This window comes from Solanum lycopersicum, chromosome 9 (genome assembly GCF_036512215.1).
Source record: "Solanum lycopersicum chromosome 9, SLM_r2.1".
Lineage (NCBI taxonomy): Eukaryota > Viridiplantae > Streptophyta > Magnoliopsida > Solanales > Solanaceae > Solanum > Solanum lycopersicum.
Genome location: NC_090808.1, coordinates 64231352 through 64361166, shown reverse-complemented (window position 1 = coordinate 64361166; position 129815 = coordinate 64231352). Strand labels below are relative to the sequence as shown.

The following is a 129815-nucleotide window of genomic DNA, read 5'->3' as shown; positions in this document are numbered from 1 at the left end:
GCAAACGTGCCGTCATCTTCGACTCAACAGTAACTCTAGTCAGTCTTCACTACTCCGGATAAAAGGGTGAGCTAATGCTTCTAGCTTGGACTGGATCTTCCTCTTCATGTCTTGATGCCTTGAAGTTCCGGCATGGACTAGCTTTTATGTATTTTTAGCTTTTTAGAATACTCTTAGTTTAGTAATTTGATCATAGATGTTCTTGTGATGATGACTTCCAGATTTTGGGGATAATAATAGTTATTGATTTTATTAATGAATTTAAGTCTTCCGCATTACTTTCTGTTGATATTATATTGAAATGTTAAGGTTTAGATTGGTTGGTTCGCTTACATAGGAGGGTAAGTGTGGGTGCCAGTCACGGCCCGGATTTGGGTCATGACATTACTAATACATTTTATTTAACTTTATTATTATATACTATTCCGACAGAATAGACTTAGTATTATATTTAACTTTCTTCGTCTTGCTTCCTAATGATTGCAACATGACGTTTGTGAAGAGTTTAATGATTTGTCAAGAATTAGAACTCTTACAATTTAAGTAAATAAACTTTAATTTGCTGGCGGTACAATTTTCTTTTAAAAGAGATTGAAATTAAGGTAGGTGAAATAGACATTGCAACATCATATTATTAAATGTTAATACTCTCATGTGTTTTTTATTTGTCCATTTTTTCCTTTATTAGTTGTCCCTAGTTTATTTTAAAAAAATTAAGAAATGATAATTTTTTTTAATTTTTATATTCTTAATTAAATGACTAATTAATTTAAAAAATATAAAAATTTTCATCCACTTCATAATTAATATGGGTAAAATAATAAATTCACTACGTCACTAATTATTTTCTTAATAGGTGTGTCAATTTAAAAGTGAACAAGTAAAAAAGAACGGAGAGAATATATCATTATAAGAGTAAAGTAAAATTATCAATTTTATATTTTAGGGGTCGGATCAAGTGTTTGGCTTATTAAATGATTTAAATGGATATCTTTTTATTTCTTTCTTAATTAAAAATTAAAGTTTTATGTCAACAACTTTATATTTAATCAATCAAATATATTAAGTAACCCTGTAAATAAAATATTTACATTGACTTTTAAATTAAAAGTTAAAATTAAATGACTTTTTTTAAAAATAAATTATAGTTAACAAAAATGTAATAATTTTTTAAGAAAATAATATATAGTTAAGTAACTATAAATCGAAATGAATTATCAATAGAACATTTAAGATATTTACTTGATAAGACGTGTAACATGCTATTGTAATGTATTAGAACACATTGATAGGATAAATAGTTTATATATTCTAGAAATCCTAAAATCATTAATAGGTGTAAATAGTATAATGGTTGACTTATGAAATGCAACAAGTGAGTCTAAACAAATATTTCCAATAGAGTCGGTGATTATGTTGAATTAGTCAATACTCCAAAAAATATATAACAACAATAAAACAACAAAAATAACCGGTATTCAGTGCAAATTGCCAAAAATATAGAGATGAATGGATATGGAATAAATTTTTGAAATAGCAAATATATTAGTTATAGTTTTGATATGTAATTGTGTTTTATATTTGTAGTTTTGTTTTTATAGAGATTACGGTTGTATATTTGTGCTTGTTTGTATATTTCACTTGTAAATATATAAATAAGATAACAAATTTTGTATTCATACATTTAGAATTTTTTCAGAACTATGTTTCTATATTTCGCTTGAAAATACATAAACTGAATATTTTTTTTTTAACAATGAATTTTTCATCAATGGTATAGAAATAGATAGAGTAAGCATATACAAAATTATGAGTTTACACAATCAGATACTTAATTATATAAATTCTGAATGTATACAAATGAAGCGAATTATACAAATCAAGCTAATAGCAAAATTGAGAGAAACTATAGCTACGAAAGAATTTTCCTAAACAATACCTATAATTATAGCACGATCTTTTTTCTAAATAGTTATTTATCAAAATAATATTTAATAAAATATATGTTTTATAATACAAAAGAAAATATAGATTTTCGTTTATTTGATTAGTGAATATATAATTATTTTTAATCCATTAGTCAAATAGGTAACTTGTCAAAAAAAATAATACATATGTGACTCTAATTAGAAGCTTACTATTATTAGTTGTAATAAGTAACGTAAACGTGTTTGTTTCCGACATTCTGTCATTTTATGGAAAAAGAAAAACTATGAATTAATTGCTTATTGACTTTTAATTATGTGTTGTAGGGAGGAAATATCTTATTTCAAAAAATTTAATTTCTTTAATTATGATTGTCTAAATTATTTGAAAATAATTTCACATAAAGATAAAAAAAAAAAAGATAAGTTTCAGAAATATTGTTTCACATTAATTATCTTACTCTTAACCCATCAATGCCTCCATCTCCACACCCATAATATTTACTTTGAATTACATTCTATATTTGACATTTTTTAAGGAACTTTAATATATTTTTCTTACTTGTCAATTAACACAACTTTTTTTTTAAAAAAAATTGTTGAGAAAATACCAAACACAGCCTAAAATGTAAATCCTAATAGCTGCATAACTACAAAAGTTAAGAAATTATTTCTTAATTTTCCAAATCAAACAAAAAAAATATATATATTTATTTTAATAATATATATTGTTTTCGTTCGTTTTTAGTATAAGTATTTTATTAAATCATTCCCTATTAAAAGATGTTTTAGAAATTATTTGAAAAATAAGTATTTAGTGTTGAGGTTAACATGAAAAAAATTGTTGTCTCTTCTTGATACGTCAAAAGTGATTTTTAAAATACGTCAAAATTAAAAGCAAACGAGTAATTAAGGATCCAACCATATCTAAATCTAGAAATCTAATAGGTACCAATGTCAAAGTAAGTAGGTGTAATAGTTTGGCTTGAACAAGAATAGACAAAACGAATTAGATTTATTGTCAAAAGGATTTGGTTTTAATTAATCATATCATATACACCTAAGTAGATTGAAATGGAATAATTATGTCTCTATCAATTAGTACATTTATTATTCTCATTTTGTCAACAAAAGTTGGTGCTTCACTTATCCTAGTTAAGCCTGCACCTTCTAAGTCTTTGTTTAATTAATTTTTAGGGTTATATATATTGTATCATTTATAACGAGTAGCGTTTTTAGATAATTTAAACTGAATTTAAATTAGTAAAGATGAGTTACATTAACAAATGAACAATTAATAGTGCTACACTTAATTAATAACACTTAATCAAGATGAGTTACATTAAAATTGAAGTTTTGATTAGGAGCAAACAAACTCATGACTCATGAAGTTGTTAAACTTGAAGTTTTGACTTCTATTGTAATTTACTTATGAATTATTATCAAAATTTAGCCAATCAAACAAATCATATTTTCATAAGTTAATTTTATTATTATATATCTGGTTATTGTTTTTAAACCTTAAATCTTTGGATAATTTACTTATGAATCAGTATCAAATTTTAACCGATCCAACAAATTATATGTTTCACAAGAATTTTTCCTATTACATATTTGGTTATTGATTCCAAAACTAGAAGTCTAAAAACTTTTGGACGCAATACAAGTTTTATACAATTACATACATAAAAATAAAGAAGCTTGCCAACATATTTCTTCATGATCTAATTATTTCACTTAACTAAATTTGATTAGTTATCCTTTTTTTTTTTTACAATAAGAAAATGTTAAATCAATAGAAAAATAGCATATTGTTGGATTTGACTATTTCAACTTATAATCCATGAATTAATAGAATACTCCAATCTCTTAGCTGTACATGTTGACTAAACTCTAAGCATGTGACCCTCTTTGGTACAGTCTACGTTGTTATTTTTTTTAACTCGTTCAGTATATTTTTCTTTTAGTTATTTATTTATATATTATTATTTTAATTAATAAAAAAAAATTATTTTATCATCAAATAGTTACCATATAACTTAGTTACCAAAATACCTTTTATTTGGAACCTAGGAGAAATCCGTTGTTGATATTTCTACATTGGTAATTTGCACAAGTGCAATAATTAACAAGTTATAAAGGAAATATAAATCGTACCAGATAAGTTCGATGCAATAACTTTGATGAGAAGGCATTAGGAGGATCGATACTCAATAAGTACATTTCAAACTAGTTGTCACTTTTTTTTTTTTTTTTGGTTTTTTTGGGGGGGGGGGGTAAAAGTCATTTTAGCTCTCTTTTATTAAGATAAATTAGATTAAACCATTTCAACATTTTGCATTTAAAATTTAAAATACTCAAAACTATACAACGAGTAATACAAGTTGCAACTTTTCTCATATTAATTTTATGAAAATAAATACTGAAATGCTAGTCAAATTCTCATTGATTGTCTTTGAAGAAGCGAAACACAATATGGTTAATATAAAATCGAAGTAGTCAATACTGAACTAGTAAAACAGAACGGCGAGAAGCTTATACATCCCAAGGTGATGTAATATCCTAAATTAGGTGGAATTCTGAAGTATTTGAATTTGAATTTTATTTAATTTGTCGGAATGGAATCTTTATAGTTCACATTACAGTACTCTAAAAATTAATTCAGATTTTGGTTTCACTAACAATCAATATAGTTCTCAGAATTTAGCATTGCTGTATCACATCTTTCTATCTTATGTAGTATGCAGTATATACTTAAAACAAACAAATTATAAGTGTCCATTGGTAAAGGCGGAGCGCAGAATTTTCAATAAGGGAGTTCAAAATCTGTAGAAATAGACACATAAAATAGCCGAAGGAGGTTTGACATCTATTATATATACATATAAAATTATTTTAACCGTCTATAAATAATACTATAATTTTCGCTGAAACGTGTTTGGATGCAATGACGGACACAAAATTTTCATAAAGGGGTGTCAATGATTAAACGAAGAAAAAAATTAATTATGATATGAGCCTAGTGATTTTTTTTTACAACTCCTTAACCACTAGACCAGACATTTTACTTGTATCAAGAAGTGTCAATACTTATATATATATTTACTAAACAAAAATTTGACCTCTACCTACAATGTAATTTTCTGATAAAGGAGTATCGCTTGACACCCTTTTGGCCAAGATAGATTTGCCCTGTTCGGATGAACCCCCTTCGTACAAGATACCTCCGCCCCTGTCCATTGGTATGCGTACATGTGTTTCGATCTCAATGTAATATAATTCAAGAGATAAAAACTTGTAAGACCTATTATAATAATATGTACTATGAATTTAATTTGTTACAAATATGTTCGAGGTCGATTTTACTATCACTCATCATTGAAACATGGTAGTTATTAATGATTTAGGGGAATAATAAAAATTATAGATGGAGAGAAATAATTTCAACAACTCCAGCTGCAAAGTTAGAAATTGAACTGAATCTTAATGATCAACCGTCATTAAGCCAAGGCTTTGAATTTGTATATTATAAGTGTTTGGATCGTTTGGTTCGATGATAAGTTGTACAAAAATTATAATATAAAAATTAATTATGCAAAGACTAATAACATTAATATTAAGTAGTAATCAGTAAAGCAAAATTCATTTTTTTTTAATAAAAAAAAAACCATCCACAAAAGTGGAGATTCAAAAGATTAATTAAAATATTTGCTTTAAACTAAAAAATATTAGTTATATTAAATAAGAAATGACAACCAAATATGAGAAAATCCAACACCTATTTCCTCATTGATTATTTGCTATATATATAAAATCCAATCCAAAGCATATTATATAATTCACATTTCATTGCAAACTGAGTTCAGATTATGTTTCCACTCATAATCAAAATTATGTTTTTCCATAATTTAGCATTATTGTTCCACAACTGTTGTATACCTAAACCAAATAAAAAGTGTACTCAATTAATTCAAATAATTTCAGTATCAACTAAAGTATAGTTTTCTAAAACATTTCATCCTATCTATAATGATATTTCAGTATAATAGTCGTGATTTTCGTGGAATCCAACACTTTCATATTATGTTATATTATACATTTTTTCCAATGCCATTTTGCTAAAACAATCAAAATATATTGGAACAATCAATATTATTATAGTAAATTACGACTACATAATGGATATACAAAAGAACAACACGATACACTAATAATAAGCTTTCGCTACGCATGAGATCTGGAGAAGAAACGGATAACAAGGGTTTATGGATATAAAATGTGCTATTTATTACGTAATGCTACATATCATAGGCCAACATTATCAAAGGCGTAAAAAAGAAGTACTAGTAGCATACACAGTGGCGAAATTATGATTAAAGTTATAAATTCAGTAACATTTGGTAACTTTTATTCAAACTTTATATCTACAAAAAGAAATTTACTTTAACACGTTCTTAATATTTTATTAAAAATTCATAAAAAAAATTTAACACTATAGATCGGCCTCTAATAAAAAAAAAATCTGCAGGGACGTGTATAACCTAAACCAAGTTGGCATGTGCTAACTTCGTTGACAAACGATGAAGCAAACAAACGTAACAAGCTTCTACATAATGCTGACTAATACTATTAACCCTAAAGTGGAGCATAGAATATTAAAGCACCAATGCTCCCCGTTGGCCGAGGTAGAAGTTCAGATATGGATTTGATCGAATTCAATAACCAATACTCAATAGTACATTTGTTTTGACAAATATAGTTAATATGGATAGACACAGAAACGTCGCTATATAGAACATAGAGGGACCAAATGATCATCCTTCATCTAAAAATTTTACTTAGTATGAAGAAAATTATACTACACATATAGGTCAAAACTAACATTTTATACATACATATTAAATCATCATAAACACTCTTGACGAAATTTCTGTGTTCACGTAAATATTAAATTTAAAACTCGTTTATTACTCACTCCATTTCAAAATAATTGAACCAATACATACCTAGTGAGAAAAAAAGTTTAGAACATAAAATAAACATCATTTTCCATTTTTGCCCTCTTAGATATTCTTATACTATTCTTGAAAATATAGATAATTCCAAATAAATCATAAATATTAGCAATTAACTCTCTTAAAATTATCGCCTAGGAGATGTAAATGAGGGGCAAAAGTGGAAAAAAATTCCAACAACTCCCTTAAACTTTGAACAGTATTCACTTTATTTAGAACTATAAAAAAAACTCAAACAACTCACTAATTTCAAACGTAATACTTAAAATTTATCATTCTAAATTTCGAAACTCATAAAATTAAAATCCCGTCCATCCGTCTCCGTCACCGCACGAAATTTCTGTCTCTTTGTTTGAACCCAAATACCCAATCAATGCATTCATAATTAATATTACTACTAACTCCATTTTCAAACATTTGAAGATCGACGCGCTTTCAAGGAAAAAAAAACAAAAACCATGCAATAAAACAAGTTGACTTTTAGTCCCATTGTTATGCAATATACTTTATTATTACTACGTTACTGTAAGTCTTCTGCATGTAACCAATAAAAATAAAAATAAAAATATTACAACTATACTTTTGTTTTTTTACTATATATATTCCAATATCCATCCAACCATTCCACAAAAAATAAAAAAACAAACTATAATCACCATTTCATTTGCATATCAAAAACCATGGCAAAAAATTCTAAATTATGTTTTTTCATTTTTTGCACTACACTTTTGTTATTTATCCCAATTTTATTTGCTGCACCAAATACCCCTGTTCCTCCCTCTGTTATTTGCAAATCAACTCCTTATCCTTCTTTTTGTAAATCCTCTGTTCTTCCACCTTCAGAGTCCCCAAATAACGAAAATGTATACAGCTACGGTCGAAAATCGATCCGAAAATCGCTCTCTTCAGCTCGTAAATTCCTCTCGTTAATCGAAAAATATCTTCGTAAATCGAAACAATTGACAGTTACCGCTGTCCGTGCGCTAGAAGATTGTCAATTTCTGGCAGGACTCAACATGGATTATTTATCAAGCTCTTTAAAAACAGTAAACGCTACGTCGAATATTCTCCCTGTTTTACAAGCTGATGATGTTCAAACTCTGTTAAGCGCGATTTTGACGAATACACAAACATGTTTAGATGGATTACAAGAGACATCGTCTGCTTGGAGTTTGAGAAATGGGTTAGTTGCTCCAATTTCTAACGATACCAAGCTTTTTAGCGTCTCTTTAGCTCTTTTCACTAAAGGATGGGTACCAATAAAGAAGAATAAATCTAAATTTCATCGTGTAAAAAAAAATATATTCAAAAACGGACGGTTGCCGCTGAAAATGTCTCAACGGAATCAAGCGATTTTCGAGAGAGTAGGAAGGAGGAAACTGCTGCAAGAAGATGAGCAGGTTGTTGTGAGTGACATTGTGGTTGTGAGTCAGGACGGAAGTGGGAATTTCTCGACGATTAATGATGCTGTTGCTGCTGCTCCAAATAATACGAAAGCTGAGTCTGGTTACTTTCTGATTTACATCACACAAGGTGTGTACGAAGAGTATGTTTCGATCGCGAAGAACAAAAAATATTTGATGATGATTGGCGATGGAATTAATCAAACGATTATTACTGGCAATCATAGCTTTGTTGATGGATGGACGACATTCAACTCTTCCACATTTTGTAAGTATTTACTTAGTTTTACATCTCAAAAACTCATGAATCATGTAAACCAGTAGAGCAAAATGTCACGGACTTAGAGTCTTACTAAAACTTCTGCAGCTGTGGTTGGTCAAGGATTTGTGGCGGTTAACATAACATTTCAAAACACAGCAGGAGCAATCAAGCATCAAGCAGTTGCAGTTAGAAATGGTGCTGATTTATCAACATTCTACAGCTGTAGTTTCGAGGCATATCAAGACACTCTATACGTACATTCTCTAAGACAATTTTACAGAGAATGCGACATATATGGAACAGTTGATTTTATATTTGGAAACGCAGCTGCGCTATTCCAAAACTGCAATATGTACCCGCGACTCCCTATGGTTAATCAATTCAACGCGATAACAGCTCAAGGAAGAACAGATATAAACCAAAACACTGGAATTTCGATACAGAATTGCACAATTAGACCTGCAGATGATTTAGCATTGAGCAATGGTACCACGAAAACGTATCTTGGTAGGCCATGGAAAGAGTACTCTAGGACGATATATATGCAATCTTATTTAGACGGATTTATTCATCCTACGGGATGGCACGATTGGTCTGGAGATTTCGCGTTAAATACGTCATATTATGCAGAGTTTAATAATACAGGAGCAGGATCAAATACTACAGGCAGAGTTACATGGCCTGCAATTCAAATTTTGAATGCTACTGATGCTGCTAATTTTACATTATCGAACTTTCTAGTGGGAGATGATTGGTTGCCACAGACTGGTGTGCCATATTTTAATAGTTTATTGTAACTATCATAATTTATTAGTTTTTTGTTCTATTGATTTCATTATTATATGAATTGATCAAGTAAATTAATAAGCAGGATTGTTAACAGAGAAAGAACTGTTTTGTAGTCCAAAAGTTATATGTGAATTCATTTATTTAATCTACTTTTTTTTTTATAAAGTATTTGTTAATATTTTAATTTAATATAAGTTTTTAGTATTCGTGTATCTTAGGTAAAATATGAATAAAGCTCTTTTTTGAGGACAAATCTTTAAAGGAATCATTACCTAATAAGTATTACTTTTAACTATATATAAATATAATACAAATCACACCTTAGTTTTTGGGTCAAACATTTTACCCAATCAAATATAAAAAAATTAAAATATTTTTCTTCCTATTAAATACATCCATAATTAAACTTGTCTCCGATAATCCTTTGTTGGTGTCATTTTGGGTCTGAAATTAAATAATTGTTGAGACTCGGGACTTTTTACTGTTTAAAATAGTCAAGAAATTTTTGAAATTTTTTCTATAATTTTTAGTTTGCTAGTTAAATTTCACACTTATCTAATTATTTATCTACTTTCAAATTGACATATTTATTAAAAAATCAATGACTGACATAATAAATTTATTATTTTGTTCTTAATAATTATAAGGTGCATATATTCAAATTTTAAGTATTTTCTAAGAAGTTATATATTTTTCAAAATAATTAATTAAAAATATAAAAGGTAAAAAATTAGCTTTTTTTATTTATATAAATAAACAAGTAATTAAAGAATTAAGAAAAATGCCAAGAAATTATATTATAATGTTTTCTTCTTTTCAATATATTACGGAATCTCACGAGTTAAACTTAAATTAAAGTAAAAGGAAAGGAATTATAAAATGATTCCATGTTGGATGCTGAATCAAAAAAAGTGACAAAAGTTGTGTACACTACTCGTAAATTGATGTATCCTCGGGAAGAATGCATTAAATTTTCATTTCAATATTACTTTCACCCTATTTATAATTATTTGTTTATTTTAAATTGATATGTGTATTAAAAAGATGATTAACGATGTGAATTTATTATTTTATTTTTATTAATTATTTTTTTTAATTCTTTTTAATTTGTCTATTTTTAAATTAACATATTTATTAAAAAAATAATTAATAACGTAGTGAGTTTACTATTTTATCTTTATTAATTATGGAGTGAATGAAAAGTTCTACATTTTTAAAAGTGATTAGTCATTTCATTGAAGGTATAATAGGTAAAAGAAAATTGTTCTTTCTTGATCTGTCAAAATGGACAAGTAATTAGGGACAACTATAAAAAAAAAATAGATAAGTAAAAAGAGACGAGGGTAGTATGAAGTAAATGAATTAAAAACTTAAGATTTTAAAAAAAATTATCTTTTTAAAGTAATCAATAAAGGATATAGTAGATAAAAAAATATCGTTCTTTCTTGATTTATCAAAATGAACAAGTAATTAAGGATAACTATAAAAGAAAAAATAAACAATTAATTAAAGATGGAGAAAATACTTATTATTACCATAGAGGCTCCGACTCCTCTACATATTCCCCAAAAAATTATTTGAATTAGTAACACATGACATAGGTTAAATTAAATGGCTAAAATCTAATTCTTAAAGTCTAACCATTATTTAAATAATAAATATATTATATATTTAATATTAAAAAAACATTATAATTTACAATCTTAACAACATATTATTTTGTCCATAAATATAGGGAAAATAAAGTTCTCATCCTTTTTTTTGGGATAATCCATCGTTGGCCTCCTAAAGTTGGCACGATCTTTCACTTAGATACCTTAACTAGACAATGTTTATTTTAGACACTTGATGTAGAATTCCGCTAGATCGTGCCAACTTTAAGAAACCACCAATAGATTACACCTTTTCTCTTTTGTTAGGATCTTTTCAAAACCTTTTTTAAAAAAATAAAAAATATTATCAAGCATACGAACATTGAACTGCGGCCAAATAATAGCTAATGTTAATTTTGAAGTAAATAGAAAAAAAAATAGGAAAAATAATAGTCTCTTCAATAGCTAATAGATAAAAAGAAAAATTCAAGAAAAAAATATAATTAAAAAATTAACTTAAAAAGACCCTAATTCAAAGTTCAGCAATTCTTGAATAAGACCCTACATAACTAAATTATCCCCAAACTTTTTTTCCTTTTTTTTTTTTGTAATTAATGTTCTTTTTGTTTTATATGAGAATATTTATAAATATTCATTTAAATTCTCCAAATTTGTTCCATGTAATTTGATGATTTCACAAACTAAAATTTTTTTCTTCATGTTTGAGTTGTTATATTGGGTTGATTTTTATGGATTTTTTTTAAATGTAGTTCGTCGATTGACCACTTAAACTATTTTTTTATTTTTAAAATAAGCTTCGTGTATTTAAACAATTTAAGTAGCGTTAAATCCATGTTAAGTTTAAGGTATATTTGACCAATAAAAAAATAGAAATATACCATCGCCATATCACACCTCAAAATTAATAATATTTTATATATATATTTTTAGTATTTAACTTGACTAGTTAAATGAAATATAGAATCTCACAATAACTCAGGGGTATAATAGGAAATAAACTTTTTTTAGAGTTTTAAACCAAATATAAGATGAGGTAGGAAACAATGAACCAAACACTTGATAAAAACTAATTCCTACATTACTAAACTCTGCATTACTAATACATGCATTAGTAATTCATGCGTTAATAATTCCTACATTATGAATCTTTATATCAAACGATCCCTAAATAATATAATTCTTTCTATTTTACCCTTAGGAGTTATTAACTTTGAAAGTATGTATTTAAGCAACAAAAACAAATGAAGTAAATAACTGATTAAATTAATTAATCAAAATAAATTACTTCATGATTATTTATTTAAAATTTGACTCAAAAAAATACTAAATAAAGATATAACAACAAATTTACCTATTTTCTTTAGACACATGAAACCTATAGTGACAACTAAATATATACAAAGAGAGTAGATAAAAGAATAAAGTACCAATACCCCTTTCTCCAAATTAATTAAAGTAACTTGATACACCACTTTTCGATTTATAATATTCACTTGGTAAATAAAATCCTTTAACTATAAAAAAAATCTTGATATACCACTAATCGCCAAAAATGCTTCACCAATATACATGAAAATAACATTTTTATGCCAACTTGTACTCTTTTTGATTTGAACCCTATTATTTAATCCGTCCAATAATAGTTATTTATATATTTTTAAAAATACTAATTTACTTTATAAAGTCAGTAAATAATTTTATATTAAATTTCTAGTTTATTTTTATTATTAATTATTATTTTTTAAAATATTATATTTTTATAATAAAAAAGAAGGATATTATAAAATTATCATTTTATTTTTATGTATAATTTTTTAAAAATATACAAAGCCAATAATAAACCTATACTGTTATACAGAGAAAAAAATTTCGTGTTACCTTTTAATCCTCAATGGTGTATAGCATCTAAGAGTATTAAATGATGGCTCAAAACAATCACTAATTAATAAAAATTATACAATAAAGTCATGTAACTATATATTGAGGTGATATTTTTACAAATGGATTGAAATACGATAAAAACCACCATCAATAAAAAGGAAATCAGAGCGATTTTCATTAGTTGAGTGACCATATAACTAATTAACTCGCAACAACAACAATTACTCGACTGATATTTTTCCATCGTCGGACTGCGACGATTCACAGTTTTGTACTTCTTCGATTACAGATTCATCCACCATTATTACAACTTCATCTTCTCCACTTTCCTTTACATCAATCGCTTTCACTTGAATTGGGGCTCTGCAAATCGGGCAGTTACAATGAGACTGAAACCACATATCAATACACTCACAGTGAAAACAATGATTACATTTGGGCAAAACCCGACCCGTTTCTCCATTTTCAAATTCCGCCAAACAAACAGGGCATTCAATTGGTGGATTGTAAAATTCCGCATCGTAAACGAAAACAGGGAGTGATTTTAACAGCGAAGGGTCAAGTCCTTGAGAAGAAGAATCTGCAATTGGTGGAGCCGGAATCTGGTGGCGGTAGCGACGGCGGCGGTTGTGGTGGCGGCGGGCACGGCGGAGGAGGAATCGATTAGCGTAAAGGTGGAAGAAGGCAATGAGAAAACACACGAAGAAGAAGAGGAGAACAGAGGTAAGCATGAGCTTACCGCTGAACGCGTAATGCGGAGTATCATCATCGCAACAAGATCCGATAGCAGTAGAAGATGAGTAGTCATCGTCGTCCATGAAAGTACCAGAAGAAGAAGAAGCAGTGAAAAATGGTTATGCTAAAAAACATAAAAGAGGAAGTTTCCTCACTTGTTGTCGCTGTATAAGTATATATGCTGTAGCCGGAGAGGGACTATGAGATACTTCGATTTCGAAATTGAAATTTGAAATATTAAATTATTTAACTTAAAAGTTCGATAAGATATTAGAATTTGTAAAATATTGAAATGTAATTAAATTTTAAGGTCAAACGGATATTAAAAATAAATTTTCATCTATTACATTAGATATATGAAATTTTGAGGGAGAAATGAGATTTTCATCACTAATTAACTTTATATGTATAATCAATTTATGTATTATTAAGGGATTGTTTGATTGAGTAAATAGAAAAAACGTATGTGTTAGTAGTTTCTTATTTGATACATTTTTGCATTAATTATATATTTTATTATATATTAAGGTGTGTATTACTAATATTATGGATATCTGAATATTAATAATGTAAAGAGATTTGATATATGCATTATCATGGTTAGAGATTCAATTGTCCCTCAAAAATATTTTTATATCTTTTCAACTATAACTATGGAGGATATTTTTGTATATAAATATTTTATAGAATATATATTATTTTTAACACAACAAATCAATAATACATAAAAAAAATTTATAAATAACTAATATAAATATTATTAATACACTCAATTAAACATTAATTTTATACGATCTACCACACTATCCAAATGTAACTTTATAGGTTATATATTTATTTAGATAGATAAGAGTTGTTGGATGAGAATTATCTATATTTAATATGAAGCAAAATGCAGTATTAATGAACAAGTGCACTTTGGCACTTTGTCTTCAACTTGCTCAACTCATTCCTCCACATGCAACAAATATGCCAAAATTTTGATATTTCCAAGATCCTTCCTAAAACATTTTTAACTATAAACTAGAAGAAGTTTATAAGAGCTTCCATCAAACAACACAATATTTAAATAGACTAAAGTAGAATAAAAAAATATATCCACTCTAAATAATTGTGATTTTGCTTCTTTTTTTTCCCTTGTGCAAATATGTTATGCAGCATCAGGACAATGAATATCAGTAAAGGATTGGTAAGCATTTATCGAATCGAATAGATTCTTTTTATTTTTTTAATATACAAAAGAAAAATAAGCGTATAGAATAAAATAGAGTGAAAAAATTCGCTTCAAAATCAAGGATACAGGAGTACTAACAAACAATTGAGTTCAAATTTAACTTCTTCTTTCTTATGTCAGTTAAATATATTGAATCATAAAAAAATTATTTATTTATATAAAAACAATAATAGAAAAAGATACGAATAGTGTATATCGAAATGATTGAAAATTACGATGAAATCGAAAGACATTTTCTTTTTTATATTTTCTCAGCTTTAACCTGTAACCTCCTAGTCATATAAACAATTATTGTATCAATTATATCAAGATTTCCCTTATTTTCCAATATCTTACTTATAGTTAAAAAAAACGCATTTCAAAGCTGAAGGACTTATTAACTAAGTGGCAAATACTTATTCATCCATTAATCAAATTTCAAATTTCAGCTGATAAATCTGTTTAGGTATCTTATTTGTCACAAACTTCAACAAAGTACATTTCAAATTATGCCAAAAACCCCAAATTAATTAAAGATACTACCAATTGGTTGATCAAAACTTTTGAATAAAATCATAAATGTGGGCATTTATTTCATCTGGCTTTTCTTGGTTGATGAAGTGAGCTGCTCCCTCCATTACAACAACTTCCTCTAAACTTGGAACTTCTTTCTTGAATCCACCATTGTGTATATACTCCTTGATTCCAGGAATATTATATGTCAAGTCCAACTCACCCACCACAAACTTAGTTGGGACTTGAATTTTGCATCCACTAAATAGGGCTGTGAGCTCCCAGTTTCTGCATCGAAATCAGATTAATTTGAAGTTGAAATTTTTATTTGAATATGTAATTAGATTTTTTATTATATTTTATTCTCGTAAACATGAAAATTCAACAATATGTGAAAACTATCGAATTCACTCTTATACAATCTTTAATAAGATAATATTTATGATCATATGTTATTATAAACGTTCAAAATATCAACCATAGTAGTAATAACTAATATTCTCTAGTAAGATTATTCCACATGGTAAAAATAATCTATTTACATTAAGCATGAGTTTTTATTGTAGAATTTAAAACAATAGATCTTTTTTCACAAAATAGAAACTTATTATATTTTTAAAATATATATATTGAAATCACAACTTAGAAATTTTAAATCCTATTATTCTTCAAAGAAAATATGAAACTTTAAATCATGATTTGAAATTAAAGTTTAAATTCTATTCATAATTTCATAAACAAATTAAACGTTAATTTTAGGAAAATTGAAAAGTGATATATTTCATAGATTTTTTCGTTTAAAATTATATAACATTCAAAAGCTTTCTCTACTTTTTTCTAAAACTGTATTAAATCAAGAATTAGACAGACAAATTAAAACGTATAAAGTATATTGGGGGTATACATACTTGTCCATGTTTCTATAGTAGTTCAATCCTCCAGTAAAGCCAGTTTTGTTTAATTTTTCAGCATAATAATTGACATCTTCTTGTGTTAGCCATGAAGGTAATGCTGCTGGTAACTGAGCAAAGGCCTGATGAAAGCCAATCTCTTTGGGAATGCAAGGTGGACGTGTATCACGTGAAGAAAGAAATCCTATGATGAGTTTTGCAGTATCAATTGAAGCAAATTCCTCTTCCACTTCCCCAGGTTTCTAAATAATAGCATACTATTAGAAAATCACAAAAATATGTAGTATCTGTTAATTTCGGAAAAAAAATTATGTGTAATATATACATATATTTATTTGGAGAAACTGACAGAAATAAGGATGTAATTAATAGTGCCCCATGAGAAGTATAAGAGTGTTATTGTGATGCCGATACAAGGTGGAGAATTGTGAAATCTGAGTCTGAATCCAGCTAGAGTGTTTATTTCAGTGCTTTTATTTCAAGAATATGCTTCTGTATTTACTCGCTATTTGTTTAAAAAGACATTAATTTAATATAAATAAATTAATTTAATATTAATTTATAAAAATAATAAGTAAAAACAGAAATTTAATTAATGTTTAATAAGTAGAAATGAACGACATGTCATTAAACCGTTTGCTCTCTTCATTGGAGGAAACTAAGTGAGCACAAACTTGAAAGTGAGAGCTCATAAAAACGAACAAACAAGAATTTAAGAAATTTACTTAATATAAGATATTTCTTTGGGGTGTTTTGTTTGAATGAAGATATTTTCTTAAAAAATGTTTTTTAAAAAAAAATTAGTGAGTTTGTTATTTATTTTTTTATGTTTGATACGTAAGTAAAAAATATTAGCATAGCTAATTTTGATAAATACTTATGGGAGTAAGAGTGGGATGAGGGCTATGAGGGTGTGAGGTAAAGATGAGGTGTGTGGGAGCATGGAAAAAAACGTTATCATGTGAAATGTTGCTCGTAAAACTTATTTTCTCTATTTTATGGAGAAAATCGGAGGTTTTCTCTACTTTTATAAGAAAAGTCAAATGCATATTCAAAATTTGAAGTTTGTAGATTTTCATTCATAGACATATTCATCCTTATCCTCTATTTTACTTTCAAATATAGACTTCACTAATTCTCCAAACAATCAACTCCAATTCAAATCTCTATTTTACTTTTCTAAAAAAGAATCTTATTATCTCACCTCAATATTATATCGTTACTTAAATCTATTCTTTATTTTTTTTCCAATTAATCACCCTATATAATTTTCATGTTTATAGAGTTTATTCTTTTCAAATTCTTTATCTAATATAGATTTACATTTTATTCTGAATTTTTAAAGAACAATTTCAAATAATTGTAAAAAACAACCAATAAGATCAACCGCAATTACAATCACCACTTCTTTAGATCATACATTAATCTTTTCCGAATATTGTTAAATTTGTAAAGGACCTACCTGATTATTAAATTATTATTATTATTATTGTTGTTGTTGTAATTTTAAAATTATGGTGTTATGTAATGTATTGTTATATTGAATTTAAATTATTAAGTTATGTGTTATATTTTAAAATTTGAATTTTGTGGATCTTTCATAACGAAAATTCATCAAATCATATTCACTTGAAGTGACGAAAATTGAAAAAAAATATCTTAAATATTATTAATTTAGGATGAAAGTATTATATATTAAATAATATATTCTTAAGAATATTATATTATATTTTTAAAAAATTATGAATATTAGAAATTTTATTAATATCCTTACATGAAAATTAATATGTGAATTACAAAATAATAAAATAATAATATAATATTTAAAAAAAATGAAATATAGAGTATTTGGAAAGCAAAGAATAATAGAATAGAAAATATTTTAAAAAGACAATCTCTATCTTACTCTCTAAAGATAAAGAGTAAAATCGCCTGAGAGGCAATAATGTTAAAAGGCTCATAATTGCTATTGGACTAAATATACTTTGTTGACGAGTTTTAAAATCATGTATTTTTTTTGTATATTTATTTTTAAAAATTTACCACTTCGTTTAACAATAGTTACGATTATACTAGTTTAGGATGTCTTACGTTTCCATAAACCAAATTTTTTTAAAAAAAAAACACCTTCCTCCCTACCATCCACACCCTTATAGCTCAATCTGAAACAATTTTTGATCGGCTCAAAGAATACCAGCTATCAAAATTTCACCCTTGTTTTCATTCATATACCCAAAAAAAAAAATGAATGGAAAGAGAACTATCTCGGAGTTTTTTAAGAAAAAAAAGCGAAACAAATGAATATTAGATCTAATTCAATCTCGAAAAATATCTGGTAAATATACTTGAACAGTAGAGAAAAAAATACCTGAAATCTGCACATGTAATAGTCATCACCAAGCAATTCCCTCAAGCAATCAATCGGTTTTCGCAACGGATTTCTGGGCCGTAACTCACAACTCAGATTCACCAAAGCTTTAATCCGATCAGGACGAAACAAACAGAAAAACCAAGCAATTAGAGCACCCCAATCATGCCCAATTAAGAACACTTTTTCTAGATCCAGAATATCTAACAGAGAAATCAAATCACCAACAATGTGAAAAGCAGTATAACTACTGATTTCCGATGGAATTTCAGTGTCTCCGTAACCACGAAGATCAGGCGCAATAGCTCTGTAACCTCTGTTTGAAAAGTAAAGCAATTGGTGGCGCCATGAATACCATAACTCAGGGAAGCCATGTAGAAATAGAACTGCTGGACCTTCACCGATTTCAGCTACATGCATTTTGATTCCATTAACGGAGACAGTTTTGTGCTGTATTTTCTCCATTTTCCTCTTCTTCTTTTTTTCACTCTTTCCCCTGTTTTTTTCATGGATAGAGCTTTTTCAGTTTATTTTTATAATGTCAACTTGTTGTTGTTCCTTCTTTGCCAAAAATAAGTGTGGTGTGTTAGGGTTGTTTGTCAGGGGCTCATTGGGCGTGACGGATAAGAATAAATAGTTATGAGATTATTTATTGGACAGTTGTTTGAGGATAATTAATTTTGAAATAACTTATTACCTGCCAAACGATCCCATAGAGTTATACCGATTATGTCATAATACTAGTGTAGAAAGCATTTTCATAACTCATCCTTATCGTTAACCCGTCATTCAATTTTGTTAGAGATTTACAAGTATATACATATACTAAAGGGTTTACAAAAAAATCGAGAAGCCCACACTTAGATTTGCCCCTATTTATTTCAACTTACGGTAAAACCTCACTAAATTAATACACAGTTAATTAATAATTTTTCTAAGATAATATTTTCTTTCGGTTCAAACTTGGGTCGATGGTTATTTCGATAAGATAATAAGATAATATATTTTCAGAAGACCCCTGTATAAATATATGGTCTCGTTAATACATAAATTAATAATTCTTTATAAAGACAAATATATCTAAGATAATTTGGGGAAATATGATTATATTGTTTTTATTTTTTTTCTTAAAATTTAAATCTTGTTGAAGCTCATCTTTAATTTTTCTTATTGTATCCAAAAATTTCGATGTTTTATTTTTTAACTGCATCATAAAACTGTGATGAGTTCTAGTTACGATAAGTGTTTTTTTTCGCTTACTGGCTCCAAATGTATTGTACCATCTTCGGCTTTATCATCATTATTGTTTTTCCAATGATATCTACAATTTCTTCTAAGACTTGAACATATGAACATGTATCATTTTCATCTATCTAATAGGTTATTAACATGATTCTGAGATTATTAATAACAACCTCAAGTTCATGAATGATGTTTTACAAGTAGATTCATTTGAATTTTATAAGATCTTATCTCTGAATGAATTTTGCAGAAACAGTCTTTAAATTGATTTATTAATTAAATAATATCTCTACAAAATAATATTATTTTATAATTCCACCTACATTAATTTAACGAGGTCCTATTATAATGATACACTTTTTTAAAAATTGATCTCAAAAGAATGACATTTTTCTATAGTTAGTATTCTCTTCATTTAAAAATAATAATAATAACAAAATTTTATAAAATTTATACAAAATAAAGAAGATTTGTGATCCTAACTTAGAAAAATATCAAATGTACAAAAATAGTTTGTATTGTAGGTGTTATAGGCAGGCAGGGGCGGCTCTATGCTTTTTTTTAGGAATATACCTCAGGCCCCTAATTTCAACAGATAGTTGTCGACCATTTAAATTCACATCTAAGATAATTTATTTTATTATTATAATAGAAATAATGGAGTAAATAATTTTGAAATCGACTAATATTTCAAATTATACATAAAAAAATATATTCTATATTTCATTTTAAAATTAGGGAAAAATTTCAAATATGCTATCGAACTTACAGAAAAAGTTTATTTATGTCATTAATTAAAAGTTTGGTTCATTTATGTTGTTACTGTTAAAGAAAATGCTCATTCATGACATTATTTTTTAAAATGGTTTTACAAAATCATTTTTGACGCGTGACCAATTATAATTCGGCCACATCGTCAAATTTTTTTAATAATTAATCATAATTCTGAAAAAAAAATCATAATTTAATAAATTACTGACGTGACCGAATTAAAATTGGCCACCATCATCAATTTTTTTGAATAATAAAATCAAAATTCTGAGTGAAAATTGAATTAATTTATTTTATTTTTATTATGAATGCTAGAAGTTTCTTATTTTAATTTATGTGATATTTTTCATTTTTTTTCTTTTCTTTTCGAGATATGTTTAAAAATATTGATTAAAATAGAGAAACTTTCATTTATGTATAGCAACTAAAAAATAGTCTGATTACTCTCCATAGTTATAGGTTGATAATTACAATTCGTATTTATTGTTATACGGAGGTGAGAGACGAGCGAGACTGGAAGAGAGAAGAAAGACAAAGAATGGGAGAGAGACGAATTGTATATGTATATCGGTTAGATAATTGTATATTAAACTTTGCATTTGCATATATGGCAAGAGAGTATAGTTTCCTATTCTTATTTCAGTCTATCTCAAAATCTTGGTTATTCTACAATGTAAAATTGTTTATTTTTTCAACAAGATGCAACTTGTGAACTCATATGCATGATTCATTCAATTGGTCACCTTGTTTTTGAGTATTTTTCATTAATTTGATTTATTTTTTAAATCTTAACGGCTAAATCGATAATTAAACCGACAATGATCAATAATCAATAAATCATAAATAATAAATCAATATTTTAATAATTTTATAACGATTTAGCATCTACTAATAAATTAAATCGATATAATTCAAAATCAAAATCGAATCTATCGATTCGCAGCCCTAACTTGTACTATGAGATAGAGATAAAACTTTAGCTATTTCAACTACCATCTGACAAAACACTTGTGGTGTAAGTTTTTTATTTGTACCGGTGATTTAGTAATATTATGTTAAATATTTAAATATAGATTTAAAATAATATTTTATAGAATCGATTTTATTAAAGTTAGTTGACTAATCATTTTTTAATATTATTAATACTCTGTTAATTGAGTGAGAGTAGGAATATGTGAGCATTTTTGTGATGGAAAGTATTTAATATTTCAAATTTTAAATTATAAAGTTCAGAGTATATTAAATCTTTTTTCTTTTTAAAAATATAATAGATAGATAAGAATAAATGGATAAAATATTAAAAGATAATGTTATTAAACAAGCAAACATGAAATTAAAATAGAACATTAATTTCACGTGCAAGTTTTTGTAATCAATTTTGGAGTTACAGAAATTAGAGAATTCATATAATTATGAGTTATTGAATTCAAAGGCAATTGCTAAAATAGTACTCTTTCCGTTTGAAATTGTTTGTCATGTTACACTTATTAAAAATTAATTTGATTAATATTCATAGTTAAATTAGATTACATTAATTTAATATTTTAAATAAAAAAATTAGATATTCTAGACTATATGAAAAGTACTATAAATTACATTTTTTTTTGCATATTAATATGATGAAAAATACATTTTAAAATGTTAATTAAATTTTTTATAATTTAACTCTAAAAATAGAAACCATAATAAATAATACCGAACGGAGGGACCGTTATGACCTATGAGACACAAGTGGAATTATGAGAGTTTTTTTTTTTTAGATTGGGACTATAGAACAATCTTTTTTTCTTAGGAAATGATTCTTTTCTAATGTATTATTCAAATAGAAAATGAATAGGTCGATAATGAGAGATGGGACAATAGCACAATTCCTAATGCAAGAATTAACATAATCTTTAGATGTCCTTTGATATGAGTTATACAAATAATTTGAATGATAAATTGTATGATTATTTTGTTTCTTGCTTGGCTAGTGATATTAGACAATTTTGAAAATATTTATTTCATTATTAATATCTTAGTAATGAAATAAGTTATTTTATATATATAGTGAAATATTTTATATCAGGATAATCAGTTGCGGTATCAAAATTTCACAAATGATATTCAAAAATAGCACAACAAGAGCTCTTTTCTAAAAGTAAGACAATTGAGATTTAAACACACGATTACTATCTTATTTCAATCATCTAAAACCCCTATACTACAATAGCTTATTGAACTAACGGTGTCTAAAATATGCTTTTTTTTTATTTTATATATTATTTTATTTGTATACAATATTTTATTTCGACCAATCTGATCATATAATGTAACGACTCTTTTGGTCATTTTAAGTACTAGAGCTTTTTATTTCATAAATATTTTTCCGATAGATTTTAAATGGGTGTTTTGGGCTATTCATAATTATAACTATGAAATTAATGAGATAGTTTTACTAATTTATTTAGTTAGTGGTTAAAAAAATAATATTATAATTAATAGTGGGTCACTTTTATCACTATTATAATTAGATGAGTATAATAATTAGGTAACAAATAATTTGTAAAGAAAAAAAAAAGGAAAAACGAAGAAAAGCAGGTGGGACGAAGGAAAATCACGAAAACATCAACAGAACATCGTGCATATATTTTTTTTGTGGTACGTTTTCTGTATATGAGTAACTACTGATCTTTTTTAAATGATAATGCATGGGTGCCACTGGTCTCGTGACCAGTGGCTTCAATTGCTAATGATATATTATTAATTAAAGGATAAGATGCAAATGGTTGCTACTAACAATTATGAAAAAGAGATTTATGCATGTGTGCCACTGGTCTTGGCTTCAATTTGGTAATGTTAGTGGGAAATTTGGAAATTGTTTTCGAGGGTTACTACTCTGCCACTGGTTTAGTAACCACTGGCCTAATATTAATATTATAAAATTTTGTTATGATATAAAAAATTAAAGGTTGATATATTGGTATAAATAATTAAATATAATTAGGCGTATTATTTAAATGCCATTAAAATTATGCAAATTGAAGGAATTTAAATTTATTCTTAGGCTTGAACTTTAGGAATAGACTCATTAACTTACAAATTATGCATATATATTTTATAGATTGGAAAGATTTGGGGCTTTAAGGAAGGGAAAAGTATTGGAGAAGTAGCTTGATTAACTTCGGTTCTTCGGTGGAGGTAGGTTATGATTTATTTCTATTTGATAGATAAACTCTAAATAGTGATTGATATGTATTGAGTTATACTGTAAAGTCTCATATGTACTTGATTGTGCGGTTGTATGTTTTTATTGTGTGGTTTGTGGTTGGCCTAAAATTATGAGATTGTTGAATTTCTAATCTTGAACCCTCTCTATTAAAATGACACCTTGAATAAAGAAGGCTTGATGAAACAAATAATGAGATAATTGGATCGAAGTGTCACGTTCCGACACGGTATTATGGGATCGGAGTGTCACGTTCCGACACGATATATGGGATCGGGGTATCACGTTCCGACACAATAATATTAAAGGAAAGGAATCTTGAAGTAACTTAATATACTTAACCTCAAAGAACCTATAATTCAAATGAGTATGGTGTGGAGGCATGAGTCCTCATAGCTTTGCTTGATGTTGTAATTGATGGTGTACCTGTTATGGTGTTGTTGTCGATGGTTGATGTGTTTGTTGTTTGCCACCTATTAAGTATTGTAGTTGATTTTATATTATTATTCAATGTATATTGGTTTCTATTTTGAGTTGGCCGATGATACCTACTCAGTACGTGTTCCTTGTACTGACCCCTACTTGTATTTTTCCTCTTTGTTCTTTTGTGGAGTGCAACAAGTGTACCATCGACTTCGGCTCGCCCTCAGCTCTAGTTATCCTACAACACATCAGAGTTCAGGGTGAGCTGTTATTTCTAGCTCGTGCTGGATTCTCTCATTCACGTCTTGACGTCTTTGAATTTCGGACATGGACCGTCTTTTAACTTATTTTGGTTTCTTAAATACTCTTAGACTTGGTAGTTTGAGGATAGATGTTCTTGATGTGATGACTTCCAGATTTTGGGGATGATAAGTATTAAACTTTTTAGAAACTTATTTAAATTGGTTGCTTAGTATCTTTTGGAGCTTCCGCATTATTTATATTATTATAGTTGCACTATTGATATGTTGGGGTTTAAATTTGTTGGTTCGCTCACCTAGTAGATTAAATGTGGGTGACATTCACGACTCGTTTTGAATCGTGACATATAACTACACCAATGAGGATAACTTATTTCCAACTAATTGACGAACGATCTTTTGACTGAACTCCAAAAATACCCTAATGGCCGGCAAGCACAGATGTTTAGGATAAGGACATTGAATTGTCATTTAATTGGTCAAATATCTATTTTTTTTATTTATCATTTAATTTGATTTTTAGTTTATTTTAATTTGTTAATAATTTTTTCATCCCAATTTATATGGCATATTTTTTCCCCTCCCTTTATAATTAGAATTTATTTAATTTAATATTTTTTTATTTTTTATTAAATGATTAATAGTCAAATAAATAATCTCTTTGTCTTTTTTTATTTATTTAGTATATTAAAATATATATTCACCTTTACTTGTTTAAATTAAAGATTAAGTTCCCATTTGTTTTTGTTAAGATTGAGTGATCTAAATCTGAATACATATTTGAATATTAAGATTTAGGTGTTTTGATCTGAATATTAAGATGCGGTCTCTAAATCTGAGCATTAAATAATTAATGTTGTTTGCTTTCAATATCTTAATGTGGAAGTGAAATTGAACATTATATTAATAAAATATTATAAAATTTTCATTTCAACAAAATATATCACTTTTGATAAAAAACAATAAAAAGTTAAGAACTTAATGGCATGAATCTGAATGTCATTAAGAGTCTCCTACATATCTGATTCGTTCAGACCTCTTCAAACCAGAGATTTTTTAAAAAATAAAACAAATAAATTTAATGAGATGAATCTGAATGAATTAAATTCGAAAATCTAAAAACCAAAAGTACTTAACGGGCTGAATCTGAGTGATTAAGATTTAAACAATTGAGGCCTAAGTGATACTAATTATTTTATATTTATTTTTTTCTTCTCTGGAATAATTATTTTTAATTCATTCTTTGAATAATGAAATGACTTTGCAATAATAATGAATGACATAGTAAAATTATTAATTAATTTTTAAATAATGTATCGAATCAAAACTAAAAAAAGAAAATTTAAATATTAAGTTTAAAAGTCTACATTTAGTAAAACTTAACCGGCCACACCAACGACAAGCTTTGGATTTTCTTTTGTGAACATTGATTTCATCAATTGCTGTCTCTTTTTAAATTGAATGGCAACAAACAAGAAATACTTTTTTCGTTCGAAATTATTTGTCATGATACCTTGAAAAAGCTACTACACTTATAAAAGTTGAGGAGATTGAATATAGACTCAAGAACAATAGTCAGAACTTGAAACCTGGAAAAATAACCTCCGAAACAACCAAAAGGGAAAATTGATTTCACAAATTTATGTGCATCCATAAAACCAATTTTATTAGATAACCAGTTAACAATCTCATAAAGAAAAATAAAAGTCCTCCCTCATCTTCTTTAATCAAACATATTATGTGCAAATAAGAACGAAAGCACAAAGCAAAAAATTAAAAAGTACGTTTGAAATTCCAGCAACATCTGGTGCTGTGGTGCATATTCACAACTTGTTACGAGTGTATTGGACATATATTTAGAATCAAATAATTTTTTCGTAAATTTTATATATATATATATATTAACTTATATGGGTAAAACCGTCAATATAGACTACGTCTGTTGGATCGATCTGGCCTAATTCGGGATTTAATAGGGGTGGGCTAATATTTTTGAAGCTCATTTAAGAAAAAATGATTTCTTACCCCTGCATAAGTAAGTCTACTGATTTGAGGGGCTTGAAAAATATCGATAGAATTAAGTTTCTTTCTAATAATGAAGGCCAAACAAAATGGTGCATGTAATTTGATTTACCTTTTTTAATAAAATAATCTCATATTCAATAACTATTTTGAAGCTCAATTAACTAAAATTCACTTCAATTTGTTTCTTGTTAGCGTTGGAATGAATAAAATATTTTTACTATCAATTAGTAAAAAAGATATGTATTCATTTCTTAACATTGTCATTATACAATCTAATTATTGTTTCGATTATAAAACAGTGAAACAATTCTCTTATCTAATATAAATTAGAAAATGAGCTTGCATACTCAAGCTTCTTTGTGAGTAGTTGGGGGATTTGAAGGGTGACAATTCAAAATTCAAATAATTGAAGTTCAATAGTGAAGCATGGGATAGGGAAAAGAAAATTGTTCTACTAAATTGATAACTAATCATAATTATAAAATTTAATTCAAAATATAAAAACATATAGAAATAATTATAGCTTACCTAATAGAAAAAAGATCGAACGACAAAAACAATGAAAGTCATGTTTAGCCAATCTCCAAACCTCAAAAACTGAACATTAGTCTAGTGGGTTATTAAAGTGTGATTCAAATAATAAAAGTAGTAACTTCTTTTTTAGCTGTTTAAATCATAATAGATAAGGGTAATATAGCATATTATAAAAATGTATTAAGAGGAATTAGTATAAAAACCAAATGAATTACCAAGCATAATCTTTGTTGTAAATGTTAAAAGATTCAGTCTCTAAATAGAGATTAATTTCGCAAAACAGATAACACATTCAAAAATCAGCAATATGATGCTGGAGTGTGTAATAGAAACAAAGTTGAAATAAGAAAATCCAACAAGATACTACTAATGGTAAAAGTAGGTTGGCAAATACTTCTAATGGAAACTCTATCAATGTGCATTCAAACATCAGCACTTCCTCAAGCCTTGTAGCCTCTGCTATTTCTCTTTCCTCTTGCTCGCTCAAACTTCCTTCCCTTTGCGCGAACATAAGGCTTTGTGTGGCTGTGTGGGACACCAGGTGCTTTACCAAAGTGCTTAACGGCCTCCCTTGAGTTCTTTGGACCCCTAAGCAAAATCTGATCAAGAAAGCATTGCAAAACAAATGACTAGCCAATGTTAGCTTCTACCATGAATACATAATCATTTCCTATGCAGGACGAGGGAACAGTGATTCAAACAACAATTCTAAAAACACCTCGGTTTGTTATTATATACTAGTGAAGAGCACTACAGCATATTCTCTAATTATTCACTTGATTGATGAAAGAAAAGGCATAAAAATGCAAACTGATGAGAGAGAGAAGTTCCGTACAGTGTTCTGCCCAAGAGGGGCTCTGAGAGCGAGCTGATCAAAGGTCAAACATTCTCCTCCAGCCTTCTCAATCCTAGCTCTAGCTGTTTCAGTGAATCTCAATGCAGTAACCTTGATTTTTGGGACTTCATAAGCTCGAACATCATCGGTAACAGTCCCAACAACAACAGCAATATTGTCCTCCTATCATCATCATACACAAGCCAATTCAGATAAACTGCATAGTACTTCAGTAATATCAAGGGCTATTTGCTTTGCTGTACAAGAACAAACAATCCTGGAACATAACTCTGATTACAGATCTAACATTTGAATTCTAATATAAAACTCTGCATGGTTGAGTCATAGATTATGCATTGCATATATAATCATGGGACATAACTTTGCTGTATATGCAAAATTATGCATCACTTCATACAATGTAGGATAAAAAATAAAAGGTCATTCAGAAAAGTTGTATACAAAGATAACCCCCTCCACCTTATTCAATAAAAAAAGTGTTTTGAGCAACCTCGGGAGTATTTTTTCCATTTTCATAGTAATCCTGATACTTATATTATTCCATCCACTAGAATGGATAACTTATCACAGCGAATATAAGTCATCCTAGGATAAGTAACGAAAAAAAGGAAATATGCAGTAGTTAATTTCTATCACAATACTATATATTCTTGTCCGGCATATAAATGGCCCTCAAGTGTATTAATTATATAAGTATTAAGCTATATTGTACACTCTGATATGTGAATTCCTCACTCCTTTAGTCCTAATCGCTGCATATTACTACTTTTTAGCAATTTCATTAACATAAATGCTACACAGGACGTCTTTAATACCATTAACAATTTAACGATACAAGTATAAAGCAAGAACATTTTGATAACTGCTCGCTGTAGATGTGTTAAATCAAAGATCACTAGCAGGCTTGTTTGGACGGTTGTTACCTTGTATTTCATTGTGTTGTTGGATAAATAGACGGTTAGTTTGATTGTTATAAAAATTTTATTGTATGGTAACACTAAATAAAGGCACATTTGATAGGTCTAGCTCTACACTGTATGCTATTTACTTGTAAGTTTATAATTCAAATTATTGATCATAATATTACACATCGACATAAAATGATACAATCAATACAACATTATGAAACTATCCAAACAGTGTAAGGTGAAACAAAGCTAAAATGAATGAATAAAATACCTTTCCAGTCATGTAAGTAACCAAACGTGATAGAGACAAAGGAGCTTTATTGATCTTGCTCATGAAGAGTCTCTTCAGTATCACAGCATTGAACTTACTACCAGTCCTCCGTGATAGAAATCGGTACAACTATTATTCACACAATTAAACATCCAATTCTCAGTATAGTAACCAAAAATGCACTAAATCTATAAAGACAATAGTGAAATAAAATACCTTGACGAGAAGCTTGAGATAAACATCGTCGGATTTTGGTGCAATGCGCTTAGTCTTTTTGGACTTACCTCCGGCAACTAGATCGATACCCTAAATAGAAAATCAAAATAACAAAATCAAGCTATGGCGTCCGTGAAAACAAATGCAGGAATATTCTAAAAAAAATTATTCACCATGATGCTCCGCCTGCTGCTTCTACTTTCCTCCGCCGCTGCCTGCTGCTGATAGGTTTTTCTGTTCGGAGAATGGAAAAATATGATGAAGATTCTTTTTAACCCTTTTTGAATAAAACCCTAATACAGATTTTTAATGGGCTTGGTTGGTGACAGCCCAATAGGCCCAAGATACTATGTGTGAAGGAGATATCCACAAATAAGAACTTTTTTAGTACGATTATTTAATTTTTGTTCCGTTTAAAAAAAAGTTTAAGGGCCCGTTTGGCCATAAATTTTGCAAGTAAAATTTGGGAAAAAACTTGACAAAATTTTGTTTGTCCATACACTTTTTTATTATTTGGCAAATTTTTTTGGCAAATTTTTCAAATTCCCAAATACTAGAAAAAACTAGTATTTGGGCCGAATTTCATTATTTGGAAAGTTTTAGAAATTCAATTTTTACCCTTAACTTTTTATTTTATAAAAAAAATATATTTATTGATACCAACCAATTCAATTAGCTCCCTTCTACATGCATTCTTTTGATTTCATACATTCATTTGTTACAATTAGTCTTAATGAACTAGCTACTAAATAAAACATGAATTGCATTAATTTTATTTTGGTAGATAAATATTACGTTGTTGATGCTGGTCTACGGAATACAAGAGGATTTTTAGCTCCATTCATTGGAATGCGCTATCATTTGCAGGACTACCGGAAGTGAAAGAGAGCCTAAGAATGGAAAAGAGCTATTTAACTATAGACATGCTTCTCTACGCAATGTAATTGAATGAACTTTTGGTGCGTGGAAAAGTAGATTCAGAATACTAAGACAAGGCATGAACAACCATGAATGTGACATGCAAGTGAAAATAGTAATTGCTTGCGCTGTATTGCATAATTTTTTACGTGAACACCAAAGTAGTGATGGAATATTCAATGAATATGAAAATGATGATATGGTTGTTAATGAAAGTGACGAACTACTGGCTTAGGGTAACAACATTGCTTCATCTTCTCGATCGTCTGATTCGAAAATGCAAGCTCATCGAGAAGAGATTGTTCATAAAATGTGGGAAGATTATATTAAAGAATAGGTTGAACTCTTTCAGATGAGAAAGCATAGGTTCTTCAGTGATTGCAATATTTATTTCCTTTTGTTTTCTTCTCTCTTTTTTTCCCCGAATTTATATTAGTTGTATTTTCATTATCATGATTTGTACCAAGACCTTTTACTATACGAATATTTACTGTAATGATTCTTGTTGATTTGTTGCGGAAGTCATAAATCTTGTTACGTGAGATTTCTATTGTGCTATGTAATACAAATTTATGGTTAGTTTGATAGTTTTAAAAACTTATGTGTATAAATCATATTTCTTAAAAAAATGAAATATGTTTCTCAAATTCTATGGCCAAACACATGGTAAAATTTCACCCAAATTTTCATCCAAATAATATTTGCCAAAAATATTTGAATATCTATGGCCAAACGCTAGCTAAATTTAATCATAAACTCTAATGAGCAAAACTTGTCTTGTTACGATTTTTGATAAATTACCCCTTTTTGAGATCAGTTTGACCAGGGCTCAAATCAGACTTCACCGAGTAATGAGAAACTTAGGACCTAGGTACGTAAACTTGCTAGTCGAAAAGAGATCTTCGCCTTTAGATATTCACATTCTCACTCGTTTCTCTCCCTCTGCTCGACTCTCTCGCTTTGTAGAATAGAAGGGCATAAATTGTGTTTCTGTTTTGTATAAAGCGAGAGAAAATTGTATATACACATGCAAAAATATATATCTTCGTGCTATACAGTTAATTATACGATATACAAACATTTTATTTCGATTCAATTGTATACAAATGCAAAATTTATACAATAATTTCAGCGAAATAGGCCAGCGATTATACAATTGCAGCAAAATACAACTTTTCTCTCGCTTTATACAACAAAAGTGTATAAATTGTGTTTTTGTTTTGTATAAAGCGAGAGAAAATTGTATATAGAAATGCAAAAACATATATCTTCTTCGTATACACTTATAATTGTACAATATACAAACATTTTACTTCGATTCAATTATATACAAATACAAAATTTATATAGATATTGCAGCGAAATAGGCCAGCGAATTATCGAATGTCGTATTTAAATATACTAATTCATTAGTTAATCAATAAGCTATCGATTAGTTCGATATCCGATTAGGAATTAATGGAAAGCTATCGGACGATGTATTGGCTTCACCTTTTCCTCCTCCCTTTTATTTTCATTCACCAATATATTCATCTTCCATCAAACAAAGAAAAAAAACTTTAGCCCTACTTAAGCTGGTAATTTAGTAATTGTAAAATCATAGTAAGAGACATATGAAATTCTAAATTTTGAGAATGCATGAATATAAGTATTTACATACGGTAAAAATATAATTACGATAAGTCTTTAAAAAATTAACAATTTACCCAATAAAAAAATCGATAATCCGTAATCACACTAACAAATAATTACAATAAAATTTAAATTTATTCACCAACAACTAATTTAATAATTTAATAATCCAATATTATAAGCTAATAAGTCAAATTTGTGATTGAGTTATCGATCATTATATGTTTCAAAATAACTACTCCCAACTAATCGTATTTATTTTATGGAAGCATCATTGCTAAAATTAGAATGTAAAATTTTATGTTACTTGTACTAATTATCCATAAATCGCCAAATAATTGCCTTTAATTATTACAAAAAGATTGGTCCTACTTACTATTGTACCCCTGTCTCAGCCATATATTTTGGAATTCACAAAGGGGTAAAATAGTCATTTACCATTACTTTTTCATTTCAATGTCTCCCAGCTATATCTTCCTGTCAATAATTTTCTCCGTATTCATTTCCTCTTCCCTACATTCCCTCCGTGTGTAACGGCCCCGTCGTTCTAGCAGTTACTCTTTTTAACGGTGACAGGAGATACACAGCTGGCGATGAACACGTCGAAGATGCGCCGGAAAGTTGTTCCGGCGGTAGAAAACGGAGACTCCGCCGACAAACTTGACCAGGTCCTCCTATCCGCCGCCATCTGCAACGGTGAAGATGTTGGGCCTTTCGTGCGTAAGGGTTTTGCTTCCGGTAAGCCGGAGACAGTACTTCTTCATCTCCGTCACTTTGCTCGATCGAAGGAATCTGAAATTGAAGATGTATGTAGAGCACACTACGAGGACTTCATCACCGCCGTTGACGATCTCCGATCTCTGCTCTCCGATGTTGATTCTCTTAAATCGTCCCTGTCAAACTCGAACAGTCAACTTCAGTCCGTTGCTGTGCCTTTGCTAACCACTCTTGACTCATTCGTTGAAGCTCGAAACAAATGCAAAAACATTACTCTTGCTATTCAATCGCTTCGGACTTGCGTTCAGCTTGTCGAGCTTTGCTCCCGAGCCAATCGTCATCTTTCAGAGAATAATTTTTACATGGCGTTGAAGTGTGTGGACTCGATTGAGAGAGAGTTTATGAACAAAACACCATCTACTACTCTCCGGCGAATGCTTGAGAAGCAGATCCCTGCGATTCGTTCACATATTGAACGGAGAATCACCAAAGAGTTTGGTGATTGGCTTGTCGAGATCCGTGTAGTTAGCCGAAATTTAGGGCAACTAGCTATCGGACAAGCATCAGCATCAAGACAGAGAGAAGAAGAGCTCAGAATCAAGCAACGACAAGCTGAGGAGCAGAGTAGACTCAGTCTTCGGGATTGTGTTTATGCTCTTGAAGAAGAAGACGATGACGGATTTAATGGGATCAGTGATGACGGAAAGGATGGTTACAGCAATGGAAGTAATGGAATGTTAGGGTTTGATTTGACGCCGTTGTATAGGGCTTATCACATAAACCAAACTCTAGGACTTGAAGATCGATTCAAAAAGTACTATTTTGAGAATCGCAAGCTTCAATTGACTTCAGATTTTCAGGTATCTTCAATGACGCCCTTCCTTGAATCTCATCAGACATTTTTTGCCCAAATTGCTGGTTTTTTCATTGTGGAAGATCGAGTCTTGAGGACTGGTGGTAAGTTGGTTTCCAAAATGGAGGTGGAGAATTTATGGGATACTGCTATGAGTAAAATGTGTTCTGTTTTGGAAGATCAGTTCTCTAGAATGCAAACTGCGAATCATTTGTTATTAATCAAGGACTATGTGAGTTTGCTTAGTGTCACATTGCGTAGATATGGATACCCTGTTGAGGCTTTGCTAGACGTCTTGAGCAAGCACAGGGATAAGTATCATGAGCTCTTGTTGTCTGATTGTCGAAAGCAGATAACTGAGGCTCTTGCTGCCGATAAATTTGAGCAGATGTATATGAAAAAGGAATATGAGTATTCCATGAATGTGTTATCATTCCAGTTACAGACGTCAAATATTATGCCTGCATTTCCTTATGTTGCACCGTTTTCGTGTACGGTGCCTGATTGCTGTAGAATAGTGCGGTCCTTTATCGAGGATTCAGTTAGTTTTATGTCACATGGTGGTCAGCTTGATTTCTATGATGTGGTGAAGAAGTACTTGGATCGGCTTTTAACTGAAGTCCTGGATGGAGCCCTGTTGAAGCTCATTCATACGTCTATCGGTGGTGTTACCCAAGCAATGCAGATGGCAGCTAACATGGCTGTGTTTGAACGGGCTTGTGATTTTTTCTTTCGTCATGCTGCACAGCTTTCAGGGATTCCATTGAGAATGGCAGAGAGGGGGAGGAGACTGTTCCCTTTGACTAAAGCCCGCGATGCTGCTGAAGAGATGCTCTCAGGTCTGCTTAAGCAAAAGGTTGATGGGTTCCTTTTGTTGATTGAGAATGTGAATTGGATGGCCGATGATCCTCTACAGAGTGGAAATGAATATGTGCATGAGGTGATTATTTTTCTTGAAACACTAACTTCTACTGCCCAGCAAATATTGCCTGTTCAAGTTCTGAAGAGAGTTTTGCAAGATGTTCTGTGTCATATATCAGAGATGATTGTTGGGGCTTTACTAGGGGAATCAGTTAAAAGGTTCAACGTGAATGCTGTTATGGCTCTTGATGTTGATATCCGTATGTTGGAATCATTTGCTGAAAACCAAGCTCCTCTCCTATCTGAAGCAGATGCTAGTCAGCTGAAAGCAGCATTGGGCGAGTCCAGGCAGTTGGTTAATCTACTCTTAAGCAATCACCCGGAAAATTTCCTGAATCCAGTTATTAGAGAGAGAAGTTATAATGCTTTGGACTACCGCAAAGTTGTTACTATCTCGGAAAAGATGAAGGATCAAAGTGACAGACTTTTTGGGTCTTTTGGCACAAGGGGAGCTAAGCAGAACACTAAAAAGAAATCTCTTGATGCATTAATTAAAAGATTGAAGGACGTCAACTGAGTCTGCGAATCTCTGTATGTTATGTTCCTTAGGGAGATCTCCATATTGTAGTTGTGTTGATTACTTGCTGATTTCATATCTAGCTTCCTTTTTTTCTGCAAATTGCCTACCATTTTACGTAATTTTTTCCTCCCCTAGTTCCACATTGATTGCTGTATTATTCTTCAGAGCATACATATTCTTTTGCAACTCAGATATAGTCTTTTTATCTCATGAAACTAGTCTCTTCGCGTTTGGCTTCTTTTTTCCGTAGAATAATTACATCTTCTCTTCGATTTATTTGCTGTATTGTATCTCTCTATCGTATAATCATATATTTGCTGCTGTGTCTCATGAGTTACACAACACTTGGCAAAACTTCAGCTTGCATATGAGAAATGGCTTCAAATACCAGGTGAACCTGACATTTACAGGATGATATTGGATTATTTATACAGTGATTCTAATAGATTTCCTTTTCTCATTAAACCTGTAGCTTTAGTACTAGTTTGACTGTGATTGTTTGAGAACAGAATATTTATGGAATAATTTCATTAAGAGACTTGTAATTACTTGTTACTGGACTAGAATAAGACACGGTAGCTAGTCCAGCTAAAAAGTTGAGGGACTTGTACGCATTTTTAATAATCACGGTGTTCGAATCAGTATTTGATTCAACTACCAATCCAATGGACTATTTGTTGTACAAATTATATTAATGAAACGTGGACAACGAAACAGAGCAACAAACAAGTTTGTCATACCTATAAAACAAACATCTGTCAACCTCATATCTTACCATACTATGCATTCACCCTTATAAAAAAAAACGGTGAACTTTGGGAACAACGAAAAACATCAATGTTCACAGAAATGTCAATAGCTTCAACAAGAAGTATTTTTTACCTCTTTCTCTTCTTTTTTGCCACTGCAGTTTCAAGAAATGAGAAGCTATCAGCTTACGAAGAGCTACAGCGTTATGATTTCCCAATGGGGATTCTTCCAAAAGGAGTAAAAGACTACAAATTAAACCCCAAAACAGGTGAATTCTCAGCTTATCTTAATTCTACCTGCAGCTTCAAATTGGAGAACTCATATCAACTGAATTACAAGCCTGTTATAAAAGGAGTTATATCTAAAGGCAGGCTTAGGAAACTGTGTGGTGTTAGTGTAAAGGTGGTGTTGCTATGGCTTAACATTGTTGAAGTTAACAGAAAAGGTAAGAATCTTGAGTTTTCAGTTGGACTCGCTTCGGCGAATTTTCCGGTTGAGAATTTTGAGGAATGTCCACAGTGTGGACGTGGATTGAATTGTGTTGATGAAGATGACAATGTTGTGTCTTCCTTTTAACTACTTTGATTGAAATCTAGTTGTTGTTTTTTTTTTTGTTTTCTGGTGGTGGAAATGATGTGTTTTTTTGAATAGCTATGGTATTTAGGGCTATTTGATCACGAAATATGTATCTTATGCAACGAAGATTCTGGATTTGAACTTTGTGTAGATAATATTGTTAACGAGTTTATGGTTCATTACGTTAATCACTCGAGTTAAACACCTACACTTGTTTAGAGCACTATTGTCATGGCATTATGCAATGAATCTTTAGGGTTGTACAAGCTGTAATAGTAATTGAAAAACCTCCTGTCCCGAGCGGGCTTAAGCCATTCTTATACTAAAGAATTCTCTGACCTCTATCCACGGGTGGAGCGAAGGTTAAGAGTTTGGGATTCTAAATCAATTTTTTGGGTTAGGTTAAGAGTTTGAGATTCTAAATCAATTTTTTGGGTTCACATTTAAATATACATAAAAAAAATTTAAAAAAATATAATTATAGAGTCTAGTGAATTCGTTCGAACTCATGAATCCTACCTGATTCTGACGACTCTCCTATAAAGGAAGAGTAATTTTAGGTAATACTGTCCTTATAAATAAAATTGGTGAAAGGGTACACGAGGAAACAAATTTCATCTACTTACATCGTAAATGTGGATACCTAGAAACCTTATGATGCAACTATTGAGGGACAAGTTCAATATGTTCTTCGTTTCAAATTTGGATAATAAGCGTTTCGTGTTTGTATTGAAGCTTTGATTTAATCCTGCACTGCAGGATTCATTCCGAGTAGTGTTTTTAGCGAGATTTTCTCAATATCAGATCTCGAATTTAAGACCTCTAATAAAGGAGTTTTGATTAAATTTGAATTGCGCACTGCAAAAGGTTTATTTGATGGTGGTATTTTTCATAGGATTTTTCCCATATTCTAAATTCAAAATCTCTGCTCTAACAAGATTTTTTCTATATTCAAGATTTAAATTCAAAATCTCTCCTCAAGGACGAAAGGGTTAAAATAACACTATTTAGAGGGTCTTTTGTAAAGGTCCCTTCTTGGACCTTGGACAGGGATTTGTATGCCATAACGTAGCTTTCCCCCGAATCATTATCATATTAGTTACTCGTTCACTTTTAATTGTTATAATTTTTTTTAGAATCAAATAATAAAAATTTTGATTAATATTTTATAATGATTTTTTCATTATATTAATAGGTAAAAAATTGCCATTTATAGAATTTTTATATAACTTTTGAGTGTCTGAATTTTTTTGTTTAAAATATTAAATTAATATGAACTAGTTTAATTTTGAAATTAATTAAATTGATAATGTAACATGACAGTTAAAAGTGGACGAAGAGATTATCAAATTAAGAAAAAAACTTAAATCATTTACGAGCTCTTAAAGTTGTTCGCGTATTTCACTTTGACACTTTAACGACGACCTGTACCTATTGAACACCTATACTAGCTTGAATTACGAGTATTCGAACATTTTTTTTGACAACCAGCTAATTAAGAAACCTGTAACCAATAAATTGTGTAAAGTTACTAAAATTTGAAAAATTTGCATGTTCAAAGATATATTATTACCATATCTTTTTTTCTTTCTCCTTTTCTATGACTTTCATAAAATTTTACATGTCAACACTTGTCAAATTAGATAAGCTAGTCATGTAACTTGCTTTGCTCAAAGTTTAGCCTGTTTGCTCTTTTAAATTACATATAACCTAAACAAACGTAAACGAATGAAAGAAGCATTTTTTTATAGAATTATAAGTGAATCAAAGTCGAAGCCGAATTAAGATAGCTTGACTATCAAGCTGATAGGCAAAAAACTGAAGGATAGAATATGTGAAGTATATTATACACCTATCGTATTATCTATTAGTCAACTTTAAGCGGCGCTGAATGACTTAAATTTCATTTCTTTAGAAAAAAATGGTGAAAAGTATTAAATGTAATAAAAATAATGTGCCTAGAGATGCAAGCTTTGGTCAAATTTTGTAATGTAGCTTAGAAAACAAGACAAAAATATATTAATGACAACCCTTCTTTCAGTCCCAACAGTTCTCATCACACTCCTAATTTTTCTCACCTACTTCCCCATAGAAGCTAAAAAAGAAATAGCAGTTCATAGTGGTTAAGAATAATAATTTAAAGAATGTGTCATTTTTTTTTTAATTATTTGGTAATTAAGACTTAATATATTCTATTAATTTAAATTTGTATGCATCTCATCATTACCTATTAAGGAATAATGTTCCCTTTTTTTTTTCAAGAACATCTTTCTAACTATATTCCAAACTTCAATTATATCCTTAGAGTATTCAGTAGAAAACATTTTTAAGTATTTAAAAGTGGAAAATTTTCATCCTTCTATTTGAATTTATTAGACAACGATTAAATTTCTCAAAAATTGAGCCATTTCTTCGTAATTATATGTTATTCTGTATACATCAAGAATATTATCGTGAACTTTTTCAGTAATTAAGTTCAGCATTATGAAAAAGAAATTCATTTGACAGTTTTATCATTTATTTTTTCATGTAATTTGATATTAAATATATTTTAGTTGAAATATATTTCTTCTCAGTTGATATGCTAGCTAGAAACAACGCTTATTGAAGATTTTTTATTCTAATACTATAGAATGAAACTCAAATACGAGACATAATCAATATTTTAATCACTTCTATATTAAATTGACTGTAACATTTATTGATCTAAATACAATCTAGCTTTGTAAAAGGTAAATATATTTAAGTCCAGCTTCTTTCAGTTACTAATGTTAAAAAGAGCAGGTCGTGTATTATCACACCTTTCAAATATTTTTTTATTATAGTAAGCAGTAGTGTCTAAGATTTTAAATATTTTTTTAGGAACTTCTTACACTAGGTAATGAAATTAGACAGAAAAACTTTTGTTGATAATCACGTGAACTATTCATGTTTTGTAAGATCCCTTAATTTTTTTGAAAATATCTAATAAAAGGATGAAAATTATTCACTTTTAAATACTTGAATAATGTTTCCTGATGAAAATGATACTTTGAGGATATAGTTAAATTTGAGGTATAATTTAACAATATTTTTTTAAAAAAACTCTTCGAATCTCATATTTCAATTCACACCACGAAAAATCAAAAACTTCATATTCAAAACCAAAATTTAATTTTTTTTATTAAAGATTAAACGGTCACATTCATTGTGTCATTTCAAACTTGTTTGGGCATCACCATTGAAGGTGTTGTAATAGGGTAAAAATAAGCATTACATACTCTATATAAATTCATATGTAATACACCTATTTATGTTATTGGTAACTACGATTGGTGTATTTTTTATATTTGCAAGGAATGAGTTTAAACATTTTATTTTATTTTTAAAGAATTTTCTATGAAATTAAAAATATTATGATATTTAAAAATTTATTAGTTTCTATAAGAATCTTCTAATTAAATTATGGGAGTAGATAATTGTTGTAAACAGCTCAAGTTGATCTTTTCACCAAACAATATGTCAAAGAAGAGGACACGTGCTGACCCGTAGAGTTCTCACGTGCAGCGTGTGGGTTCTTGGGTTTGCCCACGTGAAGTGTGAGGAAGTAGAAAAAATAAATTTTATCTTTTCTTCTGAGGTATTTTGATTTTGCGTGAATTTAAGAAAGAGATTTTCAAAATTTATGATGTAAAAAAATATTACATAATTGTGGATTTTATTAAGAATAAAATAGCTACTTTATTTTTAAATCGTTATTCATTCCGTTTATTATTATTTGATAAGTACACTAAAATAATTATCCTAACTAATTGTCAATTAAAATAATTAACAAATAATTAATTATGTTTTTTCAATTTTGTCCTTAATAATTACATAGCTACTTAAATAGTTATCTAAACGAATTGTTGATTTTAAACAATCAATAAACTGTTAGTGATTTTATAATACTAATTTCAAAAAGTAATCATTTTAATGTTAAACGACTACTTTAATGTGAAAAAAGTTGTTTAAACCATTTTAATTATGATTAGTAGTAAGGTTATATTAATAAAATTGCACCTTATATTAATTTTTTTTTCAAGGACATGATTTTATCATACAATCAATAGTGAATGAAGGGAATACTTAATATAGAAATGTGTCAATCTTTTTGAGATCGACTAAAAAGAAAAATAAAGAGAAAATGTCAGAAATCACATACTGTTACGACAAATGTACTATTTGTCCCTTATAAGTTTATGACTACATAAAATGCTATATACCCAATTTACACTTATAACTTGATATTTATCATCTTAAATGTGTGTGGAGTGTTATTTTTATATAAAGTTATATAAATTGTGTTTCTAATTGTATAAAGCGAGAGAAAATTGTATAAACACATTCAAATACATGTATTTTTATCATATACGCTTATAATTATTACAATAAAAGTACTCCCCTGTCCAATCTCTCTCTTTCTCGTATTATACAAATTCAAATTGTATATAATTTATCTATTTCTCGTTTTATACAATTCGATTCAGTTGTATATTCCCTACCAAAGTCTCTTTTGTCTTTCTCTCTTTCTCATTTTATACAAATTCAAATCGTATAATCGTTTTATACACTTATAATTATACACTTCGTTCTATGCAATTCTCTAGCCAAGTCTCTTTATCTTTCTCTTTTTATACATTTTCTTTTATACAATTCACTTAAATTGTATATGTACAGCAAATTATACATATATATGTTTGCTATACAGCGCAATTATGCAAACTTTGTTATAGTATACAAATATAAATTTTATATTCGCTATATGTGAAAGTTGCACTTACAGAAAAACTTAAACTGATATAATAATATAAGTGTTGTACATTAATCTGATGCACGAATACATTAATCGTTAAATAAGATACATTATATTTTACACATGATACACTAATATAATATAACTTTTATACATGATAAGCTAATTTAATGCTCGAGATACATTGCAACAAGATGATAAAATAATTCATCGGCAATTACTTATTTTGATATAGCAATATTATTTTTATCTTTGATTATAAAATAATTAATTAATTCTAAAATAACTTATTTGCGTTGTCTTCCCCATTTACCCAACGTTTTTCATAGGGCTACACCATAGCTACTCAATAGTTCAAGTTTCAAATTCAAGCTCTTCAATATTTAAGATTAATATTTCAATTTCAAATTAAAATAAATAAGAGTAATATCTCAACTTCAAGTTAATTTAATTTAACTACTAACCAGATATGCCTTCTGTAGCTTTTCCCTTATGCATCTTCCTCCTCCTACTCTTTGCAGCTTCTCCGGTCATCGGCGATGAGGATTTTCAGTCCCCGACGGCATACGAGATTCTACAGGAATACGATATTCCGGCAGGGATACTTCCGAAGGGCGTAACAAGGTACGAACTCGACAAAACAACGGGCAATTTCGCCGTTTACTTTAACAAATCGTGCAGTTTCAGCATAAGCGGCTATGATCTCAAGTATATGAGTAAAATTACTGGTAAAATCTCTAAGGATCGGCTTGCGAACTTGAAAGGCGTACAGGTGAAACTGCTTTTTTTTTTTGTCAATATTGTGGGAGTTACTCGTGACGGCGATGATCTCGGTTTCTCCGTCGGTGTTTCTTCTGTTGATTTTGCAATTGAGTACTTCTATGAACCGCCAGAGTGTGGATGTGGATTTGATTGTGTCAATTCTGGAGAAAACGGTACTGGTGAGTTCAATTTAAAGCAGCTTATCTCTTCCACTTGAATTGTTAACTAAAATTTTCAGAGATTGGCTGTAAATTCAGTTGATTTGGGATGGAATTTGGAATTAGGGCAACTTTGTATTTCAGAATCCCACGGGACTGGAAGCATATGCTTTTGATGCTCCTTTAGAATGAATATGTATTTTTTTTCATGTATCTCCGTGGACTCTTATGGAAATTGAAATAAATAAAATTTTCTTTTATTCACTACATATTAATTTTTAATTTTAATTTATGTGATATAAATAAACTTGAAAAATTTATTATTTTTTCTGAAATATTTTAACTTGCTAATTATTAGAATTTATTAACAGTTTATATTAATTTTAAATAATATATATTATTCTTTTTATTTTAATTTTCGTGACACATGTGACATGTCTAATTAGGAGAGTCCTAAATGTTCTTTTAAAAGTATTTTTTTTTATCAATAAGAATTCATGTTTTACTAATAGAATTTTAAAAATTGATTTAATTTTTTTTAAAAATATTTTAAATTGTTAATTATTATTTTTTATAGTTCTTTTGACGTCATTTTATTGTAATTTTAGCATCATTAATACATGATAGAGTATTTTAAGTTGTTAACTATTATGATTTATAAAATTTCAAACATATGACGTGTGTTTAAGATTAGTATGTTTATTGCCTCTTATCAAATAGTAAAAATACTTTTAAGTCTTTAATTATTATAATTTATAGTGTATGTTATGTAATTTTTAAAGTAATATCCGTATAAATAAATACTTGATAAATTAATATTTTCTCTAGAATAATTATTTTCTCCGATTTTGATTTGGGCCAATGAAAAAATTATGAATTTTGATAAGATAATAGATAATATAATTTCTGAAGACGTCTATATAAATATATGGTTCCATTAATATGATAAATTAATAATTCTTTAAAACTACAAATATATCTACTTTTTTTTTATTGCATTCAAAAGCTTTAATATTGTATTTTTAAATTGCACAATAAATTTGTGAAGAGTTCTCTAGATGCAATAAGTGTTGTCTTATGCGCAATTGGTTCCAACGATACAGTATCATCTTCAACATTGCTTTTTCTGATGGTATTCACAATTTCTTCTAATTTCTAAACCTCTAAACATGTATCCCTTTCACCCGAATAATCAAACATGTTATTGCACATCTATTTTATTGAGGTAATCAAGATCATTAATCATGATCTCAAGTTCATAAATGACGTTTTCACAAGTAGGTTCATTCAAATTATCTAAGATTGCAAAAAAAATTATTTGCTATTGTCTCTCGTTGAACATTTGTTGTCCAAATAGAAATCTCAAAATTCATAGCATACAAAATATTGATCTTTGCTGCAACAATTTGTGCCACTTCATAACCTTTTAATATCTCATGATAAAATTTGTTTGATAGTACATCTTGAAAGCTCTTATTATTACAACATTACAAGGTTGAAATCAGTAAGATACAATAATCTTGACGTATTTTATATATATATTTTTTATATTAAATCAATAAATATGATACATAAATTAGTAAGATACAATGATTGATATAATCAAAATTAAGTTTCATCAAATTTCAAATCGTTCTTTAAACTAATAAATATTAATTTATCGATTAAATAATATCGTTATGAAATAATAAAATTTCACAATCCCGCTTATATCAATTTATAAAATTTTTACTATATCATAATTTATAATATCTTAAATGTAATTTTTAAGTATACTGTAAATTTTAAAAAAAAAAGTAAGATAAATGAATTTAAATAATTTTTTTAAAAAAATAGAATGGAAAGGGATTGTGAGGTGGGCTCCATATTTATTAAGAGACTTGGAATGGCCCACATGCATGGGAAAATCAAAGAATTTTTCGGCTGAGGCAAAGTAAAAAACAAAATACAGACGCGCTTTGTCATTTATTTTTTATGGACAACTTTCACGTATAGCAAATAAAAAATTTATATTTGTATGCTATAGCAAATTTTGTATAATTGCGCTCCATAGCAAACATAAAATTGTATAATTTGCTATACATATACAATTGTATAATTCGCTGGCCTATTTTGCTGCAATTGTATAATTTGTTTTGCATACAGTTGAATCGAATTAAAATATATGTATATTGCATAATTATAAGTGTATAGCAAAAAGATATATACTTTTCTCGCTTTATACAAAAACAGAAACACAATATATACACTTCTGTTGTATAAAGCTAGAGAAAATTGTATTTCACTGCAATTGTATAATTCGCAATTGTATAATTCGTTGGCCTTTTTCTCTGAAATATTTGAAGTAAAATGTTTGTAAATTGTATAATTAAGTGTATAACACGAAGATATATATTTTTGCATGTGAATATACAATTTTCTCTCGCTTTATACAAAACAGAAATAAAATTATACACTTCTGTGTATAAAGCGAGAGAGGCGAGCGAGAATGGAGAGTGGCGAGCGAGATTTTTGGAGGAGAGACGCTGGCAAATTTTAGCTAATGTTTACTATGGAGCACAATTAAATCAAACCCTAGCTATTCCATTTAATTTAGGTTATTAGTTTGCTATTATATACAATTTTTCCATTTTTTAAATCCAATTTCAAATAGTAAATAAACTTTCTAAATTTAGATAAAAGTAAATAGAATAGAAGTAATATTAGAGCAACTCTCTCAGTTTCAAAAGAATGATCTTATTTTTTTTAATCTATTTTAAAAAGAATGATTCATTTTTTTTACAACACTTTTATTTTAATTTTTACGTAACATATTTAAGATTACAAGATTAAAGGGTATTTTGGTATGTTTGATATAACTTTAAATTAGAATCACAAAATTAAAAAATCTTCTTTATTTTCTAAAACTTCATTCTAAGTCAAACTAGGCTAATCTTTTTGAAAAAAAGAAAGTATTTTTAAAAAATTATATCATTTTAATTTTTTGATCAAATTATAATATAGAATTAAAATTAAATATTTTAAAATCATCCCAGCAGTGCAAAAATTAGCCTTTTGTTAGTTGTCTTGAGATATTCTTGTCACAGGGTCAAATTTTCACCTCGTGGGACAGTATATGAAGGCTTGCACAACTCTTCAAAACTCAGTCCAACAGCCAACCAAACACACAAGGAACAATAAACAAGACAGTCAAACAAACAGGCCACAAAACAGTAAAGAAAGCAAGTAAGGAAGACAAGTTCTTGAGGAGGCAAGAGCCAATTTTCCAATATTTCTTCCTTGTCTCTTTACAAAGTGAGATACAAGATATTTTATGAGATATGCTAAAGTATTAAATTTTGTAATTTATAATATTTTTTTGAATAACATATGTCACCTTCTGTGTTTGAATCAAATAATTTTTTAAAGCCTTTTAAATATTTCATGTTGATAATTACCGTGATTCTTAGTAATTTTAAGGTCATCTTCAAATAATATATTTTAAGTTCCATTTTATGAGGCACAATAGAATTTTGAAAGTTGACTAAATTTTTATTAGCAAATAAAGATTGACATTCATAAGAATGTAATTTAAAAAAATTTATGATCGGAAATACTAATTGAAGTGGCCCCCAAATAATTGTACTATTTACTACTTCTTTCGTTCACTTTTAATTGTCATGTTACGCTTTTTAAAAAAGTCAGTTTAATTAATTTTATAAGTTAAATTAAATTAAATATAGTTATACATTTTTAACAAAAAAATTAGATACTCAAAAATTATACAAAAAATAACTATAAATTGTAGCTTTTTGCATATTAATATAATAAAAAAATTATATTGTCTATAATTTGAGTCTAAAAGAAATGAATTGAAATAACTAAAATATAAATAAGTAATAATATAGATTATTAGTATTTAATTAATGAAATAAATTATTTAAAAAAACTACTAAAGGCATTAAAAATGAGATGAAAAAAAATGTTGGCCAGGTTTGAAACTGGGACATTATACATGGAATATCTAACTTTGGCCAGTAAGTCAGATAGTAATTATAATAAAATTGAAGCAGACATGTTGACGCCTAGTTTTATACTTATTTACATTTATATAATAGTATAGTAGATAAGTAAAAAAATAGTAAAGGTAATATTGACAATTCCAAGCTTTTGAAGGAAAAAACGAACATCAAACGAGAAAATTAAAATCACTTCAATTTTTTGATATTCTTGTCCATTTTCTATTAGTAGGGGTTTACACGGTGTTCTTCTATTTGTTGCGAACTATTGTATCTTAACGTGATTTACTTTTTGTGAGTGAGTTTAAAATATGTATTTATCTTAGGATTATTTATAATTGACGCAAAGTTGATTATCTAAATAAAGTTGTTAATTTGTTGCTAATGGATTATTAGTTCAAAATCTTGATAAGAGTCTTCGATTTTTTATTGGATAATTCATTTTTAATGGATTAATCAATAATCAATAGCAAAGAAATTATATTTATATAAAAAAAAATCTTGACTTAGTAGGCGTTTGGTCATATCATATCACGATATAGAATTGTGAGATGTAATCAGCGTTTGAATATGCGATTTCATGTTGATCTCATGTCATGAGATGAAATTTGATATTCTCCAAAAATTATGGTATGAAAGTTCCATATCATCATCTGAGATTTTTTAAATAAACAATTGATGCACATGTTTATCTATTATTAAAATAACCCTAAAGATTTTTGGAGTTTGTGTAACGACCTGTTTAGTCATTTTGAGCAGCAGATTTTATTTCTGGAAAAACAGGCTGAGACGACGGAGCGTCATGGGCACGACGGACCGTCGAGGGTGTCTCGTCCCAAAACACTTAGAAATTCTGAAATTTGGGTGCTAAAATCGACTCTCTGAACTCTGTGACGGACCTGCAGGACAGACCGTCACAGGCACGACGAACCATCGTGATCCACCGTTTCAAAACACTTCAACTCTTGAGAATTTGGTACAGGGAACGATTCTCTGAATGTCGTGACGGAAGTGCAGGACGGACCGTCGTAGGTACGACGGGCCGTCACAGACTCCTTAAGGAAATCGAGTCTCTGACGAACCTGCATGACGAATCGTCGTGGGCGCGACGGGCCGTCACAGGTTGCGTAATCCCAGTCGGAGTCGGATTTCTGGTTAAGTTTTAAAGGGGCGTTTTGGACTATTCCTGCTATAATTATATATTTCGTGGGTTTATATTAATGACTAAATTTTTTGGGGGTTAAAAGAGGTAACCTTAAGTTAATTAGTGGGTTATTATTGCCACCTTTTATTCTTAATTATATGCTAATTAGGGTAAAATAAAGAGGGTTTGAATAAGAAAAAGAAAAGAACAGAAAGAGAGAGAAGGAGAATCGATAGAGAGAGACGAACGAAGAGGAAAAACACAAGGCTTTGGAAAATTCTTGCTTGATCACTAGTCTTCGATGGAGGTAGGTTATGGTTTCTCTTACGATATTCGTAGTAAACTCTTAATAGCGAATAATATGTATTGATAATGTTGTAAACCCTGCTATGTGCTTAATTGTATGCTTGCATGAATGTAATTATATAATTGTGATTATATAAGCATGATGAAGTTATTGAATCCCAAATCTTGAAAAACCCTAATCTCTTTGTTGATGATGAGGCCTTGGTATAAAAGAAGGCGTAATGAACTAAAATAATGAGATTGATGATGTCTTGGTAAGAAAGAAGGCTTGATGAATTGATAGAAGGAGATTAGGGGATCGGGTGCCACGTTCCGGTACCAAGATAGTATATGAGGATCGGAGTGTCACGTTCCGACACCAGGATAGAATATGGATCGGGTGCCACGTTCCGGTACCAGGATAGTATATGAGGATCGGAGTGTCACGTTCCGACACCAGAATAGAATATGGATCGGGTGCCACGTTCCGGTACCAGGATAGTATATGAGGATCGGAGTGTCACGTTCCGACACCAGGATAGAATATGGATCGGGTGCCACGTTCCGGTACCAGGATAGTATATGAGGATCGGAGTGTCACGTTCCGACACCAGGATAGTATATGAGGAGCGGAGTGTCACGTACCGACACGAGAGAAATAAAGATAATGAATCTTGAAAGATGTTAATATACTCAATCTAATGAACCTAAATCCCAAATGAGTATGATGAGGAGGCGTGAGTCCTCATTGACGAGCTTGGTGTTGTAACCAAGGGTTATGGTAATTGTAAATGCTACATGTTGAGTATCATAGTTGATTTTATGATATTACTTGGTATATACTGTTTTCTATTTTGAGTTGGCCGATGATACCTACTCAGTACTTGTGTTTGTATTGACCCCCTACTTTTATGTTTTCTTCTTTGTTATTTGTGGAGTGCAGCAAACGTGCCGTCATCTTCGACTCAACAGTAACTCTAGCCAGTCTTCACTACTCCGGATATCAGGGTGAGCTAATGCTTCTAGCTTGGACTAGATCTTCCTCTTCATGTCTTGATGCCTTGAAGTTCTGGCATGGACTAGCTTTCATGTATTTTTTGCTTCTTAGAAACTCTTAGATTTAGTAATTTGGACTAGATGTTCTTGTGATGATGACTTCCAGATTTTGAGAAATAATAGTTATTGAATTGGTTTTTATTAATGAGTTTAAGTCTTCCGCATTACTTTATGTTGATAGTACATTGAAATGTTAAGGTTTAGATTTGGTTGGTTCGCTCACACAGGAGGGTAAGTGTGGGTGCCAGTCGTGGCCCGATTTGGGTTGTGACAGCTTGGAAAAATAGATTCATAATACTGAAACAAGGAATGAACCATTATTATATTGACACACAACTGAAAGTATCTTGACTTGTGCAACATTACATAATTATTTGCGAGTATATTAAAGGAATGATGGAATATTTATTGTCTATGAGCATGAAAATATAATTGCATACCAACAAATGACTCAAAGTAACAATTTTTGATTGATCGTTTCAGTCATATGATCGAGAAATTCCAGTTCAACATGAGGAGATTGTATGTATTACGTGGGAGAATTATATTAAAGACTAGTTCACTATAATTTATGATCAATTCTTTTGTTGAATTAAATTTGATGAAACAATTACTTAAGTGGAGAATAAATAGCTTTTTAGTAATTTAGTATTCGATTTTATAAATGTTTGTTTATTTGTTAAGATTGAATAAACAATTGAGACTATTTTAATATTTTTACAACTTGTGAGATTCTTATGTTTTACAAGAAATTATACAACACAAAAATTTCATATCGCATGTCCAAACAAAACTTTCGTTTCATTTGGGAATTTCCTATTATGATATCATATGATGATAATCATGATTCTATATTGCATAGCCAAACAGGCCTTTAGTCGAGATAGTTAATCGCCTGTTGAATTTGAGTAGTGTGACATCCTAATTTTCTTGAATAATCTTAGCTACTTCAAGATTAAAAATATATAATGTGAAAGTCATTAATTCTACGTTTCTAAACTATCACTTCTTTCTGGAAAAAAAACACTATCACTTCTATTAATTCTATCATAAAAATCATTATCACTTTATTTCAGTATCATTATTTTTGATCTTATGCTCTTTTATATGATCATATATCTACCTCTAACATTTTGATCTTTGCAACATGCAATAAAATGATGAAATAACTTACGATAATTTTTAGTAATCACATAGTTTTAATATGAGATTAGAATCTATCACTCTTTAGTTTGTAATTACGTTAATTTCTTAAGATAAAATATAAATCCGATACATTAATATATAGCTCGGGTACATTATAACATAAATTGAATATATAATATATAGCTTGAATACATTAAAAATTAATTCGATTTTATATTATAAAATAAATCAAATATATAATAACTCAAATATATTAAATACTGAATCAAATACAATATTAATAGCTTTACATTAAAAAAAAAGAGAGAAATTTTAAAGGTTTTTAGAAATTTTTTCGATAATTTATTATTTTGAAATAGCAACATTATTTTCATTTTAATTATGAAATAATTCTAAAGTAACTTATTTCCACGTTCTTCCACATTTAACCAACGCTTTCCAGCACACCAGAGAACAACTGAATAGTACAAATTTCAAATTCAAGCCCCTCAATAATAAATAAGAGTAATATATCAAATTTCAAGTAAATTTGTTTTCGGTAACTACGAACAAGATATGCCTTCTGTAGCCCTTCCCTTATGCATCCTCCTCCTCCTCCTCCTACTCTCTGCAGCTTCACCGGTCGTCGGCGATGAGGATTCTCAGTCCCCGACGGCGTATGAGATTCTTCAGGAATACGACTTTCCGGTAGGGATACTTCCGAAGGGCGTAACAAGGTACGAACTCGACAAAACAACGGGCAATTTCGCCGTTTACTTTAACAAATCGTGCAGTTTCAGCATAAGCGGCTATAATCTCAAGTATATGAGTAAAATTACTGGTAAAATCTCTAAGGATCGACTTGCGAACTTGAAAGGCGTACAGGTGAAAGTGCTTTTGTTTTGGATTAATATTGTCGAAGTTACTCGTGACGGCGACGATCTCGATTTCTCCGTCGGTATTGCTTCTGCTGATTTTGCAATTGATAACTTCTATGAATCGCCACAGTGTGGATGTGGATTTGATTGTGTCAATTCTGGAGAAAATGGCACAGGTAAGTTCGATTTGAAGCTGCTTATCACTTCGTCTTGAATCGTAAATTTTCAGAAATCGACTGTAGATTAAGATGTTTTAGGATGAAAATTAAGATGAAATGTATGGTCCATTTTGGAATTAGGGTAAGTTCGTATTTTCAGAATCCCACGGAACTGGAAGCATATGTTTTTTTATGCTCCTTTGGAATGAATATGTATTTTGTCATGTATCTTCTGTGGAGCTTCATCTATGCAGTAGTAGTGCTACTTTTTCTACTTGTGGAGTTTGAAATAAAAATTTCTGTTAAGCACATTGACGATTTCAATTTGGAATCCTAATTCGATTTAATTTTTCGATAATTATATCCATCCTTAATTAAAAGTGTTTACTCGAAACTGATAATCTAAAAAAAGTTGTTTAATTTATTGGTTTAGCATTTCAATAAATTTTTTTATTAGATAATTTATTTTGAGCGGATTAATCAATAATCTAATAGTACGTTAAGAAAATATATTTGTGTCAGTGTTGGTTTTTGAGCAAGATATAATCTATTCATTTATATGATTTATCACCTTTTAAATTAATAACTGAATCTATAATGATTAATAATTAATAAATTAATAATTAATAAGTCAATATTTTAACAACTTCATAACAATTTAACATGTATACAAATTGATTATTTTATAATTAAATTAAATCAAAATACATCGATGTGTCATCATAACTTGTATTGTGTCCATTAGATATGGAAAAAAGAACAAAAATATATTCCGTACTATCTTAATAGTATGCATATATTATTCGTCATATTTTGAAATATTAATACTTTGATATTCAAAAATTAAATTATATATGTTAAAAAAAAGTTTATAATTTTAATTTCTGTTTATTATTGATGAAATAATTTTTATATTTATACTTCAATAAAGATGTAGATTAAAGAAATTAAAAAAATTCAGTTCAAATAAATATTGCATCAAATCAACCATATAAATCGGAACCGGTGGGAATAAATATTATGCAATGCAAGATACCAACGTCGAAATAATTTTTTTTCTGTCATCTTCTGCAATAATTGAAACTTCCCCAAAGTCAATTATACATATCGTCGGCGCATCATCGGAGTAATCGCATCTGAATATCCATTTGATACGAAAATCATCACAAAAAACGGTAGCCTCAATGTTTTCTCCACGTCAGATCGCCGTTACCCTCGCTTTTCCTCTCTTAATCCTCTTCCTTACAACTCTACCGCCGTTAGTCACCGCCGCTGCAGCTACCGGCGACGCCGACGCCGTAAACGGTGGCACTTCCCTCACTGCTTACGACTTACTCGTAAGCTACGGCTTCCCCGTCGGAATTCTTCCACAGGGTGCTATTGGGTACGATCTCGATAAGGACACCGGAAAATTCAGTGTACATCTTAATGGGTCTTGCAGTTTCGCATTAGAAGGGTCTTATCAGCTTAGGTATCAATCGAGATTCGGTGGGTACATAGCTAAAAATAGGCTGTCAAGCCTACATGGGGTTAGTGTAAAAATTCTGTTTCTGTGGCTGAATATTGTGGAGGTTGTTAAGAATGGTGACAATCTTGAGTTCTCTGTTGGAATTGCTTCGGCTAGCTTTCCCACTTACAATTTCTTGGTTTGTCCACAATGTGGATGTGGATTGAATTGCAATAGCAATGGACATATTCTAAAGATTCGAAACAGTAACCTTGTCTCTTCTGTTTAGCTGCACACAGAAGGATGATGGAGCCTGAGTTTACTGAAAGAGGTTAGTTCCAGTTTTTGAATATTTCTGAATATATGCTACTACTTGGTTGCTCACTGACTTATACTTGATTCAATTTATGAATTTATCAGATGTTTAATTCTTCAATTTGTGGTGAAGCATTACAAATTTCCATGAGTATGTGTATGGTTTAGGTTGACATTGTTAACAGTTGGAGAATATTCTTGAAGCTTTGCATCTTAATCAAATAAATAAAACTGTCACTTATCAAGAAAAGTATTAAACATCTGATAAGTTCGCAGTCTATTAGTTATCGCTCTTAAATTTCGCGGCCTGAAACTAAATGAAAGAATTCAACATAATAGAATAAAGATAAGGAAAAAGAACCAGAAGAAGAGCTTGATCTAAGACCTATCTTTGATGACAGAAAATCCACAATACATGCCCATCTTTGTTTAACAAGACACATTTTGAATAATAAGAGAGTTACAATTATGTGATTTTTTAGAGAAAACATGGTCAAATTGTATTCTGATGTATTATTCTCGTTCATGTTTAAGATATTTTAGTATGGAAGTAGGTTACATTTTAACTGGTGGAGAGAAACAAACAGTTAAAAAGGGGACGGGGTAAGGAGAAGTGAATGACAACTTTGAAAAGGACTAAAAGCGAAGTGAAATCATCTCTACATTGACCTTACATGTGAAACTACAAGAAGAGACCATGTATATGTATTTAACCATGTTTAAAAAATAGATAGAAGATCTATCGCAGAAAAATTTAACGGGTCAAGAGAAGGTAGTCTTCCCTTTGTGGTGATTTTTTTATCAAGAGGATGCTACAAGAATTTTTATGTTAGAACATTGGGCCAGATTTGCTAGAGTTCTTTCTATTGAATTATTTTGTTTGTGAGTCCATATTATCAGTAAAGCCACCTTTCTACTTCTCTCAACTTAATTACAAGGCTTAAGGCTTTTGAGAGGGTTCAAACTTGTGCATAATAACTCAGACATATCACGTGCTATTATTTGGAAAAGAACATATGGTCCTAGACCTTATCTTAGTTGATCAAATAAAGCATGGGCTGCGTCTATATCCCCTTATTCAATGATTCAAGGATTTTAGATAGGATGCTCTCTCACCGTAAGATCAAAGCCCTGAGGTATATTGCTCAAACACCCAAGGGTCGATTGGTTTGGAGCAAGTTATCTTCGGATTATAATCCCACATCCCTTATGGTACGGAATAATATTAGGCTTAATATATAGATAACCCCTTATACTTGTCAGAATATTCCATTTAGACACTCGAACGGAGTCATATTCCAATTGAACAGCCCAACTCCAAATAAGATGTCCCAATTAGACACTTCCTTTTAAATTTCGGAAAAACTTAACGCATGTTTTCATTTGTCTATTTAGGTAGTTAACTTAACCACATAATATATATTATTTCCTTTAATTATATGCATCAACCTCAAGTAGGAAACGCCTGAGGTTTATGACTTTTTGAGGCAAGTGTATATAATTAAAGTAAATGACATATTTTATGTGGTTAATGTAACTACCTAATAAACGACAGAGAATGTCAAATTAAGTTCAAAATTTAAACCGAAAGTGTCTAATGGGAACTCTTTATAAGGAGTTGAGGTGTTCAATTGGAAGAGACTTAGTTTGAGTATCTAAATAAAGTATCTTGGCAAGTGTAAGGGGCTGACTATGTATTAAGTCAATTATGTACAAAATTTATATTGTATCAGCTAATGCATGCAGCCAAACACTGAATAAATGTAGTCCTAAATCTTATACCGAGAACTTGCCATATGGTACATGCATATAAGAGTTTCTAGGTTAATTTTCGTTCTTCGTTAATATGAAAGTTTGAAGCAATGGAACCCTCCCCTCAATTTATGTTAGCTTTTCTTTTTTTCATTTTTCTTAGAGAGTGAAACAATAAAAAAGCTTCTTTTTCCATTGTTAGGCGTAGAAAGTTCTATTGAGCTCGTTACGCCCCACCCTCTAGCCTCTCTCTTTGTCATGGAAGGGGAAGAGTTATACAAGCTTAAGCATCCATACTTTACGCATCTTTCCCGAGGGCCAAATGGATCTTTATTCTGAGACATGCAATAAAGCATTGATCAGCACTAGACTCTCGATAGACTGCTTTTCAATTTTGTGTTCTCCCCTCTTTGGTGCTTCTAGTTAATAGTTGAAGTTTGCAAGAGCTTTCCCTGTTTTTACATCCTAGTTAGAACACATTTCTGCTGTTGGTTCACCACGACGGTAACTGATGCTTCAACAATATGACTCGTACATACTACTGTGGTGCCATTTTTCAAAATCACAATTCACAACTGTACGAGATGCTGCCATTACAAATCTGGTAACTACCAACTTACCAGAGTCTGGACCATGATTTTTTGCTGAAAGCATGAGTACAGGGATCTCTATTTCTTCCTGAAGGTTCTTTGTTTGAAAACAAGAGAATAAGAAGCTTGCTATTAGTTTACTAGTGCCATCAAGCAGTTGAGGTTAATGTAGTTGGCTAATCTTTTGCATGAAATGTTAATAAGAATATCATGGCCATCAAGTGAGGGGGGGGGGTTGCTGGAATTGTATGTACCCAAGCTTGCTAATGGTTGACACTATTAACTATCCTACATTGGTTGAATAAATGGGTTGTTCTCTCTTTATATAATCTTGAGAGATCCTCATCTCATGAGCTTACACTGGGTGTAAATTAGACCCAAGACCCACTTTCTTCACATAATACCAGAGCTTGATCTATTCTTGTTCTCGGTTTCCCGATGTTGGTTCCTTGTGTTATATTGTACATGCATTGGTGCAGGTGTGGTAATTGTCCCACATTGGTTGAGAAAATGGATTGTTGCAGACATTCTGGGGTTGAGTTATGGTGTCATACACATATGAATTCCATGTAGGACAACAAAAACCATTGAAGCGATATGTATGAATAGGAAAATAAGAGTTTGTATATGCTGAGAGGCTCTGTTTGATCAAACAGTAAACTGAGGCTGAAATCCTTTCGAGGCAGCGAATAAATTCGTGTGTAATAATTCACTAAAATTGCAATAAGTAAGAAATATAAACCTATAACTAAATAAATAATATTTGGTCCAATACTAAAAACCTTTGATGCACTTGTATAGTACATTGTGTGAGAGACAGACCTGCAGCCACAAGATCTGCTTATTTCCTCTGCCCTTTCTCTTTCTCTTCTGTAGCAACCTATGGCACTTTATAGTGTATTTGACTTCTGCATTGCCTCGAAAATTAGAAGGAAGATATCTAATACATGACTCTATTTGTTGAGTGCTTGCAGATACTTGCAACTCATGGAAAAGATCAGGTGACATGGTTGCAGTGTACAGAAAGCCTGAAATGGTCATTCTCCTCCTTCCTCCTCATCATAGTTGCAATACAAAAAGTCGAAAACTCATGTGTTCATTTACATTATCGTTATGTTATCTACAATTTCGTCTTTGCTCTGTCATGGATACAAAATATTCTTGAAATTGCTGTTTATAACGAGATTCTTTTCCATCACGCGTATTGCATTAAGCTCTCTATAGCTTGTACTCGGAAATCTGTTAAATCAGAAGCCAAAATGTGAAACAAAAAGAATTGAGAAGCTAAGGAACAGATGATGACATGCACTACAGTTCTCATATAAATATGCAATGCATCACCTATATTTATGACTTTTTGTGAAGAATTTGTGCATCTCATGGTTCACATTTCATTATTTTACTTTCATGCTCTGATCGTTGTATTTGACGTTGTGATTCGACCTTTTAACCCCCTCTTTGGGAGCTCCTACCTTTGTTGTATTTGACGTAGTGATTTGACTTTTTTAACTCCCTTCCTGTGAGCTCCTACCTTTGTTGTATCTGACGTTGTGATTTTACTTTTTTAACTCCCTTCCTGTGAGCTCTTACCTTTGTTGTATCTGACGTTGTGATTTTACTTTTTTAACTCCCTTCCTGTGAGCTCCTACCTTTGTTGTATCTGACGTTGCGATTCTACTTTTTTAACTCCCTCCCTAGAAGCTCCTACCTTTGTTGTATCTGACGTTGTGATTCGACTTTTTTAACCTCCTGGGAGCTCCCACCTTTTTTGCACCACGAAGAACATTTCTTTGTTGCTTATAGGACCTTGTTCTTTATGTTTTACCTAACAAACATCAATAGGTTATATTTATATTATTTTATGCTAAGAAGTGGAATAATTAATATATGAATTATTGAACTCTATTATAAAATTCTTACATTATTAATACTAAACATAATTCCAACCAACAATCAAATTATCGGAATTCATTTTTAGGAAAAAGTAATGTGAACGCAAACTCTGCTAAGGTCTACAAAGAACAAAAAGATGTAATTCTACTTTATTAGTAGCATTGTTTTAATGGCTAATTATTGCTTTAATAAACTTTGCGTAAGCAACGGCAACATTAATTCTCAGACGTTAATAGTGCTTTACATGATTAATGGCCCTAATTAAGTCAAGTCAATACACCTGCAATTTTCACCGTCTCATATTAGTTGTTCAGTTTATTTTTATACTTTCTTTAAAAGAAATTATAAATAAAAAAATAATTGTAAGAGTAAAACCAAAAGAAAATAGTTAATTTTATAAATTGATTAATAATTGAAAGTAATATTTTTTTTATTCTATGATAACAACTAACATGGACAGCAGGGAGTATAGCCTTTGATTAATTTAATTATAAAGTCACTGCAATGTCCCCTTGTCGTTTCAAAATCATATTGTTGGCCATTTTCTAATGCTAAAGATAAAAATAATATCGATAAAGTAAAGGGTATATAATAATAAAAAATATAATACTTAAGTATGATTAAGGGTGTGGAGAAAAATAAATTTTGATTTTTTCATATTTGATTCGATTAATATTTTTGAAAAATACTTTCTTTAATAAAATAAGGTTTTAAAAAATGTAACATTATTCATTTCGTTACAAGTTATCACCTCATCCTACACCTTTATTTTAACTCTATTTTTTATTACATTTATTTTAATTATATAAAAATATTTTTTATTTATATCCCGAATATTTTAAAAAAAAATAAAGTAGAACACGATAGTATTTGTTTTATAAGTAATCAATGAGTGATTTGCATCCCAAAACAGATGAGACACGGAAGAATTGTTAAGATCGGATGACGCTTTATTCAATATATTTTATTTAATTAGGCTCTTAATTAATTCACCTTTATGATTAATTTATTTATTATTTATCCACTTAATAAACACTTAAAGAATATAGAGCTTTAAATAATTTTTAATATTTTAAATTAAAAAATATTTCATAATATGATTGAATACTCAATCAGTATGTTATCTAATGTCTAAATAAAATTAAATAAATCGTTAGATAATATTTTATCTTCAAAATTCAAACATCACACATGACATGAATGCTCCTACCAATACATATGACATGTTTAACTTTAAAGCACATTATGGATCCGTTTTGTAGACGGTATTAGGTAGAATAATTTATGGATTAAAATTTAATTCAATTAATACATTGTTTGCTTACTTCATTTAATTAAATCCATGGATTGCTTATCCATCATATGTGATACAAAATATGATTAAAAATATCTTTGAACTATCAGAAGTAGCTTAAATATATCCTTGAACTATATTTCGGCTGAAATATACTCTTACTGTCAAACTATTGGATCAAAAATACCCTTCTCATTAACAGAATCGGTTAAACGTCACTTAGATGCCATGTGGATGTCACATGGCATGCCACATGAGCCAATAGAGTTCCACTCATGGCACGTAGACTAATAAACTTATCCTTGATTTCCCCCAATTTTCTTCGTTTTCCATAGAATTTATAAACAATTTCATTGAAGAACATAGAATCCCTTTTCCTCATTTCTTTAATTTCCTTAGAACGTTCACAGAATACATAAGTTCTAAGGGAAGGGTATTTTTTAGGGAAAATTGTATATAATAGCAAACTAATAATCTAAAATAAATGGAGTAGCTAGGGTTTGATTAATTGTGTTCCATAGCAAACGTTTGCAAAAAATTGTCAGACGCCTCTCTCCCAAATATCTCGCTCGCCACTCTCCTTTAATCTCTCACTCACTTCCTCACTTTTTATACAAACACAAGTGTATAAAAAGTGTTTCTAATTGTATAAAGCAGAGAAAATTGTACAAAATACATATATTTTTATTCCCCTTTCTCCCCTCTTCCAGATCTCGCTCGCCACTCTCCCAAATTTCGCTCGCCACCCTCGCCTTTCTCACTTATACAAACAGGAGCGAAATGTATAAATTGCGTTTCTGTTTGAATAAAGCGTGAGAAAATTGTATATACACATGCAAGTACATATATTTTCGTCCTATACACTTATATTTATACAATAAAAATACTCCCATGCCCAGTTTCTTTTACATTTCTCTCTTTCTCGTTTTATATAATTTTCAAATTGTATCTAATTTTCTCTCTTTCTCGTTTTATACAATTCGATTCAATTGTATATTCCTTGTCAAGTCTCTTTTGTCTTTCTCTCTTTCTCATTTTATACAAATTCAAATTGTATATAATCATTCTATACACTTATAATAATACAATTCGTTTTATACACTTCGTTTTTATACAATTCTCCGCCCAAGTGTCTTTCTCTTTCTTGTTTTATACAATTCGTTTTATACAATTTGCTTCAACTGTATATGTATAGCGAATTATACAGTTCATATGTTTGCTATGGAACGCATTATGCAAACTTTGCTATAGCATACAAATATGAATTTTTTATTTGCTATATGTGAAAGTTGTCTTATTTTTTAACCCTATAGTTTGAGGAGAAGGGTATTTTTGAGCGGAAATATAGTTCAAAGGTATATTTGAGCTATTTCGAATAGTTCAAGGGTATTTTTGACCATTTTCCGTATGAGTTATCTTATCCCTTGGAAATGGAGGGATAACTAATCCAAGGTTTGTTAAACCCTGAATAAGATCCTTAAATGACTAAACTAACCCTTTATTCTTTTTTTATATTTGTTTTGTAATTTAATTTCCTTTTTATTTGTATTAGAGTGGTTATAAATGTTCTTTTTTAATTCTCCAAATTCGTTTGGTGTAATTTAATGATTTTACTAAAAAAAAATTCTTTATTTTTTTTTATTTTTTTTATATTCAAGATAATTTGTCAATTACCACTTGAACTATTTGTTTTAAAAATAAAAATAAAAATAAGCTTTAGGTATTAACAATTTAAGTAGTCTTAATCTATGTTAAATTTAAGATATATACTTAACCCACAAAAAATTAGAAGTATATTGTGCCATCATTGATCTTCTTAATGGTACATCATACCTTAAAATTAATAATAATTTTATATATATATATATGATTTAACTAATTAAATGAAACAAAAAATTCTTTCAAAAAATTATCCGGTCCGATGGTTATTACCTTGACCCAATTACATGAAATAAACACTCATAATAACACAAGGGTATAATAGGAAAGAATTTTTTTGTAAAATTATAAATTAAAGACAAAATTAAGTAGAAAGTAGTGAACCAAACATTTACAAAAAATAATCCTTGCACTATTAATCCGTACATTACTAATCCATGCATTATTAATCCATGCATTATCAATGTTTGTACCAAACAACCCCTATGTGTATTATATCGTCTATAATTGTAATACAGAAAGTTACTTTCAATTTTTTTATTTCTATAAAATAAATATTTAATTTATTTAGAAAAATCATGCTTTTCGTATTACGTATGTGTTATTTCTGTTGTATTTCCTCTATCCATTATTGTTTGTTATGATCTCTATTTTTAGAGTTAAAATTATAAAAAATTTGATTAACATTTTAAAAATATAAATATATAAAAGATTATAATTTATAATACTTTTCATATAACTTTTGAATATCACTTATTTTATTAATATATTGATGATAATCTTAAAAATACTAAGATATGATTATAACATTAGTTTGATTAAAAAAAGTTGCAAGAATGTTATGAGATTATCCCAAAAGAAACAAAAAATAAATACGTAAACCTGGAGATTGAAGAATTCAAAAAAAAAAAGAAAAAAATAGGATCTAAAGCCCGAAGATTAATACTAATACTATAATTATTTCATTTGCATGAATAAAAGATACTAATAAAAGAAAGATATAACAATAAGCTTAAAATTTAAAAGCAACAAAGCACGAGTAAATTTCACACTGCTATATTTTTCTGATAAAACAGTTCCTTCACTAAATTCTCTTTTCTCGTTGATCGAAAATCTCCGATGATTAACCGCAGATCAACGGCGCAGCTTCAAAGATTTTCAGTTGCTTCCAGATCTGTGTTTCAACAGCATCTTCCGGAGCTCAGCAGCGTCAATCTCATTTGCTTGTCCTTCCGGCCTATAGTAACCGGTAACTGGATCTGGCACCCATGAAGTCTTCACCGATTCCTCTCCACTTTTTTGCATCATCACGTTGCTCCTTGGCACTCCTTTTGCTACACCGGAAACTGCACCTTGTGATGCCGCTGCATATCCACGCCTGTACATACACACAAAAAATTCACATTCACATCACAGCAAATTAGCCGCCGATACAATCCTCTGTTTTTGCTACGAACAAAAAAAAATCCAAGTACGTATAAAATATACTATTTACATTGATAAAAGAAAAAGTTTAAAATGTGCAGCGACAATCACGCTTGTTGATTTAAAAAAGTTGTATGCTAACGCCTTTTATCCAGGGGATAAACGGATGTTTCGGTTATTACCAGCTAAGAAAAACAGAGAACTTCGATCCCCTGTTATCGTTATGCATAGCATAATACTAAAATAATGCTGCGAAAAAACCACAGAATTTAACTCAGATGCAATAGAGCTGAGAAAATTTTAGATTTACACCGAAAAACTCAACGGAAACAGCGGTACATATTCACGTTCACCGATTTCAAAATTTGAATAGTTCCTGTTTAGATTCATATTACGAACGTTATGATCATTACCTGCTGAGAAAAGCAGAAACGGAGTCGGAGACGAAAGCAGAGAGAGTCTTAGAGTTAGAGAAAGAACGAGCCATTGCTTATTATGATATCGAGATCGGAGTCGGAGCAAGAGAATTTCTGAATAAGAACGCTGCGGCGGAAGGAGTTTGGCTATGGAGCTTCCGCAGCGGCGAACTGAAATTCTGTAGCTTCGACTCTCTTTCTCCGGCGAACTTAGGGTTACATAAGCGAGGAGAAATGGAGGAGAGAATGGGGAAGTATATATAGAGATGGAGAATGAGGAGGGAAAAAGGCAAATATGGACTAGGGTTTAATTTGGGGCCACGTGAATATTGGCCACTATTTAGACGCAAAGGTCCTCTCCTTAGTTGACACTTGGTCGATACTTTTTCTTAGTTAAACCGACTTTTTTTTTCGCGTATTTATATTAAAGTTCGATTATATTTAAATTTACGTATATATATATATATTTTTTGGGAGCAACTCTCTAATACTTTTTTCGTCCAACAATTATTGATATTGTGTTTCATTATACAGTTTTGAAATGTTTGATTAATATTTTTTTATTTTATAGTCATTTATTATTATATTTTTCAAGATATTGAATTTATTATCTGTCCAATAATAGACACTATTTTTTAACATATTTAACAATACTTGTTTATTTTATGAAGTTAAATGGATGATTTTATATTTAATTTTTAATTTTAAATTTAACTTTAAAATTGTGCAAAGTCAATGATGGACAAATAATATAAGAGGAGTACCTGTATTTTTTTGGTTTTATTTTATATGAGTTAGTTTGACTTGATAGAAAGTTTAAGAAAAAAAAAATTAAAACAAGTGATAGATATTTGTATAATTCTGAATAAAATAATTATTTAAAAATTAAATTATTATTTAATATAAAAATATATTATTATTCTTTTTTAGACTAAATAAAAAATAGATCATATAAATTGAGATAAAATGAATAAAGAAAGATCGTTTTTCGAATTTGAAAAATTTTTAATAAGAGAGAAATCTCGTCACAAAATATATATTAAGGTTTGTGTGTGGATAAATATTAAAGTCAACAATACCTAAATATAAGCGAATTCAAACGCTCTTAGTGCTTTTTTTTGTTTCAATTATTTGTTTTCGTTTTAGTTTTTCATACGAGATATATAAAATTAAAAAATATTTTGATATATTTCACATATTTTAATTATAATATCAATTTTTTTTAATTTTTGTTTGTTAAAAAATATATCAAATTAAAATTAATCAAATAAATTGAGACGGTGAAATTATTTATTTTTGCCAATCAATCCACTCTTGAAATATTATATTAACATTGTAATCTAATAGCGACACGCCACTTAGAAAATTGAATTACACACGTAATATATATATATGGAAAAATTGAATCATTCATATAGTGTGAATTAAATCTTGTTTACTCTAATTTAATCAGAAAAGTTGACGGGTCATTTGCGATCGAAAACAATAATTAAGAGAATGAGGTTTATTAGCTGAAAAATGCAATTTTACTAAAACTAGATAGAGAAATATTTTTTTAAAAGATATCTTGATTAATGAAATTTTACTAATTTGAAAATTGTGAATCTTTCTCATGCTTATCCTATGAAAAGAGACAACGAGTTCGACGTATGATATGAATTTAAATCATACAAATAAAAATATAATAAATTTTTGAAGGAGAAAGAAGAGACTATAAATGAATGTGAATATTTTTTTAAAAAAATTAAAAAATATAAGAATGATATAAGAAAAATAATTAATAAATACTTTTTAATTTAATAAAGTGCCAATTTATATGGAATAATTATTTTTAGTAAAATAATTAACAAATATGAAACGAAACTAATATTTAAGTGAAGGCAAAAAAGAAAGGACGGCAAGCATATGATCCATAAGTATCCAGTTATTTACATGCACTTTCAACAACTTGCAACAACCAAAAAAAGAAGAAACACTCGAGAATATGGTGAGGTGGATGAGACTGATTTTTTTAATTAGAAGCTTTGTGTTTAAAATTTAAAAATAGCTTTTTCCTTTAATGGAATCCTAAGCAATAAAAATTTAAATTAGTTAAATACTAATATAGATATTGAATATTAAATAAAAAGGAACTTTCATATAGAAGCATTTAAAAATAAGCTAATTATGATTTGATAACCATAATTTGTAGCTACACGTCATATATATATATATATATATATATATAAAATTGTATATTATACATATGTATTTGTACATATGTCAAGCGAGATAGTAAGAGGGAGGAGAGATGCGAGCGAGAAAGACTGGGAGAGGAGGAGATAGGCGAGCGAGAGAGTGGAGAGATATGAATTGTATATGTATATCGGTTAGATAATTGTATATTATACATATGCATTTGTACATATGTCACGCGAGATCGGAAGAGGGTTGAGAGATGCGAGCGAGAAAGACTGGGAGAGGAGGAGATAGGCGAGCGAGAGAGTGGAGAGAGATGAATTGTATATGTATATCGGTTAGATAATTTTATATTATACATATGCATTTGTATATATGACATGCAAGATTGGGAGAGAGAGAAGAGCGAGATTGAGAGAGAGAGGAGAGAGGAGAGCGAGATTGGGAGAGGACAGAGAGTGGGAGAGAGGTAAATTATATATGTATGTCAGTTAAATAATTATATATTTTGGCGAATTATACATATACAAACGTGACTATTATATAAACTCGAAGTCGTCCCATGTAATTAGTGTATAATATTAGTTGCATATGTTAATTATACAAACTATATTTATGATAAGTAATTAAATAGTATAAGTTTACTTAATCACTTAATTTTTTAATATAACCCTATGTAATTTCATATTTGTCCAAATCATACTTGACAGAGTTAGCACTTAACAAATATGATTTTTATTTTTGTCCAAATCATATTTATTTGAATATAAGCCCATATATTTTTATATTATGTTTTTTTTAATGTTCCCTCTCAGTATCTTGTTATAGAATAAGAATAAATAGTGGGAGTTGTTATCAACACAATTAAAGCCCTATTTTTGAACACACAAATATTTTTGTGGAGCCAAAAAGCTGTGGCAAAGGCAGATTCCTATTATTACATTAATTATTCAGTGATCAATATTAATTCCACACACACAAAATAAAAATCCTAGCTTTAATTTGCCTCTTTTACACTACCAAAAGACAACATTATTTTTTCTGGAAAAAAAAAACAATTTGCTCTCCCTATCATATATTAATTTCAGGCTCACAGAATATACATATTTTTTTGTGTATGTTATTCTTATACCTAATTTGTGGAGCAAAACCAAAATACCACAAGGAATCAAAAAAAGAAAAAAAAAATCTTATTATGTAACATAGCGGTGTCAAATACACCATTCAAATTGTTTGATTAAGCTTATAAATTAATTGAACTGATTAATAAATCGTATTTAACTTATTTACAAATTTGATATAAACTTTAACCGCGAAAAGGGTAAAAAATAATAATTTAAGCCACTTGTGTCTTATTTGATGATAATCCCACATTAATTTGAAACTTGACTTGGTCTAATGATCTTATCCATAAACTTTTAATTTAGTAATGATCACATCACAAGAATGATTAATTATACGTGTTGATAAAAGATAGGTTTTATTTCTTAAAGTAATTTATTTTTCGTTTGAACTTATCTTTAGTTTGCCATTCACTTATTAGTTATTCCCTCCATTTAAAAAATGATAACCTGATTCGATTTGGAATAAAGTTTGAGAATTTTTTTTTTTAATTTTATGATTCGAAAATAAAATTATGTCAAATGTATCAAAATGATCTTGATTTTGTGGTTTTAAATATGTCACGTGGAAAATTAAAGTTAAAGTGTTGTCAAAAACGAAAAAGGATCATTCTTTTTTAAACAAATTAAAAATAAAATAAAAACATTCTTTTTGAAACGGAGAAAATATCACTATGCAGGAGCCACAAATTTTAATTTATGATTTTTGAATCGATAGTCTATATTGAGTTTTCTATTAAGTGACTATCAATTTTATTAGATCGTACTATTCATAATGTTTTCCTTTTATTAGTTCAGCAAACAAAATATTTATAAAATTATTTTATGACTCGTCCTAGAAAATCGAGTCGATAATACTTTAATTTCAACTAGACAAAAATTCAAACATCAACAAATTAAATTGATTATAATTCAAAATTTAATCGACTAAGCTATTAAAATTCTTTCGAATAATAGTATTTATTTTTCCAGTTGATACCATCTCCCAATTATTGAGAGAGATGTGAATGAGATTGATTAGTTGATAGCTTTAATTTGATCTTACTTGCGATTCACAAAATATTCCAATGTGCCCAATTCTGTTTATGTCCACTCGAAACTTGTTGCCCATATATACAATGTGGTGGCACTTAATTGTGTAGCTTACTATTAACGAAATGAGACAATTACGTATTATAGATCAGGGTTCGTTTTCCAATAGAAACAAATATTTTAAGCTATATGTAGATCATGTAAAATAAAGCGTGGTCAGTTAAACATATATTCAATATATAAATAAGAGTAATGAGCAGATACAAAATTGTATGAATTTTTCTTTTTAAATGAGTTGTTTTCTATTTCTTTTCCCTTTATCAATTGAAGTTATGTCCTTTAAGAAACTAAAAATCATGTATATATATATATATATACACACTAAGACATGATATAAAAGTATAAATTTTACCATGAAAAAAAGATTATTTATTGCGAAAGACATTAATTAAATATTAACAAAAACAAGGTCAAAGTAGAAATGACCTATTCAAATTTTATTTTTATGCTTATTATTATTTCTTTAAAAATTATTTTCTTTTTCTCCAAATTAGTATTATATATTTACGATTTAATTGAATTTAAGTTTGTGTTTGAATATGTAATATACGGTATGATTTCAAGTGAACATTTGAACATGTGATTTGAGTTCTTGATCTGAAATTCCAAATTCAAAAACAAAGAATACATCGTTCAAGATTACGGATTTTTAAAATATAAATATCAAGTCATGATTTCATTTCGCACCATTTTATCTCCATGTCTAAATGAAGGGATCATTTGTCCAAATAATTAGAGAAGATCTAACTGGGCTGATTTTCCTTTACAAGCCCATTTTCTTATCCAGCCCAAGCCCAATTAGAACCCCTACTCGTGCCCAAAAATTTCTGGAGAAATTAACGACTACTGAAGTTTCTACCTCACCGGCGAAAGTTGCAGCTAGGCGTAGACGAGCAGCCATGGCGGAGGCGAACCAAAATACGAACCCGAATCCGGCCCCTAGCGGCGGCGAAGTTCCACCGAATGTGACTATTTACATCAATAACCTCAATGAAAAAATTAAGCTTGAAGGTACTCCGTACTTGTCTCGAATGTTTATGCAGAACATTATCTTTGTGTTTCACTGTTTGTAAAATGTGTTGTGTATATTGATGGTGATTAAATTGTAGAGCTGAAGAAATCGATGCACGCTGTGTTCTCACAGTTTGGTAAGATACTGGAGGTTTTAGCATTCAAAACCCTAAAGCATAAAGGACAGGCGTGGGTAGTGTTTGATGAAGTTTCTTCTGCTAGCAATGCACTTCGCCAGATGCAGGGTTTTCCTTTCTATGATAAGCCTATGGTACTCATTTCCATTGTTTTTGTATTCTTCACTACTGGATTCTGGCTTGTTACTGTTGCAATATGCTTACTGCAATTTCTACTTCATTGACACAAAATATATTCAGCTTTACTATCAATCCATCAACTGTACCTCTCAAACTATCGAGGTTCAGCTATATGTAGGTTTATATTGATTGGTTTATCGTAATTTAGTATTTTTATGCTGGCTGTGAATCCCCTTAATCTCCATGCTTCGTCTTTATATGGGCTTGGTACTGGATATGGTGCCTGAGCATAGGTGGAGCTGAAGAAATTAAGTTTATTTTCCTGAAAAAATTAATGATCTGTAGGAAAGGTATCATACCATATTTGTTCGATTAGTGATCCTAGAACATATTAATTGCTCAAGCATTTAGGCATCTTACCTATGCTTAATTAGAGAATACTATTATTCATAGTCAAACTTAGTGCTCCCACTGGTTGAGTTTATGTTTCACAATTTGACTCAAAACTAAGTTTAAGAAAGAAATAAAGACTTATGAAACTTATAGACTTAAATATGCAAAAACATTTGTCACTGTAAGACTTCTGAAACTTTTAATCTTAAACATGTCATATCAATTTTGTGTCTCTATGAAGTTGTTATCAAGAGTGAATGGGAGAATTTGTTATCACACTGTCTGTCTTGGGATGTGATGCATATCAGAAGTAAAGCTGTTAGGACTTAGGAGTAAGGATGAGTGTTCTTGAGGTCTTCAAACTAGTAGCCCTATATGGAAAGAAGAACTGAACTGCTTTTGGCATTTTTATTTAAGCAAACTACTAGATGAGCTTAATTGAAGAGATATGTTCAATGATGATTCATATAGTCAATTGCAACTTCCTTGGGATTGGATTCTTTTCATAACCCCAATACATGTTGTATGCATTACTAGAATAGCATGATAAAAATCAAAGACTATATCCAACTTGAAGCAATCTTGATTGTTCCCTCATTGCTTCTCAAAGGAGTTGGAGCATGTTTGTTGTAATCCAGCAAACAACTATACAAAATTTATCAAGCATAGAATGTTGTCTCAATCCTCAATATTTGGGATTGGCTACGCGTGTCCTTTACATTTCCGCTTTATTTAAGTTTCTAATAACTTAAAATAATTTGTTTTTGAAGGATAGTTTGGCTAAAACTAGATCTTTTGTATATTACAATTATCCTATACTGACATACAAATCTCGACCACATCAAGGAACTCCTTATAATCACCAAACCTATCATGCTTGTGATTCAAGATATTTGATATGTTAGTGTGATTGACTGATAAGGGCACATTAGTTAGTTCATTGGCTAATGACATGAGGCTAAGATCCGGCATGACCAAGTGGCAAGATTAGCGGTTCTTAGTCTCGTTATTTGGAGGTAGATGGAGGAGATATAGAAACCACGTTGACTCATAAGATTCTATATTTAATAGCACCGGAATATTATTATAGTTAGCCTTCTCTCCCATGAATTCTCCGTCCAACCAAATTGGATCTGCCTTTGCAAGTCTTTCTGCAGTTTCTGCAAAGTGTATTTAGAACTTATGATGAGATGGCCTAAGGTAGAAAACTCGATGGGTTAGGACAACCCATTTTGTGTTACCAATCCCAGTGGAACTCCCATTACTGGTCTATTAATGGAGGAGTAACATCAGCAACTAAAGCTTATCCCCAATTTGTTGAGTATTATCTATAAAGTTGCTTTGTTGTGTTATATCCTTGCTAAGTCCCAATTGATTATGTGAGCTTATAGGTCTTTTCTGAGACAAGTTTTCTCTTTGTATTTTTAGTCGACCTCGTTCCTTTTAGCACATTCTCTCATTGTAGTGTAATATCCATGGACCGTAGGTAAGATGTCTATACAGGACATAATCAGTCCTCGATATGCGTTACTTGCATCCTCAGTCAGATGTCTTCGGTTTTGTTCCTCTGTAATATTCATGTATGTATTGGTCCATAGATGGAAGAATGGAGTCAGAATAGATAATTGCAGTCATAAGCTGCTCCATTGTTTCTATAAACAACTGTATCTCCTGGTCTCGGAGATTGGTTAAGATAATCCTTGTCAAAGATATTCTGACCTGGAAATCCAAATGAGGATATTCTGAAATGTACATGCTGCTTTAGCATTATGTGAGCTGTGACTTTGCAAATTGTACTTCTTTAGACTTTAGTTTCAATTGTGTAGTAGATGCATATTTCTCATCTTCACTTGAGTTTAAGAGTGTTTTCCATGCTAATTCTGGGTGTCACCTCATTGCTTGGTGTTTCTTTTTTGAAAATTGTTTTGATGAATATGGTTAAGAGTGGTTGCTTTCCATAGGCACCCTAGAAGTGCAAATATAAGAGTTGTTGCTTTCCATAGGCACCCTAGAAGTGCAAATATAAGAGTTGCTTTCCATAGGCACCCTAGAAGTGCAAATAGTTGCAGGAGAAAAACTCAAATGTCCACAAAGTTGAGTAACTCAGGTGAAGTGTCTATGTGATGTACATTCAGGGGCGGCTCGACGTAATTGGGAGCCTAAAGAGAAATTTCAATTGGCGGCCTAAAATATAAATATACTTCATTTACGTATTTATTTAAAAAAATTATACTATTAAGATGAAAATTATTAGTACTTAATATTATTTTTTCAGATACTAGTTTTAAGTAAGGCTCAACATTGAAAAACATCTTAAGTGAGATAATTATTACATGTATTGTTAACACAATGATACAAGTAATAAGTTGATAAATATTAAATAAAGATAAGAGTTAGAATCATAGAATTTGACTCTAAAAGTTGATGACTTGGTATAACCTCATTTTAAAATGCTTAGAGTAATGCTTGAAACTAAAATTTGAAAAAAATGAAATAAAATTGTAATTCACTTTGTAACACTTCACTGTTAATTCTCATTTTTAACAAAGTACAAAAGATGTTAAAGTGGATAAAATAATTTGTTTTTAAATAAATTATACTTTTTATCATAAATAATTAAATTTTTTATAAAAATTTTAACACATAATTTATTCTTCACAAAAAATTTTGGCCCCCGAAATTTGGGGCCTAAGGCGAAGGCCTTATTATTTAATGCATAGAGCCGGCTCTGTGTACATTAATGACGTTACACCAAAAAGACAAAGTACAAACATCTATATTTAGTTGTTTTTTGTTCTCTTGCAAAACATGTTACCACTATACTTTGTTGTTTTGTCCTCATCAAATAGTTGTTTTCTGTTCTTGCATGGGGTGCTGCCGTAACTACTGATGATTCACATGCAGAATGTTAAAATGTTTGTTGATATTGTTTTGCATTCTTTGGTTTTCTTACATCATACATGCTACTCAGTCCATTTCCTCATTGAGTTAAACAACTGGTTTGAGTGAATTTTCTCAATGTTTACTTTTAAATGCAATGCTACTCTTTGCACTTACATATGAGCATGTTACGGGGTTTAGCGAAGTGCATATAATGCTATACAATGTGACCACCTATTTGTTTGTGGTTCTTGCATGCGCATGCTATGTTCATCTGTTTATTACTCAAGCAAAATTAATGTTGCTTCTAGATGCTTAATGAGGTTGGGGTTTCGTACCTGGAGTTGCTTTTTTAGTTCCTGAATTAACTTCTTTAGTTCAATTATGTCTTAAAATGTCATTTTGATTACCACTGTTATATGTTTTATTGGTGTACTATAGATTGGTTACATAGTTTTTTGACACACATATATGTATATCAGAGAATACAATATGCAAAGACGAAATCTGATGTTGTAGCAAAAGCCGATGGTACTTTTGTTCCCCGAGAAAAAAGAAAGAGGCACGAGGATAAAGGTAAGTTCTTTCATTTGAAAATTTTCTAGTTCCACTATTCGTTTGAATCCCTAGAGAAGGCTGGACTATACATCTAAGACGTGTCATTTCATAAAGTTTGCTACATACTGTTTGCTATAAGCTACATATAATAATGGGCAGACAAATTTTACCCGTCAACTTCTGTACTTGTGATTAGCTCCCCCCCCCCCCCCTTCCTTTCCTACGACCCAACCACATCCCTAAATAAAAAAGTAGTGGAAGTACAATTACTTGACTATTGCAATATTTTTAGCTATTCATTTACTGTGATCCAGCAGGGAGAAAGAAGAAGGACCAGCAAGATGCTAATCAAGCTGGTATGGGCCGGAATCCTGCATATGCTGGTGCTTATGGTGCAGCACCTCCTGTAAGCATTTTCCCTTCTTTTCAGAAACTTTGTTTAGTTTCCTGTTTTCTGCGTCATATATTGAATTAATGGGATTGTATCATCTCTTTTCCTGTCACCACACTATACGAAGTTTATCAGATGATGTGATTTTGATTTCGTTTTGAAAGATGTAATCTGATTTTCCTATTAAGCACACTAACACATTTCTTGGGGTGAAATGAAAACGGGAGCAATACTTGAAAATGATCCATGTTGCATGGATAGTAGAAGTTATGTAGTTAAGAGTTAGAAGTTTGTTGCTGGGTTCTTGATTAGTTTGTGATTTGTCTCTCATTTTGGTGAAATCTTGATGTATTGAGTTACACCCTTCTAATGCATAGAGGTTTAAAATGTAGTCAATTAGTGCTTAATTGTGATTTTCTTAGATGCTTTTACCAGAAACTTCCTCAAATGTAATTGTTTCCCCTTCTCCACTTGTTGCAGTTCTCACAAATACCATACATGGGTGGAGCTAAAGCTGCAGTACCGGAGGCTCCTGCTCCGCCAAATAGCATATTGTTTGTGCAGAATCTTCCTCATCAGTCTACTCCAATGATGCTACAAATGCTCTTCTGCCAATATCCAGGCTTTAAGGAAGTTAGGATGGTTGAGGCAAAGCCTGGAATTGCTTTCATAGAATATGGAGATGAGATGCAATCGACTGTTGCCATGCAGGCCCTGCAAGGCTTCAAAATTACCGCCGACAATCCCATGCTGATTACATATGCAAAGAAGTAGATAAGACTATATTTTAGCTGCTGTCTGTAGAATTAAACATTTACTTTCACTAGGATTTGAGTGTTGCAATTTTAAGCTTTATGATCCTTGGATATCTAAGTTTAGCCGTGTATTTGCTGTGTACTAGCACCTTGTAATTTTGATGTGCTTCTATGGACCATTTGCCATTTTAAAAAAGTGTCAAGTCTCATTTAAACATTATTTGGTGGAGAACAAACAATCTCTTTGCCTCTATAGTCTACATTGTTGAAGTATTCAGAATCCACTTGTTTGATACCTTAAAGTTCGCATCATATAAGGTTCAATCGTTGATATAGTACTCTTTCTTACTTCCAATTTAAATTATGTTTTTTCAAGATACTAATGTGACGTTAAATATAATAGGCATGATACATATATTAGATCTTAAATTTGGTTTCAAATTTTAATTTTGATCTCAAACTTTTATAGTGCACAAATAAACACTTTAACTATCCTATCTTTCAATAAATAAACACGCGATTTTTGGAGCCAAAGTGTGAAATGCAAATGCTCTCACGTATATTAGTGAGTCAATCAGTGACTGCCAACTAACTAAACATTTTACATGTCTTTTTTTCAAAAAAAATACCTTACATGTCAATTTGAAACTAAAAAAAATTAAAATTAATTTTAATTAATATAAAAGAGATTCATCAAGGATAGAATTGTCATTTCAGCATTTTTTTTTACCTTTGTGGGCCTCGTAAATTATCCCTCACTCACGCGTAAAGCGTGCATTTCACTCATTTTGCTAGGTAGGAATCGCGTGTTTATTTATTGAAAGATGAGATAATTAAAGTGCCTATTTGTGCACTATGAAAATTTGAGGTGAAAGTTAAAATTTGAAACTAAATTTAGGATCTAATATATGCATTATGCCAATATAATATAGTAGTAAAAAAAGAATGATTAGGGCGTTACAGAAGAGTGTTGTAGACTTCTGTATAAGAGTTCTATTTTCTTCGAAAAATCTTAATAGCTTAGCTGACGGGAGGTTGATTTCGTTTTTACAGCCCATTTCTCTAACCCGACCCGTTAAAATTCGGACTTTGTCCAAACCCTTTCCCGCTTTTCCCCAACATTCCCAGCAACGATTCTCTAAAACTTTTTTAAATCAAAATCTAAAACTCTCTCTCTTCTTCTTCAGTTAACTTAAAAGCAAATTCAATTCACCTTTACCCTATTTTTGTTCAACTCAATTATGCTGCACGAACTCTTACTTGCCCTGTTGGGTTACACCGGAGATCTCATCATCGACGTTAGAGAACAACAAGAACAATCGGGGGCCCAAGTTCCTTTATCACCAGATGCACCCATTTCTCAACAACCCACTTTTAAGCTTGCTCCTGATGTCTCCTTCGTTCAACCCAGTGAAAGGTTTGAAATTTATTGTCTTTCCGGCAATGTAATTCATTTTTAGTCTGTTTATGAGATTTGTAATCTCAGTAGATGATGTGAGTATCCATCTTAAAGCTTGCCCTTGATTGCTATTTCATCCAATCCCCGCTGAAAGGTTTGCTATTTGTTGTGATTTCGGTCTTGCGCTTTCAAAAAAAAATAAATTATTTTAAAAAAATTTGTGGTATACAATATGTAAAGGAACCATAGCGTGAGAGAACCCCAAATGATTGATTTTGCAATAAAACTAGTCTAGATGGAGGGAAATGTATAGTGAGAATTCACATAGCTAGCCGGAACTAGTTTAATTGAGTTCGGAGTAGTTTTTTTTTTTTTTGTTAGGAAGTATCTGCATATCTAGTTAAATAATACTATGTGGTTTTCTTGTTTAGTTCATAAAATTGTTCTGAAAAAATCTTGGGTTGTGAAGTCTAGGTATTTCTTGTTATTTTGGTTTTAGGTGCAGCAATGTCTTTGAGAGGATTATTGATTTAGGGAAAAAATTATTTCCTTTTCTATGGAATGTATGGAATCTTGGTGTATTTTTAGACTGCCTTTTCTGCTTATCTAGCTAAAAGTATGCTGAATTTTTCATTTAAGCATATAAATGCACCTATGAGAGAGTCTAGGGCCTTTGATATACGAAGTTTATAATTATTTGGCTGTAATGTGTTGTGATTTTGGGTTTGGGTGCAGGGATGTCATTGAGAGGATTATTACTCTAGGATTTTACTACAGGGAGCTAGATCGCTTTGCAGCCAAGTCGCGTAATTTAAGTTGGATTAGGTCCCCCAATGAGTCACCTCTGTTGAGGACATCCCAACTATTGAAAGGAAAAGCATCGAAGCAGAGTCTGTACAGGAGGGCCATTGCGAATGGTATTGTTGAGGTGTTGTCAGTTTATAGGTCTGCTGTTCTCCACATTGAGCAAAAGTTACTATCTGATGCACTGCCTATCGTGGCAACACTTACTCAAGGCCTCAATAAGGTGAGTCGTCAATTTCCTCTATGTAATAGACTTTGCTTTTGTTCTTTGCTTATGATCACATTATTGATGACTATATGTCTTCTGTGAAAAGAGGCTAGCAGAAGCAGAAATGTAGACCATCACTTTAATACATTGTCATGGAATTCTTAGTTTGAATCATAGACCCCTATGAGGGTTGTTCTTTTTCATTTGCTTAAATTTCTACATAAAAACTGGACTAAGAAATTGTTAGATTAGCTGGTCACTTTGGCTGTATCGAGTCTTCTCTTGCATGTTTCTTCTGGTACAATAGCTCCATGTTTCTTTATCCTAGTCAATCATAAGCGAGCTTGGCTGATTTTAGAGTTTCTGTTTTCCTTTTTCTTTTTGTAGCTCATCTCTTCTTCCTGAACCTGCATTTCTCTGCTTTTTCACTATTTTTTTACTAGTTCTTGATGTGGCACTTATTTTGCTCTGATCAAGGCTTGATGGTGCTTCCTCAAGTTTCATATTATTCTTGTACCCATGTTTTTCCAGTACATTCAATGACCTTGTGTTTGTTCCTTAAATGACTTGCTAACATATCTTATTTTAGTTCTTCGTTCTTTTGCCTCCTCTGTTTGAGTTGATTCTAGAGATTGAACGTGATAACATTTATGGAGGGAAACTTCTCAACCTTTTACACAAACGTTGCCACTGTGGGGTTCCTGAATTACAGACATGCATTCAGAGGTGAGCATTTAAAAACAGGAAAAGGGTCATATTTGTCCCTCTACTATTGAAAAAGTTTGAATATTGCCCTCCCTCGTATATCAGTTTATATGTGCCCTTAATATTATACCATCTGTCCATAGATGCCCTTAATGTCATAAAAGAGGCTCAAATTTGCCAGTCCTCTGTTAACCCCATCCATTTTAGCCAAAATGACAATTCACCACACCAACACCTTCACCATATATACCATCACCATAAACATAAACCATCTACACACCAACACATTCCTTCTTTTTTGTTTCATGATAATTTGAAGTTTGAAATGTAAATAAATATTACAGATTATCTTGGTATTTTAAAAGTCACTCTTCAAAACAAATATCAACTCATGAAATGATATTTCCAAAGTATGTATAAGATTTGAACTAAGAGTTAAACAAGCATAAGAAAAATAAAAACGCCTCCTTATGTACTGCCAAATGGGTGATTATAAGAACAGAATTCATACATAGGCATAGCAAAACACATATTAGGAGTTAAGTAATATCACATTATCAACATAGATCCATAACAATAAACTTCAAGACTAGCTTAACATTTGTAAACACAATTATGAGTAGGTTGTATGTGATTACTCAAAATCTATTTTCTAACTGTGCTGCCTCCTTTTCTTTTATTGGGTGTAAATCTGCATGCAACAGAAATTCAATTCAAATATTGTACACTAATGTGAAACTTGAATTTGAAATGATCGAGTGATGGCAAATTTTACAACCATTTGCTTTAGCATATTCCGAGTTAGTAGTATGTAAAGAAAGGTTAATATAGTAAGTTGGAGGTGATGATACATCTGATAAAGGTGTTGGTGACTTTTGGAAGTGGTGGAAGAAGAAGGGTCGGTTTGGTGCGTCTTTTGCTAAAATGGATGGGGTTAGTGGAGAAAGGATAAATTTGAGCCATGTTTAAAACATTAAGGGCATATATGGACCAAAAGTATAACATTAAGGGCATATACGAACTGATAGTATAAAGAAAGGCAATATTTAACCCTTTTCAATAGTAGAGGGGCAAATATTACCCTTTTCCCTTTAAAAACTTTATCACATTTTTTTGCCGTCTTGGCTGTTTTTTCTGTTTCTTTTTTCGTGGATTATCTATTTGTCATGGTTGTTGCCATACTTCACAAAAGTTGCTTACAAGTCCAGTTTTTGAATACTATGCTAGTAGTGGTTGTACAATTGCCATTTTCTTTCTGATAAGGCATGCAGACATCTTCACAGAAAACCACACCTACAGATGGGGCATTTTGTGAGAAATTTAAATTGATATCATTAGTCAAGTGACTCAAGTCTTGGTCCTTTACTAGCACTTATGTTAATGTGTGCATCTGACCTGCCCCTTTCTAGTGCCTGTATTGGTTTATCTTCCTGTCTTACTCCGCTCCCCTTCCAAAACATTCCAAATTAAAAGTATAGGTGGAGTGGCATAGTGTTATTAACTCCACTTTTGTATATTGTTGATATCACTATAATGGAGGTAAGTTATCACTCATCACTGTTTTCTGTATCCTCAAGAACTGACGCGGGAAAGGATTTCTGTCTAGATAAGTCATTCTTCTTAACTTCATCTTTTTCTGAGTAATATCAAGAACTTCATGACCAATATATGATCAAAGATAAGAGAGTTGAATGTGGGTGATGATGCTTTTGATAAATTGGTCATTTGGAAGTGGAAAATTGAGAAAACTTATTCTCTTTGAAAGTTGATTGAGTTTTACTAGTCTCAGGATTTTTTTTCAAACTACTACCTTATAATTTTACATATGCTCTTTTTTTCTTCTGTTATTGAGGATGCAAATGTTTACCCTCCCTGCAAGAATGTAGCCATCCATTGGATTTTTCTTCTTACTATATAATTTGACCAAGTTGGAAAAGAACTATTAGTGGAATCAGAAACTGCAAACTCTATGCTGGTATCTCTGCTAGTACTGTAGCTAATGGATAAAAATAACAATTGTTCTCCGCTTTACACGTGTTTCCTTTTCTTTTTCTTTAAGCATAGGCTTCTATGGCATGGGCATCAGGTCATGTACAATCAGCTTGCTTCTTGGGTGGTTTATGGAATTCTTCATGATCCATATAAAGAATTCTACATCAGCAGGTAAGCACTGAGATGGGTGTCCCTAATTCTATTTGATAATTTTAAGACTGTTGCACCATTTGGCATTTATCAAAAATTATCGATTAATAATATTACTCCATTGTTTGTTGTGGATCGTTCAGTTAAGGGTGTATGATTGTGAGCTGTGTGTTTCAGTAGATCCCCCAACTTGTGTAGAACTTATCATACTATCTGGTACCTGAAATTTGCCTGGAGCAAGCACCTCATTCACAAGACTTCACCGTGCATTTAGTAGAACACATTTGTTTTTCTGGAGTGACATGATTATATCAAGAAGTCACATGGATTGCTTCTCATCTTAGAAGGACCAAACATGTTAGTCAGTGTAGTCAGTCCACCTAACAATCATAATGGTGCATGATGGACATTCATTTTATGTCAGCGAAATGTCCTGTTACTTTTCAAAGAGCCATACGTAACATATCTAAGTAAGTTGTGATTATGTTTTAGTCAGGATGACAAAGACTCTGAACAGGAATCAGCTTCAAATTTGCTTGAGAAAGTGACGCGCTTGTCAGTTGCTGATACATCTTTAAATGATTGGCACCTGGGCTTTCATATTTCTTTGGTATGTTTTTCTTTTATGAAGTATTTCTTTGATATGTTTTGCGTTGTTCATTTTGTTGGTGCTATAATAGCAAGCACTCCCTCTGCTTTAAACTTGGTTTCCTACTTCTTTTATCAGTTTTACCAAAATTATGTCCACTTTCCTCAAGAGGAAGCTTTTCTCGCAGATTTACTCAATATTTTCCTTGAAAGTAGTATCGTTTTTACTGAGAAACTGGTCCAGATTCTCAAGAAGTTTATTATATCTCCACTTCTGATTTCATTTCGTCTAAATAATAGTGGCCAGTCTAAAGATGGGATGAATGGAGTGTTTTTCTAAATTGTTTAGACATATCTGGAAAAAAATTAATTTTCCTTTGCAAATCTATTGCATAATTGTTAGAACCAGTTTTCTGAATGAAGTTAGAAAGATGTTCTATTGCTCTGAAGAAAGGCGATAGGTGGGCTTACACAAGAACAATAGGAATTTATCCTCTATATCACTCAATAAAGCAAGAGCTGACTATCAGGAAAAAAAATCTTTTCCATCACCGGGATTAAAACTGATTTAACAATAAAATCATTACTTTATCACGTTCCCTGTTACTTTTGGCCCTCTTATCCCGTGACCCTCCACCATTATGCATCCCCTTTCCCCCCTCTATGTCTGTCAGCTTCACATGGAATGGAGCAGCTTTTGCCGTCAACCTACTACCAAACATCATTTAAGCTATTTGTATGCTCTCTCTCCATGCAGGATATGCTGCCAGAGTATATTACCATGCATCTCGTGGAATCCATTCTTTTTGCAGGAAAAGCTGTTAGGGTTCTTCGCAATCCAAGTCCTGGTTTTCAATTTAAGGATGGTTCATCTCATCAGCAAATACAAAGAGCATTTCAAAGGACCCAAGGATATACAATGACGATTTCTTTCCAGAATAACTCCTTGGATAAAATGTTAATTGGAGAAGATTTACTCCCACAAGCAGAGGCTGATAAGATTGAATCTATGCTTCAAGACTTAAAGGTTTCTATCCAATAAGCTTGATCAGTCCTTTAGATTGATGTGAATGATATAATCTTCTTTGGTACATGTATTCAAAGTTTGAACCTTTCTTAACCTGCTCTGATGAATATTTCCCTCCTGAAGCTAAGTTCACATTCTATTTATTGTTTTGGCCTAAATTTTAAACTATCTCTTTCATAGGAGTCGTCTGAATTCCACAAGAGATCATTCGAGAATGCCATTGACACAATTAAAGCAGTTGCAGCCAGTCATCTGTGGCAGGTGTAATTGCGTATGACCATTTTTTTCCTTGCTGCAGATGATGCACTTACACATGATTCCTATTTGCAGCTTGTTGTTGTGCGCGCCGATTTAAATGGGCACTTAAAGGCTCTTAAAGACTATTTTCTTTTGGAAAAGGGTGATTTCTTCCAGGTAAAGAGAACTGACTTCTACAACTCATGTTTCACTGCGGTGATAATGATATCCTGTTCTACTGATGATTGCTTTATTTATTAATTTTTCTTTTTTGGGGGGTGGGGGTGGGGTGGGTAGGCAGCTCAGAGTGAGTTGCATAATTCAAATAAAGATCAATTGAAGGGAACATTTTAGGCTTTTATACTAGTATTATGAATAATCTATGTGGCTACTGTTTTCATTTCCGAAGCCTAGGGTTTTTAAACCAAACTTAACACATGCTGAAGGTTCTTATGAAGGAAATATCAGTATAGATGATCTTGAAGACTTTCTGGGAGATAATCTTTGTTATTGTATGATATAAACAAAATTCATCCCTTGTGTGAAGTACATCATCTGCAAAACATAAACTACCTATGTATATTAATAGGTAGCAACTAAATTAGCAATTTCATCAGAAAATAAACTCATTCATGCTTGTGATTTTTTACCCCTATATTCTGTTGGTGGAAGGACACAGGCACTAATTGATGCATCATAAGTAGAGCTAAGTTTTTATGTCATGGTTGAGTTACATTTATCTTGCAATTGTCAAAAAAATATGTGAGAAACAAGTGTTCGTTGCTATGAATATGGCACAATGAGCTAGTACTATTCTAGTTGAGCGGGGAAGTATTTTGTTCACATCTACATGAAGAGCATATGCTTTTTGAAAGCTGTTCCTGTAAATGATTTGTGCAAATAGAGTTTTTGCTCCTTCAGTAGTATTAACAAAAGGTATTGCTGACAGAGTTTCCTTGAGGAGAGTCGCCAGCTGATGCGTTTACCACCTCGCCAATCTACTGCAGAAGCTGATCTTATGGTCCCATTTCAACTAGTAGGTCTTTTACAGCTCAACAATGTTATTGCCTTTATTATCATATTTTTCTATTGTTTGCATTAAGGCTTCCAAATTATAAAATACTCTTTTACATTTTACGTACTGGTTCTTTTCTTTTCTTGTCTGCCTCATTAAAAGGCTACTGATGTTGGTTGCATGAAGATCAATTCATGATCTTGAAAAGTCCTGTTGAATGGTGATTAATGTGCTTAGGTCTTTGATAAGTTGTCTATAAGAAGGCTATTATGTTGTTTTTAAATGCTTTCATTAATTTTTGTTTATTTTCAACCAAGTTTTGAGTGGAATGGCAGAGGCATAATTTTTTGTCCATTTGCTTCTTCTTTGATCTTGGCATGGTCTTTGTCGTGGTTTTTAATCATTACAATTATCTTAGCCTTGAACTGCCTTGGTTACACTGCAGGCTGCTTTAAAGACTATTGGTGAAGAGGATAGATACTTTTCAAGGGTGTCTTTGCGGTAAGATCATGAATTGATTTTTCTTATATTTAAAATGTATTAACAATTCATATCACTTTTGCTTTTTCTAATGTTAGGATGCCATCATTTGGAGTCGCTCTGAAACCCTCACCAGTTGATCAGCCCAAGGTAAAAGTGAACAAAGATGGAGACTCAGTGGGTCACCCAGATGCTTCCTTGGAGGTGTCCCTTGATGGATGGGATGGCATTTCCCTTGAATATTCTATTGATTGGCCATTGCAGCTGTTTGTAACGCCGGAAGTTCTATCCAAGTAAGATTTACAGCTGCCATCAAATCTATTATCTTTTTTATTCCAAATAGTGAACATAGGAGAAGAAATCTTTTTCCTCTTATTTGGAAAATATATTCTTGGTTATGTGGTTTTTCTGGTGGCATAATGTCTTCACTGACTTTCAGAATATCTTCATTAGCAACAACCCACCAGAATAAAATAAGGATATGAACAGGAATGATATACTTGACATTGTTGTCGGCCAACACCTTTAGCAACTACTCTTTGTTATTGATTGGTATTTTGGTTTAGGTATCAAAGGATATTCCAGTATCTGCTCCGTCTTAAAAGGACGCAAATGGAGTTGGAAAAATCATGGGCTTTTGCTATGCATCAAGATCATATTGATTTTGCTAAACTTCGAAGTGACTCTAGAAAGTCATCAGTGCCCCAGCATCGAAGGCAACGCCTTAGACCAATGTGGCATGTTAGAGAGCACATGGCCTTCTTGATCAGAAATCTTCAATTCTATATTCAGGTAATTTCCTGTAAGATATATGTGAGCATTCTGTCAGTTATTATTGCTTAATAGACGGTCCAACTTTATTTAATCTAATGCTTGTTATGTGTAATAGATTTAATGCTAAAAGGCACTTTGGAATTTCGATGATCACATGAATATATGAGCTTTGATATATTAAACTAATCAGGCAGTTAGCTTCTTTCATGTTCTTCAGCAGAAAATAGACTTTTGAAGTGCACAACTGGGCATATTTTCATGGACCTGCATAGAGTTGAATATTGGAACTCTGTACTTTCACATGGGCTGTCTTATAGTGAATAATTATGATACCTTATAGCTTGCAAAAGCATATCTGAGGTTTTTAGTTCCTATATATGATATAAATGTCACAATTTGACATTTTTCAACATCATCTGAAAAAATTTTACTAATGCGTATAAAAGAACATGTCATAGTCCATCACCACTAGTGTTGTGATCCTATTTCTTAATCAGTAGTTGACGAAACATTCACAGAAGGTCTCTGTTAGACAACCTTGAAAGTCTTGTTTCTTCATTGCCTTCCACGATAATGACTATGCAAAAACCTAGTTAACAAGTTTTATTTCCCAGGTGGATGTGATAGAATCTCAGTGGAACGTTTTGCAATCTCACATTCAGAATTCTCATGATTTCACGGAACTTGTGGGCTTTCATCTAGAGTAAGTAATTGAACATTTCAATGTGTATTATGCTGCCAGTAACTATTGAATAGTGATCGCAACCGCTGCTATTAGTGCCTTTTGGAATTTGAAATTTGTGTTATCTATCGAATGTTCTTCCCGAGTTCATACACTTTGCCTTATGCTTCTTATATTTTTGTCTTCCATTTAGGTGTATATTGCCAAATATTATCACTGTAATTAGTTGTTGAAACATGAACCTACTTTGATATCATATTGTAGAATTGGAGCTAATGGAATGTTGTTAATCATTATGAATCTGCACCCAAGGGTGTGGCCTACTGGACAATGAATTGGGTTGAGAACCATAAGGTCTCACATTAATATCCCAGTATGGACAAAAACGCTAGGTATTTTCTTTCTATCTCCCAGCCTTGGTGAACAGAGTTACACTACCTATTATTGGTGGGAAGTGGCAGGTATCCAGTAGAATTAGTGGAGATGCATGCAAGCTGACCTGGACACTACTGTTATAAAAAGTTCTATGAATCTAAGTTGTAGACTTCTTGTTTACTGTTTCATCTGCGGGACATTCTATCTCAAATATAGGTTCTATCTGTTTTGAACTATTTTTTGCAATGTGACGACTGTTGCATAACCACTGTCGTAACCTTTTCACACTAAAGTAACTAACATAAGCAAAAAAAAGTTCTGCCTAATAAGTTAGTAGTGTATCACGATTTTTTGTCTTCCAGAGTTCATACACTTTGCGTTTTGCACCTTAGGTTCTCATCTTATTAACTTCTAGTAGTTTTTTCAGTAACCCTTATTTTTAACAGAAACAAGATTACTAAATAGTTGCTACTCATTTTTTGTGATTGTTGTGTGTTGTTTGATATAAAAGTTGATGGACATTGGCTGTTTTTCAGATACTTGGCTGCGCTAATTTCACAATCTTTCTTGGACATCGGTTCTGTCTCAAGAATTCTGGATGGAATCATGAAACTATGCTTGCAGTTCTGTTGGAAGATCGAAAATGACGAAAGCAATAGAACTACTAGTGAACTGGAGCACATAGCTGAGGTACTATTGAGTTGATTTATGCTTCTGGTGGTTTCATTTTCTAATGATAGCCAAGAATAACATGTTCAGATAAGATTGATGGCTGGTCCATTCAAATTCATCACTAAGAAGCAAGAACTTTCCATACACAAATTGGTCAAAACACTTCGCTCTTTGTAGTTTGTTCACTACCTCTGACATTCTTCATCTAAATACACTCTTAAATAGAAGCCAATCAAGCCCCAGAGCATCTTTTGGTTGATGTCTTGATCAATGTCTTAGTCGCCTGTGTCAGTATCTAACTTCTAACACTTGATTAACCCCCAACTCATCTGACTAATGAGTGCTGACAAAGATGTGATGGCAGCTTATTTTACTCATCAAAATTACTTCACGACGTAAAAATTAGACTCCTGCACTAGATTATCAGTGGCTTTTGTTGTTGAAGAATTTATTACTTGCTAATGATGAAATCTTATATTCGGTACTTGAGTTTGATCTTTTTTTCTCTATGGTCGTCAATCTGTGTTTTGAATTATTTCTTGTATTTATTGACTGGTTCCTGATGTAATACCTCATATTTTTTATGACTTCTCAGGAGTTCAACAAAAAATCAAACTCCCTATACACGATACTTCGAAGTAGCAGGCTTGCTGGGAGCCAGAGAGCTCCATTCCTTAGACAATTTCTTTTGAGACTCAACTTCAATTCCTTCTTTGAGGTAAATCTCTTCTGCAGTTACATGGAAAACATCATATTTCATTTGCTTATGTTATTTATATTACTTTATTCATCAACAGGCAACTGCAAGAGGGGTGCTCAACGTTGTCAACCCTCGCCCATCCGTATCTGTTCTGCAGTGACAATTTCTTCTTCTTAAAGCCACCCAATCTAATTTTTCTGTAAGCCTTCCTTTGTCTGCTAGTTTTTTCCTTCTTTTCCCTGTGTGCGCATGTGTTTTTACATGCCTCTGTAAGTCGTCACATTTAGAATTGACGTATAGTTGATTGATTATATAAACGATTGCTGTAGCCTGTAAGCAGTAAGAACGTCTGCTACCTTTCCTTGCAATTTCAGCTGGTGCCATCTAACATTTCATGTCTTTTTGGTTTGGCCAACTTGAGTGGTTTTCAATGACTACTGTTTTGGAGTTGGTTATGTGATGCTTTGTGTGTTCTTATAATCCATCAGGTGATATCAAGGTTTACAACTTCAGATTCTACTGTCAAACACTTTCAGAATTCAAAAACTGACTTAAAAGTAAGTTTGATCAACTTTAAGCCAAATCAAACACCTTCTAAGAGGATGACGGGTTTCGATTAATATAAAAGTTGGTCAAACCTACTTTTAAGTCAGGTTTTTTACTTTTGAAAAAGTGTTTGACAAATATAAAAAGAAGTTAGGAATTGTTTGGCAAGATTAAAAACTAATGTAAAATAAATTAAAAACTAAAAGTAGGCTCCTCTAATTTTTATTTTTTTGACTCGCATATTATTTAAATTTGACTTTTTATTTTTTATTTAAAATCTACTTCTTTTTTTAAGCCAATCTAAACATGTTCTAAATTCGATCCCACATTAATGATAAAATACTCTTAACAAACGTGATTCCGTACCTAGTGGACTTGATTTTGAAGTCAAACTCTTTTGGTTTAGATTTGAAAAGCGTTACTTATCTAACGACCAGAGAATACAACTTTCAACCCCTGGCTCTGTGAGGCTCACCAATCCATTATGTACACAAAATTAGGTGGGAGAATTTAACAAAGCCAACCAAACCTGGTTAGGTAGTCGGGATTTTTCTATTCTATTCGTTTTAATTTATTTATAGATATTTTTTAGTAATTTTTTTGTTTTATTTTAAGCACATAATATGTTTATAATTAAAAAATTAAATGATATTTTATATATCTATATATTAATATAGCAAGATTTGAATTATTTCTTTTTACTTTTTTAAATTTGTATCAAATAAAAACGAAATAAAGGAATTTAAATGGAGGGAATACTTTGATCAAAGGTTTTGAGTTTAAGATTAGAAATGAAAAAAAATAAAATTAAATAGAATGAGTTTATTCCCTTTTGTAAATTTCTAATATCAAAACAATTAGTCCATCCATTACAATAGGTTAGTTTTAGTGTTTTTTTCATTTTTACTCCCGTCATTTCATATTAATTTTGAGGTATTTTTTATTTTTCAGATTAATTTAAGTGTTTAATTTTAAGATTACTTTATAGTGTTCATTCAATTTTATACTTCATTAGTTAATATTGAAATTAGTAATTAATTAATATTTAATTATTTTAATTATAAAGTTGATAATTAATAAGGGTAAAATTAGAAAACTATGTTCAATTTATGTCTTAAACTTTTCTTAAAGGTTGTGAGATGCGTCAAAAATTAAATTATTATGAAATGGAGGGAGTAATAATGATTTGATTCTTACTTTTTGTATTACACGTTTAACAGTATAAGATTACATTGATAAAATCTACATATCTTCAATTTAAGATTTACAAAATTTAGTACACATTTCAAATTAACAATCTATTAAAAATAACTCTTTATTTTACATATTTAACATTACAAGATTATAAAATATATTAATACAATCTACCTATCTTTAATTTGAAATTAAGGGTACATCAAAAATAACCTCTCTATTTTAGATAGTTGTTTGATTTTCTTAAATTTCATATCGATTCAAAATCAGAAAAATAAATTGACTCGTACAAAAATTTATCCACTCTTAAATTGATACATCCACCTCTACCAACCTCTATAAACACCTCACCCACCTAACACAACAAATAGGCAAAAAAATAAACATAGTATTATTATATTGACACCAACTTTAACAAAACCAACAAAATTCTTTGGAGGGTGTTAAGCCGTCGCTTATCTTCATCTTCTTCCTCTGATTCTGTACATTTTTCTCACCGGAAAACTCATCAGAAATGGATCCAAAGAATCAATTTTCCGATAACTCAGAAGCCCAAACACCTCAAGAAGAACAACAGCAGACACCCATTTTACCGATAGCTTCAATTTCACTTGCTTTATCCACAATCCTTCCAACCCATTTCCTTAATCCTCCTAAAATCTCAACCCTTTTCAACAAACCAAACAAAGTCAAAATCCCAACTCAAGTTTCATCTCTTACAAATCTCTCACTTTCAGCTTCTTCTCTTCCACCTACAAATTCCAAATTCAAGTCCACTATTTCTGCTAACCCTCTTCAGAATACTCTAACTCTTAACCCTCTTCGTCCTTCTGAGCCTTCTAATGCTGCTGGGCTTCGACGAGCGTCGATTGTTTGGTTCCGTAACGATCTTCGTGTTCATGATAATGAGTGTCTTAACGCGGCTCATAATGAGTCCATGTCTGTATTGGCTGTTTACTGTTTTGACCCGAGAGATTATGGAAAATCCTCATCTGGGTTTGATAAAACTGGGCCGTATAGGGCTAGTTTTTTGATTGATTCTGTTGCTGACCTTAGGAAGAATCTACAGGCAAGAGGGTCTGATCTTGTTGTTAGAATTGGGAAGCCGGAGACTGTGTTGGTGGAATTAGCTAAAGCTGTTGGAGCTGAAGCTGTGTATGCTCATAGGGAGGTTTCACATGATGAGGTTAAAGGGGAAGATAAGATTGATGCTGTAATGAAGGATGAGGGTTTGGAGGTGAAGTATTTCTGGGGTAGTACATTGTATCATGTTGATGATTTGCCTTTTAAGTTGGAGCAAATGCCTACGAATTACGGAGGCTTTAGGGAGAAAGTGCAGGGATTGGAGGTAAGGAAGACAATTGAGGCATTGGATCAATTGAGGGGATTGCCTGCTAGAGGTGATGTGGAACCTGGGGAGATTCCTTCGTTGGTTGATTTGGGGCTCAATCCTAGTGCCACCATGGGTCAGGTATTACTTTGTTCGATCTCAAATATCGTAGAGGATTTAGGTTTATTCAGTATTGGATGAAAGTAGTTTTACCTTTGATGTCAAAGAGCTTGTAATTTGACTGAAATGACATATTTGCGAGTGTTGGAATGAAACTGGTGTAAATGTAGTGTAACCGATAATAAGGATGATTCATATAGTTGAACCCAACAAGTTTGAGATTGAGCTACACTAGTAGTCCTTTAGTTTCACGTAGTTTTCCGTTTCTTAGACACTTCATTGGAAGTGGTAGAGATGATCAAGATTCCATTTTTATACGAATGGAAGTGATTCAAGTCAGAAATAACTGATGGTTTAATTCAACATATCTCTTGTATATGTATTCTGAACATTTGTTAGATAAAACCACATGTTTTAAGTAGGTTTAGTATTTGGCGTTTGAACATCAGTAATTTAAATGATCCTTGCTCTATCGTGTAGTGTCCTTCTATAGTTGTGTGCAGTGTTCAGGAAAGCAAGGCGAAGCAATGCGAGCCTTCTACGCTTCACAAACTAGAATGAGTATGTGAGTGCTTCATCGCCTAAAGCGTGAAGCAGGGCCTTATCACTTTTTTCCACTTCCTACTTCCCTGAACACTGGTTGTGTACACTGAGTATCCATCCAGCTCATAGCTGTGACATTTTGTTGATCAATATGTTAATGTACTTCTTATCAGGCCGTCACCAACTAGGACACTACACACCAACTATAGTGCTCATAGAATAGACCAAAGAACTCTTATTTGTTAGCTTGAGAATATGTAATCTAGAAAGAACATCTTTTAGCCACGTTTGGAGGTTACTTTTTTAGTATTGCCTGTAGCACAGGCCACAGTGCACAATCACTTAAGAACTGTTGCTTGAATTTTGTAATTGCCTTACTGTATTGTAACTTTGGAACTGTAAGTTGTTTCACATCACAAACTAGTCAAACAAAGTTTATTTGTTTCAGTTACTTTGCAAACTATGGCAAACATGAACATTTCTTTATCTTTGCATAATCATTTGCATTTGCACATCATTTAGAATGACTAATGCTTCCCTTGTGGGAGGAGAGAATGAAGCACTGCAGAGACTTCAATTTTGTAGTTGCCATACTGTATTTTTCACCGACTTGAATTTTGTAATTGCTGTACTGTATTTAAACTTTCGGAGTTGTCAGTTGTTTAACATCACAAACTAGTCAAAAAAAGTTGATTCATTTCAGTTATTTCGCTAACTATTGTAAACATGAACATTTCTTTATCTTGGTATACTTAATCATTTGCATTTGCCAACCATTTAGAATGGAAAATCAGCTGCTAATGCTTCCCTTGTGGGAGGAGAGACTGAAGCACTGCAAAGACTTAGAAAATTTGCAGCAGAATGTCAGGTCCAACCCAATAAGGAAAACAAGGATGGCACAACTGACAGCATATATGGTGCAAACTTTTCTTGCAAAATATCGCCTTGGTTAGCTATGGGATGTCTCTCACCCCGTTCCATGTTTGATGAATTAAAAAAGTCCACGTCAAGGTAATGTCTTGTCAATAGTTTATTTCTTATCCTGATACTAATATTAGCCTGTTAAACCAATATCACTGGTTAACGCTACATTGGTTGTTGTGCTGCAGAACGATTTCTGCTGCCTCTGCCAAGAAAGATGGTGGTAGTGGCAATGGGCTGAACTGGCTGATGTACGAGCTGTTATGGAGGGATTTTTTCAGGTAATTTAGCATGCAACTTAGCTCCTATGATCGAGATGCTTGTTTCAGTTTCGTATAGTGTGATACTCGTTCCATCCTTTATGAAACAATTCCCGTCCTTTAGTTTTGTGTTTTCTTCTGAATCTTATTAAGCTTCTATCATATATTAAAATTATTCCTTGGATAACATTCTGTTTTCTGAATGCCAGATTCATCACCAAGAAATATAGTGCTGCAAAACAAAATAGTGCTGCTCCAGTAACTACTTGCGTAGGCGCTGCTGCTTAATTATGGTATACTCAAAAGGAAAATGAAGGTTTCCTTTTTGTATCTTGATTTATTTTTTTCGGAAGTTTAGCTGTGGAATGTTAGAGTTGGACTGCCATTGAATTGAAGCATTTTTTCTTTTGACATTAAGTGTTGGACATAAAAGAATTTGTCGCCATTTCTAGCAAGTCGCTCTACAATCCTTCTTATGCTAGTATTATATATTTTTGATTTCATCTGTAGTTGAAACAGGTGTGATAACAAACATACCTGTAGTTGAAATATGTGTTCCATGTTTGAGATTACCATCCATCTTGAACCCGCGGAGAGTATCCTTGAGCATCAGATGATTTACTATTGATACTCATTTCAATGTAAACTAGTTCTACTGGATATTTGCATTGATCTCTATAGAACTACGCCCAGGAACTTTATGTACCTTCTTCGTCTCCATAACGTTTCTGATGTCCCCAGCATCTTTCCACCTACCCATCTTAGCGTAGACATTGGAGAGAAGAACATAAGCTGCACTATTTGTGGGATCTTGCTCTATTATTTTGTTGAGTGCAATCTCACATGTTTCAATATCTCCACACATCCTAGCTCCACTAAGAAGAGCTCCCCAAATAAGCACACCTGGTTCCATAGGCATTGTATTCAGAAGATCCCACGCTTCATCGATCAAACCAGCTTTGCCATAAAGGTCAATCATACAACCATAGTGCTGAACTGAAGGCGAAATACCAAACTCTTTACTCATCCTCTCAAACATGTCCTTCCCTTGACTCACCAATCCTCCATGTACACAAGCAGAAAGAACACCTAAGAACGTGATATCATCAGGTGTTACTCCGCTATCAACCATATTTGAAAACAAACAGAGACAATCTTCCCAGTATCCATGTTTCGCAAGACCTGAGATCATGGCATTCCAAGCCATTACATCCTTCTTCGGACCCAAATTTTCAAAAACTAATCTTGCCCGGACTATACTCCCACATTTAGCATACATCTCAATCAACGAAGTGCCAAGTACAACATTTATCTCCATCCCAAGCTTGTAAACACAAGCATGAGCCCATTTCCCATGCTCAAGTGAACCCAACTGCTCACACGCCGCAAGCAAAATAGCCATGGTATACTCATTAGGCATAACTTCATTTTCCTTCATCATCTGATTAAACAACTCCAATGCTTCTTCACACTTACCCCACCTCACATAACCATCCAACATACTACTCCAAGACACAACATTTCTACTAGGCATTTTAACAAACAGTTCACGCGCAACACTAAGCAAACCTGCTTTCACATTCGCATTCACAATAGAATTCCACGCAGGCAAGTCTCGTTGAGACATTTCATCAAACACCTCCCGTGCAGAACCCACATCGCCGCAAGCAGTGTACATACTGATTAGCGAAGTTTGGACAAATGGGTCGGATGAAAAACCGAAAATAAGAACTTGTGAGTGAATGGATCGTCCCAGTTGGAGGTGTGGTGGAGAATGGACGGACTGGAGGAGAAAAGGGAAGGTGTAGTAATCAATATGGACGCCATGGAAGCGCATTCGGAGGAAGATGGAGAGTGGGGTATGGGTGGGGCTTGAAGGTTGATGAGTTCGTTGAACATAAGCTCTGATCAGAGTATTCCAAGTGAAACAATCGACAGTTCGATGCCATAGATTGAGAGAAGGGTGCCTTAAAGATATGAGCTTTCTGGTTGATATCTTCATTTGGATTTTGAGACATCCCCAGGCGGGAAGGGTAGTTTAGCAGTGGTTTCAATGCTCAAAGCGCAAAGTTTAGCTTCGGGCGATGGATTTTGAAGTTAGAAGTTTGAAAATTCGACTACTTGAAGTTATATTAAAATCTGCATGGTCAAACGTTAGCTTAATATTGTGTATTGTGAGAATCTTAAATAGGTCGGCTATTTAAAGATCATGAGAATCTTAGTAGCTCAATTAATTAACTACTGAACTTTCACACGTTAGCTTAATGTTGTGTATCACGAGAATCTATTCAGTTACCTAAAGTATCACGAGAATCTTAATAGCTCAATTGATTAAATACTGAACTTTCACATGTCAGCTTAACATTGTTTATCGCAAAAATCTTAATAGGTCAGCTATCTAAAGTATCACGAGAATTTTAATAGCTCAATTGATTAACTACTGAACTTTCACATGTCAGCTTAACGTTGTTTATCGCAAAAAATTTAATAGATCAGCTATCTAAAGTATCATGAGAATCTAAGTAGCAGTGAACTTTCACCCTGTTAATAAAGGTTCGAGTCTCACTCTCAACTCGTTTTCACTTTCCCTGCCCACATTTCAAAACAACAGAAAAATGTGAGTCGACAGTACAGATTTTCAGGCATACAATAACATATAATTCTTCCTAGCAAGTGTAAAACCTCTCTCCACTTCAAATTATTTGTTTTCATTTATGTGCAACATAAAAAGAATTAATTATGAGATATTATATCTATTTTAATCTTACATATGTCTTGAGATCATCCAGAGGAGAAAGGCAATACAGATAAATTGACATTTTCATAATTAACCCCAAAGATAGACAAACCAAAGTATCGATGTAATGTTTTCTTTTACTGATAAGCAAACTGCAAAAACAAAATCTAGAAATGAGAAGACAGGATTCATTAGTAACTCGAACAGATGATACAAGGATCAAAAAGTGAAGGCCGACTAAAGAAGAAGATAAAGAGAGACATTGAATGGTCATGTTTAATCTTCTTCATCTGCTTCATTCTCAGCAATGTTGAAGTAGCGCAATTCGTAAACATTCCTGTCCTTGTTGGAAGCAATCACCCTAAGCCAATCCCTGACGTTATTTTTCTTCAAGTACTTTTTGACAAGGTATTTGAGGTACCTGAATAATAGAAGATTGTAAGTCGAGCTGTTGTTTACTAGCCTCGGTTGCCTGATTTCACTACTTTTAACACTCTGTTCTTTTGGTTTTGAAGGGGTAGGAGTAGAATACATAGCAACAACTCTACATCACAAGAACTTCTTTCATCAATCGGGCATACATAATTTACCCCAAAGTAAATTGATATAATGTTTTAGACTCTCAGTTTCTTTTACAAATAGCCTTTAGAATATCACTCAAGCCTAAGATGTGTAGGTGAATGGTGAAGCTAGTAAATGGTTGATGTCACTTCCAAAACAAGCTTAGAAACATAAAACGGATGAAACCAGAACACCAAGATGTTATGCTTTCATTTTCGTTTCAATTGTTTTTTTGTTTCTCGATGTAAATAGGATAATGCATTAGATAAACAAACAACAGAACGATATAAACTCATCATGTTCAGTATAACAATCCTGAACAGAAGAGAGCTTCTTTTAGACTTGCAGTGCAGGGAACTCTAACTATAATAAACAGTTAAAACGACTTCCTTTTAAAACCATTAGCAAGAGCGCGATTTATGAATATCTGCACTATCCAAGAAGGTATGCTTACACTTAACGGATAGTGCAGAGTCTCTACCCTCCCCAAACCTCACTTGTGGGTTACATGGGGTATGGTGTTGTTTCTGTTGCACTATCCAAATAAGAAATCTTTGTAAAGCAGAGACGAGCCAAAATAAAAGAAGCTATGAATAAGTTAATATCAGACTGTCAGTTGTGAAAACAATCAAACTCCAATAAAAGCCAACCCTGACTTCTAATTTGGGACCCAGACATAGTTGCTTAATCATAAAGCATATAGACTATCTGTACCATAAGCTTAGTAAAGGCTTCAACGATCATGCGAACTTAGAACACACTGCTGTTTTAGTCATTCTGTTTCTACTGATTTCCCAATGTAAACAGGATAGTGTTTTTGGATAAATAAACAGTGATAAATCCAGAGTGGAACTGTGCTTCAAGTCTGGGCACTCTTAATTCATCATATATTACTAAAAGCATCAACAAAAAAAGTTGAAAGTTGAATTACAGTTTTACCCCTCCTATAAATTAAATTGTTATAAAATATTTAAATATTTGATTGTATAAATTTAATTAAAAGGTTAATGACTTTTAGACTTCTAAAGATTGATTTCTAATTAAATATCCAATTAATTAATATTTATCATCTATAATCTATATGTATATAATAATTATAATTTTTTTTTTAAAAAAAAGTCTTTACTAAATTGCTATATTTTTCCTCTTTCTCATAACTTTTTCCTTAACCCCTCTCATGAATAATATAATTTATGTGGATAAAGTATTATCCTTTATGATAAATAACGAATTTAATAATATAAAGGGTGCAAATCTGCAAAATGGAGACACACGTTGATAATGTCCTCTCGATTATTATTAAAGAATGACTCTATCTTCACAAATCTAAATTTATTAACGCTTAATTACGTGATAAGACCTTTAGTTGTTCTTTCTACATGGTTTGCTAATTTTAACTTCTTTTTTCATATTCTTCATTTATTTATTATTATTTGTTAATTACTTATTCAACTTTATACTCTTAATATTCATAACTCTCATCTTTTCATATTCATAACCTCCAAATATTTAAACTAAAACTTTAATATATCTTTTGATATGCCTTCTATTCTATCTATATAAATTCAACTTTTTTAATCTCATGAACCCCTACCAAGATTACTAGGCTATCATTTTCATTCAATAGTTAAAGTAGATGAAGAAACCCCTTGAATTTTGATAGGATATGAAAGGAGTCGATAAGAACTCAGAGAGTTATGTACTTATTTTTTTCATCTATACATACATCAGTCTTATAAGAACATTGTTTACATTGGATCATTCTTAAATCTGTCTTTTTTTTTGTCTTTTATTTTTATCACCATCAGACTTCTTAATTTAGTTTTTTTATGAATATTTTATTGCGTAAGTCTTTATTCTTATTTTGTAATTGTTACATTATATTATTCATTAATTTACATATATATTTCCATGAAATTTTTATCATTATAACATATCTATAAAAATTCACATAAATACACGTGCGAAGCCCGTCCTCAGAACTAGTACAAAAATAAACACCAAAAAAGAGAGAATAATGTCCAAAGAGAGAATAATGTCCTAAATAAATAGTTCATTAACTACAGGAGTAGGTCTAAAATGGTTCTGTTTGTCGGATTTAATCATTCAAATATCAAAAACTTATCAAATTTGGTTTCTTAACTATATATTTATCTGATTACCAACTGAGTCAAAGCTTAATGTGTGAAATGACTACACAGAACTCACTGGATAATCGAATAGGTCTGCGATAAGTTACTGTCAATCGGTAAGTGTAATCGTTATCAAACTATAATAGAAGTCGACTGTAGCTAGTAATTTATGATCTACGAGTAGAGTTTAGTTTCTAGAATCATTTTTTTTTCAAATAAACACAACTGAAAATGAGGCAATAGAATCAGTACCTCTTGGAAAAAGCTGAGTTGCAGGTGACGGTGATCTTGTTCTTGTCACGAGTAACAGTAACGGAATCCCCAAGAGCACCAGCTTTTCCACCAACCTTAATCCTCTCTTGAAGGAACTTGTCAAGAGAAGCAATCTCCATGATACTGTCTTCTACCGGCTTCGAACAGTCAATGACGAAGCTCGCCCCCTTCTTCTTTCCACCCTTCACTGCTGCTGCTACTGCTCGGCTCATCTTTACACTCTCTGTATTTCTCTTCTGCTGGCATTCAAAAGCAAAAATTATCAGATCTCAAGAACAAATCTCATCGTCAGAGAAACAGAGAAGAAAAGAGTAGGAGCATACGTACAGGATGAAACTCGACGTCCACGGCCTAGTGTGAGTGTATGGAAGTGGTGACTCTGTTAAATTAGGGTTTTCCTTCGTTCCTACTTGCTAAATGTGGCACCTCTCTCTAATTTGCACTTTTGGCCCTATTTTAGGTTACGTTCCAAACTTTTCTCCTTTCTAACAAAAAAATAAAATAAATAATAAAATATATATACGAGGTATAAGTTCATATTTTTGCATCATAATAAAATCTACTATATTTCGCGAAGTTAACAAGTATCGCACAAAACATTAATAAGGCTCTAAGTCGGTTACACATGTTTCACATGACTTTTGCTCTTAAAATGCGTAGTCATTGTTGAAAGCAATGTTAAAGTAGAGCAATTCATATCAACAAGGATCATTTTAACTAGATGTTTAAATTTAAGTTGCGTTCAGAAAAGAGTAGACTTTGTTGGAAAATGCAGAGCCAATTTTGTTAGAAACGTTTTACTTTAATATAAGCCTTTTCAGCACAAATTCAGACTAAGCTAGCTTTACCCCAATGTGAAACTTTTTCAGTATTGTTTCAAATTTAATCAGGACTTAAATGAAGATATTAAACACCGAATAGAAAAACAAGAAGAGGGAGGGGCTGGTAATTAGAATATCATTTGCTCCATGCACCCAAATTGAAATCTCATTTGGGCCGTGAACAAGTAGATATCTTAAAAGGGACAAAGAAGGTAGTCTCAATCGATCTTTTCAAGGATTGAAGGAAATCATCAATGGCGCAGTGGTTAAAAGAAAGACACAAGAACAACAAAAGATAAACTCAATAAATTACATGTGATCATCAAGAGGGAAAAGGCAATACAGAGAAATTGATGCCTTGCAAAAACTTGACCCCAGAGATGAACAAACCAAAGTGTATCAAAGTAACGTTTTCTTTTACTGATAAGGGGACAAAAAATCAATAATCTGGAAATGAGAAGATACGGCTCATTAATAACTCAAACAGATGATATAAGGTTCAAAATAAGAAGATAAAAGGGACATTGACTAGAAATGTTTAATCTTCTTCATCTGCTTCATTCTCGGCAATGTTGAAGTAGCGCAACTCATAAACATTCCTGTCCTTGTTGGAAGCAATCACCCTAAGCCAATCCCTAACGTTGTTTTTCTTCAAGTACTTTTTGACAAGGTATTTGAGGTACCTGAAAAGTAGAAGAAAAAATTGTAAGTAGAGCATTGTTTACTAGTCTTGAATTGCCTGAATTCACTACTTCTAACCGTCTTTCTTTTGGTTTTAGTGGGGGAAGAGGATTAATAAAATATATAGCAGTAGTAATGCAACATCACAATAGCTTTTTTCATTAATCGCGCATACAGAAATTGCAAAAAAAAAAAAAGTAATATGATAAATATGTTGGACATTTGGTTCTCTTTAGAGTATCAGTTTCTTTTACAAGTAGCCTTTGGACTATCACTTGAACCAAAAATGTGCTAGGTAAATGGTGATGCTAATAAGTGGTTGATGTCACTTCCAGAACAAGCTTAGAAACATACATCAGATGAAACAAGAATACCACTATAGATTCTACTCAGCTGCATCAAACTTACATAAAAAATGAAGACTTTCTTCAGAACCCAACAAAAAATACATGAAAATATGCTTTACACGCCCTGAAGGATGTTTCAGTTAGCAAGAGCATCTATAATGATCAATATTATCAATTACCTATAACTAAGCCTGCTTACATGTTAGTTACCTATCTCTTTCAAGTTACAAACTTAATACATATTAGTTCTTCCAAGCCTATTTCACATGTAATTTGACATAATCCAAGTGTACTATTCTGTGTGATTATGGATGTAAAAGATGAAATCAACAAAATTGCACTTGACGCAAACTAATGGACACAAGTGAAAGGCTAGGTTGCAGTCTAATTGGTCTCATCAACAACCGCCTACTTAAGAATCTACTTCACTGAGAAGTGGGAGGGGCCAAACAATCTAGCTAATGCTCACTGACAATCTGAACATAAATTCAGGAAGATCTGCGAGGATTATTATAATTATATAACATTATGCACATACCCTATTCAAGTTATGAATATCTTTTTTAGATGAAAGAGATTTCATTAGAAGGCATCAAGAAGATGCAAGCAAAAGAAGGGGTCTGCTACTTTATAAAAATTTACTAAATAACTAAAGAGCAGACACAGTCCAAAAATGTAACAGTGGTTACTGGGGCCTGGTTGAACCTGCTATATGAGAAGACCAACAGTTGGATTTACAGATAATTACAAGATAAACAGTTGGATTTACGAATAACTACAAGATACTACGCCACCATAATTTTTCTGTTATTTCTTTGCTTCTCAATGTAAGTAAGATAATGCATTAGATGAACGAAAAGTAGAATGACATAAGCTCATCCTCTTCAATGTAATAACTCCAGAATAGAAGGGCTTATTTATTAGACTTGCAGTGCAGGGCACTCAAACTAAAATAAACAGCAAAAAGGACCTCTTTTGAAAACCACTGTTAATCTACTCTGAGCTTAAAATATAAATGAATGCACTATTCCAAATAAGAGCTCTTGGTAAAGCAGAAACAAGCCACAATAAAAGAGGCTATGATAAGTTAATTTCAATCTGTCAGTTGTGAAAATAATCCAAGTACGATAAAAGCCAACCCCGATTTCTAATCTTGGACGTTGAAGTGTAGAGCTCATAGACTATCTGTTCCATAAGTTCAGCAAGAGCTACAAGGATAATTAGGATACCTAGTTCAAGATACAAATGGTTACCTACAAGATATTACGCTGCTGTTTTAGTTCTTCTATTTCTCCTTATTTCTCAATGTAAATAGGATAATATTTTGAATAAACAAGCAGTAGAATGACATAACACAAACACACAATCATCATCACTATTGATAACTAAAATAAACTGCAAAAAGAACTCTATTTTAACCCATTATCAACTGACTCAAAGCTCAATGCATGAATGACTACACTATTCCAAACAAAACAACTCCTTGCAGAGCATAGCACATCCCGAATAAAAGAATAGGTTTACGATAAAATCCTATCAATCTGTCAGTGTAAACATTATCAAACTACAATGAAAGTCGACCCACACGAAGTTTCAACGATCAATTTTTTCAAATAAACCCAATTAAAAATCAGGCAAAAACCCAAATTACACGAAATGAGGAGTGGAAATATAGTGCTAGTCAGTACCTCTTGGAAAAAGTGGAGTTGCAAGTGACGGTGATTTTATTCTTATCACGAGTGACAGTAACGGAATCTCCAAGTGCACCAGCTTTTCCACCAACCTTAATTCTCTCTTGAAGGAACTTGTCAAGAGAAGCAATCTCCATAATACTGTCCTCCACTGGCTTCGAACAGTCGATGACGAAGCTTGCCCCCTTCTTCTTCCCGCCCTTCACTGCTGCTGCTGCTCGGCTCATCTTTACGCTCTTGATTTCTCTTCTGCTGCTATTCAAATACTGAAAACAAAACAAAAATCGTCAGATCTCAAACACAAAGCTCATGTTCATCGCCGGAGAAAAAGTTGGAAAATACATACGGGAGAAATTCGACGGCGGCCGACTGCGAGTGTATGGAAGTGGATGATTATATTTAATTAGGGTTTTCCTCGTTCCTCTTCCTATTTGACCCGTCGCCCCGACCCTAAACAAATTTTACCCGTTTCATTTTTAAGTTATAGGCCAATAGCACTTGTGATGTGATGACTTAGAACTCGCCGTCGCTATTATTTGGGTGCATATATGGTAAATTTTATATTTCAATAGCTTGCAAAAATAATAACTATATTAAACAAGTTTGACCCAGAAGATAAGTTTCTTGCTTTCGCTAGCAAGGCGTTGCTAACTTGAGGCATTCACCAATAACATTTTTGGATTCTAATTGTTGATAAATTTTAGTTTTGATTCGTGTAAAATTTAATTAAATATTTCATGTTTAAAGGAAGAAATATTCATTTTTGAATTTTGGTTTTGTTAATGATAATATATATAAAATTTATCAATGACAATATATACATAAAATTATCATATTTATTAATTATTCTACTATTTAATTCGGAAAATGAATTAATAAAATTGGTGGCCTCGGATTAAAATCTAATGGATTACGTAAGTTTAAAAACGTTTTTTTAGAAACTTTTTATTATATAAAATTGCTAATAATTTCTTTTATTAGCAATTTAGTCTCTTCGAAAATATATTTGATCTTATCAAATAAAATCTCTTATTCAAGAGATTGATAATTTGATATCACAATGATTTTGTATGTTATATGTAATTTATTTAAGATTTTTTAGAACTCTAAATTTGATTACTATTAATTTAAACAATAATTTTTTAAATTTATTAAAACGGGGAGAAAGAAATTCAATACTTAATTTAAATATCAAATAAATAAAAATGAATGAAGTATTTCCTAATTTTTTTTCTCTAAAAAATAGAAATGAGATGTGAACAAAAAAAATTCACTTTCCTTCAAATTAATGGGCCTCAAGAATTAAAAGGCCCGTTTGGATCACTCTACAGCCCATCCCAAAGAACTGAAGAAAAGTCTTGTATATCCTGAGAAAAATCAAACGATGAACGATAAATGAATCGAGATTTTTATACTTTAGCGGATTCAGATTTTCTAGAATATGATTACATTGCTTAAAAAGGGAGAAACGTGTATGAAGTGAGAATCCGTACGTGATTCTCTTGGTAAATAACTTAATATTCAAGTATACCATTTAATCTTTTTGTAGCATGAGTGTCAACAGATAATATTATATAATACATATCAGAAAAAGACATAGATAACTAGATAAAACGCATAATTAATTGAAAAAATCATTGGTTCACATACCCCGTATTTTGCCTATAAATTCGATCCAGCCTACTACAAATTTAAAAAATTGTAATTATTTTATAAATTTTATAGTGTTCTTTCTTTTGATTTGAGTTGATGAATGAGGTTTTCAATCGTTAATTTGTAGTTGAATTTGACATATGAACTTTAGAGATTATTGACAAGTCAATGCAAAATTAATTGAGTTTATATTTTTTGAATTGTATTTATTATGTTTTAATTTGTTAAGTTATCCAATAATTAATCCACTTAATAAAATATTAGAAATAAAATGTATTTCGCTCAGTTGGTCTTACGTGCACATGTGTTCAAAATATACGTTTTTTCTTTTTTAAGCTTTTTATTTGATCTGTAATTAAACTTACGTATCTATATTTTTTTTATAAAAAATATGTGAAATTTATGAAGGAGCTATTAAATTATATATTTTAAAAATGAACAAAAAGTCCGATAATAATAACATATTTAGTAAAAAAATTATTCAGTATAAGCCTAAAAAGGGTAATGCATTTACTAATCTTATTATTATGATGATATTATCTTATAAAAGTAGAGAGGTTGTTTTCTCGAAAAAGTTGGCTCAATTACATCAAATTAAATCCAATCAAGATAAAAGAAAAAGAAAATATGGCCCGTAACTAAAAAAAGAGTGTAAAGCCTACAAGAAAGAAACAATAACAACAACAAAATAGTGCGATAGTCAAAACACAATTAATACACGCAAACTAAAAGTGTTAGTAGTACTACAAACACTACCAAGCCTTAAACCTATATACAACAAGGCAACACTCCAACCTAACCAACCTTCTACCCTAATACTTAACCTCCGCCAATTTCGATCTAAAGTTATACATGTCTTCAATAATATGAAGTTACGTCATGTCATGTCAAACCGCTTTTTTTTCAATCCTTCTTCGATCCTTGCATTACCTTATATGTACCCCCTCTCGTACTTCCTCACGAAAACGTCAACACATCTTCTTTGCATATGTCAAAATCATCTTAGTTTCATTTTTTTAAATCATATTCGTTATAAAAATTATTTTCAATCTCCTTTAAATAATTTCATTTTAAATTTTAGCAATCCTAATATATTAACATAACTATCTCAATATTAGAGCTGTTTATATGGGTTAGCCCACCCCATCCGAGCTAACCCATACAGGCTTGGACACTTTACGTGTCAGGCCGGGCTAGCCCCTTTTTTGGTGTGGGCCAGAAAACGGCCGGCTCAATCCACAAGTACGTGGGCTACATGCTTGTCGGGCCAGTCCACTTTTTTAGAAATCATATTAATTTAAAATTTTTAAATTAAATTGTAAATTATAATTTAAAAATATATCATAAATATCGACAAAAATAATATTACATGATGTTAATGTTACTACTTTTTAATCAAATTCACAATTAAAATTATTTTTATAATACTTATTAAGTTTTCTTTCAAAGTAAAAATATAAATATCTAAATAGAAATATTAATACTAATTGTTTTGAGTTTGGACTTTCTTAATTTTAAAATTTAATATTATATTATATTTTTAATTTATTTTTATTGATCCACGAGCCGGCCCTATCAATATTTTTCAAGCTCCACAAAAGCAGACTTATTCAAGTCGGGCTAAAAAAATCCTTTTCCCAAATGAACTCCAAAAATCATAATTCAACCCTAATAAATTTCAAATTAATTCAGTTAAACCCAACAAATGTAATTCATATTGACGACTCTACTCAATATCGTTATCTTCGCAATATATATATTCTAAACTTACGAGTATAAACAATTTCTTTTTTTTAAAAGGGTGGCCGGTGGAATGGAATGCACACATGGGGAAATGGCTAAATTAGTTGATGTCGCATATTAAATGGATAAGCAAAAGAATGGGCAAAATTAATAGATAAAATTAAATATACAAAACATTGGGATTCGTGATAAAGATGGGAAAGACAAATTGGAGGAAGATAAGGTCATTAAAATAAATTTATAATTTTAGATTTTTACTTTCTACCAAAGAAATTTATATACATCAAAGACCTTTAATTACAAAAGGGACAATTTGTTCACTACTATATCACATATTTTGATAATAATTTATTTTTAATATAGTCTAAATATAATTTATATATTTTTGATATGTTTTCATTTAGATGTATACAGATTAAAATTCTTGCTCATGTACAATAAACTCAATATAAAAGATAAATTTCTTATTTTTAATGACAAAAAATTTTCAACTTTGAGACCTTTAATATAAAAGTCTCAAACCCAAATAACTGAATTACCAAAAAATTATATTTTCAATAATTCTAGTAAAAAATAACTAAAGGAAAGAAAAGAAGATGTCCATTCTATATACGTTGGACATCCAAGACACAAAGAAAACAAATATGTCCATCTATATATATATATATATATATTCTGGGTTACATTATATAACTATTTTCTTCGTTTATTTTTATTTGTTTATTTATAATTATATTTTTTAACTTGTTTAATTTAAAATATAATATATGTTATATTTGTTTCATTTTTATTATTAAGTATTATTTAAAATAATAAACTTATTATATTAAAAAATAATAAAATAAACTTATCATTTTTGTATTAATTATCTTTCAATTTTATATATATATATATATATATATATATATATATATATATAAAACTAGACACTCAAATTTAAATACCTAATCAATATTTAAATATTTAACTAACAATCAAACACATAGTTCTTTATAAATTGAATTGTAGGATTAAATATTTTTTTAATTTTTATATTCAATTTTAGAATTCATATAATTTCGATTAAATTTGAATTGTGTTCTACAAAACTTATTTTAAGATGATGCTTTTAGAATTTAGATCCAAAAGTTTTAAATAACGATAAAATAATTCAATCACTGCATCGCAATCTAAGTGGATGAGAATTAAAATGTTTACACGTACGTATGTTTAACAATGATAGAAATCTAAACTTCTGGAGAAGAGCAAAAGGATGGGCTTAGCCAGTCAGCCACGTTACCTCACAAATTTGGAAGCTTCCTTTTATCAATCAAAATAAAAAAATACATTTATTAACATATTTCGAGTTTAAATTTTTTTAAATATTAGCAGCTTATTTTTATTAAAGATTTTGAATTTAAATCTTTACAAAGAAGTTTCAACTACAAATCTATTCGAGTATTGAGTCATTTTTACTTCATTCTGAATTAGAGATTTCGAGTTTGAGTCTTTTGAATATAAAGAGTTTTTAGATCCAAATCTTTTTGAAAATAAAATATTTCGAGTTTAAATCTTTCTGCGTATACAGTAATTTTTACTTTATTCTAAATTAGAAATTTTAAATTTAAACTTTTTAGTATACAAAAAAATATTAAATTACAAATTTTAATTTAATCGTACTTCAATATAAATATAAGGTTAAAACCACCCCGAATACACTTCTCCTCATCATATCTTATATATTTATCTATTTATATCTTTCCGTATATATTCCAACTTCTCAGGTCCACTTTATCCCTCTCCCTGTTTTCCAAGAATTCAATATCTTACTATACTTTTATCGTATCAATAATCACTTTTTCTCTGTAAAAATAATTGCATCTATAAGGCCATAATACACAGATCTGTTACTTACCCATGAATGTTGAGTCACATTTCTGAGTTGGGATTTGGTTATTTTTTCTGAAAATATACAATGGGTGTTGAATATCATGAGGTGGGTTTTTGTTCTTTTTGCTTTTATTTCTTCAATGAGCATGCATATTTTTCTTCTTTACTTTGTACAATATGGTGTTTTTCTTAATAAAAATTGTGTCTTTACTTACATCAATGGCATTAGGTATTTATAAGGAATTCAAGAGGTGTACAACTCTTCACTTGTAGATGGTTGCCCTTTTCTTCTCCAAAAGCTCTTGTTTTCCTTTGCCATGGTTTGTATTTTTTATTTTTTTTGGTTTTTGTTGAAATTTGATTTAACAAATTGATTAATGATGTCGTTGTTGTTGTAGGTTATGGCATGGAATGCAGTAGATTCATGAGAGGTATAGTAATAAATGTTTCCTCTTTTAATTTGTTTTCACTTTCATGGCCAACTTTTCTGTAGAAATGTTTGTATTCCTTGTGGTTTTAATGTTTGGATGGATAATCGGATTCATATGAATTCAATACTTTTGAAGTATGGTAAATAATGAATATGAATTCGTAGTTAAACTTTGAACACATAAAGTTTAAATCTTGAATCGGATTCTAGTGCCATCAATGCATGTCATAACTTTTTCCTCCTACTTCTTGTGACTTGATATATATGTCATTCAACAGATTGTTTTACTTCTACCATCTTTTTTCTTCCTGTTGAGTTTGTCACAGAGTAACAGTGAAAAAGGAACCCACTTTTTATGCTTTTGGGGTTCATTTCTTTTTCTTTGTTGATTACTCAGTTGAATCCCGATTAAATTTGGATTCTCGCCAGAAGTCCAACAATAGGGATAAAGCGTTTCCTAACAAAGTGTATTCTGTAGCTAGGACACTTGAACCCGAGCTGTGGTTAAGAATGAAGGAGAACTTAGCACTCCACTACAACCCTTGTTGGTCTTGGGGGTCCATTTATGTGGTGAGGTGACCTTAATTTTAGTGTTGTACAATATGGGCCATTTTCCTGCTACACTTGCCTATATTTTTATTTTAGGTGACCAACCATACCAGTAAAATTTATGTCTCTTATCATATCTTTTTAGAAGTCCTTTTTTTTTATATATATTTGTGAACAGTTGGCTGAATACAATAATTTAGAGGAGTTTCAGTTGGTGCCCATATCTTGTCATTTACCTATTTTGTTGAGAACTTCTAATACTTTTTCAGTCTCTATTTTGTTTTATATTCGATAAAGATGATCTTAAATAGAGCGACATGGACAGTGAAGATTCCTATAGCCAACTGGCTTGCTTGAGATTGAAGTGGAGTTTCATGTTAGCTATCTTGGCAGTATGTGCATTATGTTTATCTGGTTGTGGGATATTATTATACAAGAATATCTTTTTTATAGGGCACAATTATTGGTGATATATAATAATGCAATTGTTAGGAGCTAGTAGTTAAAGATGCAATGAAAAATGGTTCTCAAATTGAATGCCAGACTGAAAACTCACCTAACATACTGATCCTCTCATACTGAAGGTACTATAGATTTGCTGAAACAAAGTAATTTTTACCCTTGAATAACATCCTTATATGGTTTACAGCTGCATGATTAGTCTGTTTCTTGTCCTTTTTTGGTTAATTTGCTAATTAACAGCTATGTTGGAACTTCATTGTTTGCCTACTAAAATAAGGAGGATTAATGGTTTGCTGGTAGGTTGGTTGACTATTGAGAAACATAATAAAATTAAAAGTCCTATCTTGGTAGTTTGATAGATTAATTAGGTTAGCAAATTAGTTGGGCCCTATAAGTAACCTCAATTAAAGATTGCTTCACACACCAAAATTTGTGGGACACTTTGAATTCAACTTAACAAGTCAAATCATAAAAGTTTAAAACATAACATAGATTTTAATGGTAGGTAAGTATGATAGGTACATCTGAAATCATTTAAGAGTCATCTAACTTTAAGACTTTGACTATTCAAAAGAAAAAAGTAAACAAGAAAAATGAAATATATTTTAAAATGTTGCTTAAGCCTTGACAAACAAAGTTACCTTGTACCTCTGTTGGTATGAGGTAGTAGGTGCCAGAAGAATAGTCGAGGAGGTGCGTGTGAACTAGCTCGGACACGACTATCATGAAAACAGATATTCTGAAATGTTACTTGACCTGTTCAACTTGGCTTCCAGTGAGAAAAGCTTCTGGTTTTCTTATTCTTGGACCAGGGCATTTTAGCTGCTAGTCTATTTTGGAGTTTTTTGTTCTGACCTGGACCACCTTGAGTATTAGCATTCTTTCTCTAACCTCTACCAAGTTTTTCTGTTGACAAATGATGTGTCATCAAACATTTGCTTTTCCTTCTATTTCTGTTTTTCAAAAAAAGAATAGTAGGTGGGACTTGGAGATGGGAATATTACCTTATACACATAACTGAAATACTGTTGTGACTTTACAGTGTTTGACGTTGCTCAATCCATCTGTCTTGAGTGGTTCAACCAACTGTTGGAGGAATCTTCGGTTGAATTCTCATATGGTCACTCAACTTATAGTTATTATCTCAAAAAGTCATTTATATTCTTGATTTCAATTTTCTTCAACAACGATGGTAACTTTCTGAGATCATAATTAAAAGTTGAGTGACATGAGAAATCAAGTTTGTAATTTTGTCTAGCCCCATATACCTAAGGAGAGTCTCACACAATTGCTACGTATGCGTGCATGAAGCCAATAGATTGATGCTCTTTCTTGTGCACAATAGAATTGTGAAAGCTCGTGGCACAGATCCAACTTAACATAGATATTGTACATTTGTACTATTATGGATAGGTGTTGGGACAAAGCTGGCAGATAATGGATATGCGGTGTTTGGAATAGATTATGAAGGTCATGGACGATCAGCGGGTGCGCGCTGTTACATCAAAAAGTTTGACAACATTGTCAATGACTGCAGCGAGTTTTTCAAGTCAGTTTGTGGTAAGCTACCAAATGCCCTCTTGGTTCACAAGTAGTCTAACCCTCATTGTTATCAGTTAAGTATAGACCACCTGTCCTCAGAAGCTGTCACAGTGACGAATAATCCATCTTTGATTTTCCTTTCGCTTGGGATTTTTTTGGAGTAGCTTTATTTAAGTTGAATATTTTTCAGCCTGATAGGTGTGGTTACATCTTACAATTGTTAAAAAGCTTCAGACTTGTTATCCTCTTGCTAAAATGCCCGTTCTCTTGAAAATCAGCGCAGGAGGAGTATAGAGAGAAAAAACGGTTTCTGTATGGGGAGTCGATGGGAGGGGCCGTGGTTCTTTTAACACACAAGAAGGATCCTTCCTTTTGGCATGGTGCTCTTCTGGTTGCACCTATGTGTAAGGTAGGCCTATTGAGATTTTTAGTCTCAACTCATTTACTGTAATATATATGCTTTAGTGCTTGCATTTAGTATTGAGGGACCATTGGAAGTCGGTTATGGTGTTGCTAATGCATTGCAAAATCACCAGATATCTGAGAAGGTGAAGCCACATCCTGTGGTTATAAGCTTACTAACTAAAGTGGAGGATGTCATACCAAGATGGAAGATAGTCCCTACGAAGGATGTCATTGATTCGGCCTTCAAGGACCCCGCTAAAAGGGAAGAGGTGAGGCTAATTGTTAAGTTAATATGCAACATTTGCTAGCTTCCAAGTATTAATGATGTGCGGCATCCAATTCTTGTCCTCCATCAAAACATGATGTCCATTTCTTGTCATTTTGCAAGTGTAGGTACGCGAGAACAAGTTAATTTATCAGGCAAAGCCAAGACTAAAGACAGCTTTGGAAATGCTAAGAACCAGCATGCACCTTGAGGAAAGTTTGCACGAGGTAACTATTACCTAACCGTCTTCCATGTAAACAATAATTGAATCATTCCGACAAATTGGAAACTGGAAATGATGTGTAGTTGAAAATGTTTCGACAGGTCACTGTACCATTTTTAGTGTTACATGGGGAAGCAGACATAGTAACTGATCCAGAAATAAGTAAGGCTTTATACGAGCAAGCGAGTAGCAAAGACAAGACTATAAAACTCTATCCAGGAATGTGGCATGGTTTGACATATGGTGAGCCAGAAGAAAACATTGAAATCGTATTTTCAGATATCATCTCGTGGCTTGACAAGCGAATTGGAGAGAATACTGATGATGCTAGTTTAATCGAGAGATCAGTTTGTCGAGCTACATCTACTCCTCCATATGAGATGCACACAGTTTCTTCACCTGCAACAATGAAAGAAACAAAACCACATAGAACGCGTCCCCAAGCTAATTATCTGTGTGGATTGAAAGGACGTCGAATGCATCATCATTCATCTATGTAGAAACTTGATCGATAGATATGGCGTGTTGCATCTCCTTCATTTGTTCATTCGCGTTACGGTGGCATAAATGTTACTACTATTATTTATCAAGGAAGTGGAAAATAACATGTTTTACACTATGAAGTTTTGTTGGACATATTTGATGATGAAGACGAGGGAAATACTTCAGGTTACTTTACACGGCCAATCCAACTCTTTTAAATTCTTACAAATATAAAATGAAGTTTGAGGTTGATAACCTAGCTTTATTCTTAGATTTTATATTTTTGCATTATTTAAGCATCCTCATTTGTTGTAGTAGTATCATCACAGAGTGTATTATAAACTCTACGATGGTCATGAAACATCTAGTTTTTTCTAGTTTTTATTTTTTTTATGCTTGTTAATTAGTAGAGGTTTGATGTCAGTAAGGTAAGGCTTAGCCCCCTTGCTTGTACTTTTCTCTTTATTAATAAAACTAGCCCTTGGCACACCTTACCTAGCGGAATTGCTTCAAAAAATAAAAAAAAAGATTGTTTTCCAGATATTGTAAGATGAAAAATCTTTTAAGTTATTTATGATATCTTAATGTTTGTGTAAACTTGTTGCTCAATGATGGTTACACTTGGTAGTCTTGTTCCTTTTTGCTCAATCAGGTTATGTATAAATTAACTATAACATTAAATTGATCCAAAAAAAATCAATCAATAATACACCAAGTAAAATGGTTTAATGAAGTAAATTAGCACCTAAGTTGATGACAAAATGATGTAACACATAAATAGGTTAACATAATTAATAATTAGATAGACAACTCGAAGCATAAAACATCACATTAGCGAGATTTGAGAAAATATCGCACCTAAATAGCTTCTAATCTTTGTATCAGGATAAACTATTTGCTGCACGTTTCATATAAACCGTTTATTTTAATGTAGACATTAAAAGTTATTTTCACTCCTCAAACTCCTTACACTTAGGGGCGTAGCTACCCTTTGGCTAGGGTATCACCCTTCATTAGAAAATTACACTGTATTTATAAGTAAAATAGTAATTTAAATGGTTAAATAACACATGCTGGACATCCTAATAATTTTTTTCTAGCTTAGTGGTTTTAATTTTCAACTCTTGCTAAGTTCTTTGCAACGTGCAGTGCACGGGTTCGATTCTCGTTATTTGAGTTTGATTTTTTTCTTTTCATTAAAAAATTAAATAAATTTAAAATAATTATTTAATTTAAAGTTAATAAGCAAATCCTATTCTTTTTATTAAAATTTTAAATAAAATTTAAAAATAATTATTTAATTTAAAGTTAATAAGCAAATTCTATTTATTTATTCCATAAAGCTACTAAAAATGAAAATACTTTATATAAATTTCTTTTATTATAACTCGTTTGATTATATTCATTATTTTTCATTTCTCGTTGTTGGTCATCAAAGGTTTGTGAAATTTTGAAGCATAAACGTGATTTCACTCTAAACTGAAATAACTCTCTTTTTCTTTGTTGGTTCACTTCCTATCAGATAAACGTGAACAATAAAACTAAATATTATGTAGTTTGATTTTAAAAATTTTGGTGTATTTTAATTAAAAAGATTAATTATTAATGTTATATAGTTTGATTTACAAATTTAAGTACATTCACTCTTTAAATTATTTCTACAAGCTATGAGATTTTTAGACATCTTTCATAAAATTTCTGGCTAGACCACTGTCTGCGTTATACGTGAAGGAGTCACAACTACCTCGCCCCAAGGTTCCTTATCCATAGATGTATTATTATATAGATGATCCATTGTAATTCACATTTAGATAACAAAATTGATTTAAACTATTAAAGTGAAATTCTAGTTAATATTAAAATATTTAACCAATGTATTATCAAGAAAATGTTTGTTTTGGCTATTAAAGTAACACTTTAATTGATCTAAAACAATTAATTTATCAAACATTAACAAACAAATAAAAATAAATAGAATGTAGAATGGGTATTATCGTACGCTAAAATTTATTACTTATATCTCTCTTGTACATATATTTTTATATGGAGTCATTCAAGTTAAAAAGATAAAAAGTTAATTCAACTTGTTAGTGATTCAAAAAAATTTAATAAATTCATATTCACATTTTAACGAGAGATATTTTAGATAATGATTTAATTAAAAAATTTAGATAAATTATATTAGTAAAACATTTTCCACATCCTTTCCAGTAGATTCAGGATGATATTTTTGTAAACAATTTCCTCTTATGTCCCAGTTTATATTACTTTAGCCAGTACAAAAATGAATGTCATATTTCTATATATGGTAATAACTTAACTTTCAAAAGTTAATTTTATCGTTAATGAAATGATTTATCGCCGCACAAACTTTTATCATTTATTTTACACCACAAAATAGTAATATTTATTTAATAAATATACAATGCATGTTATGTTTAGCGTATCAAAATCAAACCTACGAAAGAATTGATTTCAACATAACGAACATCAATATTATTAATGTCAGTATTACCAATACACTATAATCAACACTATTCTTTTACATTTTACGAAATGACCTCGTAAAATATTGTTGTTGTTTGTAAATTTCTTGGAGGATTTTGGGCTTTAATCTGTTTGTATAAAGCGGCCCAAGCCCATAAGTCTCGCTTGAACTAGAGCGCCGAACGTGAAATTTATTTTTCACTTCACCGTTTTCCCTTTACCCTCTTTAAACCCTAGCTCTTTTGCCCCCTTTTCTTTGTTGCTCTTCAATTTTTTCTGCTTGATCGAAGATGAGGTAATGGTTTACTGCTATTTTACACTTTGCCTTTGTTCATTTGAAGTTCTTCAATTTTCTCTGTTTGATTTTTTCTTGTCATTGCAGTAACCTATTTAGTAGATTATGTAATGTTATTGTTAATCAAAGAAGTAGATAATTTGCCCTAGGTAAAGTAAGTTATTGGACGAGGAGATGAGAAATTGAAGAATTTTAGCTGTTTTCTGGACTAATTTTGTGTAGTTTTTTTTTTTTTGGGTATTGCGTGCTTTTGGAAGTTTAAATTAGAGTGAGTAGATTCATATAACTGAAGGCAACTAGCTTGGCGTGAAGGCCTGGAATGTTTCTTTTTTCGAGTTCTATATGCAGTTTAAACACTATGCTAATTGGGTTTCATGTAGCTAAACAATTGTAAAGTTGGATTTTCGAGTAATTCAGTCTTCTCTAGCCCTTTATTACTACTGATCTTAGTTCTTTTTGTTCACTCTCTACTATATCCAAGCTTAAAACCTATGTTATTCCGTGCACATCAGTAATAGAACCCTTATATTGTCTAGAATACTAGGATAACAAGGCTGTAAGATGTACAAATAGAATTAAGAAAAAACTAGGTCAGTGTCTCATGTTTTTGTTGTTCATTGCTGATGTATTTCTCTATTCCTGTTGATTTTAGTGTTACCCAAATATTAGTAAGTGGAAGTTTCTAATTGTTTTTCTTTTTCTTTTTCTTTTCTATTTGTGCCCTTTTGCAGTCGACCAATGGAAGAGGATGCCCCTGTAAGTTAGCTTACTTTGCTAGTATTTTGCCCTATACAAAGCTCTCATTGTTTATTTTTCTCATTTTTTCCTTGGCATAATCTGTGTTGTGATCTATTTTGTGTTTTAGGGGCTGTCTACTGCTTAGTACTTGTTTTCATTTTCCTTTCTGTTCACCTCAATGCGATGCATTCAATTAGATTTCTTTTGTTGGTAGCCTTGATCCTGCTTTACACGTTACAACTGAAAAGTTTCTAGCATACATCTTTTATTTTATCATATGGAGAATATGTTTATTCCTCCCTTTTCAAAGCAAGATCATTGAATTGTTTGATCTGTAGAATATTTTTCAGCACATAACATCAAGTCATTGAATTTTTTTTGGTTAAGTCGTTTGAGTTCACCACTCAAAACAAATGACAAAATCAATTAGAACTTTAAAATAACAATGTAGCTAGGATGAATTTTTCTGTAAAAACTAGAACCTATCAAGTGTAAAAATTATTAGTTGAATTAGTAGAATTTATTTTCTACAGTTGTTTTGTTCCCACCTTCACACAAGTGTTATGTCAGTTTTTCTCATTTACCACATTGGATAACCCAGAAGCTAGGTCCGAACTTTGTAGTTCTCCCTTAACAGACATCCTATTGACATTTTTCTTATATTCTTGGTATGTTTATTTATACATGTACTCTTGTTCATTTTCCATTTGAGTTGCTTCTTGTTTGCCTTCCCGATGCCTAAAGTGCTTAGGTCTAAACTTTGTAGTTCTCCTTTAACAGACATCCTATTGACATTTCGTCTTTTATTCTTGGTATGTTTATTTATACATGTACTCTTGTTGTTCATTTTCCATTTGTGTTGCTTCTTATCTGCCTTCCCGATGTCAAAGTGCTTTGCTTCAAAGTTATCTAGATTAAGCACATAGTGAAAGAGTGTATAATTGGTAGATTATCTAGCTTAAGTACATAGTGAAAAAGTGTATGCCCTTCTATGTTGGTGTGATAGAGGAATGAACCTTATCAGTCCCAGTGAATATGATTTGCTTATCAGATTTTGTGAAAGATGTCTTATGTTTGCCTATGGATCTTTTGTCTAGCAAGGGAAAAATGAGGAAGAGGAGTTCAATACTGGGCCACTTTCTGTCCTCATGATGAGTGTTAAGAATAACACACAGGTATCTAATATCTTTAGCACCTACAACTGTGTCTTTCTTCATGTCGTGTTTATTTATCAATTTTAATTGTTAAAAAGAGAGATAAAATCTATCCTGGAGCCTTGTTTATGTTGACAATTTACTTTCTAAAGTCATGCCGGTATACTTCCTCATTAATCTTAGATTTAAATACTATAGAAAAAGATGCAAGCTTCGGTTTTGTATGTGGAAGGCATCAGCTTTGTGCTTGTTATCTTACAGATATTTTTTCTGGATCTAGGTGCTCATCAACTGTAGGAACAACAGGAAACTTCTTGGTCGTGTGAGAGCATTTGATCGTCACTGCAATATGGTGCTTGAAAATGTTAGAGAAATGTGGACTGAGGTTTGTTTGTTCTTGACTTAATCAACTTTTTGGGACAATGTGTACTGTGTCTTGGATCTGTATCTTGCGTCAAAAAGCTCCAGTTACCAAGATTGTTTATATTATTCTTCAGGTTCCTAAGGGCAATGTGTCTTGGATTTGAAACTTGTACAAAAAGACTCCACTTAACAAAGTTGTTTATGTTTATTCTTCAGGTGCCCAAGACTGGAAAAGGAAAAAAGAAAGCTGTTGCTGTTAACAAAGATAGGTTTATCAGCAAGATGTTCCTTCGGGGAGATTCTGTGATCATTGTCCTCCGAAATCCCAAGTAGAGAGGTACTGTTGGATCTTTGACATAGTGGTTGGAGTAATTTTCTTTGAATTATGAGCTAGTTCCTTTAATCGGTCCATGTTTGAAGTGCAATATCCTTTTAACTTGCTATTATGTAATCAAATGTTTGGTATATAAGAACTGTAAATGCTAAGTAATATTTGTTGAATCCATTATTGTGAAATTTATCAATTTATTATCATAAATAAAATTTGGAACTTCAAAAATGATTAACTCTTAGCATTTAAATAATTGTCTTTTCTGATGAACTATGAAGATCTATAATAAATGAAATATAACGGTCCTATAAATATCAGAAAAATGTGTATACATATGATAGGAAGCTCAAGGTTGGGATCAGGAAACAAACTAGTGGATTAAAATCTGCAAGTTCTATTCTCCAAGTTTAGCTAATGAAGTATGAAGACTGTAAAAATGGTACTGAAAGAACTAACCTCATGCTCGAAAAACTCTCCTGCTAGAGCAGTGCATGGGATTAGGAAGAGCATGAGAACATATATTGTTTTCACTGCTTCCCTTTTATCTCTTGTTGAGCAAAAGATCTATCGGTAACATCATCTCTTACCTTACAAGGTAGGGGAAAGTTTTGTGTACACGTTACCCTCCTCACCAAACCCCACTTGTTGGGATTCATTCTGGGGTTTGTTGTTTTTGGACATATTTCTGTCTGCATACAAAAATGTTCCATTTCCTCTTCCTTTTTTCTACTTGAAATGCATTTCTGCGTGGTTATGCACATTCTTAATTTTTCCCTTGGTGTTCCCACATTTTTGTTTGCCTGTATTTAATTATCTGATCGTTGGTAGTAATTCAATACACTTGTGTACTGCAGGTGAATTGGATTTCTGTGCTTTGGAGCAAAACTTGTAAGCAGCTAGGATTTGGACCAGCTCTGTATAACCTTTCGTATTCGGGAATTTGGCTAGGCAGAACACCACCTTTGATTGCTGTAAGACTTGATATAAGATTTTGATGTTCTGGTATGCTATATACTGTTGTCTTCTTCACAAACTTATTGTAGACGTTGGAGTTTAACGTTCTTTTTGTGTATGTTGAATCCTATGACCAGCTAATATGTACGGTAAATGTCTTGCATTAACTCCAGATACATTGTCCATTTGCGTGCGTGCTTGTCTATTTAACTATGTCTAGTTCTGGCACATGCATTGGTTGGACAAATGCAATATCGAGAGTTTGAAACTGAGAGGCACGGAGATATCAAGAGTAAATTATTACCCTTGGCTGTTATGCTGTGCATCACTAATTTAATTTTGGAAGAAGCGGGTTCATATTGTTTACTTTTTCTAGTCGGTATTTATACTTTTATTGGTTATTTTTAGTTTAATTGATTTGGTATGGCTATTTTTTAGATTAATCATTAATTATTCTTTATATCTACCTTTTTTTTGTTTTTCCACGGGGTGTTTGATGCTCACATTGGAGCCTAACTAAATTTGGTTCTGCGTAGGATAGTCCCACATTGGGTAGGTCATTTATGGGTATATATATATTTATTTATTTTCAAAATTAGTCTTCCTCTTTCATGAAATGAAAAATTTGTGATTTTTATGATTAGTTGTAATCTTATGAAAGGTTTCGAAAGATTGTGACCGTTCCTAAAAACTGTAACTATTCAAAGAGGTGACCTTTTTGATAAAACACAATAATTATTTGTTGACACTACATTTTGTTGGCTATATGTGGGCATTTTCATCAACTTTTTCTTCTTCTGTACAAAAGAATATTCTTGTACTCTGCTCCTGTTGAGTAGCTTACTACACCATTGTATTTGTACCGATGCACTGGCGATTAGAATGTTCTATCCTGAGAGGATCTATTCTTTTAAATCTCGAAAGTTATAGGGTCATCTTTTCCTTTTTGTTTTGTTCCATTGTTACAACCCTGATATGTCTTTTAATAATCATTAATTTATGCTTATGTAAGCGTTTTAAGTTTTGCTTTAAGATAAAATGTTAAGACAATATTTAGTATGTCCACAAATATTACTGATAGCTTAATAAAGGAGTTCAATCCCGTTCGAAGCACAAGTAACATGCCTAGTGTGTGTGTGCATATATTATATATTGAAGTCGCATACAAATATTGCACTGTGAGCAAGATGAGGATTTCAAAATAAGTTTGGGGAAAATACGTACCAGTTTTATTCTTATGAGAATAATGAAAGTTGGTCTACTACATCAACTGTTAACAAAAGGATAATAATACTAATAATAGAATTGCAAAATTGACAAAGAACCAACTATTCAAAAGAAGTACATGGGGAGCTCAGCTCAGTCTTCTGCTGCCTGCACTTCTGCTTGAAACTAACATCAACACAAGAGAGTCTGTCTTTTCTTCGCGTGCGTTTCACCCCTTACCAAGTTTAACAAATATCCAAACATAACACACTTTTCTTTTCTATTAAGCTGTGGTGATCTTTGCACTTTCTTCTTTGTGATCACCGAAAATACGTTGCCTGAAGTCTTGAACCATCATAGGCAAACCATTTCTAAGAGCCACTTTCGGTTCCCAACCAAGTAACTCTTTAGCCTTTGAGATATCAGGTTTTCGCTTGTGTGGGTCATCTTCTGTGTTTGGTTTGTGTACAATCTGTGCATTTGGGTCAATGGTTTCCTGGACCACCTGTGTGCAGCATTCAATTAAAGACGGCAATGTGTCAACAAAATGGTAAAAGTATCACAGAGCCCACATTGGAAATACTTGACATATGTCTGAAGCTGTGGATATGATGAAGCTCAGACACTTCTAACTTAGATTTAAGACTGAAAATGATTGCCGTATGAAACTGATTTTATCGGTGTACATTCTATCCTTTCCTCGGAAATCTGATTTTGTAGCTTGACGACAATGTAAAATGCTAATGCAAAAGAAACACAACATCAAAGTTGGATGTTTAGAAGTGTGTCGTTACATACCTTAGCAAGTTCAAGCATTGTGAATTCACCAGGGTTTCCGAGGTTGAAGGGTCCGACATGTTCTCCTTCCATCAACCGCATTAAGCCTTCAACCTTCACATTAACCAAAATAAAGCAAGTTTAGATTCCTTCTTATGTTATATCAAGGTCACAAACCATGGTTTTTATACTTTTATTACTGTTTTACTGCTTGATAAAAGTTCCACAAAGGTACACTCTTTTTAAGCATAACTTCGGAACATTGCAAAGTCTTCACACATATTTCTTGAACTCCGTGTCTAATCAAAACTACATCTCGTAAATTGAGACAGAAGGAGTACATAGAAATAAAAATACGGGTCCCAGGTATCTGGCTTCTACTTAGACATGGCATGTGCTTCCACACTACAATATTTTACCTTGCAACAGAGTAGGGGGACCCTACTTTAGATATTAATTTATTTATTTTCTAATCATGTTGTAAACTGTAAGCTAGATGGCAAGTCAAATTATTAAAGAATCTTACATTTGAAAGCCACTTCGAAAGAATGCATATAAAACTAATAAGGTAACGTATTAAAAAAGCTTTAAAAAAAACGAAGAACAGAGAGAAAAGTACCAGATCTGAAACAAATTGGAAACTTCTTGTTTGTTTCCCATCACCATAAACTGTCAAAGGCTCTTTCCTTAAAGCCTGTAAACAAATTTTATATAAGCTTTTTGTTGCTTAGTTTAAGAATCCATTAACTTTACGTTTATATTTAAATAATGGAGTCACCTGAGCGACAAAGTTGCTGACAACGCGACCGTCATCAATACACATACGAGGTCCATAAGTGTTAAAGATCCTAGCGATTCTCACCTGTAACAACATAGGTACATCGACACAATTTTACCAGCAAATTACTTAACAGGTAATTTCAGATACATATCTATGATAAACAGTAATTAGTAACCTGATAAAAACGGTAGCTAACTTGCTATCATAGATTAAACTACACCGATAGTACATTATTTAAAAACACTAGATACAAAGTACATTTATCGATGATCAAGTACATGCGCAATAGAGGAATAAAACAGTTGGCTCCAGAGTGATTGTTAATTTTATTTTTCCTCGCACCTCGATTAATTACACAAGAAACCTGTCACCTCACACCAACAACATGTGTCACGTAGTGAACAAATGGTAAGATATCACTTATGTTTTTGTATCTCTTGGAATTTAAACTCGAGAATTCATGGTTCTCATCCTGCTTCATTGACCAGTAGGCCACACCGTTAGGTGACAAATGTCCTATATTTCTTGAGAATGTAGTACTAGAGGAGTTACAATTACAGTATCTATGAAGTCTACATTATCAACAAGTACAGTAAACATTAATCTGGACTATGGGTTAAAAAAAAAACACAAACCTCAACTTCTGCACCTCTGTGATAATCCATTGTCAATGTTTCAGCTGTTCGTTTTCCCTCATCGTAGCAACTTCGGACACCTGTTTTACTTTCTTGGTCAGTTAACCCCACCATTTACATTAAAATAGACAAAAGGCAAAACAGACCATCTTCCTTAGTCTGCGGGAAACTAAAGTTACATTTCAGATCTAATATTCTATACAAATTCAATAATAATTCAACTACTACCTGTCCAACTATATTTATTTCTCTTTCTTCGTAGTTAAACAAACACAATTTGTTTCACTATTATATTTCTTTCACTGGTTGTTGTTATAAAGCTTTACAAAGTTATCGAAAAGAGTCTCTACCTTCACGAGACTCCATTTGTGGAATCACATTGATAATATTATTGTCATGGTAACTTCCTCCGTTTTGTCAATTTATTTTTCATATTTTGACTAATACCGAGTCTACCAAAACAAAGCAATTTTTTTAAATTATATGATCTTAAATCAAAATATGTACTACTTCTGTTCAATAATACTTGTCTACTATAGAAAATATAAATAAAAAAATAATTTTACTGTATCACCCTTTGAATATAATAAATATTCCATCCGTTTCAAAAAGAATAACATTGTTTCCTTTTAGTCTGATTCAAAAGAATAATCTCTTTGCTTTTTTGGCAACAACTTCACTTTAACTTTCCACGTGGCATGAATGACATTTTTGTACATTAGACATAACTTTAATTTAGAATCACAAGTTTAAAATGTCTGTTTTATTTTTTTAAACTCCGTTCCAAGTCAAACTAGGTCATTCAAAAATTATCTATTATTTGATAAAACGAAAAAATATTATTGAACATTCCAAAATAACATAGTGAACAACTATTATTATCGTACGAAAGAAGTGAAATATACTAAAATATTTTTATATCTTTATTATCTTAAACATGTCATAACTTTTTTTTAAAACAAAATAAAAAATTAAACAAACAAATCGAAACGTGAAATATCAAAAGACTCAAAAGGAAATAAAAGGAAAAAAAGAAAAAGACAAGAAAGTAATTACTTAAGCTAATTTAATTTTTCAAGGACAAAATAAAAGAGAGAGAAAAGATTGAATAGAAAAGGGCGCGCCAATTGAATTAAAATGAAAGACATAAAGATAGGTGAATGAAGCGGCCGGACCCGCAAATCACGGTATCATCGTTGACAAAAAAATAATTAAATTAAAATAATTTTCCCGACCCGATCTAAGGACAGAAACGTCATTAGCACTCATCATCGTTCAACACGTGGCTCCACATTTTTACCATGAACCATCAAAAGACCATAGCTAACGTGAATCGTAATTCTTTCGTTTCAATTTATTCGTGCATTTTAATAAATATATAATGTGAAAATTAAAATTAAGAGATTTTGAAGAATTTTTTTAAAAAGAAAATAACTAAAATAGAAAATAGAAAAAGAAATTAAAAAATCTTACCAATAGGATTAACATTGCCCCAGTATGTCTCCTTCTGTGGATGTTCTAAAGGATCACCGTATACTTCGCTAGTGCTGGTTAGCAAAAACCTCGCACCGACTCTTTTAGCCAATCCCAGCATGTTCAAAGTACCAACTACATTAGTCTTGTAAAAATTAATCCGTCAAGGATGAAACGATGATAATAATATATTTAATATAATTTTATGCACGTAATTAAAATTAATGATAATTTTAAAAAAAAGAAGGATATGATAGTTTTGACGGGATTATGCTTGTAATGAACGGGAGAAGCAGGGCAAGCGAGATGATAGATCTGGTCAACTTCAAGCAAAAGTGGCTCAACAACATCATGTCTAATAAGCTCAAACCTAGGGTTACCAAAATGATGCATAACGTTCTCTTTCCGTCCGGTGAAGAAATTATCAACGACGATCACACTATCACCTCTCGCAATCAAACGATCCACTAAATGACTACCAACAAAACCAGCACCACCAGTCACCACAATCCTCAAAACCTTCCGCTTTAATCCCAACGGAATCTTCCCACCGGAATTAATCGACCCGAACCCGACCCGATTATGATAGATCATCCGGTGAGCCACCTGAGACTCAGTCGACTCCGACGGTAAGTACGAATCGTAGATCCCGGTGTTAGCGTAGCTCGATCCTCCGGAGGAACGAGAAGACGGTAAAAAAGCAAAAATTAGAGAAGCGATAGCAATGCCTGCGAATAGAAAAACAATTCTCTGTTCTCGGAGCAAGTAACGAAGGGGACGAATTACAGTAAACCATGGTTTATGTGGTTTGGGAGTGTAACCGTCGGTCACCGGAACTGATTCCGGTCCACGATAAATCAATTCGGAAGTCATGATTTATTTATTTTTCTTCTCTCAAAATTGTGTTGAAAAAGAGAGAGAAAAGAAGATAGTTTTTTATTTTTATTTTTTGGTGTAAAATTAGGAAAATAAATGTATATATATAAAGGAAGGAGAGGCTGCTAAAGAAAGAGGATTTTTCGCCGGAAATTCTCACTCACACTTATGGGTCGGCGCGTGGAGTTGATTGTTGAAGTTAAACTCTTTATAGACTTTTTTTTTTTTAATTAATGTAGTTTTTAATTAGGTTATTGTTGGTTGCTTAATTACTAACTAAAGTGGTACTTAGGGTGTGATTGTGTTTGGTAATGAAAAAAAAAAAAAAAATTTATGTTTGATTGGGCAAAGAAAATAAATTTTATATATCATTTAGATGTATTATTTCATAATATATTGTATTGTCTTAATGGAATACAAGTATATTACGTTTGGATAATGTAGATATTTATATTCCCTTGAAAAGACATCTCGAATATTTTGTATATTCATGAAATATTTAGTATAGAGGTCAAATCTAAAATATGCTAGTTCGAGAAAATAAATCTTAAGAAGAGTAGAATCGAGAAAGATACATAATTGTACTCGCATTAATTAATCAATAAATATTCTTGTTTCTTTAAATTTTATTTATGGTTGATTTTCTTTTCATATGTTTAAATTTTGTCGCAATATGTCTTTCATCTCTTTCTCTCATAAATTAATCTAGTTGCGAAGGTAGAAGGATAAGTACTTCAAGACTTGTCTTTGAGTTTCATCAAATTTACACTCCCATAATTTTTATCAATAAAATTATGTTTCTTTTTATTTTATTGTGATTGCAATTTCTTTTTTGTCACTTTAAAATTGTTGCAAACAGATATATCATATTTTTTTTATTGGTTACATAATTTACACATCAATAATTTGAAGGGTAAAGCTATAAATTTTTTATTGTATTTAAGAAGTAGGGAAAAGGATACAATAGGATTTATTCAATAATAAGTAAAATAAAATAAGAAAAATATATTTAAAAAACGATACGATTACACCAAGTCAATCATTATATAAAATGAGACTTTTTGTTATTACATAACGATGGATTTAATTAATACAGTTTATAAAACTTAAGCGCATCAACTATACAAACAAGGTGTTAATAGAAGTTGAAAAAATAATATTTTTCATTCACTTAAATTGATAATATTTTGCTAGATTACATATAAATATCTTTTGAGGTTATATTTACTTACCACTTAAATACTAAAAAATAAGTTAAAATCTATTATAATTTTTTTAAGAAAGTAGTTTTTTATACCAAACACATCCTTAATGTTTATTAATTTATTTCTATTCAATTATGAATAGATCCACCAAAGATTTTTGTTATAGTCTGTTAATTTCATGACTAATTTCGACTATTTAATACTCTTTGAGTTTCATTTTTATTTGGTTTTTATATTTATTTTCTTACTCTAGCAAATTAGGAGAGGTTTATTGTATTATTTTTACTATTAAATATAAATAAATAAATATTAGTTTCAAATTCAGATTTCTAAAATATAATTAATTTTACTAAAATAAATTCTTAATCAATATTTCTTTTTTTTAAAAAATATATCAGGTAAAATAAAAAGGAGCAAGTAAAACCATTTGTCTTCACATGTTTGTTCAATTAACTATTAAAATTTTTGCAGTATTTCTGAATCACTTTATAAGATTTACTTAATTTCCTCGATTTAATACCTGCTAATTAATATGTTGTTCTTATTTATTATTATGTTCATTAGCAAGTTATTTAACATAAAAAATATTCTCTTTCTTCATTATAATCCACAATTTCAAATATAAATTCAATTTTTATTAAGGATAAACAACAACTGACATTTTGCAAATGTAAAAAAGGCCTAGGTGATGAATCAGATTTTCGAATTTTATCGAACATGACGTTTGATCGATGAATTTTGTTAAGAAATAAAAGTACTTTTTTAAGTTAATATTTTCAAAAAAAACGTGTGATTGATTATTAATTCTAAGAAGTCTTATAAGTATTCAACACAAGTTTGTTAAAAGGGTGGCTTGGCATTATTAGTTTCTAGGAAACCAATCTCACCAAACAAACAATTATATATTTCATTTTCTTTTTCATAATCAACCAATTTGGTGTATGCAATCACAACTATTGGTACCTTATTTTTTAAAAAAATAAAATGAGATGAATGTTTAGTTAAAAAAAAAGGGAAGGAGGAATCAAGTTTCAAAGTGGAAAGTGTAATCAAAAGTTTCAGGTTCGAAAATTGAGTAACTACGTAGTGTGGATTCAGAATAGTTAAAACTCCAATATAAATTTTGGATATTGAGTAAGGAAAAATCTTTGATAGGGAGCGCTTTCCTAGTGGCCTACGCCACGTTGGTTCAAAATAGTCTGATTTCAATGTGATTCTGAATATCGAGTATAGAAAAATCTTTGATAAGGAATATTTCCTCCCCTCACCCTCTCCACCCCCAAATAGTGACTACATAATGTAAATCCAAAAAATCATATTTTAATGTGGATTCTGAAAATCGAGCAAAAAATAAAAAGAAAAAAAGGTTGAAAGAGAAAGATGAATTGGTAATTACATAAATTAATGTAATAAATAACTATACAACTAATTAATTACTAGTTTAATTATAATTTTGTTATCAAAGTAATTAGTAGTAACGTGATTACATTAAGGTTCCAGCCAATTTACAGTGCATGTATATGCATATGACTTTCAAAAAATTTTATAATTAAAAAATGTAAAGAATAGTCTTTGTATTAAATTGAATGTGTAGGAATTTATTTGTTATTGTGGGCCATTTATTTTTTTAAAAAAGGTTTTAGGTCAACTAATTTCAAAAAAAAATAAAAATACACATGTACTTTGTTCCCACAATTTTATGTTTCAAAATAATCCAACATTATAATAACATGTGAAAATACTTATTAAGTCAAGGCTCCATTACACATTTTTATTATTATTATTTTAATACTAGAGGATATATTATTGAAGATCCAATTGAGTTTATTAAAATGGCAACTACACAAGTCTGAAATGCAACATTTTTATTATTATATGTTTTTCCATTAAAGACTTGGCTATTTGTTAGCTGACTAAATAGAGTATCATGATATTATTTATATTAAAATAGTTGGGTCTTCAATATAAATATCATACAGTGAAAAGAAAAAGTTTACTAGTTGACATTAAATTTACAAGTAATTTTTGAAAAAATAAATTATGAAGAAAGAAATCGTTTAAAAATATTTAAACTCAACTGAAATTAGCTTGTCGATTCAAACTTTTGCATCACGCAGGTTATATATGAGCTCAGCTATTCTCCAATCTTTATTTATTTGCTTCAAATCATCTCTTAATCATCTTTTTATTTATTTGATACATTTCATAGATGCATAAAATTCATATTAAATACAAAACATCTAAGATAACGATATAAGAAAATAATTATACATAAGATTTGATTTGATATGATCAATACAATAACGTATTATAAACATATAATTTTTAGATGAATATCAGTTGCGCTAACACAATCTTCAAGTGTGTTATATTTATTATAAGTTTCTCCATAGAAAGACATCTAGACATTTTGTGCCTTAGCTAATTGATACTATTTTTTTTATTTCAAAATAATTGAATTGTTGAGACATTTTCATATTTCAAATTAACATAATTGTTTGATATTCAAAAATACACTTTTAGAAAATTCTTCGAATTTTATCCTTCATTTGGATTTACTATCTGATGAGTTCAAGAAACTTTAATTGCTTTTGACAAAGAATGACAAAAGTCTCGCATCGATTGTTAATGAGATGGGTGGACTCCCTATAAGGCTTGGACAATCCTCCTCCGTTTGAGTTAGCTTTTGGGGTGTGAGTTAGGCCGAAGACCTAATTTTACATGGTATCAGAGCACGATTCGTTTCACCCAATATTGGAACCCCAAAATCAATGTTGTCTATGCACCAGATACTAAACACTGGGCGTGAGGTGAGATGTTAAAGAATGACAAAAGTCTCACATCGATGGTTAATGAAATGGGTAAACTCCTTATAAGACTTGAACAATCTTTCTCCTTGTCATCAACAATGTCGCTGTCTTTTGCATCTTTCTCTTCATTCTTCATCAACACTTGTTGCAGATAGGTCAGTCAACTGCGTTAAACAACACCTTGACATGTTTCAATCGTCGGATAAAAATGAAAAATAATATCTAATTTATGTCATAATTTTTTTAAAAAGGATATGAAACATCTTAACAATTTAATTATTTTGGAATGGAGAGAATATTAGAGAGTATTATATTCTTCATAATCTTACTAGTTAGGATTATTATAGCTACAATAGTTGTTGGAAAAAATGGATTTGCAAGGACACAAAATCTATGGCATTTCAAGTTTCGATTTGAAATTTGTGTTTGCTTATGATATTTTTAACAAAATTAAATTATAACTTGAAATTTTGATTTCACTTTTTAAATTCACTTAAAAACAGAATTTTAGTTTTAAATTATGATCCTAATTTTTAATAAAAACTTGATCTATAATTTTAAATTTTGCAAAAAAATGAATAATATTTAAAAATCATATTAATTGAAAAGTAATTACCTAAGTCTAGCTAATTTACTCCCTACTCTACCTATCCATATTTCTATTAAAAATATATTTCTGGTATAAAACTTTGCATAACTGTATTTAATGAAATTTTTATATCTCTAACTAAAGATATTCATGTTATATGAATAGAAGTACAAGTTTTAATATTTAAATTACAAATACAATAAATTTTAACTTTAAATCAATTTATACCATATCCAAATTAGTGATTTTAATATTTACCTATAAAAGATATATATTTGTTCATAGAATTGTACTAAATAATACTCTCTTGTGTTAGAAAAATAAAAAATATCTAAAAAAGAATATTCCTCAAATATTGAAAAGTGTCCTTCATTAATTAAGAAAATCTTTTCGTTTTTACTTTATAATAAGAGAGAGACACGAAACCAATACTCCAAAAATATTTTTATTCTTTCTTCGTGTGAACGATGGTTTTTTTTGCTATATTTTTTTAAAAATTATTTTTGCTTCTAATTTATGTTAAATTCTTAACCATAGTATCATCAAGGCGACCTCAATTATGAAAAATAAATTTAATAAAAATTACACAAATTTAATAGTGTTAATAGCTAATTACATCATAATCTTACCCTCTTTTTTTTTTTTCAAATTACAAAAATTGCTTAAAATTTAAGATTTTTGGAGACATCCTTCAATGTCCTCGATACATCGCGTTCTGGTACATTACTTTATTTATACAAACACACGTGTCCTAAAACATCACTCAACATCCTGATACATCGCATCTCGATATATTACCTTTGATCTTCGTTGATACAAGACACATATGTCCCGGTACATCACATAAGAGTGATGTATATGAAAATAGGAGAGTGAGTGAAGAAAATTGAAATTTTTATATATTTTTTGGAAAATATAATAAATAAATTATGTATTTACGTAAATTTTTTATAATTTATTTGATTATATTTCAACAATCGCATACAACAGTGATACCTGATTATTTCACTTGTGGTACTCAAAAAATATCTTTAATGTAACTAAGCATAAATATATTTCTTTAACATATTCACTCCCTATACTTTGGTAATTAGTTTCTTTAATTTTATTTCTTCCCACAAAGTTCATCTTCTCTTACTAATCACTAATTATAACCACACTATGTAGTTACTTGTAAGTTATATCACATATTTAAGCAAATTATCAACCCTGATCTAACGTAACGCTCAATAGATCTAATAATGTTTTCTATTTTTATATTCCATGCTTTTTAATTTCAAAATAGTTATAACCAAAGGATATGAATTTAAAATAAAAAGGCATGGCTAAAGCGAGCCTCGTAATTTTAAAAAAAAATTATACAATAATTAAATTTTTTTTTTTTTTCCAAAGTACCTTTGTTAAAATAGGGACATCGATAAAGAGCTACATGCTTTAGCCTCGAATTCTCTCCTATGTACATAAAAATAAACATATTTAGAGGATATATTTTTTTTTTAGTTTTGTTTTAATTTTCTTATATTCTCTTATGGCATAGAGAAGTTATTTATATTTGTTAATTTCATTATCTAATGTAGAAACATTTAAAAATAATATCTTTTGCACTAATTACAAATGTAGTTTGAGCTGGGGACGGTTGTGTTATATACTACTCCATATAACCTAAACTATTTAATTTGGGTAAATAAAGAATTAGTTTTTGAATGCCATAAACTTTATATATATATATATATATATATATATATATATATATATATATATATATATTATTATTATTATTATTTTTACACTTATTCGATTCTATTTGTTTATTCTACTTTCTTTTTAGCTTTTTTTTTTTTAAATAAAGACGTTTGTTTCCCTTATATATATATATATATTTTTAAACTCATCTAATTGTATTTGTTTATTCTAATTTCTTTTTAGTTTTTTTTTATAAAAAAAGTAAAGACATTTGTTTTCCTTTATATATAATAAATTTTTTATTTTTCACTTTTCAAGTGATATATTTAAAATCATAAAATTTTTAAAAAAGTTTATTTTCTTAATTTTGTATCAGATAACAAATAAATTAAAACAAAGGAAATATATAGTACTTACACAAGATTATGGAGTCCGAAGCGTAAATAGTATAAAATATTAACAAAAATTTCAAAAGGATATATAAAATTTTATATTAACCAAAATAACAAAATCGCTGGAACAACAATGATTTACTCTACCGAAAAAATAAAATTTTATATTGGATTTTAAAAGGTATGAATGAAAAATGATGAGTTGCGATTATTATAAAAAATTATGATTTTAATGAAGAATTGTAAATTTTATAAAAGATCATACTAACATTTATGAAAGATTATAACATTGTAAAGTTATTACTAAAGCTTGTAACCTTTCTTACTCTCATACTCCGTGCTTTTTTAATTTTAAAATAAGAAGTCATAACTAAAGAATATGAATTTAAAATTAACAAGGCATGGCTAAAGCGGGTCTCGTAATTTCAAAAAAAAAAAATTGTATGCTAATTAAATTAAAATTTATAAATTTAATTTTCCAAAAATACCTTTGTTAAGATAGTGACATCGATAAAAATGTACATGCTTCACCCTCAAATTCTCTCCTATGTACATAAAGAGTATATTTTTCTTATGTTTTAATTTTCTTATATTCTCTTATGTCATAGAGAAGTTATTTATATTTGTTAATTTCATTATCTTATGTAGAAACATTTAAAAATAATATATTTTGTACTCGTTACAAATGTATTCATGGTTTGAGCTGGGGACGGTTGTGTTATATACTATTACATATAACTTAAAACTATTTAATTTGGGCAATGTAAGAATTAGTTTTTGAATATCTAATTTTTTCGATTCTATATATATATATATGAAACTTTTTCGATTCTATTTCTTTATCTTAATTTTTTTATAGTCTTTTTTTAAAAACGAAAGTTTATTTTCCTTTTTAGTATAATAATTTTTATTTTTTAATTTTTACGTGACATGTTTAGAACTATAAATTTTTAAAAAATCACTTTTTAAAATTTGTATCAAATAACAAATAAATTGAAACGAAGGAAATAGTACTACATACACAAGATTATGTAAGGGGACTTCAAAAAAAATTTGACCTACTCCTCTAGCGTTAGATACTCTTCCTTTTTTACTTGTCATATTTCGCGGCACGTAAGTTAATTTCATTAACTTTTTAGTTAAATTGAATTAGAATAAAGTAATATTTTAATTTAAAATCTAGATGTTTGAAACTATATGAAAAATCTATAAATTTTATGTTGGGTTTAAAAAAGTGTGAATGAAAAATAAAGAGTTTTGACTTTTACGAAGAAATGTGTTTTTAATGAAAGTTGTGACTTTTATAAAATATTTTGACCTTTCTAAAAGATTGTAACTTTTCAAAGGCTTGTGACATTTCCAATAAGGCACGACAAACATTTGTTCACACTACACTTTTTTGTCTATAAATATATGAATTTCCTCTCAATTTGTAACAACCAATTTTCTGGACATCTTCTCTAACTTCTAAATCTTGTATTCTAAGTATATTTTATTGTCGTTGATGGTTCTTCACACCGTGAATATAGGTATCGATACACAGGTGAATAAGATCATTCTATCCTTGGAGTATATATCCATTTACCTCGGATTCTTGAGAGGAAAAATTTTCTTAAGGGGACATTATGTATTCAGTGGGTATGATTTTTTTCTTTGATCAGATTAATATGATGAAAAAGTATATCTAAAAATATTATTCAAAATTTACATTCGAAAAATGGGATTTGAAAATTAAAAGGAAATTATGGGTACTAGTTCATAGTTGGGAGAAATTTTGGTATTAACTACTAACTAGGTACATGCACACCTATTATCAACATTAATTTGTGATGTACTATTAGTAATTTAGGTTTATACCAAATTATAGACAATGAAGACAATTAGAATATGTCAAATAAAGAAAGTTCATCCAAAATTAATTACATGAAACTTATATTTTTTAAACAAAATTTTTATTTTAACATATCAAAACGATTTTTTTGTACTATTCTATCATTTAATAATTGCATACAATATTAGTGATCAAATATAGATTTTTAGAATAACTAATAAGATTAATTTCATAAAATAAATCTCTAATATATATTATCTTTTAAATAAAAATGTCAAATCAACATAAATCAACGAAATATAAAATACAAGCAGTATTTAATATATAGGATTTGAAGATTTTTTTACCGACTTCTACTACAATATACTTACTCATATTTAGGTGTAATTTTTGTACTAAAATCTAATTATGTAGTATATGTACACTAGTTATCAACATTAATTAATTATTTACTCATGAGATATAGTAGTAATTTGGTTTATACCAAGTTGTAAATAGATCTAGGAAGATAATAATAATAATAATAATAATAATAATAATAAAGAAAGTTTTCCAAAAAGTGATCCTTTTTTTCCACTCTTTCTCATTTTCCAAAATTAATATATATTAATAATAATAACATAACACTAATGGAAGAAACATTCAACAGTTGTAAAGAGATCAGTTTGACCAAATAAGAGTACTTAAAAGTAGGTTTTAACTAATTTGCATTTTTTAAAGAGATTAAATAATGTGCGACTAATTGGATGGTTGGTACCTATTATATATTTATTTAAATTGCCATTTAAATTTTATTATATTATACTATTTAAATTTATCTTCAAATAACAATAAAAAGTAATAATTGATTTGATGTAATCACATAGTTATCTTAATATATATATTTATTATTTTATCTTTATTTATTACTTAGTAATAAGTTTTTTTTATGATAGATCTATCTTACATATATCTTACTTGTCTTGTACGTTATCATTTAAATTATAAATGTATGGCATTATGTAATAATTTCTCCTTTCATAAAATTGATCTGGTTTGACTTGACACGAAATTTAAGACTATAAAGAAGACTTATGAATCTTGTGGTCCTAAACTAAAGTTAGGTCAAATGTACAAAATTGTCATTTGATCTTGTGGCCTTAAACATGCCACGTGGAAAACTGAAATTAAAATGTTACAAAAAAAGTAATTTTTATTGAAACAGACTAAAAAGGAAATGATATCATTCTTTTTTAAACAAAGAGAGTAGTAGAAAACACTCAGTCTATCTAAACATTATATTCATTAAAGCAACACGATATAATACCATACTATACATTATAAAACAATACATAATAATCATCCAAAAATAGTAATCGCTTTCAAAGTTCAAGACAATAATTTGTAAAAAAAATTCCAATTATATATTTAACATTAAAGTAGATATTCGTAGGATTTTACAGAGAAAATTTAATTTATATATTGCATAAGAATAATTTTAATAAATTATATTTTATATTTATTAATTTTATATAATGAATTAAAATAACACTTATTTTAAAACGATCCGACACATTAAGTGGCATTTAGGTGTTAATTAGTGAATGCCGCCCAAATTGGAAAACCAAAAGCTACTCAAAGGTGAACATTTGGTGGAATTAATATGAAGGAAA

The 129815-nt window shown here is 30.7% G+C and overlaps 19 protein-coding genes and 1 long non-coding RNA gene across 24 annotated transcripts; 11 read left to right on the top strand and 9 right to left on the bottom strand.

Moving 5' to 3' along the window:
* The first annotated feature begins 7357 nt into the window (after window positions 1-7357).
* LOC101266973 (probable pectinesterase/pectinesterase inhibitor 7) lies at window positions 7358-9496 on the top strand. The gene is made up of 2 exons (XM_004247353.4): window positions 7358-8611; window positions 8711-9496. Exons 1-2 carry the CDS (start codon window positions 7621-7623, stop codon window positions 9400-9402), a joined length of 1683 nt encoding a protein of 560 aa, XP_004247401.2. The 5' UTR covers window positions 7358-7620; the 3' UTR covers window positions 9403-9496.
* Window positions 9497-12926: 3430 nt separating this feature from the next.
* Window positions 12927-14126, bottom strand: LOC101267557 (RING-H2 finger protein ATL2-like). Its single transcript, XM_010328353.4, has one exon. It carries the CDS (start codon window positions 13704-13706, stop codon window positions 13110-13112), a length of 597 nt encoding a protein of 198 aa, XP_010326655.2. The 5' UTR covers window positions 13707-14126; the 3' UTR covers window positions 12927-13109.
* A 1112-nt stretch (window positions 14127-15238) lies between these two features.
* Window positions 15239-19230, bottom strand: LOC101267266 (uncharacterized). Its single transcript, XM_004247354.5, has 3 exons — window positions 18629-19230; window positions 16258-16502; window positions 15239-15637 (listed from the first exon to the last, which is right to left on the bottom strand). The coding sequence occupies exons 1-3, from the start codon at window positions 19091-19093 to the stop codon at window positions 15391-15393; spliced, it is 957 nt and encodes a 318-aa protein (XP_004247402.2). The 5' UTR covers window positions 19094-19230; the 3' UTR covers window positions 15239-15390.
* Window positions 19231-27333: 8103 nt separating this feature from the next.
* Window positions 27334-29869, bottom strand: LOC101267842 (large ribosomal subunit protein eL18y). The gene is made up of 5 exons (XM_004247356.5): window positions 29516-29869; window positions 29343-29432; window positions 29127-29255; window positions 27927-28109; window positions 27334-27690 (listed from the first exon to the last, which is right to left on the bottom strand). The coding sequence occupies exons 1-5, from the start codon at window positions 29516-29518 to the stop codon at window positions 27532-27534; spliced, it is 564 nt and encodes a 187-aa protein (XP_004247404.2). The 5' UTR covers window positions 29519-29869; the 3' UTR covers window positions 27334-27531.
* A 2324-nt stretch (window positions 29870-32193) lies between these two features.
* LOC101268139 (exocyst complex component SEC15B) lies at window positions 32194-36417 on the top strand. Its single transcript, XM_004247357.5, has 2 exons — window positions 32194-34914; window positions 35814-36417. The coding sequence occupies exon 1, from the start codon at window positions 32486-32488 to the stop codon at window positions 34898-34900; it is 2415 nt and encodes an 804-aa protein (XP_004247405.1). The 5' UTR covers window positions 32194-32485; the 3' UTR covers window positions 34901-34914; window positions 35814-36417.
* On the top strand, window positions 35753-36229 carry LOC101268427 (uncharacterized). The gene has a single exon (XM_010328270.4). The coding sequence runs from the start codon at window positions 35753-35755 to the stop codon at window positions 36227-36229; it is 477 nt and encodes a 158-aa protein (XP_010326572.2).
* A 5055-nt stretch (window positions 36418-41472) lies between the features above and the next one.
* On the top strand, window positions 41473-41982 carry LOC101268718 (uncharacterized protein At5g01610-like). The gene has a single exon (XM_004247359.5). It carries the CDS (start codon window positions 41473-41475, stop codon window positions 41980-41982), a length of 510 nt encoding a protein of 169 aa, XP_004247407.2.
* A 7997-nt stretch (window positions 41983-49979) lies between these two features.
* LOC101243740 (uncharacterized protein At5g01610-like) lies at window positions 49980-50876 on the top strand. The gene has a single exon (XM_004247360.5). It carries the CDS (start codon window positions 50108-50110, stop codon window positions 50621-50623), a length of 516 nt encoding a protein of 171 aa, XP_004247408.2. The 5' UTR covers window positions 49980-50107; the 3' UTR covers window positions 50624-50876.
* A 691-nt stretch (window positions 50877-51567) lies between these two features.
* On the top strand, window positions 51568-56176 carry LOC101244031 (uncharacterized). The gene is given in 2 exon segments (NM_001346943.1): window positions 51568-52345; window positions 55646-56176. A coding segment is annotated over 1 exon segment (552 nt). The 5' UTR covers window positions 51568-51751; the 3' UTR covers window positions 52304-52345; window positions 55646-56176.
* LOC109121168 (uncharacterized) lies at window positions 55276-56711 on the bottom strand. Its single transcript, XR_002028620.3, has 3 exons — window positions 56592-56711; window positions 56013-56496; window positions 55276-55910 (listed from the first exon to the last, which is right to left on the bottom strand). It is a non-coding gene; the product is annotated as an uncharacterized lncRNA (long non-coding RNA).
* Window positions 56712-60417: 3706 nt separating this feature from the next.
* Window positions 60418-61641, bottom strand: LOC544187 (indole-3-acetic acid-induced protein ARG2). The gene is given in 2 exon segments (NM_001346944.1): window positions 60418-60895; window positions 61356-61641. Coding segments are annotated over 2 exon segments (294 nt in total). The 5' UTR covers window positions 61430-61641; the 3' UTR covers window positions 60418-60675.
* Window positions 61642-66443: 4802 nt separating this feature from the next.
* On the top strand, window positions 66444-72333 carry LOC101244611 (U1 small nuclear ribonucleoprotein A). Of its 2 annotated transcripts, none has more exons than XM_004247363.5 (5): window positions 66444-66760; window positions 66859-67031; window positions 70773-70866; window positions 71166-71254; window positions 71720-72333. In XM_004247363.5, the coding sequence occupies exons 1-5, from the start codon at window positions 66457-66459 to the stop codon at window positions 72011-72013; spliced, it is 954 nt and encodes a 317-aa protein (XP_004247411.2). In that variant the 5' UTR covers window positions 66444-66456; the 3' UTR covers window positions 72014-72333. The 2 variants fall into 2 exon arrangements, with proteins under 2 accessions (XP_004247411.2, XP_010326573.2); XM_010328271.4 differs by having other exon boundaries at window positions 71163-71254; window positions 71720-72303.
* Window positions 72334-73127: 794 nt separating this feature from the next.
* LOC101244901 (gamma-tubulin complex component 4) lies at window positions 73128-84190 on the top strand. The gene is made up of 16 exons (XM_004247364.5): window positions 73128-73411; window positions 74129-74420; window positions 74995-75131; window positions 77175-77273; window positions 77745-77862; window positions 78598-78867; window positions 79048-79128; window positions 79198-79281; window positions 80054-80140; window positions 80565-80620; window positions 80698-80892; window positions 81166-81391; window positions 81988-82076; window positions 82967-83120; window positions 83698-83820; window positions 83900-84190. Exons 1-16 carry the CDS (start codon window positions 73236-73238, stop codon window positions 83960-83962), a joined length of 2250 nt encoding a protein of 749 aa, XP_004247412.2. The 5' UTR covers window positions 73128-73235; the 3' UTR covers window positions 83963-84190.
* Window positions 84191-85911: 1721 nt separating this feature from the next.
* On the top strand, window positions 85912-89127 carry LOC101245200 (cryptochrome DASH family protein). The gene is given in 4 exon segments (NM_001331174.1): window positions 85912-87013; window positions 88317-88546; window positions 88645-88737; window positions 88926-89127. Coding segments are annotated over 4 exon segments (1359 nt in total). The 5' UTR covers window positions 85912-86056; the 3' UTR covers window positions 89005-89127.
* On the bottom strand, window positions 88923-90881 carry LOC101257703 (pentatricopeptide repeat-containing protein At3g62890). The gene has a single exon (XM_004247487.5). It carries the CDS (start codon window positions 90716-90718, stop codon window positions 89369-89371), a length of 1350 nt encoding a protein of 449 aa, XP_004247535.3. The 5' UTR covers window positions 90719-90881; the 3' UTR covers window positions 88923-89368.
* A 637-nt stretch (window positions 90882-91518) lies between these two features.
* On the bottom strand, window positions 91519-95104 carry LOC101245494 (large ribosomal subunit protein eL22y). 2 transcript variants are annotated; one of them, XM_010328272.4, is made up of 3 exons: window positions 94747-95104; window positions 94399-94658; window positions 91519-91874 (listed from the first exon to the last, which is right to left on the bottom strand). In XM_010328272.4, exons 2-3 carry the CDS (start codon window positions 94629-94631, stop codon window positions 91730-91732), a joined length of 378 nt encoding a protein of 125 aa, XP_010326574.2. In that variant the 5' UTR covers window positions 94632-94658; window positions 94747-95104; the 3' UTR covers window positions 91519-91729. The 2 variants fall into 2 exon arrangements, with proteins under 2 accessions (XP_010326574.2, XP_010326575.2); XM_010328273.4 differs by having other exon boundaries at window positions 94399-94655; window positions 94747-94906.
* Window positions 95105-95524: 420 nt separating this feature from the next.
* On the bottom strand, window positions 95525-98455 carry LOC101245794 (large ribosomal subunit protein eL22z). The gene is made up of 3 exons (XM_004247367.5): window positions 98306-98455; window positions 97957-98225; window positions 95525-95923 (listed from the first exon to the last, which is right to left on the bottom strand). The coding sequence occupies exons 2-3, from the start codon at window positions 98184-98186 to the stop codon at window positions 95779-95781; spliced, it is 375 nt and encodes a 124-aa protein (XP_004247415.1). The 5' UTR covers window positions 98187-98225; window positions 98306-98455; the 3' UTR covers window positions 95525-95778.
* A 4296-nt stretch (window positions 98456-102751) lies between these two features.
* LOC101246087 (caffeoylshikimate esterase) lies at window positions 102752-108077 on the top strand. Of its 2 annotated transcripts, none has more exons than XM_004247368.5 (8): window positions 102752-103330; window positions 103454-103544; window positions 103623-103655; window positions 106079-106225; window positions 106486-106616; window positions 106744-106881; window positions 107006-107104; window positions 107202-108077. In XM_004247368.5, exons 1-8 carry the CDS (start codon window positions 103310-103312, stop codon window positions 107598-107600), a joined length of 1059 nt encoding a protein of 352 aa, XP_004247416.2. In that variant the 5' UTR covers window positions 102752-103309; the 3' UTR covers window positions 107601-108077. The 2 variants fall into 2 exon arrangements, with proteins under 2 accessions (XP_004247416.2, XP_010326576.2); XM_010328274.4 differs by having other exon boundaries at window positions 103052-103330; window positions 107184-108077.
* Window positions 108078-110227: 2150 nt separating this feature from the next.
* Window positions 110228-114077, top strand: LOC101246377 (uncharacterized). Its single transcript, XM_004247369.4, has 6 exons — window positions 110228-110365; window positions 111097-111121; window positions 112201-112278; window positions 112538-112642; window positions 112837-112957; window positions 113806-114077. Exons 1-5 carry the CDS (start codon window positions 110361-110363, stop codon window positions 112951-112953), a joined length of 330 nt encoding a protein of 109 aa, XP_004247417.1. The 5' UTR covers window positions 110228-110360; the 3' UTR covers window positions 112954-112957; window positions 113806-114077.
* Window positions 114078-115111: 1034 nt separating this feature from the next.
* On the bottom strand, window positions 115112-119890 carry LOC101246662 (UDP-glucuronic acid decarboxylase 2). Of its 2 annotated transcripts, none has more exons than XM_004247370.5 (7): window positions 119030-119890; window positions 118778-118925; window positions 117305-117384; window positions 116667-116750; window positions 116508-116582; window positions 115910-116002; window positions 115112-115616 (listed from the first exon to the last, which is right to left on the bottom strand). In XM_004247370.5, the coding sequence occupies exons 1-7, from the start codon at window positions 119648-119650 to the stop codon at window positions 115395-115397; spliced, it is 1323 nt and encodes a 440-aa protein (XP_004247418.1). In that variant the 5' UTR covers window positions 119651-119890; the 3' UTR covers window positions 115112-115394. The 2 variants fall into 2 exon arrangements, with proteins under 2 accessions (XP_004247418.1, XP_069145748.1); XM_069289647.1 differs by having other exon boundaries at window positions 118778-118920; window positions 119025-119829.
* Between the last annotated feature and the right edge of the window lie 9925 nt (window positions 119891-129815).

Bases quoted from the DNA above. Each gene is read 5' to 3' on its own strand.
- LOC101267266 (XM_004247354.5), bottom strand. From the start codon at position 19,093: ATGGAGAAAATACAGCACAAAACTGTCTCCGTTAATGGAATCAAAATG. The intron at 16,503-18,628 runs GTATTTTTTTCT...GCTATTATTTAG, and splicing joins ATTACATGTGCAGATTTCAG to AAACCTGGGGAAGTGGAAGA. The intron at 15,638-16,257 runs GTATGTATACCC...ATTTCGATGCAG, and splicing joins TACTATAGAAACATGGACAA to AAACTGGGAGCTCACAGCCC.
- LOC101257703 (XM_004247487.5), bottom strand. From the start codon at position 90,718: ATGAAGATATCAACCAGAAAGCTCATATCTTTAAGGCACCCTTCTCTC.
- LOC101243740 (XM_004247360.5), top strand. From the start codon at position 50,108: ATGCCTTCTGTAGCCCTTCCCTTATGCATCCTCCTCCTCCTCCTCCTA.
- LOC101266973 (XM_004247353.4), top strand. From the start codon at position 7,621: ATGGCAAAAAATTCTAAATTATGTTTTTTCATTTTTTGCACTACACTT. The intron at 8,612-8,710 runs GTAAGTATTTAC...AAACTTCTGCAG, and splicing joins ATTCAACTCTTCCACATTTT to CTGTGGTTGGTCAAGGATTT.
- LOC101246662 (XM_004247370.5), bottom strand. From the start codon at position 119,650: ATGACTTCCGAATTGATTTATCGTGGACCGGAATCAGTTCCGGTGACC. The intron at 118,926-119,029 runs ATATCCTTCTTT...ATTAATTTTTAC, and splicing joins ATAATCCCGTCAAAACTATC to AAGACTAATGTAGTTGGTAC. The intron at 117,385-118,777 runs GTAAGATTTTTT...AAAGTAAAACAG, and splicing joins GGGCAATGTTAATCCTATTG to GTGTCCGAAGTTGCTACGAT.
- LOC101267842 (XM_004247356.5), bottom strand. The intron at 29,256-29,342 runs GTATTTTATTTC...TGTGAATAATAG, and splicing joins ATCTCAAGCTTCTCGTCAAG to TTGTACCGATTTCTATCACG. The intron at 28,110-29,126 runs GTATTTTATTCA...TGATGATGATAG, and splicing joins TTACTTACATGACTGGAAAG to GAGGACAATATTGCTGTTGT.
- LOC101268718 (XM_004247359.5), top strand. From the start codon at position 41,473: ATGCCTTCTGTAGCTTTTCCCTTATGCATCTTCCTCCTCCTACTCTTT.
- LOC101246377 (XM_004247369.4), top strand. The intron at 111,122-112,200 runs GTAAGTTAGCTT...TCTTTTGTCTAG, and splicing joins CAATGGAAGAGGATGCCCCT to CAAGGGAAAAATGAGGAAGA. The intron at 112,643-112,836 runs GTTTGTTTGTTC...TTTATTCTTCAG, and splicing joins TTAGAGAAATGTGGACTGAG to GTGCCCAAGACTGGAAAAGG.
- LOC101244901 (XM_004247364.5), top strand. From the start codon at position 73,236: ATGCTGCACGAACTCTTACTTGCCCTGTTGGGTTACACCGGAGATCTC. The intron at 80,141-80,564 runs GTAGGTCTTTTA...GTTACACTGCAG, and splicing joins TTATGGTCCCATTTCAACTA to GCTGCTTTAAAGACTATTGG. The intron at 82,077-82,966 runs GTAAGTAATTGA...GCTGTTTTTCAG, and splicing joins CTTGTGGGCTTTCATCTAGA to ATACTTGGCTGCGCTAATTT.
- LOC101268139 (XM_004247357.5), top strand. From the start codon at position 32,486: ATGAACACGTCGAAGATGCGCCGGAAAGTTGTTCCGGCGGTAGAAAAC.
- LOC101245494 (XM_010328272.4), bottom strand. From the start codon at position 94,631: ATGAGCCGAGCAGTAGCAGCAGCAGTGAAGGGTGGAAAGAAGAAGGGG. The intron at 91,875-94,398 runs GTACTGATTCTA...TCTATTATTCAG, and splicing joins AACTCAGCTTTTTCCAAGAG to GTACCTCAAATACCTTGTCA.
- LOC101268427 (XM_010328270.4), top strand. From the start codon at position 35,753: ATGTCAATAGCTTCAACAAGAAGTATTTTTTACCTCTTTCTCTTCTTT.
- LOC101267557 (XM_010328353.4), bottom strand. From the start codon at position 13,706: ATGGACGACGATGACTACTCATCTTCTACTGCTATCGGATCTTGTTGC.
- LOC101245794 (XM_004247367.5), bottom strand. From the start codon at position 98,186: ATGAGCCGAGCAGCAGCAGCAGTGAAGGGCGGGAAGAAGAAGGGGGCA. The intron at 95,924-97,956 runs GTACTGACTAGC...TCTACTTTTCAG, and splicing joins AACTCCACTTTTTCCAAGAG to GTACCTCAAATACCTTGTCA.
- LOC101246087 (XM_010328274.4), top strand. From the start codon at position 103,310: ATGGGTGTTGAATATCATGAG. The intron at 103,331-103,453 runs GTGGGTTTTTGT...CAATGGCATTAG, and splicing joins TGGGTGTTGAATATCATGAG to GTATTTATAAGGAATTCAAG. The intron at 103,545-103,622 runs GTTTGTATTTTT...TTGTTGTTGTAG, and splicing joins TCTTGTTTTCCTTTGCCATG to GTTATGGCATGGAATGCAGT.
- LOC101244611 (XM_010328271.4), top strand. From the start codon at position 66,457: ATGAAGGGATCATTTGTCCAAATAATTAGAGAAGATCTAACTGGGCTG. The intron at 66,761-66,858 runs GTACTCCGTACT...ATTAAATTGTAG, and splicing joins TGAAAAAATTAAGCTTGAAG to AGCTGAAGAAATCGATGCAC. The intron at 71,255-71,719 runs GTAAGCATTTTC...CACTTGTTGCAG, and splicing joins CTTATGGTGCAGCACCTCCT to TTCTCACAAATACCATACAT.